Here is a 141,875-nt window from a genome sequence, read left to right on the forward strand (position 1 = left end):
TAATTCTAATATGTATGAATCTGGTGCATTTCATTTGTAAAAAAAGAATAAAATTTAATATTAAAAATAATAATTTTTCTTGTAAATTTTATATTTAAAAAAAAATAAAAGATGCAAAACTTACCTATTTTAAAATTACATTATCATTTCTTTAATTAAAATAGGGCAATACTAACGTGCGGCCCAAACTTGATTGCAGGCCGTGCCCACTAATATAAATCTCATTTTTTATTTTTTTCTTCTTTCTATTTTTATATATTTAAATATATTTAAATTTTGTTAAAAAATAAAAAAATACCTATGCACTAAAATTTATTTCTTTAATTATTAAATAAAAAGATTTAAAAAATACAATATATAAACTGTTAAAATAAAAAAATAAATTCAATCGATATATTAACACTTTTCCATTGGGATATTGAGGCGATTATTAGGATATTGAAGGACTCACAGGGCAAGAGTTGATTCAAATTAGGAAAATCTGATTTATGGGATCTCCCAAGCTGTAACTTACACGTGGAAACCCCAGATTTTCAATAAATAATCCAAAAAAATGAGGAAGAAAACCTCCAAACAGCACATAATAGCTATGAATGAGGCAACATAACGATGATTATGTTTAACTGGCAATAGAAGATCGACGGCCACAATTCACCGAGACCAAATGCTGCTGGTGTGGATTATACCGCAGTCCACTCCTTTAAAACTTCAATCATTGGGTTTCTCTCTCCTCAAAAGTTCTCTCTCTCTCGGCGACTCTGTCTCTCTCCCTTTAAAGCCTCAACTATTCTATTCATTCCGTTCATGTATCGTTAAGAAGCGGATTTTGTGGAGGAAACAAAAAGCAATCTCTTTGTTTGTTCGTATAAGATTTGGGTTTCTTTGAGTTTGAATGTTATCGAAAAACAGGTAAAAATAAATAAATAACAGAAGAGAGAAAAACATTGGGTTTCTTTCCGTTTTTAGGGAGATCATCGGAGAAAAGCAATCTGGGCTTGTTCGTATTCTCGAGGTTTCTTTATTGAAATGGTTTTGCTGCGTGAGATTTTCGTTCCTGACGAAGATAAGGTTGAAGAAGGAGAGTGGGAGAAAGAAAGGTAATACATACAGGGCCAGAGTGGCAGAAGTAGAGAGAGAACGAGAAAGAGAACGAGAAGTGTTGGGATTTGATTCTCTGTCTGCTTTTGCTGGTAATTCTCATCAAAGACTCAAAGTCCTTTTCTCTATCTGCCATTGAATATCAGTTTTCAATGGATTTGATGAAAAATGACTCGTTTAGTGTTCTTTGGTATTTTCGGTTAGATTGATTGTTCCACTTTTTTTACTGTTCCCTAAAAGAAAAGATTGTGTTTGATTTCATTTGGAATTAAATGTTTTTAATTTCAGAAGCCATGGACGATGTTTATTTTATTTGGAGTATATATGTTGTTTTTTTGATAATTCATTTACTGAAAAATCAGGAAAAAGTTTTTTTTTTCCTTTTTCAGAAAACAGGATGTCTCTGGAGAGAATTTTACAGGAAACTGCTTGTTTCTAAATGTGCTTTCATTTCCTTTCTTTTTTGCTTCTCAAAACAAAATAGTTTTTCCTCAAAACAGAGAAACAGCCTTACATATTAATCCACAAACAAGTTGTTGGTATTGTGAAAACCATGCAAACATCAAGAAAAGAGCTTCTTCTTTATTTATATTTTGCTCTGTTTTCTAACTAGCCAAACATCTAGAAGGGGGGAAAAAGAAAACGTGTAAAATAAAAGTACTCAAAGTTTAGCATGGTTTGCAGGGCCATTGGCAATGTCTGCAACAATAATCAATGATACCGTGTTAATATCAGCCCCGGAAGCACAACCAACGGCAGCTTCTAATTTCATTTCCCAAAATGAAGTAGAATTCGCCGCATGCGACTGCTGTGGACTAACCGAGGAGTGTACGCCGGCATACATAGCTCGCATCCGGGAGCGTTACCATGGCAAATGGATATGTGGCCTGTGCTCCGAGGCCATTAAAGACGAGATAATTAGGTATGAAAGGCTAATTAGCACTGAAGAAGCAATGACTAAGCACTTCAACTTCTGTAAAACATTCAAGTCTTCAGGATCAGACCCTCCTCCGAATCCTACATTGCATTTGATAGCGGCCATGAGACAAATTCTTAGGCGCAGTCTGGACTCTCCGAGGGGAGGATTGAGGTCTGAACCAACTAGTCCGGTGAACAGTGACCGGGAAATTCATGCTGCTCCGGGGTTTCCTAGGTCTGGCAGTTGTATTTCTAGTCTGTCTGGTCTATGAAGGTATCGGGTTGGGGTTGGAATGGGAGGGAACAACATAGAGATGAACATGGGGGAGTATACTTTTCTTTTGCTGCAAAATAAACATCCTAAAAAGGAATAAAAGGTTAAAATGATTATTGTAGTTATCTGATTACCAGGGACATCACCAAAAAAAAAAAAGCTCTCTTTTCAATCCAATGTATATATTCTACTCTGTCTTCTCTGAATCCAAACATCTTGCTAATCGTGTATTATTTTCTGATTGGAAAAATTGAAATTCTAAAAACTATACGGGATAAACGTTAGAGGAGATGTGACTGATTAAGTAATATATACAGACAATTCATTTTTACAAACGCCTTTAATCGGGGTTTGAAATTTTCCCTAAAGCTAGTTGTGACTGTATTCTAATCCAATACAGAAAGTGGTAAGAGTTTTTTTATTCTAGGATAAACCAGTCCTGTTTATGAATGCTTTTGATGAGCTATCATATTTGTTGGATCTCATAAAGGATTGTCGTTGGAAAGATGGATACAAAAATGTGGGTTTTTAATAATTTTTATTTATTTTTATGAATCTCTTGAATAACACTGAATAATACTCAATTTGCATTAAAATCTGGGAAGCTCACTTTTACAGATGCTCTGTTTAGCATGGGTATACCTACCTAACGCTCTCCATCTCTGTACTGAGGAGCCCTTGAATACTTTAAAAGTTGCAAATCGTTTACGAGATTGTGCAGACATAATAATAGAAGGACGTCACGGGTGCAAAACAGTAGGATAAATTATTCTGTAGTCAAAACATGACAAATTGATTGAGCTCTGCAATTTACCTATTTTTGCTCAATACTTCTGACAAAGTTGTGCTCGCGAGATATCAAACCAGAACCACATTAATCTGTACAAACTCTGTTAAGAGTGTAAAGACTAGAATGGAGTTATGACTAACATCTGAAACGGTACCTCAACTTATCAGAATCCGATTCATTTAACTATCTGAAGTGCTGCACATTAAATAGAGTGATATGCTGTTTGAAAAACATGTTTTTTCTATCCTCCGTATGTTATATTTATCTCTCGTAGTCCTGTCCTTTTTTTTTTTTTTTCTTGAAATTTCATTTTGACAATAATGGGTGTGGCAACAAACTGTGAGCTAGTGATAAAAGCTTTGCACGAGATCTTAACAGGTCCTACATTGGAGATTGCAGCATAAGAATCGGTGCCAGACAGCACTGGTGCTATATACGTGACTCTGCCAAGAAAGAAGGTTCCGGAATGGGATTCTGTGCCTTGTTTTGTCTTCGTAATGGGATCCTGTACATGTATTGGCCAAAACATGCATGCACCGTGTGGACCGGGAGGCTTCTTTTTAGGTCAGCACTCACTGTGAAGAATGCGACAAATTGAATCGGGTTAGGAGCAGAGAAGATGAGTAGATGCATCATTTCATTCTTGATTCTTGTGTGGCTTCCATGCTTCATTATTATCTAATACTTGTTGATTACTCAGCAGTCCTTTTTTGTGGTCCATCCTCAAGTTTACTGATCAAACATTCCAGATTCTGACATTTTTTGATCGAATTCCCTTCACAATTGAGTCAAGAGCTTGAGGCAAACATCGGTCATATCATGGAAATTACCAGCACTTACATCTCGAGTTCTCAGTATATATATCTTTGTTGCCCTGCATGACCATCCTAAAAATTTATAGCTCTTTAACCTTATCCCTGCAAATATTCTCTTTCTAAGGCCCCATTTTATTTCATAGGTTATTTTAACTTTTCTCATCTCAACTTCTAAATAACATTTAAACATAAATATTTTTTAATTTTAAAGTTTTAAATTTTCAACTTTTTTATCTATTCATTACAATTTTTTCAAACTTTTAAATAAAACATAAAAAGTAATTCAATCTTTTTAAATTTCAAAATAAAAAATTATATTATAATAATATTTTAATTTTATAATATTTTTATTCAACTTTTTATCTCTTAATTTTTTAAATTTTATAAAATATTTTAATTCAAATCATTTTAATATTATTTATAAACTATCTCACTATTATATCCCAAACCGACGTAAATGAGAAGGTATGAATGATCAAGATGATATTCTACGGAACCAGATACGCTGACATGAGAAAATGCCATTTCAGAAAATTCAACTTCTTGATCTCTTAAAATGGCGATCATTAGTTTCGTTCGAAAAGAGAATACATTAATCTTGAGATAAGCGGAGTTGAAATAAAAGTTAAAAATTGAATAAAATATTATTAAAATATTATTATTAAATATTATTATTTTAAAATTTTAAAATTATAAATTATTTATTAGATTTTATATGTAAATTTAAAAATATTAGAATGATTAGATTAGATGCTTTCTCTATCCTCCCAACAAGTTTCTACACTCTTCTACCAATTGTAGATACCTTGTCTTTCTTGCCTTCCCTGAGAAGTCGTTTACCTAATCCAAACATCATGCGCTTAAATTAATTTTTATATATATGCATAGACGAAAACGACATTTCATTCTCTTTTTTGTCTTACTTTATATCATGTTAATTGTTAAATATTGGTAATTAACTAAAGCCAATTATTTGAAGGAACTAATTAATTCTTTAACTTATTCCAATATTGTGCCAGACATGCACAATGTAATATAAGTGCCTACCTGTAAAAGTTGATGACCTAATTAACCCGTTTATTTCAGGCATAAGTAGTCTCTAGTAACCACCAGGTAGTAACTTAGTTGGCAAGATTAGGAGATCGTTCTTCCTTTTCTTATCTGAAGTCATAGATTCGAAATGGCTTACCTTAATAAAATTTAGTAATTTAAGTCTTGGGAGTCTTTTCATATTGGCACATTGATGGGATTGTGGTGACGGACTGCTCCACCTAGAGTTAGTAACGATGGCTTAAATTGAACATGCAGCAAAAAGTAGGAATCCTTATGATTATGTCCAAAGGGAGCAGCTACAGTACTAGCCGCCGCTCCGCAATAGTTGGGCCAGGAGCTTCCTCTTACTGCTTTAGAAATTGGAAGAAAAAAATGAAGAAGAAAGAAAGAAAGAAAGAAAAGTGGATTCTTCAGCATGAAGCATACACGTACGTTTGACAAAAATACTCATGTCTGCTTGCTTGCATGTGGAGGAGGGTCACTTTTATTCTGTGAGAGATTCTCAGTATGTACTCAACAAATTAAATAAATATATTATAGATAGAAAGACAACAGAATGGACAAAATCCCTTTTATACGTGATCGACTTAAAATTCCAAGGCGATCTTAAATATATATAGTTATAATATCCAAATTAATCATCTCTAATATTTATACTTATTGTTGTGACGCTATCTGCAGAGAGGCGTGGTGTTAAGTCAGTCACATGCAAACTAACTGAAATAGTTCGTGATAAAGGCTGATATGTTGCCGGCGTAGCGATTCCTCCGTCGACGTTCAAATAAAACCATATATCTAGCTAGCTGTCTGAGGGCGCGACTTTCATATATTTAGCCGATGACCGATCGAATTTATTTTTGACTCCATTAATTAGCTCTGCCTCTTTGTTTCGAATTTAGTTTTCTATTTTTTATGGGATCATGTGATCGTCGAAAAATGAAGCTTCTGACATGGAAAAATGGCATCATCTAAGCTGCAGGCCGACGTAAATCAAGAAATTTTGGAACTCTTTCGACGCATCAACGGTGGCGATATCATTTGTACATTATTTATGGGAAAATCAAACATCCGATTATATTTTTCACAATATTTGAAGTACTTCAGATTGTTTACATGAAAACAATAATAGAAAATTAATGATTGTCAACTCGTTTTCCTAGCAAGCTGATCACGTCAAGAAGCTCTCTGATGGTTTGTGCAATCGGCAGCAGAATATTATGGGCCATATATCCACTGCACATGAAGAGCCCAAAGCTTCTAAGGGATTTCCCTTTCGGGCCCAATCATCAAGTAGTCATGATCACACCAGCCATGGCCCATTCATATTGGGATTGCCGAATCAATCTCAAAGCTAAACCCAATATGTTTAATTCAAATGTAATTATATTAACATTTGTTACTATTACTGGATGGGAGAGATCTCACCGCACCTCACCAAACTCTAAGGTGAATCAAAGAAGTTCAATCGGTCGGTAGAATGTCCTCATCATCTTTCTGCTTGCTGCACTATTAATAGATGATGTACTAAAATGGCACACGATGAGATTGTTTTACCAAAGCTATCCCTGAAGAGGGTCTGTCTAACTGCTTCGGTCCGGAGAATTGCTTTTAAAGTTACGCCTATGTTGGCATTTAGCATAATACAAAAGGTGCACGCATACAGCAGATTAGCTAGTTTGTTATATTAGAAAGTGTGTACATGTGAAATGCGAATTCAATTGCTTTCAAATATCAGTTGTATTCAATAAAAGAATAGTCATTAATTAATTCATTAACGGCTTTGCTCAGGTAAATTTAAAAGTTTTGGACTCATAATAAACAAAACAGGCTATTAATATGGCCCAATAATTACACGTCTAAACACACAGCTAAGTTGTGGTTGCCTTCTAAGGAAGCTACCTCTGAGCACAGCCCCACGGCCACGGAGTGAACTTCACCGAAAGAGGCAGTCCTTGTGCAGCCGTGCACAGCATGCACGCTACAGTGGCCTTGCACTCTTGTTGTCTTTTACTCAATAATTCCTCACAATCGGCTGAATGAATCGGTCCCACCAACCGTATGGAACCATCGATTACATATACCTCCATAACATTTTCTGCGCACAGAAACGCTACGTGGCGTTGGGCCATTCGTTGTTTGAAACATGCTCATATCTGGGTCCCACTTTCACTATAGTCGCGGGCCCACAATATGCTAGTACATGCCAATTCATTGGCCATAGACAGGCAAATTATACAAGAAAAAGCAATCCAGTAAACATGTTTATCTTAAAATATTAATTAAAAGATCCGTTCTTTGATGACGTGGACCCACGGGATCCCTATAGTCTGGTTGTAGATCGTAGATAACCTTTTATCCTCGAGAAGATTATAAAGACGCAAGCCACAAGGATCGGACAGTTTAAAGGCGTCTCCAGTTTCTCAGGAAACGAACGAAAACATACGAAGAATAACACAAACACATTGGCCCTCATGGCCGTTTCCTCTGTCTCTTCAATCTTCCTCTTCCTCTGTCTCGGTGTTATAATTCCTCTTACGCTCTCAACCTCGTCGGACCGTCCGCAAACCTTCATCGTCCACGTCTCCCAATCACACAAGCCCTCCCTCTTCGCCTCCCACCACCACTGGTACGAATCGATCGTCCAATCCCTCCCTCCCTCCCCACACCCCACCGCCAAGAAGATCCTCTACTCCTACGACCGAGCCGTTAATGGCTTCTCCGTCCGCCTCACCCCAACCCAAGCCGCTCAGCTCGGCCATATCCCTGGCGTTCTCTCCGTCATGCCCGATCAGGCGCGTAAGCTCCATACGACTCGCACCCCGCATTTCCTGGGCCTGGCCGATGATTTTGGAATCTGGCCCAACTCCGATTATGCAGACGACGTTGTAGTCGGAGTTCTTGATACCGGAGTCTGGCCAGAACGGCCGAGTTTCTCAGACTCGGGCCTGTCCCCTGTCCCGGTCGGCTGGAAAGGCGTATGCGAGACAGGGCCTGATTTCCCAGCTTCGGCTTGTAACAGAAAGATTATCGGTGCGAGAGCTTTCTACAAAGGATACGAATCGTATTTGGAGAGACCCATGGACGAGTCGACGGAATCGAAATCTCCGAGAGATACCGAAGGCCATGGTACTCACACAGCATCAACGGCTGCGGGATCTGTTGTCTCCAATGTTAGCTTCTGCGGAATATATGCTAAGGGTGAAGCAAGAGGCATGGCAACCAAAGCCCGAATCGCCGCGTACAAGATTTGCTGGAGTTTTGGCTGTTTCGATTCCGATATACTCGCCGCCATGGACCAAGCCATTGCCGATGGGGTCCATGTAATCTCTCTTTCCGTGGGAGCCAACGGTTACGCTCCTCCTTACTCTAAAGACTCCATAGCAATCGGAGCCTTCGGCGCAGCCCAGCACGGAATTCTCGTTTCATGCTCTGCGGGAAATTCTGGCCCTAGCCCATATACGGCTGTGAATATTGCTCCCTGGATTTTAACCGTAGGTGCTTCCACCATTGACAGAGAGTTTCCGGCTGATGTGGTTCTAGGAGATAGCAGGATTTTCGGCGGCGTCTCGCTCTATTCGGGCGAGCCTCTTGTTGATTTCAAGCTTCCGTTGGTCTATGCCGGAGACATTGGAAGTAGGTATTGCAATATGGGGGGCCTTCAACCTTCCAAAGTCACCGGGAAAATCGTTGTCTGCGATCGCGGAGGGAATGCGAGGGTTGAGAAAGGAAGCGCGGTGAAGCTCGCCGGTGGCCTCGGAATGATTCTTGCTAATACAGCCGACAGCGGAGAAGAGCTCATCGCTGATTCGCATCTTATACCGGCGACTATGGTGGGTCAGATTGCCGGTGATGAGATAAAGAATTACATCAAGTTGAGCCAGCTCCCAACCGCCACAATTGAGTTCCGTGGGACTGTAATAGGCACTTCACCACCGGCTCCAAAGGTCGCAGCCTTTTCGAGCCGCGGTCCGAATCATCTAACAGCGGAGATTCTCAAGCCGGATGTTATAGCTCCAGGTGTTAACATTTTGGCTGGCTGGACTGGTTCCATTGGTCCAACCGACTTGGACATTGATCCTAGGCGTGTGGAATTCAATATAATTTCTGGCACTTCTATGTCTTGCCCTCATGTCAGTGGCATAGCGGCCTTGCTTCGAAAAGCTTATCCCAGTTGGTCACCTGCTGCTATTAAATCAGCTCTAATGACCACAGCTTACAATGCAGACAATTCCGGGAAAAATTTCAAAGATCTTACGACCGGCAACGAATCGACGCCCTTCATTCACGGGGCTGGACATGTTGATCCGAATAGAGCTCTTAATCCTGGGTTGGTCTACGACATGAATGTCAGCGACTATGTTGCATTCCTTTGTGCCATTGGGTATAATGCTCAAAGCATTGCGGTTTTCATGAGAGAGCCTGCCGGTTCAGATATATGCGCAAAAAAATTGGCCAGTCCGGGCGATTTGAATTATCCATCATTCTCGGTAATTTTCAATTCCAACCAAGATTCGGTTACGTATAAGAGAGTTGTGACAAACGTTGGAAGTTCGGTCGATGCAGTTTATGAGGTGAAAGTAAATGCTCCAGCAGATGTTAAGATCAGTGTTTCGCCTAGCAAGCTTGTATTCAGCGCGGAAACTCAGACCCAAACATACGAGATTTCCTTCGCCAGTGGTGTTGGCCTTGGGTACAGTCATTCTGCAGGATATGGGTCAATTGAGTGGAGTGATGGGAGTCACAGTGTGAGGAGCCCGGTTGCTGTAACCTGGAAGAGTGGGATCACGGCTGCCATGTGACTTCGCATTTCGGGATGGTTCGTTTCTCGCCCATTTCACAAAGCGGATGGAGCATTGGATGTGTGGGCACCTGTTTGGCATATCATGTTTTAACTAGTCATCTCTCTTGTACAAATTGAAGATTCCTGGTTTGCTTTTTCTTTTTTTAGGGGAAGTTTTCAGTTGGCATGATGAAATGGTTGATTCTGGGTTTTTTAGGTCCTGTAACTTGATGTTTCTTGCTCAGGCTGGAACATCATGTGCCGAAACGCAAAACCCAATAATTGCATCGAAAGTCACTGACTTGTACTGGGAAAGGCATTGCTGATAATTGATACCATGATGCTAAGACAATCTCCCATATATACCAGAAGTGTGTAGTTTTGTAAGTTGTTGGTAGTGGTATCTTGGTGATCAAGTGAAGATAGTGGTTTTTAACGATAAGTCGGATTGTATGCTAGAATTGAAGCTGCCAAGTGTAAGAAATTGTGTACGAGTGCCTGCCACACAAAGGCTTTCTAGTAAGAGAAAATATTGTGAGTAATCACTATTCACCACTATACACCACACACTTTATAAAAAATATCTATATATTCTATGAAAAGCATCCATACACCCTATAAAAACCTATAAGTATGTGGCTTGCAATATGAATAGTGGCTAATGCATAGTAAATCCCTTATAGTAATATGCAGGTTTAGATTCTTCTTGTTGGCCCTGGTGCCATAGGAATTTGGACAGTATGGGTAACTAACTACACAGTAAAGGTCATTGTGTCGCAAAATTTGGAGATCAATCTATAACAGGGTAGTAGAAGGGGAATCCTCTTGTTGGCTCTATTGCATCGCTCGCCTATTTATACAAATAGTGAAAATCAAGAGGGCATTAGAGCCTATTGGTGAGAATACACCCGCTTCTCTTTCTTAGAAAAAGAGTCCTCCTCTTTGGAAGAAAAGTCCCTCATCCTAGCTGTTTTGCTGCTTCGACTGGCTCCATCCTCTTCTCTGTTCTCATTAGGGTTAGGCAATGGAGCCCCGCATCCCGCTACCCCGCCCTCGCATAGCGGGGTGGGCAACACCGCCCCGCATCTAGTCCCCCTAGCAAGGGTAGAGGGCAGGGAGGGCTCAACCCCGCCCCGCGCCCTACATATATATTATATATATAAACATAAATATATGTTTGGCTCTATTGCATCACTCGCCTATTTATACAACTAGCGAAAATCGAGAGGGTATTAGAGCCTATTGGTGAGAATACACTCGCTTCTCTTTCTTAGAAAAAGAGTCATCCTCTCCGGAAGAAAAGTCCATCATCCTAGCCGTTTTGCTGCTTCGCTTGGCTCCATCTTCTTCTCTATTCTCATTAGGGATAGGCAGCGAAGCCCCGCATCCCGCTACCCCGCCCTCGCATGGCGGGGTGGGCAACATTGCCCCGCATCTAGTCCCCCCAGCAGGGGCGGAGGGCAGGGAGGGCCCAACCCCGCCCCGCCCCGCCCCCCCCCTGCAAATATAATATATATAAAAACATAAATATATGTTTATATACATAAATATAAATATATCTGCAGCGGACAGGGCGGGGTTGGGCCCTCCCTGCCCTCCGCCCCTGCTGGGGGGACTAGATGCGGAGCGGTGTTGCCCACCCCGCCATGCGAGGGCGGGGTAGCGGGATGCGGGGCCCCACCCCCTACATATATATATTATATATAAACATAAAATATTTATATATATACAAAAACATAAATATATGTTTATATTTTACAAATTGTGTATATATAAATATATATATATATATATATTACAATTTGTTATATTTGTTTACAAAGTATACGTTAGCAAATTTAAAAATTATATAGTTTAAAACTACTACACTTCAACTTACATAAAATATGCACTAGCAAATTTAAAAACTACATAATTTTTAAATTATAGTCATATTTACAAAATTTAAATTTATAATTTAGATCTAAAAATATATTTTTGATCATTTTTTAATCTAGAAATAATTTTTAAATATAATAAAATGTAATTTATATTTAAAGTGAAAATGAGGTGAGGTGGGACGGATATCCGCTCCACACCCCACCTAGCGGGGCGAGGGGATGATGAGAAAAGCCCACCCCTACACCATGCGGGGCGGGGTGCAAGGAGGGGGCTACCACACACCGTATGGTGCGGGTAGCACCCATAATTCTCATGCATTTTCCTTTTCTTGCTTAGCGTTATTTATAAGTTTTTCTGTAAGTTTTTGTCACTTTTTCTTTCAACCGGTTCAATCTAGGCTCGACCTTTAGCTTTTTGGTGACTGAATTTCTATACGCGCACCACTATGCAACTACTCAGCCGCCGATCTAATGGTAATGAGCAAAACCATAGCAAAAATCTCATTGGCTAATCCTCACGCATTACTTGTACCTTGCGTGGCCATCACATGCTGAAAAGCATCTGATGGTTGTGTCACATCATCAGCTTTGCTTAGGATTGTTCACTTAGGTATCCGGATATGCCCAGCCCGGGACTTGAATTTCAAAACAGGGCCCGGTTTTGGCCCAGGTACACCCAATTAAGAGTCGGGCCGCAACGCGTTTGAATCCAGAAAAAAAAAAAAAAAAAAAAAAAAAAAAAAAAAAAAAAAAAAAAACTCAAAAATCTGAGTTCCAAGCTGTACTCGATTTTTTTGGTTTTGTTTTATTTTTTTGTTTTAATTCCTAACAAGGACCTCCACAACTAAAAGAATGGATATATGCTTATTTTGCTTTAGTTCTTAACTTATTTCCAAGCATTCGAAGCTTTGATCATGGAGGGTTTTCAACATTGTCAAACTCATTATTATGATTACAGAAAAAGTATTAAAATTGGCAATGCCCCCGTCTCATAAGAAATTGACAGATTAGGAGAATGGGGGAGGATTCACATGCTACCAGAAACTCAATCCTTGAAGCAAAATACTCCTCAAACATTATCATCAACACAAACCCAAAATCAAAGAGAAAAAAACAAATCGAGAAGAAAGAAAACAAACCCAAAATACGGTTCCCTCACTATCCTTCATCTCCTTAAGAAACAGAGAGGAAGCAAATTTTGAAACCATGGACAAGCTCAGAATCTGCGAGATCTGTAACAAGCGCTTAGCCAATGGTAAGGCCATGGCCCCCACATGAGATCTCATCTCGCCAAGCTTCCAATCCCTTCCAAACCAATACAACAACATGACAACTCGGTTGTCGCCAAGTCAACTCAGCCATCTTGGTCTCCATCCTCGTCCTCTTCTCTCAACTTCCACTCCATAAAGAATCCCACGCAGTCCTATCCATCCCTCAAGCGCAGGTTCTCTCTCATTGCAAACTCCGGCAGCAAAAGTGATGCTGAGTCTCAACCGGCCAAGAAATCAACTCGTAGAAGATCAAAGCGTTGCCGTAAAACAGTCGTACCGCTCGCCAAGTCACCGCTCGAGCCCGAACAATTGAGTTTTGTTTCTAACACTTTCTTTGAAGAAGAGGGGGCTCTGTGTCTTATAATGCTTTCAAGGGATAAATGGTCGACAAAAGGGCAAGAAAAAGTTCAAGAAGTAGTCGAAGGAAGCTTAGATGATCATGAAGATGAAGATCACAAGGGTACTGATAATTACCCGTCATATTTGCACGTCACGGCCTCGGGTAAAGTTCAGTTGCGAGACGAGGATGAAGATGAGGCACGCGGATGAAGACGACGACAACAGTTTCGGAGAGACGGTTTTCGAGCCTTCGGTGCAGAGATGAATCATGAGAGAGAGGGGGAGAGAAAGTGAGAAGAAAATCCAGAGGGCATAGAGGGATTTTACGTTTTTTATTTCAATCATTATTCGTTTCTGCGTATTAAAAAAAAAAAAAAAACGATATCGGATTTTAAATCCAGTTTCGGGTCTAAAATCCGATACTTGGCTTGGACCTACGACGATTTCAAAATATGGGTTTCGGCCCAAATTTGATTCGGATAGAAAAACGCAATCGGAAACCCGATTATCCGGATTCTAGTCTGGGCCGGTTTTTACCCGGTCCGGATGAATAGCCCTAACTTTGACACCCAAGATCTTTTAGATCTAACCATCCCATCTCACTATCACCGACGCGTGGAATTCACTCACTGCCATGGGCAGCCGTGAAGAAACCCACCAAGCGACAATTCTGGCCAATTGATGTTGGTCAACCTAGTATGTCCTAATTGAATATCTTGAGGCTAGGGATACCAATCTCTTCAGTGAACCTCTCAGGACAACAAATTGCATTATACCATTATATTGCCCAGATGACTAACACAAGAGGGGGGGTGAATTGAGTTGTATTTAAAAATAATAATAATTATAAATCAAATATACAATATAAAATATAAACAAAATACGAAACAGTAATAAATATAAAGAGTAAGGGTAAGAGAGAAACAAACTCAGTATGTTAACGAGGTTCAGCCTCACTGCCTATGTCCTCGCTTCAAGCTACCCCTTAAGGATCTCCAAATTCACTATTCAACATCTTTCAGGTGGAGATAGAAACCTATTACACTTTTGAACAATACCGCTACAAAGGATCTGTGTAGAACACCCTCTACACTTGCAATCACCTTACACGTGGTGATTCAATTATTCCCTGAGTAGAACACTGTCTACACGCACAAGAGTTATACACACCCTTTTACTGATACAAGAGCTGATAATGTGTAAGTTATCAGAAAACACTCATCAATGAGTGAAATAAGAACAATACAGCGCAAACTATATCTCTCAGAATGAAAAAGGATTAAGGCTCAATGCTTAGAGAAGAAAGAATGAAAACTTTGAATGAATGTTGTATGCTCTTAGTATTGTAAATGTGAAACTCTCAAATGATCTATTTATAGGCATATGAGACTTCATATTCAAATTTAAAAATATTAACATGTCAAAGACAACATCATTCACTTTTTCAAAAAATTCAAATAAAAGATTCTTTTTCAATTGTCAAAGACAATATCATTCATTTTTCAAAAATTTCAAATCTAATCTTTTACTTTTGGCATATGACAAAAGGAGCACACTTTACTTTTCAAAAAATTCAAACCTAATCTTTTATTTTTTGCATATGACAAAAGGAGCACACTTTACTTTTCAAATATTTCAAACAAAATCATCTACCTTTTGCATAAGTCAAAAAAAGCATCAATCACTTTTGAAAATATTCAAATAAAACATGCACATGTGAAAGATGACAATCAATCATCTTTAATATTTTCAAAGTTCAACCCTTTAACCAAAGTATGCACATGTGAAAGATGACAATCAATCATCTTTCAAAATTTTCAAATTTAATTTTCAAAATATTCATGCACATGTGAAAAATGTATTTTAATGCTTTATGATAAAATATTAATTTTGAGTCTTAATCCTAATTTCAAATTTTTAAGAGATTTACAACATTACTCTATAACTTTAATGTGAACTTATTTCCTTCTTGCTCATGATTGTTTCCTTGATGTGTTTGACTCCATTGTGTAGACAACTTGAGTTTGAAACTCCTTTATTCTTTGAATTCATTTGTTATTATCAAAATTCATGTGTAGATATATAATTACACAAAACTTAAAATATTGGGTTCAACACATTAACATCCACCACTTCTAGCAATGGCAACACAATTCACACATATGTGCAAACTATAAGAAACCGAAATCGTCATTTTAGATAGAAACATCTTGGCATGGAATGGGTGGAGACTTGGTTTTTGTTGTCAAAACCATATTTTTCTTTTCTCAACGTTTGCAATATGTTTGTTATGATGGGGTGTTTGTTGGGTAATCTCAACCCCTCTCCTTATATATCTTGATTAGGTTATGCTAATGAGTTGTTTACTTGATTAGAAAAAATAATAATGGTGACAATACAGCCCAACAATTGTTATTATAGAATATTGACATGTGATGAGATGAAAGTTAAAAATTGAATAAAATATTATTATAACATTATTTTTATTTTAATATTTGAAAAAATTAAATTTTTTATTATATTTTATGTAAGAGTTTGAAAAACTTATAATAATTAAATAAAATGAGATAAATTGATAAGTTCTCTCAATCCAAATAACCCTAAATGTCGAAAGATTATTAGGATGAAGGATAAAGGAGAGAGTTAAAGAATTTTAGGTGAAAATCGCCTGTATGCAAGTTCTAAACAAACAGTCGCTTTGGCCGAGTGGTTAAGGCGTGTGCCTGCTAAGTACATGGGGTTTCCCCGCGAGAGTTCGAATCTCTCAGGCGACGACGCTTGTTTTCATTCATCAAACATCATAGGATTAACGTTAGAACGACAGCGTATGAAATGATAAATGATCTAAGGTGGAAAAAGTTATCAAAATAATAAATTTTGATTTAGATAATACGTGGCATTAGCGAAATCCAGTACCGGAAGTCGGATTGATTCACAATAGAATACCAGTCATTTTCTTCCCACCCGAGTATTATTATATTGTTATCGTAAATCAGAAAAAGATCTCGATGGAAAATAGCCATCCTATCCTACGAGGATGGCTCTGATGTTAAAAGAGCAAACAACTTCATTTCATGTTTTCAAAGCTCTCTTGCAGTGCTTAATCAACGCTCATCCTTAAATTGGGTCCAGATGTTATTCCTGAATCTTCACCAACACCTCTTTCAGAAATTAAAAAAGATGATATCCTCATCTAATAAAATTAAGAATTTTACTACATACAAGCACAGTCGCACACTAATCTGTGTACTAATACTGATTTATTCATATTTAAAATTTAAATTAACACTGTTTTTAATAAAATCTATTTTTTGGCCAATCGCATCACATTAGTACACAGATTAGTACATAATTGTGCTTGCAACTATATTTTTCCTAAAATTAATGTGACTGACTAAGGAGTCTTAGATACGTCCACTTCTAGCTGTTTTGGTTTTTTTTCCTTAAGTCCACTTCTAGCTGTTTTAAAAAATGAAAGAAGACAATTGCTCCATTTCTTGCTACCCAGTGATTCTAGTGGCCATACTTCTGGAACTCCCACTCGCTATTGTCTGAGGGGAAAAACATCTCAATGAGAAATTACAATATTTAAAGCGGAGAAAGAAGCAAAAGGTTGAGCCACGGCATAAATTATAAGACAGCCGTACATACCAAGTGGGCAAACTTGACGGGTTTTAAGCCATCGACTGATGCAGTGGAAGTGGAAGGCATGGTTGCAAACACGTAGCATAATGTTAAACAACGTTTGTAAATATAAAACACATATACGCACTAGGAACATTGACAACATAAGCATAAATGAACAAATCAACCTGAGCAAAAACAGGGGCTCAGCATTAAATGATATAATGATGAATGCAATTATTCTCTACATACAACTTCTCTAAGAGCATTCACATTGATTTCATCAAAGCCATCTTCAAAATTTGATGAAAAGTATAAATTTTCCATAATTCTAAAATCTTTCTATCCATAATCTCACATTAGATTAGCCATTAGATTCATCAAAATAATAATATAATATTATTTTTTTAATAATTTTTTTTTTCATATTTTGCAATTAACCTACTATATGTACATTAATAATTTAATTTGATATTTAAATTATTGATTTCCAACTTATATGGATATATATATTTATTTATATTGAAGGCAGTATATATTGTGCCTTTTATTAACTTATATGAATATATATATATATATTGAAGGCAGTATTACTTCAGATCCACAATTAACTTATATGGTAGTTAAATCTCGTATAAGCTCCATCTGGACAGTATTGCATCACAAATAATTATATTCCCTGTATGATCAACAAAGTTCCTGGAAGCTAGACAAATCAGAGTTTTTGATCGCTACACAAATAAACTTCACGAATACAGCTTCTTAAATTAAAAAATACAGCCTCAAGTCAAAAATCCATCTTTGTCGCTGTTGCCCATCGCTGTGTTCTTCCAACTTGCTCATATATATTTTTTTTTTATCTCTTCAAGCTGCACTGAAACTTCAATTTTTCAGAGCGATAATTGCAGAAGTTAAAAGCTCTTCATTTCTGCAAAAACTCTTACACTCAAACAGAGGCGGCAAAACAACTAATTGCATAAGGTCCTCTTTCAGAACAAGCAAAGCTTAAAATCATAATTATCACGCAAACTTTTTCCAACCCCAATCTTAAAATCAGAATTGCCAAGAATCTGTAGGCAGCAGGAAAAATTTTTCTTTCAAAAGAATAGAATTTGCTTAAATAATGAAGCAGAAGGGCAACTATATGTAATTGTTTTTTCGGAGTCTAATCACGTGAGATGTATTTCATCAAATTAAAGCAAACTATTTGGAAATAGATAATGATGAAAGTTCACATAGAAAGGATTATATTCAAAATAAAGCGACACAATGCCTTCATGAAGTCCGACAAAACTAACAAAGAATCCTTTGTGTAGCCTGCTTCCTCAAGGACTTGGGTCAGAACTTGCTGTACCAGACATCAACAAAACCACACATGCAAAACAAGATATTCAGCAGCACATATAATAACCACGCATATCAAGTTCAAAATCGTTTAAGTAATTAGCAGTAATCGATATGCTCTCTTTTAAGTTCATCCCACGTGTGCGCATATTAGCCATATGTAAATAAAGTTGATTTTATTCAATTTCCATTAGAAATTTTAAACCTTATTTCTCACCCTAATAGATTTACAGAACAGTTGATATTTTATTACTCTAATGGGATCTAACTCAAATGGATCCTCCCCTGAACAAAAAAAGAAAAAAAGAAAAGAACATATTGTATTTCTTAATGTCACTCGTCTCATAAAAAGAGTAAAGAATTTGAAGTATTTGGCCAAAGTGCATCAGCATTTAGAAAAAAGTGCTAAATTAGAGGAATGCAGAGTCATTCAAGATTTGCCATATTTATACAAGCAAATAAACATTCAAGAACAGATTTTGTATTTGTTCCAAGTCATTTTTCCTATCTTCCTTTTCTGTTGATATTGTTGAAAATCTCCAACAACCATATCACTTTCAAAGCAAACTTGAACCCTATGTGCACATATCATGCAATTGAAGACTGCTACGATATCCCTGTATTTTCAAGTTCATAGATTCAATATTAAAAAAGGCCACTGATGATAACCAACACAATAAGGTTTCACGTATATAGCCTTTTAAACTGTTTGCGTCACACCTTTTGCCTTATTATTAAAGATTTCTTACTTGTAAAGGGAAAAGAAACCTTTAAACTGTATTACCAATTAAAAAGAAAACGCACATGAATTGCATAGCCCGAAACCTTTCAAATAAGGCCACTAATCAGAAGATTCATTCTTCAAACATTTTGTAGTTAAGAACTAACCTCCCTTTGTTGTTCAGATATATATTGTCCTGTCAAGTCCCGCAAAACTTCGAGCATGTCATTCATCGCAACTCTTCCATTGCCATCCGAATCATAAACTCTAAAAATAACTAGGAACAAAGAGACGCCATCACCCCAATAGGTGAAAATTCAGAGAAGATAATTTCTAGAAACATGACATCACAAAAACTAAAGAGTCATTACACTCAATTTTCTGTTGTAAAGTCGCACGGGGACTGAATGCGGACAAGAATGCCACGAATTCCTTAAAGTTCAATCCGTCCAACATCCTCAACAATCTCTGGAAGATACACATTGCAGCACATTATCTTAGTAAGCAAATTGCACAAAATAAGCGCATACAACCATAACCTACGTAATTACATATGTAAGAAGACACGCATACATGCGTAAACGAATTGAACCCAAATAAATAGTTTCATCCCTGTTTATAAGCGTATAATATATGTTATAGATATAAATGTAAACACGCACAGAGAAAAAGTAGGACCTGGGAGAGAGGGTTGACGGCGAATTCAGGAATAGACATGAACTCCTCAGAAGAGATGAAACCACCGCCGCTTCGATCGAGCTGACAGAACCTCTGGTGTTTGTGGGGGGTCTAATCGGAGCTGTGGAAAGCCCGATGACGTTAGAAGAAGATGGACGAAATTGGGAGAAACGACGTGACCATCTTTGAAACTACCTCGGTGAGGCCGCTGGTCGTTGGAGCGTGTGTAAACAGCTCGTCGTTGGTTCTTATGTTGCGCTATACAAAACCCAAGATGAACCTGCTCCAAGAATCGAAGGAACGAAGAAGGATAAATAGCTTGAAAACGAGAGAAAGAGAGAAAGGGGAAGAGAAAACTTACGGCCAGCCTTGGAGAAGAAGCTCGTCTGAAAATCGGTCCAGATCAGAGTGATTCTTGTGAAGAATCCGAGTGCTCTTTCGTGCGAGAAATGAAAAAGAGAGAGGGGGAGAGAAAACGCGGGGAGGAAAATGAAGAGGGAAAGGAAAAAGCTGTTCGGTAATGAGAATTAAAACCGAGTAACATAATGAGAAGATGAGTGTGCAGTAGCCCTTCATATTTGAAGGAAACTATAAATTTACTGTAGGTCAAAACTTGTCATTTACCGGTTTGACTAATCCAATGCAGGGGCTTTTTACACATATTCATCATTTTATGCATTTGCATTGGCTTTTGATGAAGCCAATGCCAATGCTCTAATCCAAGGAGCCATGAGTCAAAGCTTCAACTAATAATGCATTGTTTAGTGTGAACCTACTTATCCAAAGCTGGGGGAGAAACCACACAAAGCATGACAAAGCAAAAGATAGGTGACAATTAGGTTCCTCATGAAGAGACAGAACTAACCAGTCGCAAAACGATAATATTATGATAGCCAAAAAAGTGGAAAATCTTCCTCAAAACTATATACCAACACCAACACAAACACACTCTTTCATAAGCCCGCCATTACCTCGCTTAGAGCCATCTCCCCCATTCAGACAGCCTCAAAGTTACCCTGACATAAATCCATAAAAATGAAGTTGGCTACTGAAGAACTCATATTTTCTTTCAATACGACGGAATAATCTTGCCAGGTCCAAGAAAACCAAAAATGCCATAGCATGAAACCACCTTTCCATCCTTCAAGCATGAAACAGTTTTATTAAAGAACATAAATGAGAAATGTTATTGGACATGAAGCAATTCCCTGTTAATTAAGAAAAACGTTCAATTCCGCCAGACTAATGTAAACTTTCGTTATGAGACGGCAGCATGCGTAAAGAAGTCATCAACCTGCCAGTCCATTTGCTAGCAGTGGCACAGTGGCACAAAGTAAAACTAGATTCCTAAATTTACCAAGTTCCACAATCAAAAAGCCAACGCAGTTCATCACGCCAATTATACATTATAATCGACAATTTTCCCGATATCTTAGAATATATAACATCAGTTATACTTGATTGCTACCTGTGAGACTATATTCCTCAAATTTGGAGTCTCTCACCGTGTCACCACTACATTGTTCGGGTTTGAAAAAAAAAAAGAATACGTACCCCAAGCGACGGTGCATTCTTCGCTGGTCGCACTAGCCTGATTAGCTTGGCACTCAATGCCAACCCGAAACCACAAAACAGAAAATAGGAAAAATCAAAATCAGCCATGAATGATCATTGAAAGAAAACGAGAGAAAAAAATAAATACACCACACCTGAGAATAACAAAAGGAATTAAGACAAAAGTGAGAATAAATGAGAGGAGATTAATGATGTGGTTCCTACAGATTAATCACTCACAGAAGAAATGAGAGGAGATTAAAGCTCAATCACTCACAGAGATCCATGATGTGGTTCCTACAGATTGCACAGTTGTCCACAACAATATCTGCACAAAACTCAGAAAAAAATCAAATTAAAACTCGAATTCATCCAGATACGGCACAGGTAATTAGAACAAAGTTTAAATTTGAAGGGAGGCTGACCCCAGGCCCAAAGAGCGACGGCGTTCCACTTTTTGATTTCGAAGTGCTTGTTTTTCTTCGTTGAAGACGAAGACAAGGCGACGGAAGAGGATGGGCCCTCGCCCGCTGGGACTCCCAGCCTGGGAGCATAATAACGTCCGAGTCCATAGATTCGCGGCTCTTGATCCCAATGGTCGCCGGGAGAGAAATAAAGACGGCCCCGTTGAACGGAACTAATTTTAACGTTAATTTAATATTTAAAAACTCCACTATTGGATCACCAAATTTATTTTAATTCAAACTTTTTTAATACATAAAATCTACAACAATACCTTTCTACGCAAGAAATGCATAATTTTTTTAATTTTTTATAAATATATCTAAATACATTTTAATTTTTAACTTATTCTAAATTCTATTTGAAGAAAAAAAAAAAAAAACCTTATCTTAAATTCATTTTAAAAAACTCTACAAAACCTGTCTCGACTCACAATTATTTATAAATATCTCATCTTCACTCAATTAACCTCAATAAAATAGATTTCCCTTCTGGGGTGGGGGAAGAAGAGAGCGAATCCGGAGGAGTGAGCATCGAGTGACGTGTTTCGAGGAGTGTGCACTGTGCACAACGTCTGAGAAATTACGAGCATAGCTGTGCTAGTCGCAAGGGCCCGGCCCGGCCCAGCTTATAAGCATTCATTTTAGAACAAATTTAGTCATCATTCTATTTTTATTTCTAATCTTTTCATTTTTTGAAGAAGCAGAAAATTTTAAATAATTTAATAAAAATAAAAACAAATATAATATACGGTATAAACAGATTAATATCAAATCTCATCATTTTATATCTATATAAAAAGAAAATGCTAAGTTTCACGTGGTTTTTGTTCTTGATTTTAACGTAAGTGTATTTTTATTTTTTTTAATGTTTAAAAATGGAAAAATCTAATTATTGATACAATTGCACATTAATATGTAGACTAATCTAATGTGATTGGTCAAAAAGTAGATTTTATTGAAAACAATATTAATTTAAATTTTAAATATAAACGAATCAGTATTGATACGTAGATTAGTATGCGATTTTACTTGTACATAACAAAACTCGTAAAAAATTTATAATGCATTGGGACAAAACAAGGGACAAATTCAGTACATGTAGCAGGACTTATATATAAATGTTGGTGTCCAAATAAAATAAAATTGATTGTAGATAAACTATTTATATTATTTAAATGATAAATTTTAAATTTAAATCATAAGATTTATTTTTTAAATTAGGTCAAATTATGTAAGTATGCTCTGCACATTGATCTTTTAATTGAAAAATAAATCCTAATATACACTGTTGCACTGTGAGCTCATTTTTTATAAATGAATATTGATTTTAAAAATATATTTATTTACATGTTTATGCACACTTTTTAAACCCCTTGACGTTATAGCTAGGCAACATAGGCCAAGATATTGACATGGAGTTGATGAATTATTGGTTTGGAAAGGGGGGAAATAGATGTTATTGATGTAATTAAAATCATAAAGATCATGTGCCACATGGCTTGGTCGGAACATTTTAAGAATAAATTATGGTCATGTCTAGTCCAAACACGTACAGAATAAAAGACGACCCAGTTTGATAGTCAGTCAGATACAATAATCTCTATTAATTAATTAGAAATTACAGCAAAAGATAACATAGCAATAAATAAACAACAACATAAATGTCCTATTCATGCCCCGTCATGCTATGCGTTACACACAATATAATATGCGGAAGATGCTTCCCAATTGTCTTCGTGTATGCATATATATATATATATATATATCTATTTGAATTATCAAAAAATGATAAACTCCCCGAGAGGTAATGAGCGATGTAACTCTTGAAAGATTAGAAGCTTTTCAGTACTACTCCATTGTACTTATCTGTTAAAATTAGTCATGTCAAAGGAGTCAAAAAGTCAACGTGCCGTTACGAGCATACGCTCCTTTCTCAAACTTATAAGGAAAATGATTTACACAATATTTTTCAATGCATATTTTATAATAATGTATTAAATAAGAGGTATTTTTAAAAAAAATCTTCATCATATAATATTATTGTAAAATATATTATAAAAATGTGTTGTGTATGTATTATTATTCCAAATTATAAAACAAATTGTGTATATTATTTTCCGATTACGTATAAGATCATGTCAAAGAACACAGAAATTGTTTATTCTTTCCTAGCAAAATGGTACAGATGGGTTGTATTTTGGGTAGGAATAGAAATTAGAAAGGTAAAAGTATGAGTACTGTTTGTAGTGAGGAACTGTCGAGTTGAGTAAGGTTTTGATAATGAGATGAGATGAGATCGTCTTAGATAAAAGTTAAAAGTTGAATAAAATATTATTATTATTTTAGAATTTTAAAAAATTAAATTATTTATTATGTAAAAACTTAAAAAATTATAATGATAAAATGGGATGAATTGAAATAAATTGAAATAATCTTTATATCCAAATCTAGCATTAGTACTCAAAGGAAAATAAAAAATAAAAAATTTTACTTATCATTAGGGCCGGCTCAATGGTAAGACCAATTAGACCATTGCCTAAGGCGTCCACCCTATGTAAGGCCTCTAAAATTAAAAATGAGTTGTTTTTTTTTTAAAATATAAAAACTATTTCATTTTATAATATTTTAAAGAAATTTTATATTTTTTAATGTGTGCAAGACTTCATAATATTAAATTTAATATTTAATACAATAAATTATTTATATTTTAAATATTTTTTAAATTCGTATTGAGTCTTCATTTTAATTCGTAGTATTCAAATAAATTCAAAAAAAATTATTTAAAAATATTTTATACAATAATTTATATTTTATTGTCTTATAATTAAAAATAACTAATTTAAATTTTAGCTTAACTCTCAATATATATCGAGCCGTCCATGCTTATCAAAGCTGCACTACAAGCATCGATTACAAGCAGTAATTAACAGATCGAGAAATGCGAAATAAAAGAGCCTTCTCACGGAGAATTGACAAAAATAATACCATGCAATCAAATAATCGTTGACTATTTCTTACTTTTTTTCGTTGACTATTTATACTTACTTTATAAATTAGCTTTCCAAATTATTTATAGAATTATGAGATTGTTTAGAACATTGGTAATAGATTCTTTATTTTTATATGTAAAATTATATTTTTTAAAAATTAATTTTGAATATGAAGAAAAATTTCTATATTAGATTATGCATTTTTTGATCAAATAATAATAAAATAAAAAAGAAAGAAGAGAAAAAAAAAGAGTTGGGAGGAAAGAGAAAAAATAATAAAATTATAGTTTGAATAAAAAAAGAGGTTTTCATCTTTGAATAAGAATTGTACATAGTTATTATAATTATACATATGAATAAACCAATACAGATTATTTTAAGAGTATATTCTTCAAATTTAAAGATGAAAATAAAAATAAATAAAACTATTAATACTCTTACAAGTAACACAAATCATTGCATTTTTTTTTTTAATATCCAGCCTTTGGGTCGACCTTCTCCCCATGACTTGATCCCTTCCTACGTACATTTAAATTATATAAATATATTTATATATATAATTGCGATGTAATTCTTATCAAAAGGTCATTTTTCTGTAATTTCAACAGTATGCCGATAAAATCTTAAAAAAATAAAAGTTTTATTATTATATATATAGTTTAATAATGTTATATGTAATCATAAAGTATATAACTATCTTATAATTCTTTTTTTTAAAAAATAAAATTTATTATTAATTTTTTTTATATAAATTTATTATTTTAAAAATAATTATACTACACTTACATACTTACTATTCATTCCTCTAATCATAATAAAGTTGATTAAAAGTGCAGTGGTTTAAAAACTAAAAATAAAAAACTGACGTGGACTCCAAATTCCACGTTTCAACACTGTACCTTGGGCTCACATATTAAAGCTGCTTTAGGTTATTTTGAAAATAAAGATTGATTCAATTCATTTTATTTTATTTTTATAATTTTTAATCAAAATTATATGATAAATATTTTAATTTTTTTAATAATATTTTATTTTACTTTTAAATTTCATTTAAATCATTGTAGCGAGCTCACCTTATCACCTATAAGTTGCAATCTCTCTGTTCCCAACTACTTCCCTCTCTCTCTCTCTCTCTCTCTGTCCGAGCTCCCTCCCGCACAGGCAATCACTTATTTCCACATGGCTCTGGATCATGAAACCCACCATCCATATCCGGCCCAAGCCAACCTGACTCCGGCAGTCCGGTATTCAGCACGCCGCCAGATCCCCCTTCGTCGGCGTAAACTACCGATAGTACGCCTCGGAGATGGGAAGAAGCCTCGGAGAGTGTTAACCCTTGTGAAAATATTCAGGAGGATTCGACTACGGTGGTTAAAGTTGAAGTACATACGCATGATGAGGAAGTTCAAGAAGTATTATCGGAACGTGGTTAAAGATCTTATGGAAGCAGGAGCAACGCTGGAGACTTTCCACCAAAGGGTTATCATGGAGGCCTCTCTCGCTGTTCCGGTCATGGGAGTTTCTTTCAACAGCTACCGCCCTTCAGTGCCCGGATCACACCGGCCTCGAACCCTCGTGATGTAAAAGTCTTCTCTTTTCTTTTTCTATTATTCAAGGTTGCGTACATCTGAATCAATTTAATTCTCTGATCTCTACCTCCTTTGTTTTTTCCATTATCAAACCAGAATTTGAATAAATCTGTAACAAAGTTAAATGAACGTGCCTATAAAATGTTTTTTTGTGGCGACTAATATGTATAATATTATATATGTCGTGGAGATAACCTTATGACAGGTCATGGCCGGAAAGGAAATCTTGTTCTCTGAATTTCTCACTCTCTCACTCTCTAGATCTCTCTCTCACACACACACATAAGCGGACAATTAATTTCCAGCAAGTACCACATGCATGATGTTGCTCGATCTGTAGATACATACGAATTAGGAGATGGATCCATTTTGTAAATTTTTCGAAGAGCATGCATGCGGCCGAAAGGTAAAATTCATGTACGTTTAGCAACATATGATATATGACATGAAGGTATTGTTTTTAGTGCAGATCCAAGCTAGCTAGCATAGCAGATCGGGTCGCGATCCTTATTAAATAGTTCCATTATTATAATAACTTGGAGCCGAAGGTGAGAGAGCTTAAAATCCGGAAAAAATATTTCAGAAAACCATGTTCAACCTGTCAGCTATGATATTATGATCATCAGTTACGTGCGAGTATCGCAAGTTATAAGAAAAAACCAGCATCGATCGCAAACCTTATTAATTTGTGTGCGCGACATTTACTTTGGGGAACTCTATTAGTTGGCAGTTATTATTATACGAGTGGGCCGGGCGTACGTACCTGCATCACTCAAACATGCACCCACATGAGGCACCCGGCCTTTCAGAGTGGCGGCCGGCCGCTAGCTAGCTTTATACAATTAAGGGCATGAAGTAGCTAGATGTCGTTAATTAATTAGGGAGGAATTAGATGCTGATCAAAGACCAATTCTAACTCGTTAAGATTATATACTTTTTTTAAGGTATGTACAGCTAACTAATTTGAATTTATCAGCTTCTTGTTTGCTCTCAAGGTTTGATCACATCATACAAGATTCCTGGAGGAAACTTTCTGTACGTTATCTTATTTATCTGCTAATTACATATAATTCGGTCTAGCGTGCAACAACTCATGTCCCTGTACGTCATATGAGTTAATAAAACAATACTGAGCTGAGTATAAAATAATCAATAAAAATATTGGTTATAGTTGCAAGCTGACATGCATCATGGGAATGATCATCGATGGTCGTATAATGTGTGTGAGACAGTGTCATGTACATGTAATAGTTATGCACATGCCAGATCGATGATATATAGCCACTTAGTTATCATATTTATATACATATGAGGTACTATATATAAGATATATAGCATCTAACGGCCTGCAGGCTGCAGTTATACCATAGATACGAGTCATTCCTCAATCGAATTAAGTTCGGATCCTTATGCATCATGAACATATGATATATGTGTGTGTATACACACGTACGCATTTTATTAGTAAGTTTGTTTTTTTTACCCTTCACTGTATTGTTATATATTTAAGAAATTTGACAATTTTGATTTAGTCGTATATACACTGACTGATCATCGGTACTTATATATATATATATATATATATATGAGAAATACTGCTGTGCCGCCCAGGTGATACCGCTTAAGTATACCACTCAAGAAAAAAATATTTTTTTATTTAATAACTAAAAAAATGATTTTAAATATATTGATATATTTTTTTATTTAATAATTAAAAAATTATAAAAATAAAAATAAAATAAAATAATAATAGTAGCAGTGCGCCTAGCGGGAAATGTGGGGGCGGTAGAGTAGCCCCACCCACTCTCTCTCTCTCTCTCTATATATAAAAGTACTCATTATGTATGCATTGAATTTTATTCACCAAGAGTTGCACAATGCACGCTTCCCACGTCAATTCCAAGAAATGGGTCCACCATTCCGTGCTATATGACGCCTTAATTAGTAGCTACGACAATTAGTATTTCTTTGTAATAAATATTTAAGTTGCCCAAAGTCACCTTTTTTTTTTAATTAAATATGTTAATTTATGTTTGTCCTATTTTTTTGGTGAAATTAACTTCGCTCTAATTTGGTAAATTCATCACAAGTATGAGCTTAAGTTTATTTATGATCTCTCTCACTCTCATGGGTAAATGCAGTACCTCGGGGAATTATATTAAAAAAAAAACCCATGACTACAGCTTTCGAATTTCTTCAGTGTTTATATTTTTCGGTCGGACTCGTTTGTTTGGATGTTGGGCTATTCCTTTCTCTAGGGCTGAGCAAACTAATCAGGCCCAGATCGAGGGGAAATAAATTAATAAAGTTCAGCGGCCCAAAAATCCCTTTGATGGCCATTGCCAACAACTTTGGCCCAAAGTCGCATATCTTGCAACAATTCCCATGTGGCCGAAGCGGCCTAGCATGGCAGACATGATAAACTCGCATGGAACAAAAGAGCTTCACTTCAAATATATGAAAAAAAGAAGAAGAACAAAGAATCGAACGAGATAAACGTGATTTATTGAATTAATAATAATGTAAAGAAAGTAGTCACTTAAATGTCTATTTGGAAAGTGGTGCTCGAATGACATTGATTAATATATTGTAAATGGTGTTATAAAGTAAACACATTAACCAAAAAGAACGGCTAGCGTTGCTTTAATGGTCCACGTTGTGTAACAGTGTAAGCTCAGCAAGAAAATCATAAAAGTATCCCACTAATGTCGTTGGTCCAATAAAGTTAATCTTGGAATCTGATTATGCTATTTAGCCATTATATCTATATATATATGTAGCTTGGGAAGTTTTGGGTGTCTGAGATGAAATTTGTGCTATATATAAGAGGCATGTTTTCATGGAGTTAAGCTGTTAATCAGAAAGATGATCCTCACTCCTCAGGCTAAAGATGAAGTACGTTCATGGCATCTCAGATTCTCAAAAGAATGCCTTGTCAAGCAAACCCTCGGGTTGTTTGAGAGCGGAATAAGATGGTTTCTCCACGTTCTACATGATGCATTTGTCAATGATTTTTGAGTCGCAGTACGAATATCGGATTGTCACATAAATACATATATAATGCAAGTCTTTCGACATTTAATGCTATATTTTTCAGTGAATATAGACCTCTATTTTCAATCTCTATTCGAATCGTACAATATTAGGTATGAAACTGCGGCGTCGTTTTAGGTAGGCAAGGAGTTAGGATGATTTTACTACGGTTGAGGGCGTGAAACACGCAATTTGAGAGGTATTCCGCCGGTTGTATTTTAATGTCGATGGATATTTATGATATTGTGGATTTTGGTCTCTATTCTCTAGAAACCATGAAATGATTCACGTTTTTTTTTTTTTTTTGTTTTTTTTAAAGAGAGATCAGAGGAAGGCCGGGGTAGGGGTCGGGCATCTTAGTGCAAATCTAGATGTTAACCACTCGAACACAAGACTCCCACTAACGTCTTTCTCGTTGGACCATTTGATCGATTGTAACTCCTAAAGCAATCACTTTAGTTCATTTTTTTTTTCTGTCCTTTCTTTTTTAGTTCCTCCGGCCAGAGTGAGAAAACGTCGGCATGAATGTGAACTAGTAGCTTTGAATTAGTTGGATGGAGACGCCGCTTTCCCCATCTCATGATAATATAAATGATTTTGCAATGATAAAATGATTTTTACACTACTTTATTAAAATAATATATAATTCAGATTACTATATTTTGCAATTTCATGTTTTGGATTATAGACATCCACAACCCCTCTCTTAATGGAAGGAAAAAAAGAAAAAAAGCGATTCTAGAACATATATAACAAAGACAATCTCACGAGTCACGAATTGGCGTAAATATATTAGGCCTTAGCTGGTATAGGCCCACCGCATGATTCTCTTCCTCGTCCAATTGGGCAGTGATACGAGTGGAGCATCTTTAATCAATTTTGAGTGGGCCCATCTGAACTCTTTCTAATTCCTTCCCAAAATCCTTTTTATTTATTATTTTTTTTCTTAAAAAAAAAAACAGAGAGAGAGAAAGAAGAAGAGATGAATCGTGGACAACACAAAACTCCTAAAGGACAGTTGGACGGTGGGATCATGGATCCATACCACGTTATTATTTTGGAAAGGTCGTTATCTGTAAGAAAGAGTAGAGTTTTAGGAGTGAATTAAAACGTTTGTACTTTCTATGGTCTGATTTGGGGGCCGGTGCTTTGTTGAGGTTGACTTATCCCGGTGAGCCATCATCAAAGCAGTCGCCAGTCACCTCTGTCTTAGGTTGGAAAGAGCGTTAGAGTAATAGTAATGAGATAGTTAAAGTTAAATTTTAATAAAAAAAATAATTAAGATATCAAATAAAATATAATAATGGATTTAATAAATGAATAATATTTTTAATTTTGGATTATATAGCTGGCTATGTATTATTTTTCAACTAAAAAATAATATTTCCATTGAGTTCTTCCATTGGGTACCCTTTCAGGATCAATTTTCTGCCTTATGCCTATAAAACCTCATTGTTATTGAAAACATCTCTTTTATTTTAGTTTCTTGTACAATATATAAATTTTTTTTTATTGAATTTTTATGTACGCAGGATCATTAATAATTCTTATACTTTTGTTGTTGAACTATGCAATTGTTTTTAAATGATTTTCAAGTTTTCATGTCTCAATCTATTATTATATGAAAAGAATTCGGCTCTTTCCTAGAATTTCATAATTTCACTTTCCCCTTCAAGATTTGGTTTTATGTGAAAATAAATTTTTAGAATTAAAATAATGGAAAGTTAAAAAATTAATATTTTAATAAAATAATAAAATATTTGTTGAGTCTATTATTTAGTATTATAAAAAAGAACTAGCTAAAATTTATAAAAATAAAAATTTTAGTCAAATTTTAACTAACTTTTATTGAGGCCACTACTAATATTCTTAATAGTGGGCTCAACAAAACTAAAATTTAGCGAAGACTTAACTAAGGTGCACAATAAATGATTGTAATAAACTCAACAAATAAACAATGATTATAGCCAAGGCTATTTCATTGGCCAAATTTGACTAACTAAATATTATTTTAGAATAAAATAATATATTTTTTCACTATTTTAGTCTTAGCACAATAAGAAAATGCTAATTCCAATATTGTGTAAGAGCATCCACATTGGCTTGGCCAAATGAGGTGTTTGGCCAAATTTTACATGATTTGGCTCAAAAATCCTTCACATTGGATTGGGCAAATCTAAAATAATTTAGACTTTTGCTATAGTGGTTGGCTAAAGATGGAAGACCACTATTCATTCATCAAACATTAAAATATTAATTTCTCATTCCAAACAAATAAATTAAATTAATTAGAATATAATTAACATTTAACATTTAGAATATAATTTTTATTAACATTTAAAAATACTTTTTTTAATATTAATTTAATTAGAATATAATTACTATTAGCATTTAATACTACTTTTTTGTAATATTAATATTAATTTAATTAGAATATAATTATTATTAACATTTAATAATAATTTTTTAAATATTAATTTAATTAGAATATAATTACTATTAACATTTAATAATACTTTTTTAATATTAATTTAATTAGAATATAATTACTATTAATATTTAATAATACTTTTTGTAATATTAATTTAATATAATATAATTATTATTAACATTTAATTGGTAGAATTACAAAATATGAGAAAATAAATTAAATAAAAAATTTATTAATTTAATAATATTTTATTATTATGTAGAGAATAAATGGCTAATCCAATGTGGAAATTGAATTTTGATGGAATAGGCAAATGTAAAAAAGTGTTGTTATTGGACAAATTTAAAGATGAATTTGACCAAACCAATGCCAATGCTCTAAAAGTTGCAATTTCAGAAGTAGCGCCTGGCTGATTCTAATACTTTGAGTTTGAATGTGTTGTGTAAATTGCGATTGAGAAAGAGTTCAAAAAATTTTGTGATTTAAAAAAGACATTGATTTGGAAAAAATTAAAAAAAAGTTAGAAAATTATTATGTATTTTTTAAATAACAAATAAATATTTAAATTATAATTAAAATTAAAATAAATAAAAATATCAAAATTAATATTTTAATAGAATAATAATAGATTTGTTAAATTTATTATTTAATATTATAGAAAATGACTAATTAAAATTTATAAAAATAAAATTTTTAATTAAATTTTAATCAAAATTTATTAAGACTAGTATTAATAGTTTAGTCCGGATCAGAGTAACCAATCATTGCACTTTTTGCTCACATGGATCCTTTTATGATACATTAATTAGTTCTTTCTCTCAAGCAACTGGACGACAGAAGCAGCACTCTCTATTTGGGAGGTGGATCTTTTATATCCGAACCTCTTAACTTTGTTTTTGTTAATGTTGTTTCTTTTCTCATTAAAAGAAAAGTTCCAAAGTTGATTTTTAAATCTTGTGGATTCATCGTAATCAATGATATATGTGTCTTGCCATAAACTTCCCAAAATTCATATTTACATTTGGAAAATGCTGAAATCTGTTTTTAAAAGTGATTTCAGTGCATTTTATTTTATTTTTTTTACGTGTTTAAAAAAGTTATCACATTTACTTAATGATAAAAAGTGTTTTTTAGTGAATCTATGTTTTTTTTTTCCTTAAAAAACGTTTAAGAGGGTTTAAAAAAATATTTTAAAAAAAACTACTCGGTCGGTGGCCAATCTGTGGCTCCTATCGTCATCCTTTAAAAATATACACAAAATACACTTTGGACAATAAAACACATTTTAAAAGGCAACCTAACATCACCCTTTACATTTCTTGTCAACCGCATGCCACGTAATGGACCCATAGACCACCTAGTTCATCACAACTGGCAAGCACGCATGGTTCCTAACTTCCCTTGTGACCTATTGTCAAATCTTAGCCATCATCTTTTATTTTCTTTTCGAGATGCTTCGCGGTCTCTTAACTGATAATTACCTTCACTCTGTTTGATATTTCCCAACTCTCTCTCACTTCTTACCTGAGTCAGTTCTTATGAGTTATACTCGCCTCCCGCACATTTTTTGAATTATAGTTTTGATATTCTTATTATTTAAATTATAATTTTAGACTTACATAATTAATTATGTTAATCAAATCAAATAGATTATTTATATCAATTCAACCTATTTATATAATCGAGTTGATACAAATTATATCGTGTCAATATATTTTTAATTAATTCATAACAGATGAAAATTTATCGTGCTAACTTATTATTTTAATAGATTGTTTAAAAATTTAACCCATTAAGTTTAATGGTTTGTGTTCAAGTTGACCCATATCATATAATATATATGACTTAACACGGTACGAATACGACTTATTAATACGATTTGTCATTCCTTTTCAACAACCACTCGATTTCAAGTATTAAGAGCAATTTGGCTATGGACTACTTCAAATATAGTCTTTAACGTGGCCATCTTAGACCTAACACTAGTGACAGAATCAATAATTGTGTTAATGGAAGATCAACTTTTTTACTGTGTGATATATTTATGTAAAGAGTAATGCTAAATAGAGTTTTATGGTGTGCAAGCTCTACGCACTCTTTTTGAAAAAAATAAGTCTATTATTAAAAAATAATTTTTTTCATGTGAGTTTTAAATTTATTTATTTTTTTTTAAAATAGTGGGCGAGACTTGCACATGATCTTAAGACTGTAAACATCATTTTTTTATGTAAATTAAAAAGAGATTGAAAAGTATAAAAACATAACTACAAACTATTGTTCATATAGATCATTGACCTTAAATAATTTTTTTCTTTATATTTTCACTTTAAATTTCATATTACGAAACTCAATATTATATAATAAAAAAATTTGAGATCTATATTAATAAATTTATTATTTTTCTTAAATTTAATTTTAATTTTAAAAAAGCTACATATTTAAAAATAAATAATATATAAAAATTATACAGAACTTTGGGATTATATAAAAAATTTTTAAAGAGTATACAGAGATTATAAATTTTTTTGAGAGTGATTTTTTATATTTATAAAATTATGTAAATCAAAAAGTTTAGGGGGGCCATAGCCCCGTTTAGTAGAACGTGGCTCTGCCACTGCCAAGCACAAAAACATGGCATTGTAACAATCCGATTGTTCAACTAATTATAGTGATATTTATTTATACCTCTTTGCTGGTTGAATTTTCGTGTTTGTTGAGAGTCTTGTATATCTTTCACCGTTCGTATTTGTTGTCCATCTCATTCTTACCAAGGAAAAAGTCCACACACTTTATTAAAAAATTGAAGTATTGTAACGCGTTAGTACACAGACACGTGGTCAGTAGGTATGTCCGGACCTTTTGAGATATCAGAGTTTTGTTCATCAAAGTTTACTTGCGCAAAAAGTCCGATAATGATATATATAGTTGTAAAATATATAAATATTATATAATTATTTTAATAAACAGTGAGATTTATTATTAAAAAATTAATTTTATATATAAATTTTATATTTATTTATAGTTTTTAAAAAAATTATACTGCACTCATTCATTATAAATATCATTTCTAATTTTATTATTGCTTTCTTGCTTTTGAATCTGATGGATGGCCTGAAATCAAACATGCACGGCTAAAGAATATTAATAGTCTACGTATAGTTTTGTTTCCAACATTCATTTTCAAGTTTCAACTGCAACATCTCTTCCGTTTTCAGACTTGCCTCGTTATGTTTCTCTGTTCATATACTAAATTTCATTAGAGTATACTTTGAAAAATAAATAAATAAAAAATTAAAGATAAATATTTTAATCATAAAAAAATTCTATAAAAATAAATTTATAAATTAGTGGTTTGATATAATATATTAAATTATTTTATTATAAAATAAATATAATATATCATATAAAATCAATCTATTTATAAATTTGTTTTTGTGTTAACAAGAATAAAACCGGAATGTCAAGAATAGAATCCTGCCAGCTTCCTCTTGGTCTTGGGTTTTGACCTGGTCAACAAACTTGTCAAATTATGTGAACCCTCCATCTATTTGTAAATTGTCATACAATTTTACGTTGAGTTTTCACCGGGTCATTGTTCAATGGGAGTGGTCAATAGGTAGCTATGACACTCAAGTGCTGGTCATAATTTAAGAAACAAAGACACATTCCATGGTCAAAATCCATACACGTGACTGCTTGTATTTGGGCAATATGTCTCCTGTTGAATGACCAATAGGATGACGTAGTGCCCCCATTTAAATAAAATAATAATAAAAAAGGACAGTTGCTTTTATTCTCCAAAAAGCATACTAATTTTCCGCAAATTTTTTATTGGTTAATGTCAAAGGAAGTCTTGCCTATTGACATCTGAATACATTTTCTCAGCTCGGTTATAGAATGGCTCTTGAGCCCCGGTTGGGCTGTATATGTTAATTAGTTTTGTTACATATAAGAGTATTAATTTATATTTAAAATTTAAATTAATATTATTTTTAATAAAATTTATTTTTTAATTAATCACATCATATTGATATACAGATTAGTATATAATTATGTTTGTAAGTATATTTTTTCTATGTTAATTAAAGTAGCGAAACAAACTGTTCAAAGTTCAAACATGGAATTAGTCATACAAACACAGTGGTCAATCACGCTGGTTCAAACTGCCAAATTGTCTGCTGAATATATACATATATAGCCCAGACTTGCAAAAGTTATGTTATTTTACCCCCTCATATAAAACATCACGTGAAAGATTGTTTTTTTTCTCTCTTTATTATTCGCATTTTTAATATGATAATAAAATGTGCAAAACTTGAACATATTAAAATTATATATAATATTAGTCTCTCTTAATAAAACCTAACACGATTTTAAAACACAAAAGTTAAGGGCTTTTGTAAATAAAAATCATGCCTCATCGGCCTCATCCCCACCCAATTGAGAGATATAATAAAGAGAGAAGGTAGGAGGAAACCACCTGTTTGGGAAACTTTCTTTTTGGCTGCCAAACTCGCGGCACTTGAAGTATGATGTCAGCTATTGCAACCAGAAAAAATATAAAAATATAAAATATAAAATATAAAAAAATCTTTGTTTTGGCTAAACACAAAAAGAAATTCATCACGCTTTAAATTTGCTTCATATTTTTACCTTTCCACCTGCAACAAAAAAAAAACACGTCATTGTCCCCCAAGGCCACCCCAGCTTTACTTTTAGCCGCAATTACCTTCCTATCCTTCTTAAACTCACCACTCTCTCGAAAAGTAATAGGTCATTAATCAAAGCCATTACTGCTTTGACGTTATATATCTCTACCAGTCTTACCACTTAGCCTCAATTATTGCCCTTAAATAACTTCAACTGCATGCAAATTGGCTGTGGAGTGATCTGGAACTAATATTGCTCCAATGATTTTGGTGGTAATGCCATGGCCCATGGGTGGCCATCACCATGGCCAAGCTGCATTTAAGATCAAACGGAACCGACACATTACACAGCACTACTGTTTTCAATAATGTAATACATTTTTCTTTTCGTTTATGAGTACAAAGAAAACTGATTTATTAATAATTCCACCCTTCCCATGCACGGACCACTCATGATGAACCAACGTCTTTAGTTGTCCACCACACAAACTTACCTGCGCTTTTGATACCACGTTAATGTTTCAATAAATGGTGATGAAAATACTCAAAACAACACTACTTTTTAATATTGATTTATAAGTACGATGATGAACAATACAAATCATATGATGTATAATGATAATCATTATATTCAAAGTCGCGCATTTTTATGATAAAATTTTATTTTTTGTACATTAAATACTTTTCTATTTTTTTTTTACCATGAATAGTTGAAAATACGTTATGATTTAAAGTAAATTTTTGTTATCTTTACTCAATATAAATGAATTTATGTGTAAAATAAATCTTATAATATTTATAACTGTCTGAATAAAATTTCTCAAATAATGATAATTAGACAATAAATACCAAGATTATTGTTTCATGCTGTCTACTTCAGTTCCACTCAACGTCTTTAATTTTCCGAGAAAAACTTGGGCCCTTTGGAGATAAACGCACGGGGATAGCTTTGGCATTTTAGCAGAAGGTGAAGGTGGTACATGTCTTTTCGCAAAATATATACCAATTTCGATTCGGCTTCCCCCACACCGCGTCGTTTTTGTATACTCGGAAAGTCGAAACTCGTTTTGACTCGGCACCCTTTTTGAACGCGGGTTAAAGTAAACAAACTCTTTCTGATAAACATGGTGCCATTAACTACTCGGTGAGAGAAGACATAGTACAAAGAAAAAGAAACGAGTGTTTCACAAGCAGAAAAATTTGAAAAACGTGTGGACGGTGAGCTCAAATTCTGCCCCACCATTTTCTGTTTTTCTTTACCAACAAAATATATAAAAGAAAGAGACCCTGCTCTTCAAATCAAAAGCACACCAACTTCTGTTAGTGCGTATCTCTGCAAATTAAGAGCCAGAACGCCAACCTCTAGAAATAGATTGTTTTGAGAGACAAAAAGGCTGTGTCTAGAGGGAGAACGATATGGCAATGGCTAAAGAAATCATGGGTGGTTCTTTGATTCAGAGGTCTTCTTTTGTTTCTTCGTCAAAAGTGTTTCTGAATCCTAGTTTTCAGAAGAAGCAGAACCATTTCTCGGTTAATCCATTAGTGGTGCCTTTGGAGAAAACAAGGTTGGTACGTTTGAGGAAGGTTGTGAGGGGTCCTGTGGCGGCTATCAGTGAGGATTTGGTGAAGCCTGTGCCTGTGGCTGTGCCTGCAGACAAGGCAGACAAGGGAGATAAATTCAAGGTGAGAGCCGTGGTGACCGTGAGGAATAAGAACAAGGAAGACTTGAAGGACAAGATTGTGAAGCATTTGGATGCCATAACTGACAAGATCGGGATGAATGTTGTTCTTCAACTTGTCAGCACTGAAATAGACCCAAGTAAGCCTTTTTTTCCCTCCTTCTGGGTGTGTCGGAAATTATTTAGTGCAGGTAGATTTCTTGATCAAACATGATGACCACTAATCTTTTTTTAGCTGCTTTTAAGGCTTATTCTTCTGGGTAATTTCCTTTTTTGTTTCGGATCTTGGTATAAAGAATCCAAGCCTCAAATTTTAGTTCAATTATAGAACGAGACCAATTTCGAACATCGTTCAATTAAACATTTAGTAGCTTGATAACTTTGCTCTTTTAGCTGGGGTTATGTTTTTATGACTCGGTACCGTATCCTTCGAGATCTTTACTAAATTTGTTTTTGTTTTTGTTTGTGCGTTGAAGAAACCAAGGCTCCAAAGAAAAGCAATGAAGCAATCCTAAAGGACTGGTCAAAGAAATCAAATGTCAAAGCTGAGAGAGTAAACTACACAGCTGAATTTATGCTAAACTCTAGTTTTGGTGTGCCTGGAGCGATCTTAGTGACCAACAACCACCAAAAAGAGTTCTTCTTGGAGACAATCACCGTTGAAGGATTTGCTGGCGATCCAGTCCACTTCTTCTGCAATTCATGGGTCCAATCCAGGAAAGATCATCCTGGAAAGAGGATATTCTTCTCCAATAAAGTAAAATTCTTTTTTTTTTTTTCGTATTATTTCTTTAATTGATTCTCAGATTCTCTCCTTACCACAAAGAAAGAAAAATGATCTCTTGATAATGCCACTCAGGTGTTTAAAACACAAGGTCAAACCATGTTGTTTTAGCTTTTGAATATTTGCTAGGGACTAAGAAGTTTAAGAATCCACAGAATGCTGGTATTGAATTTTCAATTACCTTTATGAACCGACAAAAAGAAAGCTCTATTTTTACCTGGCTTTTTCTGCCCCATTTTCTAAAGTATTGCTGGCATTGATGTGGACCTTTATTGGTTAAATAATAATAAGGCGAAGAGAAAAAGATCTTATCTAAGATTGCTTAGGTAGACCAAATCAAAATTCATATGAATTCAGTCTATTTGTGTCTGCCAATTCTGGAATGGTTTTTGGGCCCAGAATTTGAGCCTACCAACCACCATGAAAACATTAAAATTGTTTGTTCTCTGGCAAAAATATGCACGTCGTAAATGATAGAAGTGTAACATTCGTTTTTAAATAACAACAAAATAACTTATACAAATGAAACCCCACCATTTGTTTTCGTAATTCTTTGTTTTAGGTTCAGCGTTAACTCAATTTTGTCATCATGTTTGTTTGAGCAGCCATACCTTCCGAGCGAAACGCCTGCCGGACTTAGGTCGTTGAGGGAAAAAGAACTTAGGGATACAAGGGGTGATGGCAAAGGTGTCAGAAAATTATCTGACAGGATCTACGACTTCGACGTGTATAATGACTTGGGAAATCCAGACAGAGGAATTGAGTTTGCACGACCAACACTTGGAGGTGAAAAAATTCCATTTCCTAGAAGGTGTCGCACCGGCCGCCTTCCTAGTGACACTGGTTAGTGTCCTCGGTCTATCCATTTCTTCGTTTTCTGGCTTAGGTTTAACCAATAAAACGTAGGCTAAACATGTTCATGAAAAATATGCTTCATGTTCTAAAGTAGTTTATGTTGTATATGTATGCCACAGATATGCATGCAGAAAGCAGGGTTGAGAAGCCATTACCAATGTACGTGCCCAGAGATGAACAGTTTGAGGAGTCGAAGCAAGACACTTTTTCTGCCGGGAGGCTTAAAGCAGTGCTTCACAACTTAATACCATCCTTGAAAGCTAGCATTTCTTCTAATAACCACGAGTTCAAAGGATTTTCGGAAATTGACAACCTCTATAGCGAAGGTGTACTCCTTAAACTAGGGTTGCAAGATGAACTCCTAAAGAAGCTCCCATTGCCAAAGGTGGTCAGCCATATCCAAGAATCAAACAGGGGAATTATTAAATACGAGATGCCCAAGATAATTTCCAGTGAGTATTACCTTTGAATTTTCTATATTGGTTGTCTATTTGAACCTTTTTATTGTGGAAATTTCGCATGCTGGAAATAATATGAGCCGAAATGAGATAATCAAAGGAGCCACTGTTGTGTTTAGGAACTAAAAGTTGATTTCTATTGTGCAGAGGACAAGTTCGCATGGTTGAGAGATGATGAATTTGGTCGTCAAGCAATTGCGGGGGTTAATCCAGTCAGCATCGAGAGGCTTAAGGTGTTCCCTCCTGTGAGCAAGCTTGATTCTAAAATCTATGGTCCCCTGGAATCTGCCCTCAAAGAAGAACATATTCTGGGCCACCTTAATGGCATGACCGTACAACAGGTAATGTCATTGTTGTTATTCGTTTGCTGTAATATGTGCATGGTCATGAGTGAGTCTACTATAACTTCTGTGTCTAGCTGCTAACTGTGAATTGGTTTTTGCCCCTTCTTTTACAGGCATTGGAGGACAATAAGCTGTTTGTATTGGATCACCATGATGCTTACCTTCCATTTCTCGATCAGATAAATGCATTAGACGGACGAAAAGCTTATGCAACTCGTACCGTATATTTTTTGACCCCTCTCGGGACTCTCAAGCCCATTGCCATTGAACTTAGCCTTCCGCCATCGGGACCAAGTTCTCGATCAAAGCATGTAGTTACACCTCCAGTCGATGCTACCACCAATTGGTTGTGGCAACTTGCCAAGGCTCACGTATGTTCCAACGATGCGGGTGTGCACCAACTCGTTAACCACTGGTAAGCATGCACGAGTTTTCAAGACTACGCATGGAAAACTTATGTCTAGCAATAATTTTGAGTCTTCCTCATTATAAATATATATTTGAGTAACTCGCCAATGCAATGGTGGGAATTTTATAGGTTACGTACCCACGCGTCCCTGGAACCCTTTATATTGGCTGCACATCGGCAAATGAGTGCTATGCACCCCATATTCAAGCTCTTAGACCCGCACATGCGATATACATTGGAGATAAATGGCTTAGCCCGCCAAAGTCTAATCAATGCGGATGGTGTTATTGAGTCTTGCTTCACTCCTGGTCGCTATTCCATGGAGATTAGTGCTGCAGCATATAAAAGCTCTTGGCGCTTTGACATGGAAAACCTTCCTGCTGATCTCATCCGCAGGTATGCATGGATGACTGATTTTTGGAAAACTGTATATGTATGTGCTTCATTTGGTGTATGAATCTTATGGGGAATCTTCCATTCATTTTATAGGGGTGTGGCAGTGCCTGATCCGACGCAGCCGCATGGTCTAAAGCTCCTAATTGAAGACTATCCATATGCCACTGATGGGCTCCTTATCTGGTCTGCAACTGAGAACTGGGTCCGTACTTATGTGAACTACTACTATCCAGAATCGAGCCTAATTTGCAATGACAATGAGCTCCAAGCTTGGTACTCCGAGTCCGTCAATGTGGGCCATAGTGATCTTCGCCACAAAAGCTGGTGGCCCACATTGGCCAACGCTGATGATCTGGTTTCAATCCTTACAACCCTTATCTGGCTAGCATCAGCACAACATGCTGCACTTAATTTTGGGCAGTACCCATATGGTGGATATGTACCAAACCGTCCGCCCTTGATGCGAAGATTAATACCTGAAGAAAATGACCCCGAGTATGCTAGTTTCCTAGCTGACCCACAAAAATATTTCCTCTCTGCATTGCCTAGTGTGCTACAAACAACAAAGTTCATGGCAGTTGTTGATACACTCTCAACCCACTCCCCGGACGAGGAGTACCTAGGGGAGAGACAGCAGCCATCAACTTGGACCGGTGACACCGAAGTTGTCGAGGCATTTTACCAGTTCTCAGCGGAGATCCAGCAGATAGAAAAGGAGATTGAGAGGAGGAACCTTGACGCTAGCCTTCGGAATCGGTGTGGAGCCGGGGTGTTACCTTACGAGCTACTTGCACCTAGCTCGGGGCCTGGTGTAACATGTAGAGGGGTTCCAAATAGTGTGTCGATATGAAGGGAACTGGGTAGCTAGTTTGGTCACTTACTATCAACATAGGTAAATATATATGTAGTCTCAAAAATTTTTGAGGTGTACATGCTCGTTCTCGATAATTTCCATGCAGAATCTCATGTGCCCTTTGTTAACTTAGAGATTTTGTATGCTATAAAAGCTCATTAGCCTAAGTTTTATTATATATATAAATAAAGTTGCCATCAGCGATTGGAAAGTTTTTAAGTTTGTTGTTTTGGGCTATTGCATTATTTTGGTCCATCATTAGACAAGTATTCGCACGAAGCTTTTGTGTGGCAGAGAGCCGAAGACAAAGGTCAGTCAGACCGAGAAGCCAACGCCGCTGGGGGCCCGGCGTTCGGTCGACGTTGATCGGTTAATTGATGGCCTAATAATGATAAGATTTTACGTGGGACGGACCTCTGCCCCAAATTAGACTCATATTTCTTTCTTTCTTTCATGTATTTTTTATTTTTTTTGGAGCAATATCAATATATATAAATAGCAGGAAAATACAGAATAACGGTTCGTACCAAATGGTGTATAAAGCTCCTGCTGCTTTGCTAGGTTCTGGAGTTAAATCCTATTTAACCCCTGAAGTGAATCATCAGCCGGGATGCAACAGGGATATTGGATCTAAGACTCGTGCATCTCTTATAAATCCAACTGTCCTGTCCATATGGGAGCTTTGAGAAGAGCTTGATTTACAAGAGCTGTCATGGATAAACGACATTATCGTTTGCATGACGGGCAAGTGGTACCGCAAGATGCCCTGACAAACGAGCAATATTATTGTTTTGCAGACTCTATATCATTCCCTTTCACAAACCATTTCTTTTTAGGACATACTCTTTCACTTGGTTAAATTTTTAACTCAGAAATCTTTCACATTAGATTAAGCAAATCTAAAATAATTTAGACTTCTGCTAAAGTAGTTGGCTAAAGATGGAAGACCATTATTCATTTATCAAACATTAAAATATTAATTTCTCATTCCAAACAAATAAATTAAATTAATTAGAATATAATTAACATTTAACATTTAGAATATAATTATTATTAATATTTAACAATACTTTTTTAATATTAATTTAATTAGAATATAATTACTATTAACATTTAATATTACTTTTTTAATATTAATTTAATATAATATAATTATTATTAATATTTAATAATAATTTTTTAATATTAATTTAATTCGAATATAATTATTATTAACATTTAATAATACTTTTTAAATATTAATTTAATTAGAATATAATTACTATTATCATTTAATAATACTTTTTTAATATTAATTTAATTAGAATATAATTACTATTAACATTTAATAATATTTTTTTAATATTAATTTAATTAAAATATAATTATTATTAATATTTAATGGGTAGAATTATAAAATGTGATCAAATAAATTAAATAAAAAATTATTAATTTAATAATATTTTATTATTATATAAAGAATGAATGATTAATCAGAAATTGAATTTAAATAGAATAAATAAATATAAAAAAAAAGTCGATATTGTCCACATTAATGCCAATGCTCTTAGTGTGCTCAAGGGTGGTTCAAGATCAGCAGATGCCGGGCGAACAAAGCTGACAAATGAGCATCATATCATTTTGAAACCCAAGGTCTTCACTCCCTTACACCAAACCAATAATACTCGTGGCTCGTGCCTCACGCTCTAAAAAGGGCTCGTGCCTCACGCTCTAAGGTACTGTTTTCACGCCCTTACACCAAACCAATAATACTCGTGGCTCGCGGCTCGTGCCTCACGCTCTAAAAAGGGCTCGTGCCTCACACTCTAAAGAGTTGCTATCAGTATGTCAAAGAAAACTCGGCTCAAAAAGGCAGGAATCACGTGCATGTATCCTATTCCTTCTTGCCAAAACAAATGAAAACCTTACATATGTACTAATTACGTTGAAGATTACACACAGCACAAGGAGAAAAAAAAAATCCATATCATGTTGAGGAATCTTTATAATCTTTCAACTCTTGACCATATTGGCGGACGGAATTCTGGTGCAAACAATTACCTTCTCATGAAAAGGCTGGCGTTACTGTACGCCGGGAAGGGGCCCCCTTCTGCCTCATCATCACATGATGCATGCCTGGTCCGGTCTCTTCTCCGCTTCTTGATCAGCAATATTTGCTAAGTCCTGGTGTTGAACATGTCAAAAAGCTATATACGTACAATAATGGCCAAGATTCAAAACCCTTGTGTGAATGCCGAATTAAAATATTAAGCGCAAGTTGAGGATTAGGTAGTTATATAATTTGATTTCACAATTACGATTTGAAATAATTATAGGGCTTTCCCACTTGGTCTTAGCATACAATATTTGCCAGCAGATCAAATTAATTTTTTATTAAAGTTTTTGTCGGGTGCTTGATAATATCTATAATAAATCTTTTTTTACTACAACGTACAACCCGGTCAACCCAATCTTCGTTTGGACCCGCACTGACTCGAATAGACCCATAAAATATAATGTAAAAATTATTAGTTAGGGCTGAGCAACCGGGTACCGGATCGGGTATCCGGATATATCCGGTCTGGAACCCGGATTCCAAATCCGGGCCGGAATCCTGCCCGGATATAGCCGGTTATGATCCGGGCTGGAACTCGGATTGATCTGGATTTTTACAATCCAGAAATCCGAGTTCCGACCTCTACCCGAACTCTCTCACCCCTCTCCCCATTCTCACTCTTTCGCACCACACCCATAAACCCAACCACCATGACCACCTCCTCCGCTTCCTCATGGCCCATCTTAAACCGCCATTCAATCCCACCCACCTCCTCCAATTCCTCAAGTCCAAGCTCCACCACCACCCTGCTTTCACTCACTACGACTTCCACGTCTTCAATTGGGCCTCCACCGTCGACTCGTTCCGTCACGACCACTCTACGTTCAAATGGATGGCCCGCACTCTTGCTATCACCGACCGCTTTGACGACCTTGGATCTCTACTCCGGTTCATGGCTTCTAACCCCTGCCCCTGCTCCGACGGTATCTTCTCCTGCCCTCGAATCGAACCCATCTTTAAATTTTCAATCAATGCTTATTCTAGAGTTGGAAAATTAAATGATGCTGCTGTTGTCTTTGAATGTATGAAAAAAATGATCGACGGGAGGCCTAATGTGGATGACGGCGACGACTGGACGAGGTTAGGGTTTCGAGAAGATTCGTAGAGAGAGAGAGAGAGAGAGAGAGAGAGAGAGAGAGAGAGAGAGAGAGAGAGAGAGAGAGAGAGAGAGAGAGAGAGAGAGAGAGAGAGAGAGTGTGTGTGTGTGTGTGTGTGTGTGTGAGATGACTCAGATTGTTTGGGGGGGGAATCGAATGCTGTATAACCCAGGTAGCAGATTTAAAACCCGGGTACCGGGTTTTAAATCCGGTACCCGGCTCGGGTGCACTCGGGTTTTAGAAACCGGGTACCGGGCCAAGTGTTTTCCGGGCCGGTGCCCGTAATCGGAATCCGGTTATCCAGATTCCGGACCGGGTTGGAAAAAAATCTGACCCAGTTGCCCAGCCCTATTATTAGTTCTTTTATAATATGGTAAAATATTTTAGCACATATTATACATAGGTACAACCCTTTGTACAATTATATTTTAAAATGAAGATATTAATGTAAAATGATGTTATTTTTATAAGTTATCCATTTAAAATATAGTTATATAAAAATATCTTTTCTTATAAATTATATAGTTATATAAAAATATCTTTTCTTATAAATTATATAGTTATATAAAAATATCTTTACTTATAATTATATATATTTACGTGAATCACGAGATACCAATAATGATCGTTTTTTTTTTTATTTTTCCCTTCTCTCTCTCGACTCGACAATATGAAGTCAGCAGAGATCCCGTCAGCTTGAAGTAGGAGCATACCTTAGTGGGGGATTATCTTAAGGTGGTTGTAATAAAGTAACGGATTATATTGGTTGTTGGAAACAATAAAAAAAATAAAAATGTGGTTCATGACGTTTAAGCCGAAGTGGTTGTTTAGGTCACAAGATCATTTCTTGCCAATCCCCATTTTGTCTTCTTTCATTTTAGAAGCACCCACGTACGACATATTGGGCCATATGGTCTTTTACTTTGTACAAAATTGCTTTTTCTTTCCATTTACAACCAAATTAAAGAAAGGAAGGGAAAAAAAAAAAAAAAGAAGATTTTCTTCATGTAGTATGATACTAATATGACTTTTGTTCTTTTGCAACATGCGCTCCTAATTGCTCCTCTAGTCTTGATCCAAATAATGGTGCAAACTCAACAAAAGTGAGAAGTTTGGAGTAATTATTTTAAAGTGGAGAAGTGGTACACGTACGTACCCATGCATACTCCAAACGCACTATTCTATTAAAGAAAGATAAATATTTTGGTTATAAAGAGATTTTATAAATTAATGTGATTTGATATAATATGTTAAATTATAAAATTATTTTTATTATAAAATAAATTTAATGTATCATATGAAATTATGTCAATTTATAGATTTACTTTTATGTGATCTTTTCGTGATTATATCATTTAAGGAAAAAAAAAAAAAAAAAGAGAGAGAGACATTAAATATTAACGCATTTGAGCCAAAAGAGATTAGGATGTTGATGAGTCATGACATTGAAGTAGTTAATTACTCCCACCAACAAATGGTCACCAATTACTATCATTGAGAGGATCGGTTGGTAATTAAAAAAAGTATTTTAATTTTATTGTACTTGCCACGTACATCTATTCTATTATAATAAGTGGCTATCTATCTGTTACAGTAATTTTTTTTAATTAAATTTTATTATTTTTCCGTTAACTTTTGTTTTTCCATTACTTTGCTATCTATTATTGGCCTTAATTATTTTATTTGTAATATATCAAGATTGTTTGTTGCATTGAGAGGAGAAAAGTGGATGCATGCACAAGGTTAAAGTTGAGAAAAAAAATATCTCTTCAATCGAAATCTTTTTTGTTTGATGGCCAATGAAAAATAAAAATTAATAAAAAAATCTCTACGGATTTTATGAACATGTTCTTTTGTAATGCTGAATTTGCATGTTTTGTGGACGGACAAGTCTTTATTTCTAATCATCATTTTCTTTAATTAAATATGCTACTACTCTTTTAAGATTATAATTTTCAAATGAAAGTATTTGCTGGGTAGGTAGGTCGTAGGTGTATTGTATGTAGTTTTTTCTTTTAAAGTTAATCGACGGGCATGTTGAATGCATCATTCAAAAAAGAGGAAGGCAATAAAATAGACAAGAGTGAAAGCTGACCCATTCTCTATACTACTCATCAATTATACTCACGAAGCTGACAGTCATTTATCTCATAATTAAAGTTAATTTGAATAAAAAAATTATTAAAGAATTAATCACATGTTTTATGTCTGTAATATGGTGTATAGTTGTGATTTCTTAAAAATATATTAGCTTAGAATAATTAAAATAATCTGGTAAGTAAGATAGTCTGTTCAACTTTTAATCAAAGTGAAAAGTTAAAATATAAATAATATCTTTAAGATCAAAAGTCATTTGATTTATTAAATTTGATTAGACTAGCTTATATATGCAACAAATTTTGTCGCGAACTTTGTGAAATATAATTGATTTTATTAGGTTTCAAGATTTTGTGATTTCTCTATAAATTCATACACATCATAAATGTCAGAACTTATTAGTTTTGGCGTTTAATAGAAAGCAATATGTAATTCATGTACGTGCATGACACCCATTCATGATGTGTACGTGATCAACATATATAAACTGCAAATGTTATTAATACGTAGATGTAACTTTTTATTCCTCATGTTTCTTGTCTTCCACATGGAAGAAAATATAGAGAGAAACTAAGATAAATGTCAAAAACATTCAATTGGATATACGTGTTTTATCCTTAAACTTGAAAATAAGTTTTTTAAAAAATAATTCCACTCTACCAAGATGCTCAAATTTTACAAAATCTTAAAAATAGAGTGTCATTCATTAGAAGATTTGGCTAACAGTGTCCTAATATAAGTATTTTTGTATGGTTGGCATTTACTATTTAATATTAGTAGATCATCTAAGATGTGTATTTGTGTATTATTTTGTTTATGGATTTGATTATCTATAAGTTTTGTTTCTTAGATATATATTTATTATTACCAATCATTTATGTACATATGTTTTTTTTTTTTTTTCTCAATTCAAAATTATCTTTTCGTTTATAATTTACTATCATTTTAATCAAGCTTGAATCCATAACTAAATCTCGCAATTTGTATAATTTTTATATTATTATTTAATTCCATGATGGATACAACTTTGAATACAGTTTATTCATATTAACATATATATTATGTCTTTCATAGTACTTTTTGTTTATAGCAGTTGTCTTTCTGGATCTTAATTTATAGATGTAATAAGTAAGAAAAGTTGATGTGTTTTTTATTTTAAACTCAATGTGTATTATTATTATTATTTTTTTTTCAAAAATAACAGAAAAAGGGAGATAATTTGATCTCACCGTCTATAATTTGTATTGATTTACCATGTTTTGAATTTTTTATATTTATATTTTTTATTTTTCTATTGATCATACACAAATATTAAATTCATATCATACAGGAGCATTTACTATATTTAGAGAATATTACAACATAGACTTCACAAAGAAGTGATTCAATTTGATGCATTAATTATTTTTTTATAAAAAATTATATTATTTTTATTTAAAACCTTGTCCCACTCAACTAGGCAAACGTGTTTTGACTTTGTATAGTTAATATGAGTCTTGGTGATGTGTTTCCTCTTCAGGCCAAAATGTTTACCACTTGAGGCAACTATTTGTCTTTTTTCTTAAAAAAATATCTTCAAGAAATAATTGATGCCCCTTAGTTGATGCATATATGCATGCATTTCAGCATTTGGAGGGACCAGCTTTATACATTGACCTAAGTCAATTAATTAATTGGAATTGTTTTCTAGCTCCACGCATTATAAATTTTCTAGGAAAGTGAAGAGAGGGGACGTTTGAACCTAAAATATTTTCCTAAAGGCTAGTCAATGGTCAAGAACGCTGCATTTCCACTCACCCACGCAGAAGATGCACAGAAGTACTAGATATATAATAAATAATGTTGTACTTATTATATTCTACTTATATATTCTACATTTTTATGTTACTTTTATTTTATTGTTTTGATGTGGTATAATGGTAATTAACCTTTGATCAATCTTTTTTTTTTAAATAAAAAATAAAATCAAGGTTAGATGGATAATATCACATCATTATAATAAATTAAAATGGGATAAATAAAGATAAAGTACGTGAATAAAATACTTCCTTATTGAGTACTCCCTAGCTTTTTGTGAAAAAATCCTAATTTATTCTCTTTTTTTATATTTTTCTCAACTTTCTGGTCTAAAAAATAAAATAAAAGAACTCTCACCCTTCTTAATACAGCAAATTGGATTTTATTTTTTTTAATAATTAGAGGTAGCAAATAAAAACATCTGATAATTTTTCCGAAAGAAATATATAAAAAAAAAAGGTGGTTATATGCAATTAATTAAAAACTTTGAAGGTTTACGATGTAAAGAAAAAAACCTTGTGGTAATTAAAATATAATTTCTTAATTACTTTGTTAATATCTATTTAGGATATCAAAATTCATTGTGTCTATATATTATTCCGAGAATCAATCTCTGAGGAAGCAAGGTAGAACTGGTCCGCTTTGACCCCTGGCGCACAACCACCCTCCCACTAAAACGATTGAAAGAAAGAGATCGATGACAATTCCATTGAATACAAAAAAGGACCATGCCATTGAGATTTCACAGAAACATCCAGGTACGTCGAAGCCAACTACATAGTACCCATTATTTTAGTAAGGAAAACCAAGACTTTTGTCAGTCATACACCAAAATGAACTGAAGAAAGAGACTTTTATTATTATTTTTTTCATCTTTTAAAGTAAATCGAAGTAAAGAAAGACTCTGTCCTTTCTTCCTCGGGCTATAAATGCCTCTCCGCCTCTCCTCCTCATTCACTACACTTTCATCACTGCCACACTACCACCCACGTACGAAATCCACTCACCATACTGTCACTAGCTATGGAACTTGCCTCTTGGGCAACATATGCAGCCGTATGGCTTGCAACCTTAGCTCTCTTCTCGCTCTCCAAATATCTTCGCCGCCGCCGCCAAGTACACTTGCCTCCAGGTCCAAAATCATGGCCCATCATCGGAAACCTCAACCTCATAGGCTCACTCCCCCACCAATCCATCCATGCACTCTCTAAAAAATATGGGCCCATCATGCAGCTCCGTTTCGGGTCATTCCCCGTTGTTGTAGGTTCCTCCGTCGAGATGGCTAAGGCCTTTCTCAAAACCTATGATGTCACCTTTGCATCCCGACCCAAGACCGCCGCAGGCAAATACACCACCTATAACTACTCGGACATCACATGGTCCCCTTACGGCCCATACTGGCGTCAGGCTCGTAAAATGTGCCTGATGGAGCTTTTCAGCGCGAGACGCCTCGAGTCCTATGAGTACATTCGCAAGGAGGAGATGAGTGCCTTGCTAAGAGACTTGTACAAGTCCAACAACCAGCCGATCACCTTGAAAGACCATCTTTCTACCGTCAGTCTCAACGTTATCAGTCGCATGGTGTTGGGAAAGAAGTACACGGATGAGTCCGAGAATTCGATTGTTTCCCCAGAAGAGTTCAAGAAGATGTTGGACGAGTTGTTCTTGCTTAGTGGGGTGTTGAATATTGGGGATTCTATACCTTGGATCGATTTCATGGATTTGCAGGGGTATATTAAGAGAATGAAAGCATTGAGCAAGAAGTTTGATAGATTCTTGGAGCATGTGTTGGACGAACATATTCAAAGGAAAAAAGAAGTGAAGGATCATGAAGCGATGGACATGGTGGATCTTCTGTTGCAGATTGCTGAGGATCCTACGCTTGATGTTAAGCTTGAGAGACATGGTGTCAAGGCATTTACCCAGGTATTATAGTTCTGCTAACTGACCTTATCTTTATCGATGATCCTAGTTTGTTTTCACCTGTTTGTTATACATCTAATTATTACAATATCTAAAATATAATAAATAATTTAATTTTTTCAAGTTTTAAAATAAAAATTATATTAAAAAATTATATTTTAATAATATTTTATTTAAATTTTATCATATTTTATCTGTATAATTAAACAAGGCCTAAAATGTGAAAATATAATAAATTTTATTATTCCAATATTAGCATTTTATAATAAGAAATATATATCTTGGGTGAAGAATTTTTTTCCAAACACTTTCACGAGAATAGAAATATTTTAGTTATAAAAAAGTTTCATTAAAGTAAACTTATAAATTAATATTGTATGTCAGATTGTAAAATTATTTTTATTATAAAATTTATTTAACACATCACATAAAAGTTTAAACCAAGTCAGTTTGTGAATTTATTCTTGTGAAATATTTTTATAATTATAGCACTTCTCGCATGAAAAATGAAGTGTCATTTATTATTTTGGTCAATATTAAATCAACTTATAAGTTTATTTTAAGTAAACAATGAGAGAAATAAAGTCTCCTTTATTGTTGTGGTAGCCATTAAAGACTATTCCTAAATTGGAGCCTGCCTGGGAAAAGCATATGTGGTGTAACTTGCTTGACACAGGATTTGTCAGGACGAGGATTCCACTTATTTTGGCTCGTATCACCAGTTAGAAACTTCTCTTTAGCTTTTTCCCGTAACCTCCACTAACCATGCCTTATTAGATTGAACGATTGGCATTAATATCAATCGTTGAAGGAAGCCTAATTATATTCAAAGATGACTTTGGATTGATTTTACCGTTTCGGAATCTATCTAAATATCAATGTATTTGTCCAAAGTCGGATCCACCGTCCGTTTCAATTTGCGTTGTTCTCCTACCAACTTCTAAGTTTCTTCTCTGACATTGACGTAATTATGCGCTTTCCATCGATCGAATGCGATGGCTCATCGATCTGTTTTTGTTGGGTTCAATTATTGAGTCAAATGAATCCGTGACCATACCGAGAGTAGACACGATTCATCTATTTTCCTTTGTTCCCATCGAACTAGTCTTTGTTGTGCCTCTAACTTGTTCAAAAATCAAACAAAACAATTTTAAAGTGGTTCAGCAAATTGCTTATGTCTACTGAAGCCCTTTTTACAGAATTTGTACAAGATTTATAAAAATCTATAAATTCTCAATTATCTCACGTTCCTCTTTCTCTTTCTTTACTCTCCTCTCTACTGCCTACTCTGCAGATCAGAATTCTCCTATTTATAGAAAGAGTTCTTCTCAATAAGTTGCTAAATACGGTGCAACAAATTGCTGCTAAAATTATGGGAGGCGCCTGAAAACGGTGCCTAACAAAACAATGAACCTTACGGTGCATGTGCAAATCATGACATTTGGGTGGCTTTCAACACTCTTCAAGGGAACCCATAACAAAAATGCAAAATAATTAGTGTTGCGCGCAGAAAATGCCAGATGGGTCAAAACTCGAAAAAATAGAATGCCCCATATAACAAAATGATTAATACCAGTAAGCATCAACTTATGCCTTTTTGCTGATTAATCCACAGGATTTGATAGCCGGTGGAACCGAGAGCTCGGCCGTGACTGTAGAATGGGCAATCTCGGAGCTCCTAAGAAAGCCAGAGATTTTCAACAAGGCTGCAGAAGAGCTAGATAGGGTAATTGGTAGAGACAGATGGGTTGAAGAGAAGGACATTGTAAATCTACCATACATTGATGCAATTGTCAAGGAGACAATGCGGCTGCACCCTGTGGCTCCAATGCTGGTGCCTCGCCTAGCCAGGGAAGACTGCAAGATTGCTGGCTATGACATTCTCAAAGGGACCCGAGTGCTTGTCAACGTCTGGACCATTGGGAGAGATTCTACATTGTGGGAGAACCCAGATGAGTTTTGCCCTGAGAGGTTCATTGGGAAGGCCATCGATGTGAAAGGTCATGACTTTGAGCTACTGCCTTTTGGGTCAGGTAGAAGGATGTGCCCCGGTTACAGTCTTGGCCTCAAGGTGATACAATCAAGTTTGGCTAACCTCTTGCATGGATTCACATGGAAATTGCCAGCAGATATGAAGACGGGGGATCTGAACATGGAGGAAATTTTTGGGCTCTCAACTCCTAAGAAAATCCCACTTGTCACTATTGTGGACACTAGGCTTCCAAAACATGTTTACCCTCTGTGATTCTGCCCTACAGTCTACTTAATTAACTATTATCAAGTCCCCTAATAAGTAATACGAGGATTTTCTTAGTTTACTGTTGCTACTGTAATGATGCTATTCTATGTTAAAGATGTTATTGGTGTGATCTATACTTTTTAAGTCTTGCTTTTTGGATACTTTTTAATTGCATTTCCGCATCGCCACTTAATTATTAAATAGCCTTCTCGGTAGAGACTACACCTGTGGTCAGGGTCCATCTTAACAAGTTGTGAGTTGTTTAGATCAGCATTGGGTACGATCAATCTGTCATTTTTGTTTTCAGGCCTAACAACATCGAATAATATGTCGTTTACGGGACCAACAGTGTCCTGTCTATGATTATTCAGGGACATTCACATCACTCTAGAGTTACCTTCTGCCTTCTGGACCTTCTACATCTCCGGGTCTTGGCTGCATCGACATCGCACCAACCCCGAACTATTATGTTTCACAGCATGTCAGCATAACGAGGAAACCGATAAGTCTAACGGCCGCTTTCTCCCGCCGTTACTGTCTGTCCTCTCTCTCTTCTTCAACGTTGGCCTTCCTTTCAAATTCACCTTCGCGATCCTGCTCCGACAAGTCGGCGATCTGTAAAACTCTGCCGACTCGGTGGTCCGAGTTGATTCGGGTTCCGACCTTGCCGGAGGGTTGCGACTACGAGCACTGGCTCGTGGCCGCCTAAGGGGTACCATCTTCGGGACGACATCGTCACTGGCTATGTCAAAACCCTAGCAGCGGCATTGGGAAGTGTTAAAAAATATACAGCAATAAAAAATAAAAATCCAAACCAAACGACTTTAGGTTGAGTTACGATATTTTTTATTTTTTATTTTTACTTTTAAAGAGGTTTAAGCCTTTGTAGAAGACAGAGTATATTAGTAATATTACTGGTATACTTATTACTTATAGTATTAGTATTAAGTTTATAATTATATATATTTAGATTAATATATTGTTTATTATATTTTTTAATGTATAACTATGATATATAGTACTAATATACATTAATAATTGTATAAATTATTATGTAATTTTTATTTAATAAGTAACTTAATTTTAATTTAATATTTTAAATAAAAATTTATTAATCCATTTTAAAAAAAAAAGTTGGACCAAACCAGATTAATAACTACCGGTTCAATCCAGTCTAAAGAAAATGATGGATCGGTTCATCACCCTGGATCGGATTGTTCTCACCTCTGAATTCTTTAATCATTGAGTAAAAAAACACAAAAAAAATAATAAAAAAAAAATGAGGATATAAATTCGAACCTACATTTGATGGGTTTAATATTTCTATTTGTAGAATACAAAATTTCAATTGAATCAGCAAATCATCTCTTGATTTGTCTTCTTAATTTAATTAATCATCGTATAATTCGAGCTAACTCTATCTAAATTATTAAATCCAAAACTAAACGGGAAAAAAAAAACACACACACACACTCACATTTCTTTTATCTCTCAAAATTATATATGGAAACGCTTCGGACCGGATACTCCTGTAAGTGGAGAACAACGGAGTCCAATGGAAACTATGCCACGTACGAGCTCCATTTTCAACTTGGTGCGCCGTGATGCAGGGGAAAACTCCTGTCAAGCCCCCGCACCCCCCCCCCCCCCAAAAAAAAAACCCCAGGGTCTCTCTCTCTCTCTCTCTCTCTCTCTCTCTCTCTCTCTCCTTCATGAACCCTAACGTTACCAAAAAAATCCGAATCTTCTGGGCCATAGAGTACTGCAAGTAAGCAACACGTAGAGGACTGAATTCTTGGGAAGCGAAATTCGTTCTACTCGACCACTGTTTTCGATCTTATTCTGATCCATTTTTCTCTTCATTTTTCCTTGATTTTTTGTTTAACAATGCATATTTGGATGCTCTAATAGCTACCATTTAGACCGGACAATGATTTTCGGATGCTCTAACTACGAATTCCTGTGCAAAAAAGCAACCCGTGAACTACAAATATGCACTTTTTCTATGATGTTGATCCCTCGTTCGATTTTGAATCTACTAATCTTAGTTTCTTAAGATTAAAACTTCTTTATAGGCTTCGGTTTCATGGAGGAGAGAGAGAGAGAGAGAGAGAGAGAGAGAGAGAGAGAGAGAGAGAGAGAGAGAGAGAGAGAGAGAGAGAGAGAGAGAGAGAGAGAGAGAGAGAGAGAGAGGGTTTGAGTTCAATGGAGAGACAAAGTGAGAGGTTTGGATGGGTTTCGATCTGCTTGATTGGGTTCGAATGAGAGATAGAGAGAGCGAGAGGTTTGGATGGGTTTCTGATTCTGCTTGACTGGGTTCGAAGGAGAGACAGAGAGAGGGTTGGATGGCTTTGTGTGAGAGAGAGACGCGGGTGGGTCCTCAACAAAGTGACAGAGTTTTCAGCGTGATTTGCATAATTTGAAGATGTAACTCTTACGTAGCTTTCACCTGTTGGCTTCTGATAAAAAGGTCTTGTAGGATAAACCGATGGAAAGTTATTCTCAATTATATAATTCACACTTTTATTTTTTACTGATTTTTCTCTATTTTTTACCAAAGGAAAAAGAAAGAACATACATCTGACGTAAAACGGCGATAGGAAATTAATGAGAATAAAGACAACCAACCTTTTTTTTAACAGAAATGCTTAAGTTAGACATGGCTTTTCCGACTGAAGTCTCGATTGGATTATATATATATTTAATAATATTTAATAATTAATAAAAAATATTTTTTAAATAATATTATAATTTTTTATTTTTAAAATATTTAACTGCATTAAAAAATACATTAAAAAAAATTGCCTTTGGCGGGATCCTTGTTGGGATCTCCCATATCTGGACGTAGAGCCACTATTTTTCAAAATGCTAGACGTACGTTGGTAGTATTCCCAAAGGAAAAGTCTTGTTGCAGGCCACTTGCGGACGGATTCGCGCACTAGGCTGACGTGGACATTAATGAAACGGTGAGTTTCATTGTAAGCGGGAAAATGAATTTGGTCAAACCGGCTGCAGTCCTTTCGATATTCACTTTTCCCACCTTTTTTTTTTTTCACTTCTCCTCTCACCTCTCAGCTCTCATCACCTCTCAGCTCTCATCCCCGTTCTGCACGTCTCACCTCTCACCTCTCATCCCCGGTTTGACAAACTTCTCCTCTCACCTCTCATCCCCGTGTGAGCAAAGGGAGAAAATCCTCCCCATCTCAAAACTCTTCGGATGTCGCTGCGGTGAGCCGGATTTCCCTGCGGTAGATCTGTGCAGTTCGGGAAGAAAACTACATCTAGGTCTCTCTCTCTCTCTCTCTCTCTCTCTCTCTCTCTCTCTCTCTCTCTCTCTCTCTCTCCTGCTTTTGGTTATTCGATCGTTAACATTGGTTATATTTTGATGTTTAGCTTAATCGATCTGTATTTGGCCTAGGGTTTTCTGTTCAACTTGGGCTAGGGTTTTATATTTTTGGGGTTTTCTGTGTTTGCGTTGTTAGAAGCCCCATAATCTGTTCGAAGATGTTATTTAGGAATGCTGTGAGAAAATTAACATGATTTGTATACATTTTATCGATCTGTACATGCTGTTGGACTTGGCCTAGGGTTTAATTTTTTTGGGTTTTCTGTTTTTCCTTGTTAGAAGCCCCTAATCTGTTAGAAGATCTTATTTAGGTTTGCTGTGAGAAAATTAACATGATTAGTTGTAAATTTTCATTATCTGTACATGCTGTTGTACTCGGCCAAGGGTTTTTTTCTTTTTGGGTTTGCTGTGTGTTCCTTGTTAGAAGGCCCTAATCTGTTCCGATATGTGTTTTAGATTTGCTGTGAGAAAACTAACATCATTTTTAGTAGATAATATCGATCTGTACATGGTGTTGGATTGTAATAGGCAACATATTTTTAATTTTTTTTTGGATTTGAGGAATTGTTCGGATTTGTTTGGATTTGTTTTTAGTCCTGTGAATTGAAGGGAACAAAAAGTAAGTCTGATTTCAATATCCAGCTCGAGTTGCTCTGTTTTTTCTGAATCCATTTGGGTAATTTCCATTTGTGGTTGTTTTATCTTTTTACATATAAAATATCTTGTACTATTATGAAATACATATACATATACATATACCATATACATATACCATATACATATACCATATACATATACATATACCATATACATATACCATATACATATACATATACATATACCATATACATATACAATAAACATATACATATACCATATACATATACCATATACATATACATATACATATACGTATAGATATACCATATACATATACATATACATATACAATAAACATATACATATACGTATACATATACATATCTTGTAAAATGAATTATGTGTTTGTGTATATAAATAATATAATATATAGATAGATCATATTGTAATAAGAACAATATGATGAGAATCAATGAATATAAACTTAGCTTGAAAATCATTGTCAGGTGGGTGAGTGGGATTCAATTTATGGGATAAAGATCTGTATCCAAGGCTTGAGGCCATACGGTTATGTTATAAAGTGCAATGATAGATGGTCCCATATGTTTGGCCCTTCAATCTTTTTAATATGTTCCCTCATCAATAATCTATACGCCCACCAATATCTTTGTTCTTCATATTAATTACATTTTCTGTTTGATGTTAGAGATTTGCACTTCCCGCCCATATATAGCATTATTTCTTGATTTGTTTAGAATTATAGCAACATATCTCGACTTTACAAGTTACTTGCGTAAAGTGACTTCGCTCTGGGATGTGTACACCATCTTAGTAGATGAACTAGTTTGTTTATGTTCGAAGTTCCATACTTTCTGCATATAGCAGTATGTGAAGTGAAGTTGAGTTTTCATTTTTACAAGATACTTTTGCAAAGTATGTGTGCACTTGGATGTGGATACCATCATAGTATCATGAACCAACTTTTGCAAAAGCATTGAAAAGTCCTTTACACTTCACTTCAACTTGGGGCACACATAGACTAACTCCTCTTGCACTTGATTTTTAAGGATTAAACTCAGCTAACCTTTTTACGTTTTAAACCATCTCACCTTTTTTTGAGTAAACTCTCTTCTAAAAGAAAAAAAACTTCTAAACCCCAACAGAAAACAATGACATCAAAAACACTATTTTTTTTTAGCAACAGCATACTGCATCGTTGATTGGGAACATGTTATCTGAGGGAGATAAGGTATCATCGTCAGTTTCTTCATCTTCTATTTCATATCATACTTTGAGAAACAACCCAATTTGCAATTGTGGGTCACCTGCTTCACTTAGATGGTCGAACACGCCAAGAAATCCGGGCCGATCCTTCTTTGGGTGTTCAAAGTACAATATGAAGGTACAAAAATCGGCTATTGTATACTTTTCCAGTACCAATTTCAGATTGACTACATGTTTTGATAACATTCTGAATTGTTTGTTTGTACAGGGATTACCACATTGCAACTTTTTCATATGGGCAGATAGTGGTAAGGAAATAGAGAATGACCTTATGAAATTAGAAATTGAGATTTTAATGAAGAAGGAAGAGCTCCAGAAAACACATGAAGAGTTGCAGAAAACACATGAAGAGGTTCGGAAATTATTGCAACTGTTTCGAAGAAGAGAGGAAGAGGTGAGAACAAGAGAGGAAGAGGTTAAAAAAATGATGGAAGAGGTTCGACGTTGGATGGAAGAGGTTCGCCTAAGAGATGGCGAAATTGTCAAGAGGGAGGTGGAAGTCCGGCGTCAACGCACACATATTCGTATATATTGGGCAGTTTCTATTTTACTTTATTTGTACTTGATACGATCGCATTGAGTAGCCTAACTTATCTGGAAACTGAATAAACCAAATCTGGACTTCCTTGTTCAGATTTGGTTTAGAGTAGTTCGGGACGTTGTGACATCTGTGCATGAACTGTGTTTTGTATAAATCTGTGGAAGAGGTTCAGTATTTTGGAACTTTTGGTACAACACTTTTGAATAAGTGTTGTAATTTGTATGTGGAAATTGAAGTTTAGGGTTCTGGACAGGTCAGGGAGGTGGTAGGCAAAAATCTGGACATTTTTTGTATAAGTCTGAACAGTTTGTGCTTGAACTGTATGTTGTATAAGTGTAGATATATGTTGACTATTTTGAGTAGTTTTGGGACAACACTTTTGTAATAGTGTTGCAATTTGTATATTTTGTATATGGAAATTGTCCATGCAAAAATCTGGACAGCTATTGCTAATTTAAACCAAATCTGGAAATTGCCTTTTGTGTATAATGAGGGACAGGTCTGAATTAATCTGAATGTGCTGTGTTGGTAGGCATAACCCTGGAAATTGTAAACGTGTTGTTGGATATGCTAAATCTGGACAGTGAGTGATCTGGAAATGACGTGAATGAACCGTCCAAAACCCAGCCCTCAAAAACACTATACTAAATGTGACAGAAAAATGGAAATTTTTCTACTTTCCTATAACCCGAGAAAGAAAACCTATATGTTACAAGTCCATAACTCATTTTTACTCAAACATGTCCATCTCGGTTCCAAGTCTTTTGGGTGTGATGTGAATTCCAGATGAAGCAAGCATTCAATTTACTAACAAAACCCACTTAGACTCCGTATAACATATGATGCTATTTTGGAAATTGGTAGCCTGCACCTGAAGTGACCAAACCAAGCTCATAATACGTAATAATAACCTGTGAATGGCTTACAGGTTCCCAACAATTACAGTAAATCCAGGTACCATGCAGAGAACCGTTTGTCATTCACACCAAAATAGAATTCAGAGTATCCACAGATTACATGAACCTCTTCCTCTATTAAGCTAAATATATATCAACCAATAATTTACAACCTGAAAGTCCACCCTATGATAAATAATTACAACAGCAGTTTTACACGTATAATAATTACAACAGCTTCAATACACCAAAAATAATTACAACAGCTGTTTTACACCAAAAATAATTACAACAGCTTCAATACACCAAAAATAATTACAACTTCTCCACCCATCAAATGGCGGCTTTGCAAAAAAATTGGTCGACTCCCCATCATTCTTCCCCTTAATCTTCATGGCTTTGACCAAAATAAACTGAAATCATCAATATTCTCAAACTGGAAAGCAAAGCACCCAACATAAAATTTGTGCTCAATCAATATCCATTAATATAGGTTCTAACTTAGCTGAATATGACAGTAAATCTGGAAAACTAATACCCAACATCAATATATGTGTATGTGCAAAATTCAGTACATATTAAGCCAGTAAATGGGTAAATTATTTTTTCCCATCTCGGTAGCTGAAAATGGGTAACCATAACACTTCCTTCACATGCTAAGTCATATATATATGAACCAATTCATACTCCACCACAGCAAGTGTATGTTTTCCATGAAGATGTATCTTGAGCATCATGATTAAACATTCAATGTCTTAAAGTAAATGCAAATATCCCATCAATTAAATTGATAATTATTCTTTCCCAATCCCACTTATATAATGTGCTTAAGTATTCGAGATACAAACCACGTAAAGTGACCTATTGCCACGGTTGTGTCTCAGGCATGCTATCCGGCTGGGTTCCATCCAATCGAAGTTGCATCTGTCACACGTATAATAAATCAGTACATATTCAAACGATTACACCAAATAGAAAAAGTTTACCTATTTACACAGGATGTACCAAATAAATTTAGATGACAACAATTATTTACTCAAATCATCTTACACTTTCTTGAGTCTCATTCACCGCAAAGTCTAACTCGGTGGCACTAAAGTTCAACACTTGGGAAACGTTCTGAGAAGGCTAATAATACAGAATGCTAAATATTAGTAGGAACTAAAGTTTAAACAGCTTTAAATTTTTCCTAGCATTAAAAACCCAAGTGTAACCTGAAATGTGACACTTTGTTGTGTCCCAACATCGGTGGAACCAAATAAATTCCTTCTAGTTCCCACAATTTCGCCTTCTATTCCATGCGGCTACAAAGGAGAAAAATAAACCAATTACTTCTTTAGTCATAAAGAACGCCTAAAAGTAAAACACACATAATTGAGATTGTGCAAAATTTGTTAACCTGTTTACGTTTTCCTTTCTGAGTAGCCTTTTTTGTCGTGGGTTTCAAATGTTCAATCATGGATTTCTTCCTGAGAGATGGCGGTCTGCCTTTTCCTCTAACTACATGGGGGCTCAGTACATATTTAGAAGTGGCAGTTGTAGTTTCCACGGCAGTTGTAACATTCACATGTGATGGTGGCTCGTTCGTGCGGTAGCCTAAGTTCATTGCATCTAACTTAGCTAGCATGTCCTCCGTGTGCTCATCACATGAAGATGCATTTGTGGCTACTTCGTTGCATTTCTTCATGATACGTGAATATCTGCTAACTTCAGGTCTCTCATCAACCCCATCATAACTACTTCGTATAAGAGTGTAAGTTCTCTTTATGTCTTTCCGCCATCGATCTAATATGTACTTTTCTGGCACCGATCGAACTTTGTTCAGTCTCATAATGCCCAATACATGCCTACACAAGACCCCTCTCATCTCAAACAACGCACATGAACACTTCACCTCACATTCAGCCTCATTAAAGTAGACCGTGTGGGTAACCTCCTTGATGAAATCATCAACATTCACTTCATCTTCTACATTGTATGTTGCAATTACACCATCCTTCCGGTGTAGAGTTGGAAGAGTTGCAAGCATCCCTATAACTTCTTTCTGAACTTCTCTAAATTTATTGCAAGTGTATATGTCCTGAAAAGTCTTCTCAAGTGGAGAGGGAGAGACGACGGGAATTGTAACATTGAATGACTGGAAGTCCGCCACACTTTCATTCTCAATCTTCTTCCTCAATGCATTATCGAACTGATCGACAAACTCTTTTAAGTTTGTCTTAGCATGAACATACCCGTCGAAAAAAGCGTTCATACTCTCGCTTCGTTGGGTTGTACTCATTCCCGCCCAGAAAACATCTTTCATGAATACCGGTGCCCAATACGTACGCTCAGCGTATAAACTCTTCAACCAAGCATTATCCTGCAAGTTGTACTTCTGAATTAACACTTCCCAAGACCCCTCAAACTCCTCAACTGTGTGAGAGTCATACACACAATTTAGCAACCCAGTTTTCAATCCAGTTTTGAATGCTCCATGTGAACCTAGCTTCTCAGGCAACTTCTTCAAAATGTGCCATAGGCAGAATCTGTGTCGACTATTTGGAAAGACAAGGCTTATTGCATTTTTCATGGCTCTATCTTGGTCCGTGATAATAGCCTTGGGAGCTTCACCGTCCATACAATTACACCAAGTCTGAAATAACCATGTAAACGTTTCGGTATCCTCACTAGAAATTAATCCTGCTCCCAACAAAATCGACTGGCCATGGTGGTTTACACCAACAAACGGTGCAAACGGCATTCCATATCTGTTTGTCAAATAGGTGGTGTCGAAGGTCACAACATCACCAAAATATTTGTAGGCTGCCCTACTTCGTGCATCCGCCCAGAACACATTCCTCAACCGTCCGTCATCATCCATATCCATTAGAGAAAAGAATCCGTCATTTTTGTATTGCATCCGCGCAAAATACTCACGGAGGGCTCCAGCACCACCTTTCCGAAGTCGAAGGTGGCGTGCCTTGTCAATATAATTCCGACAGTCCTTTTCATTGAATGGCAAGTTCTCAAACCCACCTGCTTCTTGCACAAGAGAGGCAAAACTCTTGTTCATTCTTATCCCAGCTTGATCATTTATATCTAATACTCTCTTAACGGACTCGCTCACTTCTCTATTGCAGCGAAAAAATCTCGACTTTTTTGGACTTAATCCGTGATTATGGGAATTATCTACACTGTTCACCTTGAACACACCTCTTTCTAACGTCACATTTATTCTTGCCTTACAGTCTGTCTTTGATGTCGGACGTGGCCTGGCAACATTTGACGTACGGTTACGTGCCTTCCCACCCCGAGCACAACCCAATGTGACATATCTAAGGCTTCCATCCTCAAACCTGTGGCTCCTCTGAGTCATTATCCCAAAACCGCATTGTTGCCCATATCTTTTATAATAAGACAGTAAGTCCTCTTCAGATGTAAACACCATCCCCAATTTTGGCTCCTCAACAATATCGGCCCCCTCAGTCTGGGGCAGCATATCATGTGCCCCAGACTGTTCATCACTCCCCCCATCAACAGTATCCATACTTTTTCCAGTAGACTCAGGTGTGGGATCTTGGGTTTCATCAACATGGCTTGAACTTGCAGAATGTAACCCGATCGAAGGGTTAAGATTCGAGATAAATGGGGGCGGCGGAATTCCCTGCAGTTTACACCCACGAAATGGATTAAATCAATTTCATACAGGGTTAAATATAAGTGCAAAATCTGCAGGAATGAATTTATCACCTGACTAGTTTGTGAAGATGCACTGGCTTCAGGACGCTCGAAAAATGGGGGTAACCACGCATTTGGCATTGGTGGATGGCAACCATGCATATAGTTTGAAAAATCCGGGTAACATGGTATTGGTATCACCTAGGGATTATGAAAAAAATATGTATTAATTTAGTGTAATCAGATTTGATGCTCAATTTATGAATTATAACATAAATTCATCTGATCTTGGTTTAATGGAGATTTCACCTGGGTTGGTTGATTGGTTGATGGATTTCCAGTTGGAGACGTCGATCCCAGTGGACAGAATGGTATTGCTATCATCTGTGGAACAAAACCAGTCATGATGAAGTCACTTTCATGAATTTTAAACATGCTCAATGAGTACCTGGGAGGGAGGATTTGTGGATGGATTTGTTGTTGAATCTGCTGTAGAACGTGTTATAGGACATGCATGATCATTCCCTTTCTCCATCTAAACAAAGCATTAGAAGATTAAAAAAAAGACATGCCCATATACCCAAAAAACTAAATCTGGTACCTCAACCATTCATTATCGTATATGTAGCAGAATAATAATATAATATTAAGAGTTGCAGAAAATATATTAATATTTTTTTTTCCAAATACACAATATATTACACCAACATTCAACTAAATATATTTGCAAATACACAACTAAATATATTACACCAACATTCAACTAAATATATTTGCAAATACACAACTAAATATATTACACCAACATTCAACTAAATAATTTCAGTTAAGAATACAAAAAATTAATCCACCATCAATCTCATAAATAGATTCCTACTTAGTTAGCAACAACTAGCAGTCATTTATGACTAAATTGTTCCTATTGGATGGCTCAAGCACATGATTTGGATTTAAGACATCAGAGTTGCCCACATTGTTAGCCATTGCCCCCAAAGTCAGATTCCTTTCTATTCACACCCTACTCACCTTCCTTTGATGGAGAATATACTTTAAGTTCTCATTTAAGCATTCATATAATATTCAAAGTATTTTGTTCTCATTCTCTTAACAATAACAAGAGTTTTCCATAACATTAAACCAAACATATAGTAAACCATTCCATAAACCAAAGCATTATGGGGTCCATGAGGCTAGATCTTTTCTCTGGATAAATTTTTTGACCGGTGGGAATAGTTCATGGTTAAGAATTCAGCTTCAGCTATCTCGACCATTAACATGCATGAACTAAAGAAGATAATAAATTAAAAAAGCGATGGTTTTTTTTGTATAATATCTTACCATAAGCTAAAGTCTAGACAATATTTGCCTTATTTCAAAAAATTAATAATAAAAGTTTGTTTCACCGTGTCCATTTGTACTCCATATAACTCTGTTTTGATACTCCATGTAACTCTGTTTTCAAAAGGCAAAGCCAAATCCTTCGTTATTACAACAACCAGGAACTAAATGCAGTTAAATAGAAGAGTTTATACCTTTCCAGGACGTGGTCGCGCAGAGGAGCTCGTTGTGCAGTTTACGTCGTCGCGCAAAAGAGGTGGTTGTGCACTGGAGGTGCTCGCGCAGAGTTGGTCGCGCAGAAGAGCTGGTTCTGCAGTGGAGGTGGTCGCGCGGAGCTGGTTGTGCAGTGGAGGTGGTCGCGCGAAGGAGGTGGTTGTGCAGTGGAGATGGTTGCGCCAAGGAGGTGGTTCTGCAGTGTAGGTGCTCGCGCGGAGGACGTGCTTGCGCGGAGGAGGTGCTCGCGCGGAGGAGGTGGTGCTCGCGCGGCGAAGGTGGTGCGGATGAGATCTTCGCCCGGAGGAGATGCTGCTCGCTCGGGGAGCTCAGGTCAGGGTCGCTCGGAGCAGCTTCAAGACGACCTGGGAGGGAAAATGCCTGAACTAGCGTGCGGAAGAAGCTTTCGTGCGATCGTCCGAATTTTTTTTTTTTTTTTTTTTTTTTTTTTATTATTATTCGTCTGCCACGTCATCATTAGTGCGCGAATTCGTCCGCAAGTGGCCTGCATGTAGAACTACTCATTTCCAAATCCTATCATGTACCGTAAATGGTCAGAGAATTAGCCTTAGTTTTTTTATATACATCTTTAAAATTAATTTTTTTGAAACTTAATTTTACATATTAAGAAAAACTCATATATTAGATTATGCATCTTTAAACAAAATAATAATAAAAGATTATTTTTTTATAATTTTTTCTTAAAATTATTATTTGTTATATATTTTACAATTAATACTATGTATTCAAAAATACAAATTATATATATCTAAATATTATTAATTTCATATATCAAAATGATCAATTTTATCAATAAATATTAATATGTACTAAAAAATACTTTGCATTATCAACTTAATACAAATTTCATATATAGAAATTATCTTAATTCAAATTCCAAAAAAATGATTTTAATAGGTAGGAGAGAGGAAAAAACATTAAAAAGAATATTTGAAGAGTGAAAAGTGCGTCTTCAACTATTCCTAACCATGCAAAAATTTAGAAATGCATAAATCAATGTGGATAAATTTAAAGATATATTATTTAAATTTGAAGATGAGATAAAGATGAATAAGCTAATGCTAATGCTTTACTCATGATTCTAAAAACCACCCGAACAAACCGAACGGCTATCTGTTTCCATACCCGTTGAAAACAAACTTTAAGATTTTCACCAGATTGTTGGCACTTTGAATGATTGGGTTTAAAACTTCCTCAACAAAAAGAATCTAAAGAAAGCAATGGTAACATTAGAATTTTTTTTAACTAATAAATATGGTCTATTAAAAAATACTAACGTTCTCCCACAATTTCTTAATTAAAATAATGAAAAAAGAGATATTTCTAAATAATGATTATTATACATCATAAAGGTATGCTGTAACAGCCCGTTAGAAATTAAATTGTGAAATTTCTATTAACTTTAGGAATCTCGTGAAGACCCCATAAGTTTTCACGAATCCATTAATCGTATAGGTTTTTGTCTAACTACATAGTTATTGTTATTATTTACTATGGTATCATAAGTGTATTTTTGATTATTGGAGATAGTTAGAAGTGTCAAAATGTATTATGGTTTGTGCCATTAGACTCGGAGGGTTATTTAAGGTCTTATGGCGTAATAACATTTTTTCATATTTTCAGACAAAACATCTGTTCAAAACTGTAGATATTATTGGATAAAAATATCTTAAACTAATTTTGTGGATATTATTAGATAAAAATATTTTAAACTAATTTCGTGGATATTATTGGGTAAAAATATCTTGAATTGATTTTTGTATATATTATTAAGTAAGAGAGTCCTACACTCCACTCTCACTCCGGGTAAGAGAGTTATGCACTTAACTCTTACTTCGGGTAAGAGAGTCCTACACTTAACTCTCACTCCAGTCTCATCTCTTCCATATCTCATCCATAAGTATCTCCAGCCACCTCTCCCCACGAAATTATTTTCATTTATACTTTCCATTAAAAGAATATCAAACAATCTCTCTCGGACAGCTTTTAGGAGTTCTTTTGCATACTCATTTCGAAGTTTTTGTAAGTATTTTATCATAAAGTCTCCTTCATATAAATTGTTCTTTTTTTAGTCTAGTTTACGTGGATATCTTATTTGTCCCATTTGAAGATCATTTGGTCAGTCAAATATTATGTAAATTATAGAAAAGTCATTCTGGAAGATAAACTGGAGAATATGTTATAGTTTGGAGTTTTTGACCAAGCTAATGGATAGATATTGGTCCGAAATTTTTATGGAGTATTTTTAACATGTATATATAACTATTGGTTGAGGATTTTTGCATGATTAAAGGTTTTGATGAAATATTTTCTTAGATTTAGAAACTGGAAGAGGAAAAGCAGTTTCTATTTTGAGAAAGTTTAACTCTTTGGTGGTCTAAACCTATTCCAATGACTTTGATAATTTTATCGGAGGATCCTAAACATCTTATATACATGTTATATTATTATTTTGAAGATATTTGATATTAATTTCAAAGATATGAAATTTTATGCAAAGAGATATTCAGAAAAGCCAAAGTGTGGATGTTCTTGGCTAAATTTATGTTTTGGTTAATTTTTAACCCGGTGATCTTGAATTAGAAGCTTATATATGTTTTAGGATATCTTTTTAAGCCATGTGATGGTTTGGTTTGAAGATCACATATTTATAAGTCATAGATCAAAAGGTTGATCAAAACAAGTTGGAAACAAAAATCAATAGAAATAGTATATAGAAATTTCGGCCCTATGGAGTTTTAATAGTTGTGATTAGTTTTAAATTTTTCTAAATTAATATTTGAATTGAGGATAAAATTTACATGATGCATGTAAATTTTGGTGACTTTTGGAATTAGTATGCAAAATCCTTAAGTTATGGGTAAAATGGTCATTTTCTTACATGCAGAGAGTAAAATTTCTATTTTACTCTTTAAGTTAGTATTTTATATATTTTAATTTATTAGTGATTTAGTGCTAATTTTTAGAATCACTAATTACAGTTCCTCGTGATCGCGCTTAAAGTTTTATAAGAAACGCGGAGATCGAGGTAAGTTAGCTTTTAACTTACTAGCAGTCTACTGTGTATGTGTTCTAAGTAAAGGAACTACAGTGTATGTATGTGCGTTATCATATATGTCATACCATGCCAAGTTATCACGTAATTGTCTATTATACAGAATTTATTCTGTCATCAATTTTTATCCGTTACATAATATATTCTGTCATGTATTATTGTACCTTACAAGTACGTCATGCTAAGTATACCATCTATTACATGTATGTCAAGTCATGTAATATCTACTGTTGCAAGTATGTCATATTAAATATGTTGTCTATTATATATTATGTCATGTTACGAAATGTTTCTATCTCAAGTTGGTCATGTATTTCAAGTTATGTTCAAGTCACGTTATGTTACGTTAGGGCTTTAGTTATTTCGTATTCCAATCACGTTTCATCTTGATTACTTATGTATGGGGTCACAACAATTGTGACGCATACACTACGTGAGACACAGCAATTATGACACGTAGAATACATTGGGCCACAACAACTGTGGAGTATGTATTTAAGCAGTTAAAGAATAAGTTTCCGTAGAATACATGGGGCCACAACAACTGTGGAGTATGTATTTAAGCAGTTAAAGAATAAGTTTTCGTAGAATACATGGAGCCACAACAACTGTGGAGTATGTATTTACATGTAGAATACATGGGGCCGCAACAACTGTGGAGTATGTATTTTTCATGTTAAGTCAAGTTTGTGTAGAATACATGGGGCCACAACAACTGTGGAGTATGTATTTACACGTAGAATACATGGGGCCACAACAACTGTGGAGTATGTATTTACACGTAGAATACATGGGACCACAACAACTGTGGAGTATGTATTTTTCATGTTAAGTCAAGTTTCAGATCAAGTTCATGTCAAGTCAAGTTCAGTTCATGTTTCAATTTAAGTTATGTCAATTAGACTATATTGTACGCCAAGTTATGCTTAAATTACTTATGAATTTGATTATGTATTTATGTTTTTACTGTCATCCATACATCATTAGCTTGTGTGAAACTTTTTTATTAACTTATTGAGATTTGTAATCAAATCTCACTTTGGTAATCCCAACTACCATTCCCTTCAAATGGTAGATTTTGTTACAGGACCTGAAGGAGAATCAGAAGCTGATCAACTAGACACAGTTGACTAAGCGACGGTGCGACGTCAATATTAATATAATAGTTAACATAAATTACTATTTGTACAATGGAGTTGCATCTCTAGTACTTTTTGGATCATAACCATTTTGGACTAGTGTTGTGATCTGTTCAATGGGTCTTTATGTATGAAGTATGTTTTAAACATTTGGGATATTTTCAATTTGGTGCATAGTATTGCTAAAGAAAAAAATTATCCCCTGCGAATATTGCATAATGTTAGATGCATGTTATGAACATTGCATCTTATATGTCATGAACGGGGGCAGGTAACCTTGTGTTGCATGTCTCCAAGTTTCAAATGTCCGTCCGATCCCAAACGGAATTTGAGGGCGTCACATATGCTCTGCATTGAACTCTTACTTAATGAAACAATAATTTTTACTCTAGAATTCGTAGTAGTCTCTGACTTAAATTATAACTTCTAGAGAAAAATAAAAAATTACTACTCACACATAACAGTCCGGGTGTTGACATAAGCTTTATTTGCTAGCACATTATGGCGTTGTGCTATTCTCAGTTTCATAAGTGTATTTGATAACAAACTCAATTCTCATATAGAGCAGTCCCAATCTCACATTCACATAGGTAAAATCTGTCAAGGGTGTTCTTATAATTCTGACACCCTATTCATAAGAGCTACAGATTTTTATTAAGAGCATTTAAAAGACCTCATCCTCTCAATCATTATATGATGAATGCACTTACACCATAAGAATGGAAAATTTATCAATTAAAGTAAATAGTACATTTTTTACAACCACTAAATGATTTGTTCTTCCCTGAGATTCCAATTCTCAAGACCTCTGATCTCTAGGCTGGGTATCCTCATATGTGGTTCATGAATGTTCTTGACTTTTTAATCCCATTCCCTCGGTGTATTCCAGACTCTTTTTCTTATCAAGACCTTGGTAAGTGGATATGCTAAATTATTATATGATTTAACGTAATTCAAGCTAATAATATCATTATTCAAGTAGAATCTCACAATACTGTGTTTTCTTCTTATTGGTCTAGATTTATCATTGTAATGGCAATTTTATACTTTACTAATAATAGCAGTACTATCACAATGAATTAATATGGGTGGAATTGTTTTTTTCCCTCACAATGTTTTGAATACTATTTCAATTAAAATAATGAAACGAAATATTTTAGTACAATACCATTTCGGGATAGTCTATGTATAATAAATTAATTATATATGTATAAATTATATTTTAAAATAATATAAATACAAGTCTTAAAAAGTTAAAACACATATTTATAAAACTCAATAATAATTCTAAGTTTAGAAAATAGAATTTAGATGTGAGAATTTGAGTAAAAATTATGAAAAAATTAGAATTTTTACATTAATTATAAAAATTTACTAATTTCGGTCGATACTAATACGGCCGGTACACAAAAAACCGACCGGGTATTGACTAAACCTCACCAGTAAGGTCGGTATTTAACCTCGTACGAAACAGATGTCTTTCTTGTACCGGTCACTATTTCTATACTTGAAATACCAGCCGATACGGTACAAAATTCAAAACTTTGATCTCAATCTCAAATAGTAGATCTCTCAACCAGTTTCCTTCCTCACTCTCTGAAACCACCAAAGCTATAAGCTTAGCTTCCATGGTTAAGTTAGCAATAATAGTTTGTTTTTTGGATTTCTAACATATAGCACCACCACCCAAGGTAAAAATATAATCAGTAGTTGAAAGAAAATTACCTGATAAGGTATTCCAATTGACATCACTAAAGCTTTCGAGTACGGCCAGATATTATCTATAAAATATGCCATAATATTTTCTACCAGATAAATATTTCAATATCCGATCCATTACATATCAATGGTCTCTTCTTGGCTTCGTAGTAATATACTAAGTACTCTTACTGCATAAGCAATGTCAGGTCTAGTACAATTAATCGCGTAACGTAAACTACCAATCATGCTATGGTATTCCTGTTGATTAATCACACTATCATCATTTTATATGAACAATAGCATCAAAAGGAGTAACAACATGCTTACATCCAATATAATTATATTTTTTTAATAATTTAGCTATGTAGTGCGATTGATCAAGAAAAATATCATCACATGTTTTAATATTTTCATATCCAAAATAAAGTTAGCCTCACAAAATCTTTCATATCAAAATGATTACCAAGCATGCTTTTTGTTTCATTTACAACATATAAATTACAACCAAATATCAATAAATAATCTACATATAGGCTAATAATAGTATGAAAATTATCCCAAGATTTATAACAAATACATTTATCACCGCCATTTGGCTTATAGTCATTCTCAATAATGCAAGTAAAGGTAGAATATGTTACACGACCTATTAATCTAACATAAACACGACATGATAATAGCAGGTTTGAATTTACTTTTAATGGGTTTGGGTCAACTTGGTCAAACCAGGTTAATCTTTTAAAACATGATTGCTTAATGGCAAGATAATAGGTCAACCCATTATGATCCGTTAAGACAGTAAAAGTTACAATTATATCCTTATACTCAAAAGTAAAATTGTTGTGATTTAAATTTCGATATGTTTATTATTTAGATTGTAATTTTGGACTTGTAGTGAGTTATATATATTTATAGATATTGTGATTTTAACATTTATATAAAATTATGTTAAACTTAATTCGGTCAAACAAGTTAATTTTAGGTTTGATTAATCCATATATATAAAAGGGTTGAAACGGTTCGGGTCGGGTCGTGCTAACCGATTTCGTAATATTCACTAACGGATCGTATTGTGTCAACCTGTTATATTAAGAGGTTGTGTTAGGTGTTGAACCCAATATTCAAGATGTATATAATTATATATCTATATATAGATTTTGATGATAACAATTGAATTCAAGTATGAAAAAGTCTCAAGGTCAATTTGTTTACAAAATAGAGTCAAGTTGTAACAGCCCGCTAGAAATTCAATTGTGAAATTTCTATTAACTTTAGGAATCTCGTGAAAACTCCATAAGTTTTCACGAATCCATTAATCGTATAGGTTTTTGTTTAACTATATAGTTAGTGTTATTATTTACAATGGTATCAGAAGTGTGTTTTTTATTATTGGAGATAGTTAGAAATGTCAAAATGTATTATGCTTTGTGCCATTAGACTCGGAGGGTTATTTAAAGTCTTATGGCGCAATAACATTTTTTCATATTTTCGGACAAAACGTCTGTTCAAAACTGTAGATATTATTGGATAAAAAGAAATATCTTGAGGTAATTTTCATGAATATTATTGGGTAAAAATATTTTGAGTTGATTTTTATAGATATTATTAGATAAAAATATCTTAAGTTGATTTTTGTAGATACTATTGAATAGAATATTATGAGATAATCTTTTATAGATATTTTGGGTAGGAGAAAACTACACTCAACTCTCAACTCCAGCCTCATCTCTTCCATATCTCATCCATAATTATCTCCACCCACCTCTCCCCACGAAATTATCTTCATTTACACTTTCCATTGAAAGAATATCAAACACTCTCTCTCGGACAGCTTTTAGGAGGTATTTTGCACGCCAATTTCGAAGCTGTTGTAAGTGTTTTATCATAAAGTCTCCTTCATATAAGTTGTTCCTTTTTGAGTCTAGTTTACATGGATATATTATTTGCCCCATTTGAAGATCATTTGATTAGTCAAATATTGTATAAACTATAGAAAGGTCATTCTGGGAGGTAAACTGGAGAATATGTTATAGTTTGGAGTTTTTGACCAAGCTAATGGATAGATATTGGTCCGAAATTTTTATGGAGTATTGTTAACATGTATATGTGACTATTGGTTGAGGATTTTTGCATGATTAAATGTTTTGATGAAAGATTTTCTTAGATTTAGAAACTTAGAAACTGGAAGAAGAAAAACAGTTTCTGTTTTGAGAAAGTTTAACTCTTTGGTGGTCTAAACCCATTCTCATGACTTTAATAATTTTATTGGAGGATCCTAAGTATCTTATATACATGTTATATTATTATTTTGAAGGTATTTGATGTTAGTTTCAAAGATATGAAATTTTATGCAAAGAGATATTCAAATAAGCCAAAGTGTGGATATTCTTGGCTAAATTTATGTTTTGGTTAATTTCTAACCATGTGATCTTAAATTAGAAGCTTATATATATATTTTAGGACATCTTTTTAAACCATGTGATGGTTTGGTTTGAAGATCATATATTTATAAATTATAGATCAAGAGATTTATCAAAACTAGTTGAGAAAAAAGTTTCTGTTTTTGGACTAAGTGTAAAATCAAAAACTCCAAATGTTATTTTGTGATTTTGGTGACTTTAATTTGATGATTTAAAGTATGGTTGATGTTAGGATGATATTATGAATATGTTAGAAGTAAGATTTGATTTTTAAAATTCTTGGAGATGTTTTGATTTAAGGTCAAAACTTGTGATTTAAGTGCTTGGATCTTTTTATAAAAAATTTTGGTGTTAATTATTAGCTTTTTCTAAATGGATGTTTTAAGTATGGTTTTGAACTTAGGATTGGAAGATGTTTGTTGCAAAATTTTAGTTTAAGCATGAGTTTTGAAGTTGGAAGGAATTGCAACAAAAATAAAGGGAAATGGCCTATGGATGTTTTGACCATAGTGTGTTCTTCATAATTGTGTTTTGTTTTAAATTTTTCTAAGTTGATATTTAAGTTTAGGACAAAATTTACATGAAGAATGTAAATCCTTAAGTTATGGGTAAAACGGTCATTTTCCCACATGTAAAGAGTAAAATGGAAATTTTACTTTTTAAGTTAGAATTTTCCATATTTCAAATTATTAGTGATTTAGTTCTAACTTTTAGAATCACTAATTTCAGTTCCTCGTGATCGTACTTGAAGTTTTATAAGAAACGCGGAGATCGAGGTAAGTTAGCTTTTAACTTACTAGCAGTCTACTGTGTATGTGTGCTAAGTAAAAGAATTACAGTGTATGTATGTATGTTATCATATATGTCATGCCATGCCAAGTTATCATGTAATTGTCTATTATATAGAATTTATTCTGTCATCAATTTTTATCTGTTACACAATATATTCTGTCATGTATTACTATACATTACAAATATGTCATGTTAAATATGTTGTCTGTTATATGTTATGTCATGTTACGAAATGTTACTATCTCAAGTTGGTTATGTATTTCAAATTATGTTCAAGTCACGTTATGTTACGTCAGGGCTTCAGTACTTTCATATTCCAGTCACGTTTCATCTTGAGTACATTCAGTTTATGTAGAATACATGGGGCCACAACAACTGTGGAGTATGTATTTACATATAGAATACATGGGGCCACAACAACTGTGGAGTATGTATTTTTCATGTTAAGTCAAGTTTATGTAAAATACATGGGGCCATAACAACTGTGGAGTATGTATTTAACTGCATAGTGATGTGTAGAATACATTGGGCCACAACAACTGTGGAGTATGTATTTACACATAGAATACATGGGGCCACAACAACTGTGGAGTATGTATTTTTAATGTTAAGTCAAGTTTGTGTAGAATACATGGGGCCACAACAACTGTGGAGTATGTATTTACACGTAGAATATATGGGGCCACAACAACTGTGGAGTATGTATTTTTCATGTTAATTCAAGTTTCAGAGCAAGTTCATGCTAAGTCAAGTTTCAGATCAAGTTCATGTCAAGTCAAGTTCAGTTCATGATTCAATTTAAGCTATGTCAATTATGCTATGTTGTACGCTAAGTTATGCTTTAATTACTTATGAATTTGATTATGCATTTATGCTTTTACTGTCATACATGCATCATTAGTCTGTATGGAAGTTTTTTTGTTAACTTGCTGAGATTTGTAATCAAATCTCCCTGTGGTAGTCCCAACTACCATTCCCCCCGAATAGTAGATCTTGTTACAGGACCTGAAGGAGGATCAGGAGCTGACCAACTAGACACAGTCGACTAAACGACGGTGCGTCGTTAATAGGGTTGCAAACGAACCGAATCGAGTCGAATTCGAACAGGGGGTCAAGAGCTCGTTTAGCATATATATCTACTCGAACTCGACTCGAGCTCGAAAAAGATTGAGAATTTCTGATCGAGCTCGACTCGTCTAGTGAAAATTCTGATCGAACTCGACTCGAACTCGAGTACAAAAAATACTCGAGTTGATACGAGCTCGAGTAGCTCGACTCGAGCTCGATTTAAATCAGACCCACAATTTTTTATTTTTTATTTTTGTTGGCTGAAGTAAAAATGAGATTATTTCTCCTAATGAATTTTAACTAGAATTATGATAATATATAAACAAATTGAGTTCTTAATGGTTATTAGACATAAATCAATGATTCATCACTTACCACAATATAATTAAAACTTACAAATAGGTAAAATAATAATTCCAACATATAAGATATCGTATCACAATAAATTACAATTTAAAATGGTAGATCACTAATTACAATTACAAAATCTAGCAAACTTACAAAAATAATAAATTATAATTTCAAATGATAAATCACTAATTACAGTTACAATTTCCAGCAAATTTACTAAAAGAATAAACTAAGTAGCTTCAAAAGCTTACAAACTTACAAATAATGCCCATTACAAATATAACACAATTCAATGACTTAGTTCTTAGTAGCTTTAGAGCTTGACAAATAATAATAAACAAAAAATTATTACAAATAAATTAGTAGATTGATAGAACAATATCAAAGCCTCCATGGCACACATTCAAAAATCTGACTAAAAATTAGACGAAATATTAAAAAACAAGCCCACTTACCTTTGTTTACAAATCTCTATCAAATAATAAATTCCATTTCTTTGATCACCAAGTACAAAAAGAAACACTACAAAATACCTTCTTATAATTATCCATATTTCTCCATTCAACACAATTATACTTTTACAAAAAACTAGGGCTGCAATTCAAGTAAGTCAGATATTCAATTAATGAAATCACCTAGATCCAAGCTTCCAAAAAATCCCAAATTCCCAACCTTGTCTAGTTGGACAGCTTCAAGCCTTCAACCTCCAATGAGTCAATAAGTTTGATCCACAAAAATAATTACAACTTTTGTCTTAAATAACATGTTCTATCATTGTTCCTTGTAGTATTTCTACTAGATCAATTCACAAAAAGAAAAAGAGATTAAAAACTAGCCAAATGCCAATCACCATCAACCTATAATGCAAAACACACACGATATAATTAGCAACATGATATAACAAAATAACAATTCAAAAATAAATAGCATTATACTAAAAGGCAAAAATATACAACTTGTCACTTGATTCCCCATCAAGGCAGTAAAATCTCCTCATAAGTTGGTTCTTCTCTCTAGAAAATGAAAGAAAAAATTAGTTAAGACAAGTTCTCAATAATTTAAGACAAGTTATAGATGGCAATAAAAAATCATTAAATAAAATTATACTTACATTCGATGATTTTTTCAAACCATGAAGTACCCGAACCCAGTCAGCCCCACATAATAACATTTCTACTGTTTCAACAGACATTGATGCGCGATAAGGATCAATTACTCTACCACCAGCACTAAATGTAGATTCTGAAGCCACTGTAGTAATTGGAATTGACAAAATATCACGTGCCATCTTAGATAAAATGCGGTATTTTAGATCATTAACCTTCCACCACTCCAAGGCATCAAAATGTAAATCTGAATCCTCACTACAAATATAGACACCTTCCTCTAAATAAACATCCAAATCAGATTTCACTGGACGAATAGTATCATTCCTTCTAACGAATAATTCAAATATAGACTTGCCACTCATCACATTCTTCCCCACAACATTGATAGAGCCACTACAAGAAGAACCTATGTCTCGAGCATTTTCATGTCCACTCGACTCCACATTAGCTAAATTATAATCTTCAGCATACTCATCATACAGCTCATATAAGATTCTCAAGATGGTGTCTATGTTTTTAGTGGCTTCGGGTTCTGAATAAATTACTGGAAAACAAAATTGAACTAGCATCATCTTGAACCTTGGATCCAAAACAGCAGCCACTGCCATAAGCAAATTACATTCCCCCCAATATTTATCAAATTTTGTATTCATCTTCACAACCATTGCTCGTATGTAATCATTTAGGTCAAGAGACTTCTTGTTCAACACCTCTTTTATTCTCCATACCTCAGGAAGGAATAAGTTAGCAGTTGGATACTCAGTTCCTGAGATAATGTTTGTAACCTCATTAAAAACTGCCAAAATTTGACAGACATTTTCCACTTTGGTCCAATCCTCAACACTTGGAACATAATTAAAGCCTTGATCTCTATCTCCATATCTCGGAAAGACTTCCCTAAACTCTAAGGCTGCAGCTAGCATTAGATAAGTGCTATTCCATCTGGTAGGAACATCCAAAAAAAGTTTCTTGCTTGGTAATTGCAATTGTTTTGCAATATCACTAAACTGCTTGATACGAGCTTCTGATGCAACCAAGTACTTCACCCCTTCTCGAACACAGTCGACAATTTCACCAATCTCACTTAGTCCATCTTTGACCAATAAATTTGTTATATGTGCGCAACAACGCACATGAAAAAGCTGCCCCCCGATAGATAACTTCTTTTTCAAACTGAAAACATCTTTGAGAACCCTTAAAGCTACATCATTATATCTAGCATTGTCCACTGTTATTGTAGATACTTTGTTCTCAATTCCCCAATCAATGAAACACTTTTGAAGAGCATCAGCAATAATAACCCCGTTGTGTGGTGGTGGGACATTACAAAAATTTAAGACTCTTTTTTGTAAATGCCAATCAGGATCAACAAAATGACAGGTAATAACCATATATGAGATCTTTTGACCTGAAGTCCACATGTCGGTTGTTATACTGACTTTATTCACACCTCTCAATATTGTCTTCAACTTCTTTTTCTCAATCTCATAAGTGGATTGACAATCATTTCTAGCTGTAGTACGACTTATTTTTTGCCAATAAGGAGTATTAGCTCTCATAAATTTATTAAACACCACATGTTCCATCATGGAAAAAGGATACTCGTGATAAAGTATCATGTGAGAAGCTAGTTCTCTTACCTTTTTCATATCATACGAGAAATTTTTTACAAGATTCACACATTCAGAACCCTTCATGTCAATAGTCAAAATCTTTTGTCTCTTAGAAGCAGCTATGTGTGGAAGACAACTAGTCAAGTGCCTATGAAAGTGAGTTGTAGAACCTGATGAAGAAATAGACAAGAGATCTTTGCAAAAGTTACACTCAGCTTTCTTGACACCATTCTTCTCCACTATTTTAAAATCTTTCCAAACTGCAGAAGTTTTCTTCCTAGGCTTCCTTTGGTATGCATATTTTTGGGGATCTATAGGGGCACTTGGGTTTTCTTCTCCACCAATAATACCATCAACTTCATTATTCCCATCATTACTATCACACTCTATAGCATTAAATTCTTCTCTACCAGTAATACCATCAACTTCAATCTCTACCAGTGGACTTGCAGATGAGCATTCAACAGTTGGTACTTGTTCAGACATGTCTAAACAAAAAATTTTATACAAGTTGTGGCAATGTTAGACACAAATATTGCAGATTAATATTTTTTTAAGAAGAAAATGTAGCTATAAATAGCTAGAGTAAAAACATAAAAATAAAAATAAAAACAGATGTCTTCGCTCAACAAGGCGCTCGAGCGCAGTGTCGAGCGCGTGTCGAGCGTTCAACTCTGCCTGAGTTCGCTCGAGCGCAGTGTCGAGCGCGTGTCGAGCGATTTTGAGCTCGACACTCGCTCGACACTGAGCTCGAGCGAACTCAGGCAGAGTTGAACGCTCGACAAGCGCTCGACATTGAGCTCGAGCGAACTCAGGCAGAGTTGAACGCTCGACACGCGCTCGACATTGAGCTCGAGCGAACTCAGGCAGAGTTGAACGCTCGACACGCGCTCGACACTGCGCTCGAGCGAACTCAGGCAGAGTTGAACGCTCGGCACGCGCTCGACACTGCGCTCGAGCGAACTCAGGCAAAATGTGTCGGCAGACCTTCGCTTGACACTTCGCTCGAGCCAATGTTCCAGATCTCCCCCCCAACTTCACAACAGCAGAAGCAAATCCAAATGTTTTATCATTATGGAAAAGGTAAAGCTATTTATCAAAGACCAACTTAAGAATCTTAAAACAAAATGGAAATTTGTTAACTTAAGAAAGCAAATCCACAAGAAAGCAAATCCATTCTCAAACCTGTGAAGTATGCAGCTCAGTAGCCTCCACAAGAAAGCTCTACTTCTTCAAAGCCCAACAGCCACCATCAGAAAAGCTCTACCTCTAAGACGATTTGGCTCTTGGCTTTGGCTCCGGTTGATGATGAAAAGAATAAGAAGAAGATCACTCAATCTACAAAAGAAGATGAATCCGCTGCTTCAAAACCCTCTGCTTTTGTTTTCCTTAGATATATTTCACTGGAAATCAGATTAATGAGGAAGAAATATAAAGGGAAAAGAGGAAATCCAAACAGAGCATCCTACGTGTGAGCTTCATCTTAAAACAGAGCACTATCACACAGAGATGTTTGTATAACTGTGTTAGCTTCAGCCTTCATCTTAAAACAGAGCAGTACCTCTTACCAATCCAAAAGCTACCGAAGAAACAGAGGAACTGGAACTGGAACTGGAACCGTGCTTGCTTGATGAGCTGAGGAACTGGAGTTTGGAACCGTGCAAGTTTGGAACATTTCAAGTCTGTAGATGGCACGCTTTCTCGCTTTGCAGTCTGACTTCTGAGAAGCTCGACGGCTATCCATCTTCTCAAGCCGTAAACGTCCCACCAAGGAGCTGTTGGGGAACAGCGCCGTGCAAATAACCAAAATTCAAAATAAGGGAAATAAACAAACTAAACCCGCTAGGTGCTAAACAGTCTAAAAGGAAAAGGAAAAATATTCTAATATATTTGAAATTGTACTATTTTATTTTTCTATAGAGTCATGAATTATAAACTAAAATGTAATTAAAATTTTTATTTTTGTCAAGTACTTTTTTATTATTTTTAATCACTAAGAAAAAAATTAAAAAATTACAAAATTTCACTACTAGTCACTACTAATAGTGAAATAAATAAAAATGCATATGGCATCAAGAATGCCTAATACATTAAAGTCATTTAAAAAATTACATAATAAAGCTATTAATTTAATATTAAAGTATTCAATTATCCTTAATATAATATTAAATATAGCCAAATAATCAAAATATGATTAGTTAAGAAAGTGTCGCAATTAATTAGAGTTGTTTATTTTTATAAACATTTAATTACAATAATACATTATTATTGTAAAATACTAAAACATGTTACTTATACATAAACTTAAACTAACAACATATATTATTTTATATATATATATTACTTAACATATATATAAAGTATAAAAAATAATATATGTATAAGTATAAAATATATATAATAAAAGAATACATGTAAGTATATATGTAAATATATATTAATATATATATATATGTATAAATATTACGAGTACTGTGACGAGCTCAAAACGAGTTGAATCGAGTTTATACGAATATTGTTCACGAGCCTAAACCGAATCGAGTCGAGATTATACGAGTTTTGCTCGTTTAATATTCGAGCCAATATTAATGTTCACGAACAACTCATTTATTAAATGAACCGAATCCGAGTCGAATTTATACGAATCGATCTCGAATTGTTCACGAGCGGCTCTGTTCATTTGCGGCCCTAGTCGTTAATGTTAATATAGTAGTTAAATTACTACTTGTACGATGGAGTTGCATTTCCAGTACTTTTGGATCATAACTATTTTGGACTAGTGCTGTGATCTTAGTTATTCAATGGATCTTTATGTATGAAGTATGTTTTAAGCATTTGGGATATTTTCAATTTGGTGCATAGTATTGCTAAAGAAAAAAAAAATTATCCGCTGCGAATATTGCATAATGTTAGATGCATGTTAGGAACATTGCATCTTATATGTCATGAACGGGGGCAGGTAACCTGGTGTTGCATGTCTCGACGCTTCAAATGTCCGTCTAATCCCAAACGAAATTTAGGGGCATCACACAAGTACATCAACGAATCAAGCATGAGCAAAAAAGGGAACAAGCTCACAATTAAAGCTCTTAGAGTAACTTTATATATCTTTTGAAAATTTCAAAATTGAATTAAGATTCAAAGTTAATATTTTCTCATAAAGCATCATATTGCATTTTCTACATGTTCATGATGCATTTGAAAATTAAAGTTTGAATTTTGAATTTTTGAAAGATAATTGATTGTCATCTTTTATATATGCATGATATGATTAAAAGTTTAAATTTTAAAAGATGATTGATTGTTATTTTTTACATGTTTATATTTTGTTTTAAAAACTTTCAAAAGTGATTATTGATCTTAAAATATAGATGATTTTGTTTCAAAATTTTAAAAAGTAAATAATTTATTTTTAAACAAACGTAATTTGTTTAAAAGTACTTTAAATATATAATTAATAAATAATAAATAAATTTTTAATAATAAAAATTATTATTTAAATTATAAAATATAAATCTTATATTTATAAATTATATTTTTAACTACAATCTCAGACATGGGCAGCCAACTTTTTTTCAAAATGCTGTACGTACGTTGGTTGTTTTTCCGGATCTTATCTTGTGCCGTTAATGCATGCCTTGCTCCTAGATTCTAGAAAGCACCCGAACAAACGAGACAGCTGCTATCCTTTCCCATACCCGTTAAAAACAAACTTGAAGATTTTCACCATATTGTCGGCACATTGAAACTTCCTCAAAAAAATAATCGGAGGAAAGCAACGGTACTATTCAGGGGCGGAACGGTGTAGGAGGTAGGGAGGTGGTAAATCTTTTAAAAATTGAATTTACTTTATATAAATAATTATAACCTTTTTTTAATATAAGTGAAATTGCCCGCCGTCCCCCAAAAGACTCACGTAGTTACTATCTGACACCTTGTACTCCTAACACCTAAGGCTAACACCCTATTTGACTTTATATCATAAAATATATATTATTATTCTATCACATGTATTTATCAACTTTCTCTACTACACAATCACCGAATAAAATCCTGCACTAAATTTTATATAATTTGGTTCAAAAATTCTTTAAATTAGATTAAATAAATTTAAAATAATTTAAATTTTTGTTACAGTAATTGATTAAAAATAAAAAACCACTACTCATTCATCAAATATTAAAATATTAATTTATCATTCCAGAAAAATAAATTAAATTAATTAGATCAATATAATTAACATTTAACATTTAGAATATAATTATTATTAACATTTAATAATATTTTTTAATATTAATTGAATATAATATAATTATTATTAACATTTAACAATACTTTTTTAATATTAATTTAATTAGAATATAATTACTATTAGCATTTAATAATACTTTTTTAAATATTAATTTAATTAGAATATAATTACTATTAACATTTAATAATACTTTTTTTATATTAATTTAATTAGAATATAATTATTATTAACATTTAATAATACTTTTTTGTAATATTAATTTAATATAATATAATTATTATTAACATTTAATTGGTAGAATTACAAAATGTGAGAAAATAAATTAAATAAAAATTTTATTAATTTAATAATATTTTATTATTTTATAGAAAATAAATAACTAATCCAATATGGAGATTGAATTTTAATAAAATAAAAAATATATAAAAAAGTATTAATATTAACTAAACTTAAAAGATAAATTTGACTAAACCAATTCTAATAAGATTTTCTTTTCATTCTCTGCAAGTTGCAGTTTACGACACTCGCACCAGTGGCCAGAGCCAAAGCATAACTGCAGGGACCAATCTCCATCAGTAATACTAGATTTAAATTTTTTATTTTTAAAGATATTCAAATTAGCTGGTTTACTCACCATCAAATAATGTTGTATTTTATTTTTCACGTTATATTTTTGCTAAGAAATTAACTAACCATCCAGGATAAGATACATTTACCAATAAAGATTTTGAAAATTCAAAAAAATAATAATAATAAAATGAATTGTCCTTTAATAATACATATGGAAAAAGAGTCAAATTCACCACATAAAAATATTGTAAAATATTATGAAGATATAATGAATCAGTCAAGAAATATTAACAAGTTAATTGAAAAATAAGTCAAATATTTATTATTTGATTGACAGATTAATTCGTTTACTATTAACTCTTCATGTTTCTACTGTTATATTGAGCGAATATTTTCTATTATGAAACTTATAAAAATTAGATTGCGTATTCAAATGAAAGATGAGTTTCTTACAGATCATTTGTTAGTTTATATTGAGAATTTTTTTTCAAAAATTTTACTACAAAGATGACAATAGATAAATTTTATTCCATAAAATATAGTTGTCGAGCTTAATTTGAATGAGAAATCTTAAGTTGATATTTTAGTTTTTATTTTTTTATTTTTTATAATGGTTTATAGCAAACTACGAAAATTCTGAAGAAAATTATCTTATACGATGATTTATAGACATATATTTTCTGTATACGATTTTATGACGTATGATTATAAATTTTTATATAGCTCTGTGAATAAAATACATATTACTTATACTCACACATGTCACACATTTTGTGAGTTGTCTCCCTAAACACCAAATCATAGTTCCACCCTTGATACTATTAGAAAAAATCTTACTAATAAATACAATCTATTAAAGAACATAAATGCTATTGTCACCTAAGGTTTGGGTCCCCAATGGTTCCGAAAATTTTTATTTTTTATTATTTTATTATTTAGTGATTAAAAAAATATTTTTATAGTGACGTTGTAAATTTAAAAAAAAAAAATTAAAATATAAAAAAAATGAATGAAAAAAAAAAAAGAAAATTTTTGTTCTTGTTCGGAGCTGTCTCCTGCGACATCCTTGGGGACTCATTAAAAAATATCAACAGGAAGGTAAAAGTTTATTTTGTCAGATATTTTTTACATTTTGGTGTTTGTTTCTTGTCTTGGTTTTAGCTTTTAGAAATGATAATACGTCGCTCCAAATGTATAGCTCTAGTTGATTACTCATTAATTTTATTTTATTTTTAAATTTTTTTATTTAATAATTAAGAAAATGACTATTAATATATCGATTTTTTTATATTTTTTAAAAATATTTTGAAATGATAAAAAAATATGAATAAAAAAATTGAAAAACAAATTAAAAACTGATTTTAGTCTAACGGTAAATTGCAGCGGGCACTGGACAGCTACGGCAAAGTAGCACCACTCTTTGGCTTTAAGTTTTCGGGAAATCGTCTAGGACATACGGAAGTCTCTCTCTCCTAGGGTGGCACGTGTCAGTGGATTTTATGTGGGATTTAGTTCCCTATTTTGAGAAATTAATCCAGTTTTCCATAATCTATATGCTTGAAAACAAAAATCTTTTGTTTGCTTTCATTAAAGTTATGTGTACAGTTATTTTTGTTTCTTACATACCAATTTGTTGCGAGCATTACACTGTTGATATTTTCAGCGAAGAAGTCGATCATGTACTCTGTATCAACCAAGTCATAATACCACTCATATTCGATTGTAAAATCCCAGACAATATGGCTTACATGTACAAGATCGAATGTAACATTCACGGAGGAATATACCAACTGCTTGTTTTTGTTTTCGTTTCTTGACGTATACAAAAATACCCTCCTTTTAACAAAACAGTTCTGAATGCAGCTCTGCCTAATGTGAAATGGGTGCTGCCAGATTCCTATTTAGTTTCCGGTGAAAACGACGTACGATGGAGGTACCAAATCAAAATGAATATCTAGCTTTATTCTTATTTTTTTGTCTTCCTATTTCTTTATTTATTGATTATAACTTGTTAACCACATTATCATTCTTTAAAGCATCAAATTACAAGCACGATGTCAAAACAGTGGTAATAACGCATTGTTATAATTTATTTCTGTAATCCCTCTCCATGTTTTAAATTCTTGAATCATACTTCATATGGCTAGTTGAATAAGGTTCTTGTTAAAGATGTTCATAATTTCCGATGGGAAAACCATTCACTGATGGAAATGTTGTTCCATGTGAATCTATGATGAGAAGTGCCATGAAGACTGAGGTCGCAACCAAAATGATGATCCATCCAGAAGAAGAACCTCCAGTTAAAAAAAAAAACAAAACAAAACAAAAATCCCCGAGAAAACAAAGGAAAATTTGAATTATTCAAAGATATGCTGCTGGACTTGATCTCCTCAGATCAGGCTTCAGAAATTTTGTGAAGATGCAATCTCATTTCAGATATTTTGTTGAATTGTGGACTTCATTTGATTGAAATGGATGGAGAAATCTCTTTTGAGATCTATGGTTGATGGACTTACAACCAGATTTTGTCTTTGGAGGGGGCTGATATTGTAGACTCAACCTTGTGGGCAGCTGGGGTTTTTGCAGCAACAGTATTCCCCGCCAGAGAGAAATTTGTCAAATGGGTGGGTGGACTCCTCGAGTTAGTGGGAGGCAAGAAGTCCTACCGTTTGAAAGGAGCGTCACCATTTTGTACGAACCTAAACCGCATTAATTTGTCAAGGATATGAAGTTGAGGCCAGTTTTTGTTTTTATTTCAAATAATATATGCAGCTAGCAAGATAATGCAGCTTGTTCTCCCATTTAGCCAAGGAGAGTTATCTGTGATGGAAATTATAATAAATTTTTCGTTTTGAATTTGTGCCTTCTTGTTCCAATCTACAGCCTTCTATTGTGTTGCATTCTTCAACTTTCACTTAGCTTTTCCAACGTTAAAAGAAAATATTATTTAATGATTAAGAAAGTGATTTTTAATAAATTGGCGTATTTTTTTATTTTTTAAAAATATTTAAATATATTAAAAATATATGAAAAAAAAATGCACAAATGTGCTGGGCATCGGTCATTGCTAGGTGGCAGCACAGCTCTTCCAACCTCACTTCCGATTCTATAATGCAAACTCTTATGCCATGTTATCCGCCATGCTGCCTTTTTTTTCAAACACACAACGTATACTTTCATAACTACTCATATTAGGAAGTCCTTGAGCCACATCTGTATCAAAGAAAGGAAGGACAAACCTCCCCTCACAAAACTAAAAGCACTCATTTATCAGTACCAGTGACTGCCATTCGCCTAGCCTCTCTTCGAAGATCCAGCCAAGTGACATGATCGCTAGTAACATCTCTTGCTCCTAATTTGGCTAGATATTTACAGCTTTACTAATCTCTCTGAATGTATGTGCGGATTGAATCATGGAGAGGTTGAGAAATCATCATCATTTGCTCCCAAAAGTCTCTAAACATCTTAATCAACATTTGCTTTCTCAAATGGAAGGGATAAAATATCACAAACCCAAGCTCACCAGGCCCAACTTACCAAAGGGCTATCATCAGAAAACTAGGAAGAGATAATGAAAAATAAAAAAAAGAGTGTCAGGAAGAGGAAAGAGAGAGGTGACGAAAAAGAGAGGGAAAGTAGAAAAAATGGTCAGATGTGCAGTGACGTCAGACGGGATAAAAGGGACGAAGTGATGTAAAGACGTATTCTTCACCTACCACAAGAAGTGGCTCAATAAAAGGGATATATCGATTGAAAAGGGGGGATCTCTAGGCAACTACTATGGGAAGAGAGAGAGAGCGACAACTCTATTTTAGCTTCTTTGGATTAAATGAACTCTAATACCATTTGTAGAACAGCAATGCTTCACAACTTTTCAATCTCTATATATTATTTTTTTATTTTAAAATTTTTAAAATTTTTTTAATTTTTTTTGAGTTTATTTTTTTTAAATTAATTCAATTATTCTATCCATTATTTTTATATTAAATATTTAATAAAAGAAAAAATAGTAAAAATTAAAAAAAAATTGGTGCTTAAAAGTTATATGAATAATAAGAGATTGAGTAAAATTTAACTTTGTGTAGTGAGGTGCAAGAGTTCATTAGAGACTGTAAAATACTCATCATAGGTGATTTACGTCCTTAACACCACACATCCGTCAAGAGCATGTAGTTCAGATGGCATGAGACTCAGCCTCCGTAAGAGAGGTCTTGGATTCGATTTCCCTCCCCAATCCCCCAATATCAAAAAAAAAAAAAAAACACCACACATCCAAGACATCACTACTTGTGAATTAAATTCCCATCCAACTTTCAACAAATGGTGAGACTCACTTTTTAACAAATGACTTATATAAAATTTGTCTATTTAGAATTTGTATCTAATATTACTTTTTTTGCGAGAATTCAAGGTAATCCCCCAATTGCTGCATCACTGATCCATCCAACATTGATACAAACTGGATCTTAGAAATCCTGAAAACAAATTCAGCCAACGAGAACTTAACCTTGAACACTAAAACCATTTATCACATTTATTGCGACAGGAATCCTGTTTTATAAAATCAGATTTATCAAATAAAGATAGTAAGCCTAAGAAACGCCTATCATCCAACTTCTAAGAAGAAAAAGAGAACGGTTTCACACATCAAATGGTTCGTTATAGAACGATTGTGTGGGTTTAGTGGGGTTGGTGGAGGGGTGGAAAATATGAGTATCACGAAAGGAATATAGTCTAGGCCCACAGAACGTGTGCCGATCCTTGAATACTGTCTGGAAATTCTCGCTGAAAATGCCAATGGAAATTTTAAATTAACAGGGATTTACAGGATTGACGGAAGAATGCGGTCAGAATTATGCATCTCAGCGAGGCCGTACCACGAAATTCAAGGAAAAGCTTGAAAGTTTGGCGTTTCCCAATAAAACCCAACTTGAGAAAATGGATAGAAGTCTTTTTAGTTCATACAGTTGGCAGTATGGGAAAGTTCAAGCCACGTGACTATGAAGTAATTAATTAGTTCATACAGAACCCAAGCCGCCCCTTTTAAACAATATAATTGAAGATAAAACTATTTAAAATATATCACGTCAATTAATATAATTAATTATAATAAAAATTTAAAATCCAAGTAACATAAATAGTCCAGATTATAGACTAATAATATAACTTATAGGAGTTCGGAAACTGGAAGCATGCTACTTCAAATATAGATGAACAAACACCACGATTAGAAATTATTATTTTCTATTGAGGTACAAAGGAAGATGTGAACCAAAAAAAAAAAAAAACTGAACAGACCTACAATAATCTACTAATACTATAAAAACATCTTCTGTAATCTTTATATATATATATATTTTTGTTTTTTAAAATGTACAACATACTTGCCCAAACAGTGCAAAGTTGCAAACTATGCCCGTTCGTCCAATTGCTCTGGTTTGGGAGAGTACAAACTAGTCCCAAGAGTTTTATACAAAGTAGTATCAGAATAGACAGCGCGAGACCTCAATGACCTGATCCGATGTCTATGCCTATGACCTTTTCGGCGCTTCTGACAGTGCTTATCTTTTGTCATCTCACATTCAGTTTCACCTTCTCGTCCATTCTTCAGCGCACCACTTTCGTTTTCTCCTGCACTTGGTACAATGTACACAAATGGTCCAATCGGGTTATCATTCAAGTCCAAGAGAGGCTCTAAGTTCTTGACCACATTGGTCATTGTGGGTCTTGATTTGGGGTGAAGGCTCAGGCATTGGTAAGCCAATAACGCAAACTTCCTAGCCCCTTCTGTTGAGTACTGCCCTTCAAGCCTGGGGTCCATTATTCTGTCTAGTTTATGGGGGTCCTTCAAAAGAGGCCTTGCCCATTCTGCCAAATTCTGCTCTCTACTCGGTCGATTCTTGTCCACGGATCGTCTACCTGTTAGTAGCTCTAAAAGAACCACTCCATAGCTAAATACATCGCTCATAGTCGTCAAATGACCTGAGAATAACCATATGCATGGTTAATTAGTTATTAACTAACGCATTAATTGACAGAGTAACTATAATATGAGCTTCAATAAACAACTGTATTACCTGTCATAATGTATTCAGGAGCTGCATAGCCCTCGGTGCCCATGACACGAGTTGTGACATGAGTGTCCTCCCCTTCTGGTCCATCCGTTGCAAGCCCAAAATCAGAGAGTTTAGCGTTGAAATCCTGCAAAGTGTATACACCTTACTTTAGTCTCACTCACTAGGCACCGCAAACTTAGATGATATGAAAAATGGCTAAGAAGATCTTGGTTATTACAGAGCCTAATAAGATGTTTGAAGCTTTAAAATCCCGATATATGACTGGTGTTTCTTCTTCGTGGAGGAAAGCAAGGCCTTTCGCGGTTCCAATGGCAATCTTTATTCTTGTTAACCAAGGCAAAGCTGCAGAATAACCTGCATTAATCAGAAACAGAAATTTGTATCAGGAAAAGAAAATTGAAGCGACACATGGCAGGATTGAGTATGAAACTCTAAAATAGTTTTTCCGGTTCATGTCTTAAGGTAGCATATTTGAAAGATCAAGCCGGGATATGTACTTCTAAATAGTTGGTTCTCTAAGTTGCCACGCTCCATGTACTCATACACGAGTAGGCGGTGCTCATCCTCGCAGCAGTATCCGATCAAATTCACAAGATGGGTGTGCCTTAATTGCCCAAGATATACTACTTCAGCCTGCAGAATAAAAATGATTCAAACATAGCATATATTTTGATCAGCACTCGCAAGTTAAAAAAAAAAAAAAAAAAATGGCTGTGAGCTTTTTTAGCAAAATGTGAAAATCTGTTGCGAAGAAAAACGTGAGACTAGAAATGATTACCAGCCACTCCCTGTGGCCTTGTTTGCCATCCAAGTCTAAGACCTTGACAGCCACAGGTTGAGCTTCCAACCCAGGCCTTAGCTTGTCATCAATGAACCCCTTATATACAGGTCCAAACCCACCTTCACCAAGAAAATTACTCTTTGAATGGTTCTGCGTAATAACTGTGAGCTCCTTTAGAGTAAAAATTTGTAGATTTGATCCAACAAGAGAACTCGATAGATCACTTATGAAAGAGGAGGAGTTACTTAAATCCGAGAGCCATAGCCTCCGGGAAGAACTTTGTTTGGAAACCGGAAGATTTGGCTCAGAGGGTGGGTTCTTGGCCTTGAAACAACCGGGTAGGAAGGTTTTCAATGTGATCTTTTTGAAAGCCATACTTTTATTGAAGCAATGATCTGCCCCCAAGTTGCTTAACATTAGGCTAAAGTACTGTCTCTTTAAAGCTTAAGGTCGAAGCAATTTATTGAGAATGATGTGGGCGTAATTTGTGATGTATGGTGAGAAAGACTCAACAATGTAGTCTATGGCCTAATGATGACCGACCATATCGATCCTTCTCCTTGCCAGGGAAGATTAATTTAGTACACAAATATGGAATTCTATTGTACTGAACAATATCTTATATTTTTGGGTGGGAGGGTAAAAATGACCTCTGCACGGGCTTGACTTTGAAGGTTGACGGCAGCATTAATTTGGGAATGCTTCATATTACCAAAAAGCCAGTCTGTAGAGAAGTTTGCTTGATCATGTGCTAAATTCAATGCAACTTCATCCGTTCGACTATTGGAATCTTCGACAAAAAGCGACTCAAAACGCCCAGTTTCTTTTTAATTTTTATGTTCCAAAAAAAAAATCCTCTTGCATTCTATTTTCTTCTTTTTGTCCCTCATGCTGATAATTTATCCTGGTAGGTCCACTTATATGCAGTTTTTCTTCTGATAATAACGTAAGAAAGCATGACTTTAACGAGTGTACGTCATGAATATTGAAAGCCATCATTTGACCAAAAAACAAAGAAAATCATCTCGATATTGGAAATAATTATTAATATTAGATTGAAATGATCAATAGCGCAAATAGAAGTATTCAAAGAACAAAACATATTAATGTTGTTTAGATAATTAGATGAGATGAGATGAGATGATTTTAGATGAAAGTTGAATAAAATATTGTTATAATATTATTTTTTAATATTAATATTATTTTATGATTTGAAAAAATTGAATTATTTATTATATTTTATGTGAAAATTTGATAAAGTTGTAATGAGATGAGATAGGTTGAAAATATTTTTCAATCCATACACATGCATAAATCAAGAAACACTCTCAACTTATTTTATCATTACACCTGCATTTGTAATGAAATGAGATATTTTATATTCGTCAATCCTTCATTTTTTAGGCGGAGCATAGCCTCGGCGGAAGTTAATAAACCAGGACAGTATATTGGCTATAATATGCAAGAATGGTGCTACACCGGCCATCTAGGTATAGCCCAAGAAGACCATTTGATCTTTTTTTTATATATATTTTTTATACCATTAAATATTTTTAAAAAATTACAATATCATTAAAAAATACTTTCTTAATCACTAAATTAAAATAAATAAATAAAGAAAATGTCGGGCCAAGCATTTTCCAATTGCAAATATCATCCTCCCTCCTATGCGGCCAACGTCGGAGTTGGTGGGAGATTCGTTTTTGTTCAAATTTCGTTGCGTGATGGGGTTTCATATTAAAGCAAGTTGATCACCTTTGTACATTTCCTGGTAGTAACCAGCCAATATGGATGTGACAATTCTTGGTGACGAGAAGATGCTCAGGAATGACGATTGAGGACCAGTGTCCATTATAACATTAATTAAGCAATTTCGATGGTTAGAAGCATGCATGAGTCCATGCATATAAAGCCATTTTATTAGACCGTTCAATATTCAAAATGTAGCTGCACACATCAAATAACCTTAGATATAACTTGAACTTTGACAGCAGTGGGCCGGTCTGTTTAGCGTGTTTTAGGGACTCACTCTCCCTCCTTTTGGTTTTATCGATAAGGAAGTGCATGGGATTTAGTCAAAGTAACACTGTCTTTATTTTTTAATTAAGTTTTATCCATTGTATTTATAAATGTCATGAATCAAGATCATGATCAAGTGTTGCTAAAGGTATGGACTGCACTAATTAAGATTCGCTTTGCGTTCCAAAACCAAAGAGTTTATGTTGATCTGAGCGATCATTTCAACCACAAAAAGACACCCAAAGTGGTTAGTAGGTTCTAAACAGGACCAAATTAATATAAATATACATAGATACTTGAGAAAGGCAGTACTTTGCAGCATGCAGAGACTTGAAGACCCCCACAAATAAAAAGATAAGGAAAACCCCACAAAGATTAACTCAGTTTTGATTGTCTGGTCAAACTGTAGCTGCGCCTTAGCATGAATGAGTGGTCCAGTGGGGATGGGTTCTAATGAAATATTCCACGCAGACCCCATGGCCAAAAGCATAAAATGATAAAAGCCGTTTTGTTAACGAAACAACTTAGAAGGTGAAGTAACGATAATAATTAAGATTGCTTTTTAAAAAGACAGTGTTACTGGTTTGTTTTTTGGTTTTTTCTTTTTATCTCTTTCCTCGTGGGAGATGTCCATAAAAGAAACTTCGGCTTGTTTCACACTCCACAAAACTTTCTTGGAAGAGAGGCCTTAAAGGATGCCGTCTAAAATGTTTCGTATCATCCAGCTTCAACCCCATTTATGCTGCAAAAGTTATTTATTTTTTGTTGTTGTTGTCGTCGTCGTCGTGGCAACACTGGAAATATTAAGGGAAGTACAGGCTAGAGCACCAGTGGTCCATATTATCTGGCAAATGAAGAAAGAAAATGGGGAGAGGAGTTGAGTTTCCATTGGACAGCTCTTAGCCTGAAACTCTGATCAAAGCAAATAACGAATCAATGACGACTTGCTTTAGGCCTGTTTGCGCACACAAACATTCGTAAATGGGCGCTGCCGCGCTGCTGCTGTGCCGCTCAGTTTTTATGATTGGACGTGTCTTATCGTGCAGACTGCAGATTGCAATTTTTTTTATTAGTTTTTAAATATATTTAAATTTTTTATTATTAAAAAAACAACACTTCTCCTATCAAGAAAAGTGATTTTACTTAAATGGTTAAGAAAATAGTTTTTAATGTGTTTGTGAATGTTTTTTTCAAAATTGCAAGGCCCTTAAAAACAATACACCAATATCACTAATAATTACTTCACTACCCATTAATTAAAAAAATAAAATACATTAACAGTCAAATGAAAGGTCAAAATCATGTGGCATAGTATCATTTTTCTCTTTAAATATTCTCAAAATTTCTCATAATTTATTTCTCAATTATCACTCAAACACAAAACATTTTTCAATTTTCAATTTTCAATTTTTTCATTTAATCATTATCTAAATACAAAATCATATACAATTTTCCTAAACTTTTTAACAAAACATTAGAAATAATACAATTTTTTTTAAATATCAAAATAAAAATAATATTCAAATAATTTTTTAACTTTATAATATTTTTATTCAATTTTTTCTCTCTCATCTTCTAAAACTCAATAAAATATTTTAACTCAAATTATTCTATTACTAATCACATAATTTTAAAATATTTTAAGTGTTATAGCCTCTACCCGTGGAATAGGAAATTTGACCAATTATTGTAGAAGAATAATACTACAACGCGTAACCTTACCTAATACTCACCCACCCAGAGCATATTAAAGACTACTCTGTACTCTATCAATGAAAATGATGTCTTTATAAATCCTAATTTTCTACACACAGATAAACATTAACGTTTTGATTTTACGGATGGTTTCAACATATTTCATCACATTCAAATATTATTTAAATATGCTTGTTAATTTCAATTTTTCAAAATTTTAACTTTTTTCATTTAATTATTACCTAATCATTACAACTTTTACAAACTTAAAAAAAAACACACACACACACACAAAAAACAATTCAATTTTTTAACAAAAAATTATATTTTAACAATATTTTAACTTTATAATATTTTTATTCAACTTTTTTTTTTTTATAATTTTCCAAAATCCTATAAAACATCTTAACTCAACTTATTTCACTATTATTCACAAAATATTTCACTAATATTTATGTATTTCTCATCGAGATGAATAACCAAACAAGCCCTAATAGTACATGTAAAGACATCAACAAACAAACCCCAATTAATAATTTCAGTGAGATCGACATGCTGAATCTATATTTTTTCAAATTTGTAGCAATCATTTGGATAGAAAATTATAAAAAATTTTGATATGCTCTGACTCACATATCATACAATTCAATGCCTTGCTTACTGTTAAAAAGTTTTAGCCACGAATAAAATGTGCATTGTTGTAATAACATCTTAGATAGACAGTGACTAGGGGTGAAATTGACCATAACGGCATAGTTTCCATCCAAAATCAAAATCGCACCGATATATTTTTCAGGAGGTTATCTTGATTGAAACCGGCCGATGAAAGGGAGTAAAATTGGTTAGTGTAATTTCGGCTAGTTACCCTCGACTCATCATTGTCCCCGTTGATTTCACTCATTGACAAAAAAAAATCTCATAAATTTGAGATTTATGAGATTTTAAGCAAATCTAACAACAAAATTACAAATAATCAAATAACGAAAATAGAGAAAAAATGAATCAGAGACTTGAGAGGGAGGTAGCTTTCTGTGCGTGACTGCGACAAACTCGTCCATCCTATCAAAGTTGAGAGAGGGAGATTAGATACAGAGCCTAAGAGGGAGATGGACAGATTACAATGTGAGAGAGAGAGAGAGAGAGAGAGAGAGAGAGAGAGAGAGAGAGAGAGAGAGCTTACAAAGAGATATGAGAGAGAGAGCTTACAAGGGAGATGAAAGATTTAAAAGAAAAGGCTAAAACAAAGAACGAGTGGCATAGTAAAAATTGGGGGTGGGGGCAAGGGGAGGAGTTGTGTCAAGGGTTAGGGTTGAAGCCCTAACCCAAAATGATGTTTTTTGGTATATTAAATAAAATGCATTTCTTTCTTCTTTTTATTCAAAATTTTATATTTAAAATAACACTGTTTCACTTAAAATTCTAAATTTTTTTCACGTCATTTTACATATATATTATAATATATATATATAATATATATAAACCAGATTTGTATATATACAAAGAATGTATATCAAAGAAAACCGGTTCACCAATTTATACCAGATTTAAACCAAAACCGAACCTATCGACGTCGGTTTCAGCCTATTTCTACAATCAACCGATCAATTCTCTTATCAATTTTGGCCAATTTCATATTCCGACAGCTGGTCTGCACCGGTTTTCACAGTTTTTGTACCCCCCCTAACAGTGTCCATAACACCTCATCAGTCTGCTGACAAATCGGATGTGAAATGTGTGCTCTCGGGGAGGAGAAAAAGAAAATAATGTTCCAAGTGCATTTTACTTTGTCATCTTTTGGGCCTAGTCCTTGTCATGGTCCACAGACATCCTTTGGGCCTGGGACTTGTCAAAAAAGGGTGGGCTGATTATACAGCCTTTTTTCTTCAAAGGTATAAAACAATGTACATACAACTACAAACCAAGCATCAAAACGCGATGAATCTATAGGTTGAAATGTCTGAATATTTCCAAAAAAACAAAAAATGTGATTACCGAACAAGAAACCCAATAACAAGGATGTGAAAAGAGCACAGAAAGGCTTGATCTCGGGTCAAGCAGCTCCAGATTGATGGATGTCACCGTGCTTAAAAATTCAGAAAATTTTCTTCCGGAAATTTACGACTGTGGACGAAGATCAAAAAGAAATTGAGCCGCCTCTCTAGTAGTAATTCAAGCTTGTAGAGAATTTATCCAGATTTAGTATCGAGTAAATATATACCTCATCCAAAATTACCGCACAAAAGTTATGTACAGAGAACCTGCAACATCACCAACCCAAGCGAAATATAAAAACCCATTTTAAGCATAGACAACGACGTGTAGAATGTATATCAGAGTCACAGCTGCGGTTACCTCTGCCGAACAAAAATGCATTGCCACAACTCAGTAGCAAAGAAAAGCATGAATCTAGGAAATACTCCATCACTCATCTACTGGGAAAACGCTATCTGAAAACAACGCTTCCATTCTGTTGCATTCTTAATCTTTCAATGAGTGACTGGTAGAATGATTTCAATGCCTTGATATCACTACCCTGCAGAAAGGAAGAATCAGGCCGAGCAAAAGTTAGAGCAGTTAAGCCAAATATTTATACTCGGGTCATTTCTGTAAGCCATATATATCTATGAGAGAAACTGCAAAGCTAGGTTCAATGCCACATGCTCTAATTACCTACGTTTAGTCCAGAAATCTAAAGCCAACGGCCCAACACAAGACAATCTCTGGCCTACACAAAACCCAAAGTTTCCGAAGGGCCATTCTCTTTTTAATTCATTATTGTACCAAATTTTGTGCACGTGTGTATATATTATTTCTAAGGAAAAATATCCTTGACCATGGGGTCTTACATTCAAACTACCACTTTCAAAGATTAACGTGAACAAATTGTGTATGGGCTGCCTTGGTTGGCAACATCCTCAAGAGCGTATACTCTTAAAAAGGTGCAAACTCGGTCCAACAGCCAGTAACATGATAAACTACAGGCTCAGGCTGGCCCTAAAGAGCAGTCAACTGTATTAAAAACAGCTTCTTGTGACCTTGACCACGCTCACTCTCCTTGGGCTTTCACTGAATTTTGTGACACACAACCAACAACCAAGAGCAAACATCGCTAGTTCGAATTCAGCATATTCTTTATGGTGGCCTCACTAGCAATCCAAAACATCAAAAAATACGCTACAACTTGTATATAACCATGGGAGATTGTTTTTATCATAAATAGCATACTTTACAAGAGTCTAACTTTGGTCCAGTTACCAGATGGAATGGATCTTTACCAATTTACGAGAAAATAGACTCCAAGTAACAAACACAGGGTTCGTTTAGCATCACCAAAAGGAATATTAAAATACTAAAAGCATTAGCAGAACAAAGTAACAAATTCTTTGATGAATGAACATGTAAATATACTAAGCATTATTTCTTTCTTTTTTTAATAAGCATAAATATACTAAAAACATTAGCAGATTAAAGTATATCCCGGATCCTGGAGCACTAAATTACTCTACCTGCAACTTCTGACAGTATTGCGCTGCCAAATCTTGAGGGCAATGTGCAGCTGCAAAAGCTTTTGATACAAAATGGATGAGAAACTCGTCTCCAAATTTCTCATACATGACCTTCTGAGCAAGCACGATTTCTCCAAACAAAACAAGCTGCCAAGTAAATTCACAAAACAAGCTGTCGTTAAATCTTCAACAATACGACAATAAATAACCACTAATTCAAACTGAAGAAGTCTAAACAAGGACTTCAAACGAAATAAGTGATGGTTATTATTTGTTTCATCAATAATTATGTATTATAACAACAGATCTCATCATAGCCCCAAGGTGAGCGTCCGTATAAACCAGACATCCTGGGTTCAAAGCTCCGTATTCACTCTTGGGGTCATCAGACTCGGAGAATTTCCCCATGAATTACCCACAATGTACTTGCGGGAAACTCCTGACCGAAGACCTGTGCACTCCCAGGATTAGTTGGGACTTTGTCCCGAATATCCGGTGCCAATAAAAAACAACAGAACTCATGAAGTAATTTCATCAGCCTCTTTCCACACATAATTTTTTAAGTAATATTTCATATACAGAATTATCTTAACAAAAACCTTAACACTTCAACCCCAAATAGCTTCTAAAATTTCCCCTCAACCCTTTCACAAGGATTGGGATGTGCATTTCCAACCTTGAGTCATTTTTCTTTGAACTTCTAGTGCACTCTGGATGTTGTAACAAATCAATAAAAGAAAATTGTTCATCCAAAATGCCCAGAAAATAGTAAACGCATTTTCTAGTTATAACAGGCAATGCCCATTTTCTAGTTGGACCAAAGTTTCTCTAAACTTTAAACTGTCAGGGACATATTGACCAAATAAACATGTGTTCCCATGTAAATGAATTATTTGTCTTAGATGTCCTTTCTGCTATCCAACTTCATCAAAACTGAGATAGAGAGGAATACACTTCAGCAGCCAACCAAAAGACTAGGAAAAAACGCGGGAGGAAGAAGGGCAGAGGTGAAGAACAACTATGACAATGAGGATATGCCCACAATAACTATAATCACGAGCAGAATTTACCACCCATCTATTCCTGGATTACTCCACCCACGATAACAACAATCAAAAACCCATTCACCTAGAACGTTTACTGCAAAAGCAAGGCAAATTTCTCTGTTGTATCCCACATCTATGCCTGGATAATCCCCTCCTGTTATGTTATTTCTAAAAATGATTATTTTTTAATATTTATAAAAATGAATATAGATACACTTAGGTATCTCCTGTTTTGATACCCTGCTATGAATACGTTTTTTGATAACTACCTCCTCATATATTTTATAATTATAGATGTAAATTCCTTTCAAAATATTATTTTTCCAAGTACAGTTGAATATGTGGTCCAATCAATTACTGCATAAGAAGTTTAGTAGATAACCTGATGATCTTATAAAATTTAAGCCCAATAAACAGGGAATGTTTTTATAAAAAAAAAAGAAAAAAGAAAAAAGAAAAAGGATCCTGCATAATACACTTACAGTATTTGCATCCCGAAACTCAAAGGATTTGTCAAGCAGGCTATACAAACAACAATTTGTTGCAAAGGCCTCAATTACAAATTTTTGGAAACCAGGTACCTGAAAAAAATTAAACATTCAGTATGAGAAAAAGCTTTTAAAGGGGAAGGTGAAAACAGCACCTCAACAAAACGATGGTGGTGGAGGAAACTTAGAGAGTACCTTTTCTTCACCAGAAGGCCTGCTACACCAGTCTTTGATTAATGTAATAAATATCTGAACACAAGCCTGCGTAATAAAGGATAACGAATTAGATTCAGATTGTTTTGATTGGATTTTGACTATACCAATATGTTAAGACAGTCCTAGTGTGTGTTGAAACTATCTTAAGAAAAACCCAAACAGTATAAAAAGTAATAAATCTTGCAAGTATCACGAACCTTTCTTACAAGAATATCACTATGATTACAAGACGTGTACAATAGCAGCTGCATCATTGGATCCAAGTAGCCCCTACTCTTGGGGGAAAGAAAAACGTAAGAAAGATTATGTGTAGCTATCACGTGCAGAAATGTGTACAATGTTCTTTGAAGATCTTGCAATTCACGGACTTCCTACAGGAGAAAAGGAGTCTGGCATCATGGCATACTCAGTAGAGCAAGAGAAAATTCCACAAGTACAGTGCTATAGAAGTTAAAACTTAATAAGCAGAACGCTTCATGTGGATTTTCATTTTCAAAAGCATCACAATCAACATTTAAAAGGCATATTTGGAGTAATTTTCACAACTAAATAAAAAGCAAGCAGTAAAAAAACAACTTTTTACTGCCCATAAGGGCCTGTTTGGATACTCAGAATATCTCAGTATATCTATAAATAGTAATAAAATGGTTTGAGTTAATATGTTTTATTGAATTTTGCCAGAGGAGAGAAAAAATTGAATAAAAATATTATAAAGTTAAAAAAAATTATTTTAATATAACTTTTGTTTTGAAATTTGAAAAAAATAGTATTGTTTTTTGTGTATTGTTTGGGAGTTTGAGAAAATTATAATGATTAGATAATTATTTGAAAAAAAAGTTAAAAATTTGAAACTGAAAGTGTTTGTGTTTAAATGATGAGTAATGCTAGATACAGTCGTAAAATACACAAACACCACGCAATCCTTTTAAAAAAGAGTGAGATTCATTATTAAAAAATTAATTTTTTTTTTTCATGTGAGTCCTGTATTTCTTCACTTTTCTCAAAGGAATTGCACGACACTTGCGCATTCTACGACTGCAAATATCATTTCTCTTAAATGATGCTTGGGAATGAAATATCTAAAAATATCAAAGATAATTGAGAAGAGTTGTGTTGCCAAATGGACCCTAAAAGAACATGCTATGCTACCTAACGCAGCTCATAAAGTTGAAACTTATAGCCCAACTCTTAGGGCTATTACACTATATACATCTAATGTAGAATTCAAATTTCAAATGCCAAATTACTTTATCAAAAAAAATAAAAGCGCCAAATGTCACATTATTCTTAATTCCTTAACTCATTTCTTCTTCTTCTTTTTGTTTCATAACAATAGAAATGAATCACGAGAACTTCTTGCTCAAAAGTAAATTCAGAGCCAGCAACTATTAATCACTTTTCCCTAGGTGATATAAAAATAAATTTTAGTCAGTCTTAGCTTAGGGAATACAAACAAACAAAAAAATCATAATTTTTTTAGGAAGAAATTAATCATTTTATATAAGTAATATAATTTCATTAAAAAGGGCACAGGGTACAGCCCTAGTACAAAAGTAAATGCATTTGTTTATAATAATAGAAAGTGAGACTAGCCCCAATATTTTACTAGTTTGAAAATGCACATTCATGTTTGTACAATTTTTTTTGTTTTTGTACAAATAAATTCAAATTGTAGTAAAAAACTAGTGAAGGACCAAACTAGTTTACTTATTAAAAAAGTAAAAAGCTAGTTAAGGAACAGAAATCATTTCAACTTCAAGCACTTCATAAGATACATAAAAAAACCAATCATACAATATCTTCTGGCACAAAATATATATATATATATATATATATATATTTATAGGTAAACAAAATATATATATAGATATAACAGCTATAAAATAAGGGTCTGGTGTATAACAAACATGTTAGCAGAGACTGCAGAAACATTCATCTGATGAACAAACTCATGGAAATGCTTTACTGAATTGATCCCTATACCTCGGTATTGGTTCCAGGTCCTGAAGGAAATGCATCTGTTTGGATAACATTAAATATCCTACCAGCAATAGCAGGAAATACTTCTTCCAATATGTCACGGAACAATGTGTTGAATTTGCATATAAGTTGATTGAGTAACAAAAGAAAACTGGTCATCTCCTTTGGCTGCAAGAAAATATAGTCTAGAATAAAAATCTTGATGTCACTGAAGCAAAGAGTAAATTAATGCAGAAACTTATAATAATTCGCAATCATAATTCACATAACCAGGACAAATGGATAAAACATTCCTTCCCTGCTTAACTGCTGTTAATAAAACGACAACAAAAATTTTCCTTAAAATCTTAAAAGGGGAAATAGGAAAGGAGATGTGCTGAAAAATATTTTTTTTATATGTAAGATAAGTTTTATCAATGTTTTGAAATATACTATCCAAGTACAAACAGAGTATACACAAGATACGCTTAACCAGAGAAAAGAATAAATAAAGATCAGAGAATGATGCAAGCCTTTCAATTACTAGACAGGAGTATGAAGCCTTTCTCCGTCCTCGTATGATCATTTGGGTGGAGTATTAGTCTCGTGGGAAACAAGGGATTGGGGTAGTCACAGTGACTTGCTTTGCTTTTTTTTTTTTTGGGGGGGGGGGGGGGGGGGGGGGGGGGGGGGGGCCAATCGGGCTTGGTGTATATTGGATAGGTTTCTAATTTCTCCCTCTTGGGCGATGTTCATTATTATTATGGGCTAGGTGTTTTCTCTTTTATACACCCAGTTTACTTAACTACGCCTATTGATATTAATACATTTTTACTTACATAAAAAAAATTACCATAGGTACAAAAGTATGCTCCATAGAGATTAATTCATTTATAAGGAAGAAAAAGAGCTAAAGATTTTATAAATGCATTTACCAGGTCCAAGGGTAGAATTATCGATATATAATTCTAAGAAAAATACACAATAGGAAAGGGTTGTGATGCTTCTTATATCTAATTCAGAGATAAACCAGAAAAGGAGGTCATATGCAATCATCCAAAAGCATAAAAAAAATTATCGGAAGTAATGTGCATCAATTCTAACAGCCATTTAATAAGTATATGAATTGGCAAATCATTAAGCAAGACTAAAACATCTTGGTCAAGAAGCAACTTCGTATGAGATTGTGATGTTTTTATTAGATAAAACCACTTCCCATCAAACCTCTGACAGTTTTGGGGAAGTTTCCTTTCGTTAAACAGCATGGAAGCTCTCTTGTATAGCATGTTAATTAATTTCAATGTTGTATAGCATGTTAATTAATTTCTATGGCACATGTGAAGTTTCCCTTGTGGTTAAGTCATCTAAACTCCATGTCACACCAGCAGATTCCTAGAATACAGTGTTATATACCCAATTGATGTGCCTAAAAATATTCCTAATCCAACTTAATAGTTAAACATCATTGCCAAACAGGGTCAGGCATCCCGTACTATTGCACCATTAGTACAGAAAGCAAGCAGTCTTCAAATGTATCCCAAATCAATGAATAAAGACAAAAGATATCAGTTCTTCAATTCGCTGTTTTTACCTCACTTTCCACAAGTAATTGCTCCAATGCCTTTGGGAGGTACGGGAATACAGACGCACCTAAAGTCTCCACCATGCGGTGTAAAAAAGACGTGACCTGAATACCTTATGCACTAGCATCAGGTAACGGAAACAGTCGATGAAATATCAAAACACAGCACTTCCCAAATCTAACTCTTACCTTACTCCGCAAAGGCTCCACCTTTGGAAATACAACAAGAACTTGGAGGAGAACATCTAGCGTCTGGATCACAAACGAAAAGATAAATCAAAAGTTAGTGTGAGCATACAAGACGAAATGCCCCTACAATTAGTTCTTCACAAAAACAACTCTCATCCATTTACAGACCACAGAAAAATGTCTGAGCAACATCATAATTCAGCTTATTCAGTTTTTCGTATCAAAACAATCAACAAACTGACGACATAATTCAACAGCAGTTTTTTTCGTTAGGATGAAGTTAATGAACATACTGATGCTAAAAACGCTATGACAGTGTATTCAACATCCTTGATAGAAAAAGCAACATAAGAAAGATGCCAACCTGCTTGAACATGAGACCAATTGCTGGGCGACTAGCAGTTACAAGACGCTCACTGAAGCCCTGGATCACATATAGACATGTTGAAAATAATTAGCATGCATATTAAGCAGAACAACCTAAACCTAAAGTTGAAAAACTTTTGCACTATTTTTCCAATTTCACTATAGTGATGAAAAATAAGGGGAAGAATGAATACAGCGTAACTTTTTTACACCCCCCAAAAAAACTTAAAACTGTCAAGTATAAAGTGACTTGAAACAATTAGGCTAGAAAATCCACAAGGTAAGATAGAGTGACTTTGTTTACTTTTATAAAAGACTTGTATCGATAAATCATGAGGTTTTATTTACTTGTTTTTATCAGTACTCATCATGATGTTTTACAAAATCATCACGCATAAAATATCAGAAAAATTCAATGAGGCAGGACGAAAAAGCAAGGAACATATTAAAAGGTCAAAGGTTGGAAAAGAACCTTGCTGAGAGAGTTAATTGCCATGATTATTTGCTGGATAATACCAGCTTTTGCAGGAGCCTCTTCGGAAGATGATAACTTTGCATGCTTGACCAATGTATCAACCTGTATTGAAGGATGATTTTGTCAAAATAATATTTATCAAAACTTGGTTGGTTCAAAATTTTAAATGAACGAAGAATTTGGGAGGAAGGGAAGGGGAGGATAACGAATCCCATTGATAGATAGAGATTGAATTATAACCTGTTGACAAAGGGGAGTGAGCAATGCAGAGAGATAATCAGATTGCTTTTCCAGCGGTACATCTTCCATCCCAATCAATAAACCAATTGCCTGTTAAGAGTTGATGTACAAATAAGAGCAAAACAAGGCACCGGCAACCTCTATAATGAATGATTACTTCATACTCACACATGCACAGATGCAAACTAAAGAAGAACCTCGAGCACGAATGAATACCTCGAAAATGTGACTGCCATCTTCAGATGCCGGAAGATCTTTTGCTGCATATTCCATACTCGTAAATCGAGCAACTGTATCTTGGAGGCTCTGAAAAATCATGAAAAAATAGGAAGATGGAAAGAGAAAAGGAATAATGAATAGCAAAATAATCAAACCTCATGAGAGGGAGATACAAAGCGGAATCATACGTAACAAATCCTTAACAGAAAACATAAACTAATAAAAAGCAGAAGAGTAAGAAATAAAGATTCTTTTTTTTTTATAGGTAGAGTAAGAAATAAAGATTCTATTACCTGCAAAATAGTTTCTATAAAAGGCACGAGCTTCACTTTCAGCAATTTTACAACCCTCATGAACAAATAACTTGCCCTTCGGCTCACATTGATGTTTGGATGATGTATACCTCTTTCATCAAGAAAGGCAGCCATAACCATAGGAATATATTGGGTGTTTTCCTGAATAAACTTCATAAACCTTGTTACTGTCTCAAGATACACAAGTGCAACGAGCCTATGAGAATGGCAAGGAAACCTTGTAGATAAAAGCATTGGCACCAACTCACTCAAAAGCCCACTTCCAGTTCGGATTGACTCATCACTTATTGACTCTCCCAGAGCATAGAAAAGATAGAGTGCAGCTTCCACCTCTTCAACATTCCTGTCAGGTGAAGATGCAACAGCACCAGCTAATGAGTTTCTGATAAATATCTGAGTGACATCAGGAGCCACGCGACTCACACTGCGAAGCAGCACAAGCAAATCCTTCCTAAACTCAGCCACCCTATCTTCCTCCTCCCTCCCAATTTTATCCAATATCTCAAGATTGTGGCGGTATGCAGGATCGTAGCGAATATGGGTCCGGATCACCTCTAGTATCTGACCAACATGAAGCAGCTGCTTCTCCCTCAACGGAGAAAGGCTTTTCATAGTGCCAACATAAGACGAGAGAAATTGCACTATACTAAATGTTGCATCAAACTCACAGTTCTGCATCACATAGAAAACAGAGGGCAGGACTTCATTCAAAAGCTCCATTGAAACACCCTTTGCTTCCTCAGAATTTAACCGTTTAAAACATTCTAGAACTTCCGCTGCATACCCACTAAGCAATGCAGCTATGCTCGAAATGAACTCCGAATCCCCATCTTCAGCTACCAACCCAAAAACCCGACTTATTTGAAGACTCTGCAACAGTGACAGTTTTGATTGCGGTTCCATCCCCTTATAAACCACAGCCAACAGACACGCAGCTGCGGCACCACGTAGTTGTTCCGACACCAAAATTAAGTCAAACAATAGTGGGATAAACGCATCATTTGCAATCAAACCAATATCAATCCAAGAAATATATCTCCTCATAGACTCTAATACGCTAGTACAGAGTTCCGAATCAGAATTTCTATACAATGAGACAATGTCGTACCAAGCTCTCACTATCTGTGCCACACACTGCTGCCTCATTGCATCCTTAATTCGACCCGCAGCTGCCATCTCTTCAGAAGTTCGCGTATAGTCCAAACTAATCAATTCATCATCTAACGAACTCAAAACCCGACAAAACATATCGATTACAACGGCCCCTTTGCTCAGATGAGGCAAAAAATCAGTAAAGATGGAGGACCAAATTAACGGGTACTCAAAATAAATCAAAGTAACCAAAACCTGAGCAAGCTTGTTCTTTATATATGCAGGACCATCTATTACCCCAGCAACATTCTCATCATCGATAGGCTCTGAACACGCCATCGAAAATACTGATTTCCTAACGAAAAATTTCTCCTCAGGACTCATTGACGCGTAGCGGATCCGAATAACGTCTTGAAGAGTCTGTAAACACCAAAATCGGACCTCGACTATGCTTGAGAAGCACAATTTTTTTAAACAAATACTACAAATCGAAGACTTTTCCTTGATTTCATCGCAGTAATCCTTGGCCTTCTTTTTCAATCCGTCATCTATGCTACCCGATACATCGAACAATATGAGTATAGCCTTCTCCAAATCATCCATGCTCCTAAAAAGCGCCCCCCACCCAAATAAAAAATAAACCCCAATAGTGATTCTTTATTTCTGAACACTCTCTCTAAAACAAATTCTTCCCAGAAAAATTGACAGCTTTCTCCTTCAGGGTTTTCCACACAATGTTTCTGGAGTTGAGAGATTTGGATGAACAACGAACAGCCCCAAATGGATTTGAGAGAAATCGAGAGCTATGTGAGAACTTACCTCAAATTCTGATCAGATCAATTGGGGAGATCTTTACAAATATACTCTGTTGTTTGTTAGGGCTAGGGTTTTTCTTTGTTTTCGCGTGCTGTGTTATTAGTATTAATTTTCTTTTATCTTTTTGTGTGCTGGAGAGCAGCAGACACTAGGGTTTGTGTTTGCACTGGATTGTGTTTTATATTTATAGTTTATTTTCCCAGGAATATTAGGAATATGATTACTGTAATTAGAAAGGGAGCATACGAGAATGTGCTAAATTACTTAAATATCTCGGGTGTTTTGCGCAGAAAACCTGAAAAACCTGGACAATCTTGGAATATAGAATTTGGTGTCTTGGGAACCAGTAAAACGTGGGCACGTTAGTTAATGAGCATTAGTGGTGTAGTGATTTACGTGCCAGCGGTTTCAATTTGTACTGAAACAACGACGTTGACCATTGTGCAACTGCTTAGGTTTCAGCGATGGGCTGAGAGAGACCATGGTATTCAAAGTAACCCGCATCAGCCCGGCCCAATGATTACAATTCGATCGCTTCATTCCTATTTGCCTCTAAATATCCCTTTTTTTTTAATATTTTAATACAAATAAATTGATATAAATTATAATCTTCAAACTGATGTGATTTAATATAATTATTCATATTATAAAATTATTTTTATTATAAATTAAATTTAACACATCACGTAAAATCATGTCAATTTATTTTTACAATCTGACGAGATTTGATGTGATTCGTCATATTATAAAATTATTTTTATAATCATATCATTTTATACGATTAGTTTTATATAATTTTTTTATGTATGTAACAGTCATCGTATTTTTTTTATTCACATATTAATAATAAAGTAAATTATAATGGAAGTGACATCATTTTTTCTGTAAGCATGCATTTCCATTAAGCAATATGAGTTAACCTGGAAAGAGGTCTAATTGAGAAAAACAGCCTTCTAATAGACTCGTGCCACGTAAGATGCTTATTGTTTTTATCTTGCATTTGCATACACCCAATTGAGACTCATACACCCCTCAATGCCCTCACTCCTTCATTTTCGATCTCTCTCTCACTTTTTCATCCCCACACTCATCCCCAACAATGGTTGACCCAGACATTGGCATCGACAGCACTCGACCCAGACAGTGGCATTGATGGAGCTCTACCCAAACGGTGGCATCGCCCTGGCTATAGCTCCCCCTTTCGCACGGCACCCAACAAGTGCAGCTCTACCAGAAGGTAGTCGAAGAGGGCATCGATTCCGCTGTGGAAGCCTCCAAGTCTCGTCTCTCTAAAATTCGATCCACTTCCTCCGCCCATTTACACCAGACCATTGTAATTTTTCTTACCTCATCATCCTTTTTTTCCTATGGTTCATTGGGGGAGAAAATAAAGGAAGAGAGAGAGAGAGAGAGAGAGAGAGAGAGAGAGAGAGAGCAAAGTTGGGGGTTTTACGATTCAGGCTAATAAACCTCATTTCAAGCGCCTACTTAAGCTCGATATTATGGCCATTCTTGGCGAACTTCTCTGCCAGATCCAATGCCTCTTGGCCTTTAAGGTTGCCCATTTTCCTTTTTCTATTACTTGTACTAGGAGTTTAGCGCGATTTCTTAACTTTCTCACCCCGATTGTTATGGTTTATGGTTTATAATCTACCAACTTCTAAGATTTGTGCCATTGCCTTTACCTAGGTTTTCGAAGATATTTTGAGGGAACTCTGGTATAAGCCTCAAGTCTTAGTTTGGGTTTGGGTTTTTTTGTTGTGATTAGAGAAATTGGGAGTATGTAATTGCTTGCAAAAGATTGGGCTCTAGATTGGTAGATGAATTTGACAAAGCCATGATTCAGTGGGAGAAAAAATGATGAATAAATGGGTGACGGAAATGCGGCGGGCCAATCGATTTGGGTTTTGGTTTTGTTTCAATTGTTAAAGTGATCGTATCGCGGAGTGGTTGTTACAAACCAATTGTTTTGCACATGAGCAGTGACGGTGAGGATGGCAGGGACGAAAAACAATGAGGACAATGGTGACGGACAATGGTGAGAATGACGGCGAGGGACAAGGGTGAGGATGAAGGTGTCTCCAATTCATGAAAATCTAGTGTGACGAGGTTCATTGTATTTTCAGTAGAATTACTGACGTGGTAAGTTGTGATTGGAGGGCTGCTACTCTAAGTTAAATAGCCTGACCGTCCAGCAACGCTTCACAAGCAAGATACACGAGAAAGTAGATCCCACGCATACCTATCAATTCATAAAAATATAAGAATAAAAGAGACATTGAGTCCAATAGCACAATAAATCAAGCGTTACGTTCTCGCAATACTTAAACAAAGATTTTTCTAGTACGATTAGTAAATTATAGTGCCATTGTTTGAGATAGTGGCAAGTTGTACAACATTGCATTTCATTATTCTAGATTGCATGAAGATAACCAATTTATCTTCTTCACCAATTTCAATTAAGAAATCGGTAACATAGATGGATGATTAGCTTTAGGTAATTTAAGACTTCATTTGGTTATACAAATTATCTCATTTTATATAATTAATACAATTTTTTGAACTCTTATATAAAATACAATAAATAATTTAATTTTATAAATTTTTAAATAAAATTAACATTATAATAATAATTTATTTAAATTTTAATTTGTATCTTATCTTATTTATGCAATCAAAGAAGCGTTACTCAGCCATATTGACGCTGAGTGCACAGGCCTCACAAATTTCGGAGATAGTGGGATGGAGTGAGGCTCAAATTTAAAGATGTCTTTTTAAAATGTTGGATTTATTGGTATCGTGTATGCCATTTCATTATCATAATCATGCAGTCACGTGAAACTAACGGTCGGTCTAAGAGCACGTTAACTTCACGTGTTAATTATTTTACTGCAATACTTCGAATTGAGTGATTGGTAGTTGGGGAGTTGTACGGAGTGAAAAGTCACCAAAAGATAGCAAGGAGATCAACAAAAAAATGAAAATAAAAGTAATAAAATTTAATATAAAATTATGTCGTATTTATGCACTTCATAAATATTAGTGGAATTATTCAAAATTTTAAAATGTGTATTGGAAGAGAGAAGCCGGCAAGGGAGGGAAAAAACTTGTTGGGCTCAATAAAGAGGAGAGGAAGCGCAGCATAGCCCAAGCCTTCCCCCACCCCCTCGGGCCCCTCCGTTCACTTGTAGCCAAACATAAACCCAAGAGATCTTCGTTCACCCATTTCTCCGTAGTCCGTTACTCTTCGTACTCTCAACCCATCACCACACTTCCACCGTCTTTGACCCTCACCGGACCATCTCCCTTCACCAAACGTTCCCTGCGAGCTCGGCGGATTCGCAAGTTCCCACCATCTAAGGTATTCCTCTAATGTTTCTCGTTTTGTTTAAAAAGTTGTGATTGGTAGAAATCCGGCAATGTTTAAAGTCGTTAAGTTTCGTTGGAAAGTCCTGATTTTTGTGGCCGAAATTCCAAACCCCAGTTTGGATATTGAGGATTTTTGTTCTTGTTCATTTGTATGCCCCCGGACTCCTTTAGTCACATCACACGGAGCATCGGCTCTCATCTACTTCCTTTGCTAGAACGGAAGTCTCGTTTCTTATTCTTTTCACTAGTTATGTAGAGAGAGGAAACTTTTTGAAAGCATTTGTCAAGTTCACAAGTTAAGAAAAAGGTAAATTTACATGCTTTCGTAGTTCCGATACAATTTTTTGAATCCTTGTTGACAAGCTTGGGATTTTGTTAGTTTGATTTGATTTTATTTCGTTTTACGCTCAAGAATGAAGCGTCGCCACTCAAACCTAGATATTTGGGCTTATATGAGTAGAGACATGAAACATGTGAACAGATACAGTTTAAGCTCTCTCAGCAATAGCTTGCTACAAATACCCGTCTTAGCTGGATGACTGGTTTCTTTTGGCCAAGCCACTTTTGGATTTCTTTCAAATACGTTTCTGCCCAATCGTTCTACTTCGGATGTTTGTTATTAATTTCTTGAGTTCATGTTCGAAGTTTTTCTATAATAATCTGGCGTACCGTACGATCACAACTTCCCTCAGTTTCATAAATTGTCATTTAGCCTTTGATTCCTGTAATGAAATATGGATGGTTAACCCCAAGGGATTGGCTCAAGTGATAAGGCCTTGGTTTTGAGGTATCACTTTTCTTAAGGTCTAAGGTTCAATACCTCATGAGTCTAAACAATCAATTTGGGGTCACACCTACCGGTGAAAAGTCAATGATTTAGCCGGTTTCGTGTAGGAAAACTTCTGAGAGTGCAGTGCACGAGACCGGGGCTTAATCTACAGGGGTGGGTCCAAAGGTCCCTGCTTTGGAGAGGTTCCCCGACATAAAAAATTAAAAAAAAAAAGGGATGGTTCAAAATTGTGTTTAAGAATTGGCTTGGCTAGGAAAGGTTATGCCTATTAAGTTTACCTATTAGAAAGAAAAGGTTATACCTATTAACTTATTGGAGAACCCCATTATTCTTCCTGATATAGGTGAAAACACTACTAAAGAAAATGGCTGAGGGAGACGAGGACCTGCCAAGGGATGCAAAGATTGTGAAGTCACTGCTGAAATCAATGGGTGTTGAGGACTATGAACCTCGTGTCGTACACCAATTTTTGGAACTGTGGTATCGGTATGTAGTTGATATATTGACAGATGCACAGGTATACTCAGAGCATGCTGGTAAGCCTGCTATAGACTGCGATGATATCAAGCTTGCCATTCAGTCAAAAGTGAATTTTAGCTTTTCTCAACCACCACCAAGAGAGGTAACTTTGGCTCACAATCTTCCACACTTTGCAAAACCATCTATGATCTTCGCCTCGAACTAATTTTAAATTTCATTAGAAATTCAATTCAGTATGCTTAATTGTATTAAGATAATTATCTGGCGCACACTGTGGCACTGATCTTTGAGAGTGCCGGCATTCAAGAGCCAACAGTCTCTTAAAAGACTTTTAAGAATTTGGCTATTGAAGGCAGTTTCCAAGGATATTGCATGGGGAAATTTAACACATTTGAAAAGCACAATTTCAAAACAGTTAATGAAGACTAAGGTCAGAAGTCCCTAACCATACATAAATTCTAAGGTAATGTTATATTTTTAGTTTTGGCGTTTGGGTTGGAAGCAACTTTCGCTTAGCTGAAGCAGGTATTCTATCTTTGCATGAATAGCACGAAAGACTAGTAATTGTAATCCACAGTGCATGACCCACTTTTTTTTCCTAATATTTAGTCCTTTATGAAAATATTTCTTAATGTGTTCTCGGTTGGTTCAGACGATTGCTAGAGCTGGAATTTATGTGGCTATGCTTAAATATCATGAAACCATAGGTTCTACATGAACTTGTGATGCACTTACTCACATATTTAAGGTCACTTTACCAGACTTGTATTTAAACTCTTGCCTCGTGTGATGACCAGTATTATTTATGGTGAAAGATGTGATGTATATATTCAGTTAATCATATATCAGGTCCTACTAGAACTGGCTCGGAACCGGAACAAAATACCATTGCCAAGGTCAATAGCTGGGCCTGGAATTCCTCTCCCACCGGAACAGGACACACTGATCAGCCCCAACTACCAACTTGCAATCCCAAAGAAGCAATCTTCCCCAGCAGTCGTGGAAACAGAGGAGGACGAGGAGGGTGTCGATCCCAGCCCCTCACAAGAACAGAGGACAGACATGCCACAGCATACTCCTCAAAGAGTGTCCTTTCCCCTCACAAAACGTCCCAAGTGAAAACTTCATCAACCGTGTAGTAGCAATTAGATCCATTTTATCTGAAGTAATGACTTCTCGATTATGAAGAGACCTGCAAAGCGCAACATTGCAGGAGGTGGGGGAGATTCAAATTGCAGATATTGGTAGCTGTACCGAAATTAAAATGAAAGGGGCAAAAGATCATCAAGAATGGGGCAATATTTCATGTTTCAGTGATTCACTTTAATGAATAATTATACTTATCATTTGCATATAGCACACTTATTTTATTTTATTTTTTTATTTTTATTTTTATATCAAGTATGTAGTGTATGGATAATAAGTAGAACAATTCAATTAGTTTAACAAGAATAAAATAAAATTAAAATTAAAAAATAATAATTTTAAAATATATAAAATGTGTGGTGTACGATAATGAATAGCATTCTTCGTGATAGCAACTTGTAAGAAGTGTGTCACTTCGAAGGACTTTAAAATCACATTGCATCGTTTATTCACTTGTACAAAACTATTTGTAGTGGCCATTTGAGTTGCATCTTTTTTCTTCGAGGTCTTGGAATCAAAATATTTCTAGTTAGCACTTGCATAAAATTACTTCAATAGTTCATTTTCATGAAACGTCCAGTTGGGTGCATAAAGGCCTTTAATTGATCTTAATTCATCTTATCGAATTATTATTATTTTTAAAATTTTTTTATAAAATATAATAAATGATTAAATTTTTTTAAATTTTAAAATAATATTATTATTAAAAATTAATATTTTATTTAACTTTTAATTTTAATTTACATCTTTTTTTGTTTGAGGACTTTGAATCAAAATATTTCTAGTTAGCACTTGCATAAAATTACTTCAATAGTTTATTTTCATGAAATGTCCAGTTGGGTGCATAAAGGCCTTTAATTCATCTTATCGAATTATTATTATTTTTTAAATATTTTTATAAAATATAATAAATAATTAAATTTTTTTAATTTTAAAATAATAATAATATTAAAAATTAATATTTTATTTAACTTCTAACTTTAATTTTAATACATTTACCTATTCAAATCTTACATAAATCCCTGGTCGCTATCAAATAGTCCTGTCTAAATAGGAAATCGTGTTTAGGTCCATGCTTCTAGAGTCTTCAGACTACGCAATAGTTTGCGTATCAATTCTGTTCGGTACAAATGAATTGCCGTAGAAATTGGCACACCCACTTGACACAGCAGCTTATTTTATTTAAAAAAATAAAAGAAGCACGTGAAAACTGGTAGAAGAGAAGAAAGAGGAAAAACCCCACGGAAGTCAAATTTCTCATAGCATTTGTCTCAAAGCATCGTATTCTCAATAATTTAAGATTTATTATGTAGTTTTTATCAAAATATCTTCTACATTTAGATTTCTATTTTAAGAAAAAAATTTATAAAAAGAACAGTAATTTTCTATATTTAAAAAATTACTATTTATTTTCTAAACTATTTTTTTATCAATATTTTATTCTAATACATAAAATAAATTATTCTTTCAATTATCTATACTTTTTATTATATTCATATTTGTTATAGCTTTAAACAATAATTTTAAAAATAATTTAAATAATTACTAAAATATAAAAAAATAATTTTAAAAATATTATCATACCCACAAAAAAATAATTTAAATTTTTGTTTCAAATATTTACTAGAGTAATAGTTCAAAACATAATAAAAAAAATATTGAGTAGTTAAGTTTGTAAATAAAAGTGAGAAAAAAATTAATAAAGAAATAATAGAAAAATATTATTTTAATAAAATAGAGAAAGTATAAGGAATGAGATGTAGGAGGTTCTTGAAAGATTAATAAAATTTAATAAAAACTTTTAGGGATTATCATTTTTAGCTAATTATAGAAAATTTTATGGATAACCAATCTGAATGCTCTCACCCCGCGTTGCCGGATTTACGCACTCCCCATTGTCGGCGATTGTTTATCGGCTCTCTATCTCCTGAAAACTGGTTGGGATCTATCTTTATAAGTGCTGGACTATTCTTTTTCATATATATCAAAAAAAGACACAAAAGAGAGGACACAACCATGCCAAGATCTTGTGTGCAAGTAGCCAGAGATTGATTGAAGACACAGGGAGAGGGAGAGCGGACATGAAAAAAAATACCCTTATGAAAAGTCAATTTTGTGGAGGCTGGAACTAGAAGGCCATTTTCTTTAGTTCTTCTCACGAACGTTTGTACAGATGATAATTAAATTGAATTTATTAAAGGTTCAAAGCAAAAAAAGGGAAAGATGCAGTCTTAGGGGTTGTGTTTCTTCGTCGATTGGTACAACTAATCGATCTCTTGACTTTGGTTTTGTTGCGAGTTCAAAAGGGTTTCATTTCCTTCTTATCCTTGTTAAAATCAAAGGAGGAGCATTGGGGCCAGACTTTTAAAGATAGACAAATTTCCGATGGCCCTTCCCCTCTATAACCATTGTGTCACCCATGTTCAAAAAAATATTTATCAGCTTCAATGCTCATTACTCTGATACATAAAGAGGTCACCCAAAACATTTGTGGTACTTAGTTGGAACTCGGGTCAAAGGCAGGCATCCTCATGAAAGTTCCAACAATTTTACCAACTGGCTTTTTAGTCCATTAGATCCCCAAGCTATACCCACAAAGTAGGTTCCATCTGATCACTAAAAGAAACACTACCTCGTGATACTTCATTCAAACTAGAAGGAAGACTTTGTGACCAAAGTCCTAGGAAGACAAGGCAAGGTTGAAGAATGCATGGTGCCAAATGCAAGTCCAAAATTTAGACTTTGTTGGTTATTTTCCTCCGCATCGGACTGGCTATAGATGAAAGGTTTGAAACTTCAACTACAGTAATTCTCCACCCCTCACTATCTCTGGAGAGCTATTGTACACACCAAATTTTTATTTTATTATTTTATCTAACTCCTGCACTCCACTTCCCTTTTTTTTTTTCTTCCTTCGTCCCGATCACCGATTCACCCATTTCCTCTTTGTTTCCTTCTTCTCCCGAAATCACCCCACTTTCATTTCTCTTCCTCAACCCGCATTGCCTCCTTCTCTCCATCATCGACGTTCTTCTACGTGGCTTCTAGCACAGTAATTTTTCTTCATCGCTCCTTTCTCCCTCTTCTCTATTTGTGTGTGCAAGGCTTTCCTCTCCCTTTTCTCTTCCGATTTTCTTCCATTTTCTCTTCATTGAGTGTATGAATCACTTTGTATTTTGCTTCAAGGGACCATTGATGTTTGCTATACCCATTTCCTTGCAAGTGAATCAACATCCAGAGGATTGAAGGATTTCCTCCAAGAATCTGCCACAAGAAATCCCAATTTGGGTAAATGATTTGGTATTTGTTATTTATAAATTGGTAGGATTGTGGTTTCGTTCTTGTTCTAAGATTTTTCAATTTTCTAGTTTAAGGAATACAAGAAAAAGAACCTTTAGGGATAAAATGCATTTCTGTTGAGGAATAGTAAGCAAAAACAGTTTTTCTCCCATTTGTTTGACAAAATTTTTCCTCTGTTTTTAACAAACCAAATGTTTTATACTGACCATTTTATCTAACCCATCATGATTTAACAATTTGAAGTTAGTGTTTAGAATTTGATATTACATGTATATAATATTGTCATGCTTATGTGTGGTGAGACTAACTTGTGGGATATATTCTGTCATTTCCTTGGCTGGTTGGTTTTTATCGACTGCATCTGGGATTCAGGAGCTTGAGTTCATTGGTTTTTGCTTGATATTTGTAATCTTCTTCATATTGTACATGTCACACAAGTTTTTTCTTAAGCTGTCTCTATACATTTCACAAGCCATATTGTATTTATCCAGACATTACGGTACATTAATGGACTTGTGTTGTGTCATGTTGGGTTGTAACTTGCGTGCAACTTAAAAAATACACAAGAAAAAAATTGAATTGTATGGTAAAAATACCAGCTAGGAAAAAAACTTTACCAGAAGAAGACTGAACCTAAACACTTGGAACATGTTTGCTTTTCAGTTGCAATATGCTGTTTTTTAGGTAAATCATTGAGGGTTTTCCATGGATGAGCTGAACAAACTTTAGCTAAGGAAAGTTGAGTTTTTTTTTTCCCTTTCTTGTTTTGAAATGAGTTTTAAGGACTGAACTTTGTGGAGAAAACATAATTGTTTTGGTCTATTTTCTCTATTTTCTAGTGGTATTTTTATTATTATATGAAAACTGGTAGATACCAATCAATAGATGCTTAAAGCCAAAAGGTACCACTTTTAATTGGAGTTCCAGACTTTCAATAGTAGTGATAGGCACTTTATTTGCATTTTTTCAATTTTTGTTAGCAAATGTTGGTGTGATTACATGGAACAGGGCAAAAGCTTAATTCATGTTCTGCAATCCAACTTGAATTAAATCATTCTTACTCGCATGTTAATCATTATCCTTTACACATGTCCAAACCCTGTTTAAGCGACTCCCCCCTCATATTTTCTCTAATAGGAATCATCTCACATTTAAACATATGACTTCATTACTGAATTCCAACATACTCGTCTTAAATAATTTCCACTTATAAAAAAAATCTTAAATAATTTCCCATTCAACAAGAAATAACAAAATAAAATATAACCATGAACACCATGGAATATTAGGCAGGTAAAAAATACCCTTATTAAGACCCTACAAAACATAACTGTCGGCTACAAAAGGATCAAACTCCCATGATTTAGATTGAAAACATCTGTGCTTGGATTTGGACTCTTTTAGGCTTCTAGGATTGCAGAACATGATTTCAGATCTATGTTGAAATTTTTAAGAAATCATTCTTTCATTCACTCCTTATATACTTTTTTCATCTCAACAATATGCTTGGTACTGGAAAAGTTTAGAATAAAGGTCCACTAACTAATGGAATGATGCTCATTTACATATCCATCGAGCAAGCTTTTATTCACATTTCAGGATTAGGGTTATTTTATAATGGTTTGCATTTATATATCAAAATCCAAGCTGTTTGTCCTTCAATGCCCCCATTAAGCAAGCTTTAATATTCACATTTTTTTTTCTAGCCCCATCCTTGTTTTTATTTATTGTTAACATCTAAAGATGTGAAATATCTTACTGTTTGGCTCATTCATAGAAAGAAAAAGGAAGTGACAAAAGAGACAAATATGTTTGTCTGTATTGATTTTTATGCCTGCTTATCCTTCAATGCCGTTGACTAATGATTTTACTTGTCCACTGTCCTATTGTAAAAGAAGATATTGGATTCATTTAAAGTAATAATGTCAATCAAATGGCATTTGGATTTTGATTCTGCACCATATTGATGATATCGTTTGTATTTTTTTATAGTTATTTTTTATAAAAGTTTTCATTATTGCATTACTTGATGATATCTTTATTTTACTTGACACCATTTCTCTCTTTGGGTAACCTTAAAGGGGATTGTTTTGCTTACCCATTTTGCTGTCAATTTCAAATAGATGTTTTCTATTTTCAAACTTTCAAATTACAAAATAACCCTTGTCATTCTTATTTATTTGGTTTTCATTATTCAATTTTCATTTGTTTCTGCAATATGATGTTGAGATAATGCAATATGGATTGAGATACTGCAATATGCCCATGAGGTACTATATAATTCTCACAAGTATGATGCTGAAAATTTAATATTGGACTTGAATATTAGGCAACTTCTCTGACTCATTGAAAATGTAATATTTTTTAAGGATGGACATATATGATGATGACCCCTTCTTCACCACTCTATTACAAAGTGGAGGAGGAGGTTGTTCTAGCACCCCAACGCAACATTCCAATGTTGTTGTCCAAGCGACCCCTAAAGACGGTGAAAAGAGGCATCCTTAATAAAAAGTTTAGCAGGGTGCATATTTCACTATTGAAGAAGATAACCTCCTCGTCTCAGCTTGGCTCAGTATTAGCATCGATGCGATAAGGGATACAGATCAAAAGTCTACTCAAATATGGGAAAGAATTACCACATTTTATTATGAATATAAAAAACCAAATATTGTCAACCATTCTGATGGCTCTTTGATGAATCGGTGATCCACGATTCAAAAATGGACAAATAAATTTTGTGCATATGTAGCACAAGTAGAGTCATTGCACTCGAGTGGTGCAACGGAGCAAGACAAGATATGTACCCTAAAACCTTTATTCATGCAATTTGTGATGGACTTACTTATGAACTACCAAATATTTATTCACCTTTGTAAATTGAGAAAGCCAAATGTTATGGTGTAATTTCACAATGTAGCACTGTTAGTAAAAACCAAAACGGTAGCAACACATCTCCACCCTTGGTAAGAAGAGAAGATCACAAGAAAAAGTATTTGGTGTTGTTGATGTTGACATAGCCGATGATGAGCTAGAGGTTATTGCTGAGAGACATCTAGGCAAAAAAGTTGAAAAAGAAAATGAGAGGAATCAAAAGTCGATGGAAGGCAACGATGATGAGATCAAGATTGCCTTAGCTAAAATGACCGAGGATAGAGCCACGACCATGGAAGAACGTAGAAATGCTGTGTTGAAGGCAGACCTAGAAAGATCAGAAGTATTTGAACTAAAGAAAAAGAAGTTCGAGGCAAATATGATGTTGCTAGATCTAAGTGGTATGAATGCCATGCAGTAAGAATATTTCGGCTATATTCAACTCAAGATTTTTGAGGAATGGAGGTCCCATTCCGGAGGTACATCAACATCTCCTTAAACACCTTATGGAGGTGTCTAACGTCTAATGTTGTTAGTGAATTTTTTTGAAAATTTAGTGGCTTTCCAGCCACATGTGGGCTGGATAAACAAGTGGTTGGGTAGAAACTAAATTAATAGACTAATTAATGTACTATTTTGATAATTTATAGATTGTTTTGGTAGGATTGTGGACTATTTTGATAATTTTTGGACTGTTTTGGGGGACATTAGTGGACTGTATTTCTAATTTGTAGACTGTTTTGATAATAGTAGACTATTTTGATAAATTTGTAGGCTGTTTTGGGGTACATTAATAGACTGTATTGATAATTTGTTGACTGTTTTGATAATTACTAGATTGTTTTGGATTCATTCTCCAAAACTATATGTTTCCACAAGTGAACAGATGAAATATATAAAATTTAATGTATTTTATTTGTTTCTTTCTGGATACTTTTCCATGCTATATAGCTGCTTTAGGTTTAATTTAGTGGAATTCAATGTTGTGTTGTATCAGTACCACGCTAGAGGACGAGGTTTAAGAATTTCCTACAACTTGTATGCTAGTAAATTGATCCTCCAAAGAGTTCAAAGTAAGTTTCAAATGAATACCAACTTCCTACACGTAGTGTCTTTGTAAAATATTAAAAGAAAATAAATTATTAAATATTATTAAAATAAATAATATTATATTATTTTGTAGACTTGGAGATAGCTAGTCCAATATTGATTAATTTAGTTAGAAGTCTATATTATCATCAAAATACAATATTTTAACTAAATTTTAGACTTGACAAGCCATTGCCAATCCTCTCAGAGATCAATCATACGAAAATACAAAATACAAAGTGTCCCGCATGAAAACTCAAACACAGCATTTAACTTTTGGGGCTGGCTAGAGCTACTGCTGGGGCCCACTAGGCTTAATTTTAATTTTATTATTATTATTATTTTTATTTTTATATCATTTTTTAATATTTTTAAAAAAATAAAAAATTCAAAATAATATTAAATACTTTTTTCTTAATTACTAAGAAAAAAATAATAATTGGGAGCGGCCGGATCCCCAGCGGATCCCTAGCATTATTCTTAAATTTTTTGTTTTGTCAGGTCACGCTTCGTGCACAGCTTGTGCACAAAGACGCTTGTATTCGGACGTTTTCTTAGCGTATACATGACCACTTCCTCCGTGCTGGCCCTCAAGTCTGCTGTGGGATAACAAATGCTTCACCTTTACGCCTTAACACGTGACAATCATTGAAAACAGGCAATAATGCATGTTACCTTGATAACGAACGAGATGGGAAAAAAGATCTACTGATTAATATTATGAGTTGGCGTGATGATGAGATTGACCCAAATAGTCGAAACTCAGTAATTCGTTCCAAGTGAAAATACAGATGACAACATTTACCAACGACCCACCCGCCTTTACATATGTACATGCATGCACGTCTTCGATAGACTGATAATGATAGACTATCCCAGCAGTATTAAGGAACGTCCAGCTAAAGGATGATAAATACGTTCTTCAGTTGAATATCGACACATCAAGCACGATATTTCTTGAAGGGACTCTTTAGCACAAAAGAAAAAATAATAAATTGACAACGAGCCGACAGTTTAATTAATCCTAATTATCAATCATTAATAAAATTATCAGTTTTCTTATCCTGATTTCCCATTTTCTCAAGGAAATCTATGACTATTCCAAGTTATTACGTGAGGGGTGGCTTCTAGTGAGCGGCACCGTCACGGTCAGTCATGGTACTGTGCCTGTAAGAAGTTGCGCGCTACATTCCAATGCATGCGTGGGGTCGCTGGCACGTTTTGGAATTTGTCCAGCACACAAACGCAACTTGCTGTACTCACGCTTTGTGAGCATAGGAATTAACACTCATGCAAAACATTCGTGTCCGTCTGTATTTTGCGGCCTCTTCTGCGGCTCTAACCATCTACAACTTAAGTCGTGAATCAATTCTCAGGTGTTGGTTCAAATGGTAAAAGTCTTGGGTTTGGATATGCTTTTTCAAGGTTTAAATCGTTTTTTATGTAAATAATCTCTAGAGACTATGAACTGGATGATTTTCTAATTAAATGATTTAAAATACACTTACATAAATTTTTTTTATCAAGGGTATGTGCGCCCTCGAAATTAATTGGAACACTTTTTCTGGACCAATAAAAAAATTTATAGAATTGGATATAAAATATTAAATTCTACCTCTCATGTCTCATCTTTTCCATTAAAAAAACACAACCTATGACCATTCCAAATAATGGATTGCAAAAGGAGAAAATGTTACAAATATATATTTCTAAACATAAATCAGTTAAAACATTTATTTGAAGTCATGTCTTAGGGAGAAACTATTAAATAAAAACCACTTAGAATGTCTCAGATCAATTAGTGCGATTAACTATAACCCACGAGGAAGAAGACTGAATACATAACTATAAAAATTATACACAATTCTTCATTGATTACTTGGCTTTGCAAGCGTTGAATTAGAAAACATAAAACGGAAGAGATTTTTTATTTTAATATTTTTTGTATTTTAAATGTGTGATAAAGTTTATCAATCTACACTAAATATAATGATCCGATGAATTATAAGAAACTAATGCTATCCTTTATCTGAATTTTATCATTCTCAATTGGAAAAATTATAGACATATATACAACATTTTTTCATGACCTTTTATATAATTATATTTTAAATTAGGGACATATCTATAAAATAACTTATAACAATAATATTATTTTAAGTAAATATATCCATTTTAAAACATGGTTGTATAAAAAATTAAAAAAATTATTCATATATTATTACTCTTCTTAATTATATCGATTAATATAATATTTTTAAATAGTTGCTTGAGTCAATAGTTTAAATTAAAAATTAATTAAAAAAATTATTCATGTATTATTACTCTTCTCAATTATATCGATTAATATAATATTTTTAAATAGTTGCTTGAGTCAATAGTTTAAATTAAAAATTAATTAAAATACCACACATTAGTTTATAATTAAAAATAATAAAATTTAATATTAATAACAATATTTCTTTTTTTTTAGGAAAATATTTTTTTTTTAGGAAAATATTTCTATTAATATAATAGGTCGTTCAACTGTAGATTTTTGGGTTCTGAAGAGTACGAACCGTTGAATTGGATCCTACTAAAGTTCCAATCTTAGAAAGTCAGAGGTTACAGCCACCGTCTGATTCGAAGACAGAGACACCGAGAGAAATTTCGGAATTTACTCGGTTGAGTTAAGACTCGGTCGGCACAGAAAGGCAAACGTGCAAAGTGTGTGACTACCCCGACTGTGACCGTGTCACATAATCGATGCCATTGCCGCCCACGTGTCCGCCGCTCTTGCTGACCATGTGGCTATGGTTGTTGCCTGTGACGGTGTGACACGCCACGCTATTACTGTAGGACAGATGCAACGAATCTAACAATATGTCGTTCTATTTTTTTTTTTTTGAAACAGTGAAAGTTGTCCTTATCATGATTCATGTTCTGGACTCCTCGGCTGAAGTCGGGAAGTTTTTTTATTGAGTAATCTATGTACATATGGAGTGCGGAAATAGTTGTTTTGAAAAATAAATGATATCTATTGTCATAAAATTAATTAATTTTTATATAAATATGATATTATTTTTATTTTTTAAAAATAAATTACAAGACGTATGTATAATTTATAATTATAAATAAAAATTTTCATTTTTATTATTTTTAAAGGAATAGACCAATACTTATATATATAAATAAGAGAGTACGCTATATTTATCATAGTTCGAGAATGTCAAATATTTTTTTATTTTATATTTTTAAATATTTTAAAAAATATTTTAAAAACTATGATATTATTGAAAAACACATTTTTAATTATTAAATAAAAAAATTTTAAAATTCTCATCTTATCATTATAATTTTTTTAAATTTTTATATAAAATATAATAAACAATTCAATTTTTTTAAATTTTAATTTAATATTTTTAAATAATAATAATATTAAAATATAATATTTTAAATTTTTATCTAAAATTAAAAATTCACGTTTCAGTCCTCAAACCATACCGTAACTCTATTATTTATATATATATATATAAAATAAAAAGGAATGGTCAATTGTGTCCTCTCATTTTATGGGGGGAAAAATGTCTTATATTTGTCCACATTATTTCCTATATTAAAAAAAAAAAAAAATCTATCTGTGTTTTTATTTATTTTTCTTCTTTACAGTCTGGACTATGTTATTCTCACTCGACTTGTGTGCCTTGGCAGCCTTGCATTAATATTGGGAATGATAAATTCAAATTAAATAATATTATTTATTTGATTTCCATAAAATATCATTAAACAATGCCGATGGTAGGAATTAGATCCATATCTCTGTTTTTTACAATAAGAGATATTTCAAGATATAAAGTGAGAGATAAATTTTAGCTTTATAGTACAAACAAATAATTTTTTTATACAATAAACTTTTTTAATTTTCATTATCTACTATATATATATATAAAGTTTATCTTAAAACTCGTGGGAAGGCAACTTGACAAATTTAAAAAATAATGAAGTTTTGTAAGATTGTAACGATCGAGTTCCTTATCCCGTGGGCGATGGTATTGGTACCCCCAGAAATTAAAAGAAGAAGAATAAAATATCAAGAGATGGACCAATCCAAAACAAAGCTTGAGTGCATGGTACCGTACGCAAGTGGGGGAAACATTTTCTTGATTATTTACTAAAATATTGATTGCTGCAGTGTTGGATGAAGTAGCATAAAAGAAACCCAACACCATTAAGGTGAGATAAGCCAGGAATAAAGTATTGTAAATCATAAGAAGTTTTGTACGCACCTGATTATTAAATAACATAAAATAAAATAATAATCCAATAATTAATACTATCCATTTGACCAATGTGAACCTTCATTTATTTTATTGAATATTTAAATAAACCTCACCATCTAATACTTTTTGGGGATTTTTTTTTTTAATTTTTTTTTTGGTTGTCGTAGGGTGGATAATGGTATATCGTATATTCCTTTCTGAGAGTTTTGTTTTTTTGTTTTTTTTAAGTGATTCTTGATAAATTAAAATATTTAGATTTATCCAAAAATTATGCAAATAAACATACAAATAACCTCGATCAAACTCATAAATAATAATTTGTCACACGAAGTCTGTAATCTCAAGTGCTGACAGACAGAATAATATTAGTGGTTTTATAAGTTTTACTATATATGTGTTATAAAATGACGTGTCACCAATTAAACTTTAAAATAAAATAAACTTAGATATTTGTTGAATAATGTTAGATATATTAATTGTGTGTGGATCTCATATTAATTTTTTAAAAATTTTATGTGCAGTCATTTTTGTGGATTCCTTTGTGCACTCCAGTGATATGATTGGTTATGTATTAAAAAAAAAATTAATCCAACTAATCATATCAGTGGAGTGCGTAGGGAGTATGCAAAAGTGACTGTATGTAGCATTACTCTTAATTTTTTTTAAAAAGATGCTAAATTTACACCTATCAACACTATAAATAGAATTTATTTTATTTATCATCCATGACACATTTTGTAAAATCTTTAAGTTTGTAATAATTTAAATTTTTTTCAAAGACAGAGTTTTATAATTTAGTTTATTGGCATCAGGTCACATAAACATTTAAGATGATTTTTTTTTAATAAAGCATTTGTTAAATAATACCTAAAAAAAGAAATTGTTAAATAAAAACTAAGATGAACTTTTTAAATATCATTTTTTTGTAATTATTAAATAAAGTATTTTTATTAAATCATTGTATTATATTCGTACATATTTTCATTCCTTTTAATTTCTTAAACAATCATAACAAGTATAAGTACAAGATGGTTAGAAAAAAAAGTACAAGTACAACATGTTCACTTATATTCAAAAGGATGATTAGACAAACTAATGTCTATCCATTTGGGTATTTAAAAAATAAAAATAAAAACATTGTCAGAAGAAACTTAAAAAAATATATATATATATAAGAAAGGATATCTTTGGTTTTAGTTGCGTAACAAGGCCAATTGTGTAATTGCACATCTCGTTTCCCTGGCTTGGAAGCAATGACCGACCTGCTAAAAACAGAGGGGAGAGGGATGGTAAAGAAAGGAGTTAGAACCGCAAAAGAAAGAAATTTACTCTCTCTCTCTCACTCTGTCTGCAATTGAGGCTCCTCAATTGGCTTTTCTGCTTCAACTCCAATTGGCGTTCGATTTCTATAAATCTGTACACACAGCTCTATTGCTTCCCCTTTTTGACTACTCCAAAATCTTTTATCTCTCATATAAATTTAATTTCCTGGTTTCAAAAAAAAAAAAAAATTCTTTGAATTCAGAACACCAGTCGGTGTTCAGAGAAATTTCCCGACTTTTTCGGCATTTGTTTTGGGCGAAAAAAATCACTGGTTTTCTATTGGAGAAAATTCGATCTATATTTTCTTGGGTTTGACTGTAAATCAATTGGGTTTACAAAATTCAATTTGTATAAATTCTCTTTCCTGATCTGAGACCTGTTGAGGCTGTCGTGATCTCTGAGACCCGAAGCACCGAAGCCGAAGCGAAAGTACAAGGCCATGCCGGTTCCAACCATAGCTCTATACGCGAGCCCACCGAGCAGCGTGTGCTCCGCACCGCATCCATGCCAGATCAACGCGCACGCGTCTTACGATTTCGAGTTGAGCACTCGACCTTCCTCTTCGGCTTCATCCTCACCGTCAACTACGCACAAGCCTGTAATCGGCGGCCTCTCGTGCCTCTTTTCCTCGCCCTCTGTGCGGTCATCTTCTAGCTTCTCGGGTGGTGGCTGCGGCGATGAATTGAGTTCCAAGTGGCACGACAGAGGCGACGAATTGAAGGAACTGAGCAACTCGTACTATATGCCAAGTAAGTTCCCTGGGTCGTATTTAAAGAAGGATTTGAGCCCAGTTTCGGTGTTTCAGGGTCCGGTTTCATGTGGTAGTAGTGTGGTTGGTTCGGCTAGAAGCCCCCCGACGAGTTTCCAAAGTGGTTTGTTTAATGGGTTTGTAAGGAATGCTCTGGGTTCGTGCGTAGATTACGACTCACCGCATTTCGAGGTCCGTAGCGATGAATTTAACCTGGGTCTTGGGGAAGAACTGACTTTCAATATAGAGATGGAGGGGAACTCTGAGCCATACGTGAAGGAATTGCTGTTGGGTGCCCAATTGAGGCATAAGATCTTTCACGAGGATTTTGTGGTTAAGGCTTTTTATGAAGCCGAGAAAGCTCACAGGGGGCAGGTATTTTTTTTTGATTGGGTACTTGCGTTGTGTTTGCCGCTTGTTTTTGGTGGTTTCGGTCGATAGGTTTCACGTGTTGTTTTTGTTACAGATCCGTGCCAGCGGTGATCCGTATTTGCAGCATTGCGTAGAGACGGCAGTGCTGCTTGCGCTGATAGGTGCTAATTCAACGGTGGTTGCTGCGGGGCTTTTACATGACACACTTGATGATTCTTTTATGAGCTATGACTATATTTGTGGAATGTTTGGAGCTGGGGTTGCCGATTTGGTCCGAGGGGTAAGACACTGAATTTTCGTAACATCCATTTGGTATCGAGTTTTAGTGATAAAACAGAAACTTTCCATTTATTGCTTTAGAAAGACTTATCTTTGCACATGAAGAGCATTCGTGGTTTCTTTCTTGCAATGATCCAATATGTAGGGTGAACTCTTTTGATCCAGTTGATTAGGACAGTTTTGAGAGGCTAACTTGAAAATCCGCGAGCCATGGTTTTCTTGATCGCTTATAGTTTTCCAAAATCTTCGTCGAACCATGTGCTGGGACTGTCATACATGCCGTATCCTGTTAAAGCAGAGCTAAAAATGTGAATTAGTTAAGAAGCATCATTATCGTGACACTTGGCTTAGGTTCTATTACAAGAGAACGTGTATGTGCATCAATGGTACAATTCTGGGTGTTTATTAATTGTCGTGGATTTTACTTATAAAAAAAAAAAAATTGTCGTGGATTTGAGTGCGGAATAATTGTTGTGGTCATATGATCACTTCTATTCAGCAAGAGTTAAAATATGTGATCAGTTTTATAAATATTGATTATCAGAGATTCCATTGGCCCTAACCCTTTCTCATGGCAACTCAAAGAGCAGCCTTTAACATTGGTGATATACTAACTTTGTCAGTTTGGAGGATACTGATGGAACTGTTGACTTAACGTTAACAGTTCACATCAGTTTGGAGGATAGTTTGGAGACACATCAGCCCTATCTATCTCTGATCTGTTAACTTTGTCAATTAGGCTATTGATATTTTGATCTTACACACTTTTGATATACTTCTTTGTGGTATTTACTTAGGTCTCCAAGCTAAGTCACTTGAGTAAGCTTGCACGTGACAACAATACAGCAAGTAAAACAGTTGAGGCTGATCGCTTGCATACCATGTTCCTCGCGATGGCTGATGCCAGGGCTGTCCTCATTAAATTGGCAGATCGATTGCATAATATGATGACGCTTGATGCATTGCCTCCAGCCAAGCAACAGAGGTTCGCTAAGGAGACCTTGGAGATTTTTGCGCCCTTGGCTAATCGTTTAGGAATCTTTACTTGGAAGGTCCAGCTAGAAAATATGTGTTTTAAACATCTTAACCCTGACCAGCACAAAGAACTGTCTTCTAAGCTGGTTGACTCGTTTGATGAGGCAATGATCACTGCTGCTATAGAGAAATTAGAACGAGCTCTGGAGGTTAAAGCCATTTCTTACCATGATGTCTTTGGGCGGCATAAGAGCCTGTATAGCATTTACAGAAAAATGCTGAAGTATGCTCTCTCTCTCTCTCTCTCTCTCTCTCTCTCTCTAATGCCCAGCCCAACAGATAAAAACACGTGATCTAATTTTAATTCTGGAGATGGCTGTCCGAGCATGTTTTGCAGGACCTTTCTTCATTTTTGCGATTAGAATTAACAAAAAGGGAACGAGTTAACCTTATTTACTCTGATTCCCACGTGAGAAATTCAGTAATTGTTGATTGACCAGTATGTAACCAGGCTGAGTATGGGACTCAAATTAAATTGCTCATGCTACATTGATTTATATAAATGTCAAATTTTGTCAGATAAGAACTTCTAATACATTATGAATTAAAGAATCGGAAACTAACTAAATGTCAAATGAGGTGGGGCTTCATTTTGTTAGATATCAAGGTAATTGCAGGCTTTCTTACACTACTTCCTGGTCTGTCTGTGAAATACACTTGAGAATATTATTGTGATATTATCATTCCATTAGTTATCCTATATATATATTTACTGAAAAGTCAGTTTCGTTACTCATGATACTGTTCTTTCCTTGGCAGAAAGAAGCTAACCATGGATGAAATTCATGATATTCATGGGTTACGGTTGATTGTTGACAATGAAGAAGACTGCTATAAAGCATTGGGAGTTGTTCACCAGTTATGGTCTGCGGTACCTGGAAAGCTTAAGGACTACATAACTCGTCCAAAGTTTAATGGGTATGTAGTAGCTTAGATGACCTGCTCTAGTTTGTGTTGATCGTTTCCTTACTAAGTTTGATCTCATACTTACAGGTACCAATCTCTGCACACGGTGGTGATGGGTGAAGGGATGGTTCCACTCGAAGTTCAAATTCGGACAAGGGAGATGAACTTGCAGGCTGAATTTGGATTTGCAGCTCATTGGAGGTACAAAGAAGGTGACTGTAAATATTCTTCATTTGTGCTTCAGATGGTTGAGTGGGCTCGATGGATTGTCACCTGGCAGTGTGAGGCGATGAGTAAATATCGGTCATCCATTGCCTATGCTGATTCGACAAGGCCACCCTGCTCATTCCCAATACATTCAGATGATTGCCCGTTTTCATATAAGCCGCACTGTGGCCACGATGGGCCTGTGTTCGTGATGATGATTGAGAATGATAAGGTTTGTGTTGGAATTTGCACTTTTCAGCATTGGAATGCTAGCTTTTCTTCTCTCCTTTGGTCCATGTTATGAATCTAGGATGAAGGGTAATAATAATTTGTGCAACCAGGTAGTTCCTTGTGAACAAGACAATAGACTAGATTTGGTTTTGGTGCTATTCTTAGTGTTATCCAACTTGGCCCAAATTTGATTTAGTGGCTTGTTTTGTTTCGTAGCCATATTGATCCTGTTGCTTTAGGGGAATATAATTGCCTTGCGCCATCATTGTAATGGCTTTCTTGCGAACATAGAGAGGTCTTTTTAAAAAAAAAAAAAAATCATAGAAACAACTAGAAGAGCGTCATGCATGGTGGATGGATTGGGCGAAGAGGCATTGACATTGACGTGCTTTTTGTTTGATTGTTGCAGATGTCTGTTCAGGAGTTTCCTGCAAACTCAACAATAAAGGATTTGTTGGAAAGTGCTGGACGAGGAAGCTCGAGATGGACCCTATATGGTTTCCCACTGAAGGAAGAATTGAGGCCAAGGCTGAACCATCAACCGGTGACTGATCCCACATGCAAGTTGAAGATGGGGGATGTGCTGGAGTTAACACCAGCCATACCCAACGAGTCTTTGACGGAGTACAGGGAGGAGATTCAGCGTATGTATAATGGTGGGCTGACTGTGTTGAGCACTGAGCTTGCTGCTAGCAGTATGGTTGGACGGAGAAGTTGACATTGATTAGATTCTCTCTTCTTATTTACAACTCTAGTGGCTATTGGCAATTCTTGTATATAAAATCATGAGTTTGTACAGAAAAGCTGTATCGTTCTATCGCTAATCACTGGGTTCAAGCAGGTGCTGAATGATATATCTTCTCTTCTGAACTTTTCACTCTTACTCGAGTTTACTACATCTTCTGTGTGCTGTACTTGAGTTCCTACCTTTAATAGTGTTTGGGAAACAAACAAGATGCTTCTTCTTTGCTGCTCGCGACCTCAAAATTCAAATGGTCAGAGACTCGGATGAAGCTTGAGATGGCAGGAGAGTGATCTATTTTTTATCTAAAAATTATTTTCAATCACATGACTGACTATTGAAGTGAGACGTATTAAAAGTATTTAAAATGTAAATGATTTCAATATCTTTGTGTATTCAGAAACTCGGTTTGGACGGTGAAATGTTTTATTTTATCTCATTTTATTATTATAATTTTTTAAAATTTTTATATAAAATATAATAAATTTTTTAAATTTTTTAAAATTTAAAATAATAATAATATTAAAAAATAATATTTTATTTAATTTTTAATTTTAATATAAAGTTATTTCACTATCCAAACTGTATTTATGAAAGTTACCGATTGTGATCATTGATTTTATTTATTTATTTATTTTACCTAGTGTTTAATGAAGTATTTTTTAATAATTGTGAATTTAAAAAAAAAATATTTTAAGACAAAAGAATCCTATTCGGTGATCAATCGATGACTTTTGTGTTGCAGCAGATCCTGTTACAAATCCCTTTACGTAGGCGGGTCGATTCATCTCACTCTGTAGAAGCCCAAACGGACGACCTGGCCTCAATAAGCCGACCAGCCTTGAGTTTTGTTGGTTTGATGTTGGGCCATAAGAGTCCGGAACGGCCCGGCCACCCCGAAGTCACGTAAAAACTACTACGGAATTCGTCACTGAAAATAGGCCACGCCACTCGTCTGCAAGAGCATTCACATTGATTTAGGTATATGCATATATAAAATCACATTTTTTAGAGATTTAATTTACTATACAAACAAAATTTTCACATTAGCTTATACAAATTTGAGACAAAATAATAATAAAATATTATCATTTTATTTTTTTTTTACTTTTTTTTAATAGGGTTTGATATTCAAATATGTAAAATATTTAAGTAAAATAATTTTTGAGAGTGAATGAGTAAAATATGTAGTAAAATATTTAAAGGTAAAATATGTAGAAAGAGAGTGGGAGGAGAGAAAAAGAATGAATAAAATATATTTTGGAGAGTGAATAATAGATTTTTAAACATGTAAAGGTATTGTTCATAACTATGCAAATATTTAAAAATATATAATTTAATAAAGATAAATTTAAACTCATTATGTAAATATGACTTTACATATGTATATGCATATGAATTCTCTAACTCGGCTACCAAGCATAAATATTGAATTACGACAGTACCCTATACCCTCTCTCTCTCTCTCTCTCTCTCTCCAGTCCCAAACCGCTCCGGCCAGCATTCGCCACCCCACGCTCTTCCTCCATCATCACTGTGCCCCGAACGAATGTGATCTTCTCCAACAGCTAGCCATGTCTTCGCACGAGCAAGCCCTAGTCTCCCTCCTCTCCCAACTAGCTCTCTCCTTAGACGGTGCCGTTTTGGGCGTGGCCTTGGCCTACGCTGCCGTACGCTCTCTTCTCAAATTCACCGCCACGTCGTCCTCCCTCCGTAAAATCCGCAAGGCTCCTTCCCTTAAAGTCTCCGACCTTCGCTCCATCCTCACCGTCGATGATGACTCCTCCGAAGATCAGTCACATCCGTCTGATCAAAGTATCTTCGTTGTTCGTGGCACCGTCGAGGCCAAATCCGCCGTCGATCCCAATTGGAAGAGCTTTAAACCCAATGTTTTGGTCTCTAAGGAGTCCGGAGACAAAGCCGTTGTCATTCAAAGAACTCAAACGGTGCGTTTTGATCGTAACTTGCAACGGAGATTCTTCTCGAAGCTACGTTTTCTGTTTTCTTCTTCTTCTTCTTCTTATTCTTCTTCTTTTGAGCGGAAATTGGCCTGTTAGTGCCTCTGTTGTTTCGTTTTATTTGATTCTTGTGTTTTTTTGTTTAGAAACTGTGGGAATAGGAAATGAAACACGGTGGTTTAAAATAATTTTCGTGTTTTTGGAGATAAAGGAGTTAAGCTTTTCAACTTGAGCGGTGTAATAAGTAAAACTGAAAGCTGTTCATTTTTTGGGATATTGAACGGCGGATGTTAGAACCTCTTTTTTTAGATTACTATTTTTTTGGAGTTCGTGGATTATGCCGGTGACGATTTCTTTAATCATCTATTATTTCTTAAATTTAACGATTTGCTTGGTTATTGAGAAAGTGGAAGAAAGCAGATGATAGAAACATATCGGAGAGCTATTGGATAGTAATTTAAACTATGTTGGATGAAAGGATTATTGATAATTTGATATTCTGTTTTGCGGCAAATTGAGATAAGAAAAAAAAAGATATTAAATTATGAATCTATCACCTTCTGCTGTTTTATCTTGCAATGTTCTATCACCTTACTTGAAAAACCTTTTTACTTATAATTAAGTTGACACTGATGGATTCACTGGAACTCCATGATAAGAAACCTTTTTGGATCGTTTAAAGGACTATTGGCTTTGCAAGGACTAATAACTTTGTGACATTCCACTGGATTTTGTGTCCATTTTATCCGGTTGTTTCACTAACTCCGGCTGTTTTGTTAAAGAACTCTTGGATTGAATTTTTTATTTATATGTTTCAAAGTGCATATACAACGAATGGAAGGGCGTTTTTGGATGGACTTCTGATCTACGCGCACTATTTGCGAGATCCTGGCGAGAACAAGAGTCAACCTCATTGAGAACAGTAAGTTCATAACTCATCTTTGTTAGTTCATGGATATATAGTTTTTTTTTTTTTTTGTCCACTAGAGATATGATTTGAAAACAAGTTCCGTAATAGCATGCTTTTTGTTCAGAAAATGACAGATGGTGTTTGCTTTTTTGTAAGGAGTGCTAGTTCTGAAAGCCAATTGATTTTTTATATCATTGCTGAACTGTTCAGCATTTGTACTAAGAAGCTATTGGATTCGTGAGGGCCATTGAGGCTTGGGTACAGGCTATGATGAGTACTGTTTCCTATATGCAGACATGGGGAGTGTTAGTGCTTAGGACGGGGAGTGGTGACCTCTATTAAGCCTAAGTGCCATTCACTGCAATACTATACTTGGCGGTGGGTCCATATGGTATAAAGTAGGCAAGGAGAGAGATCGAGGGTGTGAGGTTGTACACACGATATCCATTAGGAAAGAGAAGTTAATAAAACTTTTAAATATTTGATCTATATTGGAGAAAAGTTAAAAAAAGATGGAACTAATATATAGTATGTATGTTTTATGAAGCAAAATTGAAAAAAGTGTCTATGAAGTACATCTTCAAAAAAATGCCCTTTTTTTATAAGAATTTGTAAGAAACTACCATTGAAATTTAATAAACAAATGTTTGGTGACAGATAGAAATTACTATATAGATAGATTCAAAGTAGAACTGGAAAGAAAATTGAAATCCCCTAGTGATTAAGGGTGGTGGTGTAACATTACAAAGAGCTGGCCTGAGAAACTCAAGAAGGCTAGGCTGGCCAATGTAGCGTTTTTGAAAAATCTGAGTGGCCTCATGATTGTTATATGCACTCGAGTTTTTGTTTTGAAAATGGGTGTGCTTTTACATGATATTTTCCTATTATTTGTAAATACTATGACTTGGAAAGGCCTCACATGGCCTCTTATTATCGATAAAAAAAAAGAAGCCTCATATGGACTTCTTCTAAATGCACTCATTGTTATTGGTTGCTAAATATATGTACCCATTTAGAAAGGTATTTGCTTTGTTATTGTAGGTTGAATGGACTTTTTTTATTTTATTTTATTTTAATTTTTTTAAAAATTTTATTTAATTTTAATATGCAACACACGGTCACACATCCCATTCATGACATGCAATGCAACCTATTGATGATCTAGCAGTATGCAGTAATCGCAGTGGCAAGTCAAACTCATAAAAATTTGCACCAGAATACTTGGAAACATAACTCCATAATTATCTCATAACCATTGTTTTGCCTCTTAGAATTGTTTGAGGCATTTACACACTAATTTTAAACTTAACAAATGGAGAATATATATCTCCTTATTCACGTCTTGGTTAGGAACGAGCTTCATAAGGACTCTTATTTTGAGCATCTGTTTGACTTGTTGAATAACTAGCAGGGTCATCTCTAGAAACATGAGCATCATCTCTATCTGCCGGTCTAAGTCCAACTCATTTTCTATTATCCTAATCCACTGACTCATGTCCATATCCATCCTGTAGTCCTGCTACAGCTTCTATCGTTCCATTAGAATGGTAGTTTAGAAAAATAAAAGAGGTCTTAGTAAGTTAGCAACCAAAATATAATGAGATAACATATACATGATAAATAATAAATAGGAAATGCATGAATGCAGAAAACATACTTTCCTTTGTTTTTCATCCAGATCTCTTTGTAGAAACATGTTCTGAATTAATTTCAGATAAACATGACATTTTTTTTACAGAGAAAACTTGTTCAAAGAAACAGAGTTTTGCATTTCTTTTCTTTTCTTTTCAAAGTATCTTGTTTAACATATGGTAACATCACAACTCCCCATTTTGCATTATGAGTACCTGTTGGATTTATATCATCATATCTACGCAGTTAAACTTTCATACATAGGTGTACCCACTAGCCCTAGGTGCCATTTACATATGACAATCACCCCGGAATCCTTTAAAGAGGATCCAACTATTGCTTGTTGACTGTTCTTCATCAACCTAGGGGTTATCACCAAAGTTTTGAATGCTGTTCTGGTGACCGTTTCGGTTAAGCACTAGAACGAAATATTTCTTTACTGATGCCATTTCGGAATTAATTATATATTATTTATAAATATTTATATGTATATATAAACTAACAACTAATAGAATAAATACATATATATGCAAGTGTATATCATGTATATGTGTATATATATGGAAGAATTGAAAATTTATAAAATGAATATATGTTGAAAAAATCACAAACTTGAGTTGAGACGCAAAAACAAAAAACAAAAAATAAAAAAATAGATAAATTATTAAAAATAATGATATTTAAAAGAAAAGAATGAGGTGTCATATTTAAATTTATAAAAAATATTAAAATTATATAAATGCATTTTATATTTTAGAATTAATTAAATGCAATCTGTATTTAAAATTTACAAAAATGTCATCTAAATATAAAAAAATTACAAAAATAGCCCGAAATGGGATGTGGACTGAAACGCCCAATTCTAGCTGAAATGGCTGAAATTTGATCGGAATGGCCGAAACAGAACCGGAATGACCGGAATTTGAAGCGAAACGGAACGAGGTAGTAGAGTATACCGGACACTACACTAGAATGGCAAATTTTGGCCATTCCGGCTGAAACGGAACGAAAATTAAAACCTTGGTTACCACTACTTTTTTACTCACTCCAGAGTGGATAGAGGAGTTCCACTAGGATAATTCTCCATCCTAGTATTTGGGATCGTGGTAATAATATTTTGCATGCTATGCATATGATAAACATATTGAATAGCATGTGCTTTTGCTCAAGAAATCAAACTTTGCATGAATCATCATAACTTTAAACATGTCAATTTGTAAGAATGCTTGGATAAGTAAAAGTTTATAAAAATATCACGTGTCTCATAGAATCCGAATATTCATGAGATAAATGCAAGGTAATTCATGCTCAAAATCAACATTTATACATGAATGCTTTGTTTATACATAATCATATAGATATTATCTAAGAGTAGGTTAGAGACCAAGTTACAATGTTCTTGAGTGATTGAAGTGGCTGAAGCTAAGAAATGTTTTTCATGGATTAGAACTTAATAAAATTTCTTAATCAATCCTATGAACCGTGCATGCTTAGCCATGCATGTTGGTGTTCATGTTAGTGGTGTTTATCTACATGGGTGCAAGTGCTTGGATTTTGAAACATAGTGACCTCAAGATGGAAGTGATGATCAACCCAAGATAGTTTGTGAACTCGTGTTGATCTTCATATTCCCGAAGCATGTGTGTGTGAATCTTTGAACATAGGCTATACATGAGTGTGTGCATGCGATGAACACTCAATGATGGGCTTCCCGACAATGGCATGGCTAGGCTCCTCTCTTTTTTTTTTGATAAGTAAAAAGTTTATTGATCCACGTAAATAGGCAAAGTCCGAGTACACAGGTAGTATACATAGAAGTGCCTAGATACCACACTACATGCTACTGATAGTAGCGTACAAAACATCGAGACTTGTTCCATTCCATGCAATAGAAGAAGCCCAAAGCAACAAAGTGTGAAAGAAAAAATCCCTAAATCTGTCCGGAGAGCGTTCCTTATCTTCAAAACATCGGCCATTTCTTTCGGTCCATGTGCACCACATTAAAAATAGGGGTACCATCTTCCATACAGCAGCGATCTGACGATTGCCCTTAATCCCTCGCCAACAAGACAGAATATCTCTCTCTTTTAGGCATGACCCATGCGATACCGAGTCTCAAGAAGATCGCGTCCCACAATACCTTGACTGCTTCGCAATGAAGAAGAAAGTGATCTACTGATTTGCCGTTGCGTTTACACATATAACACCAATCCATTATGCAGTGTCCACGCTTTCTTAGATTGTCAATTGTTAAGATTTTGCCATGAGAAGCCACCCAACCAAAGAAAGCAACTTTAGGGGGGAACCTTGCTCCTCCAGATACTCTTCCAAGGGAAGTCAATAAGGGAGTAGGTCGACAAAGCTTTGTGATAAGAATGAACTGAAAATTTCTTGTTCCTTGTGCCGATCTAGAATAATCTGTCCTCCCTTCCTCCACTTAGCTTCAACGCATATAACAAACGAAAAAAATCAGTGATGTCTCCCATCTCCCAATCCTGTGCAGCTCTAGTGAATCGAATTGACCAAGTAATGGAATCAGTATTATTACACATATTATCAGCCATTGAGGACCCTTGATCCGACACAATCCTATAAAGAGAGGGGAAAGCCTTTTTCAAGGCCACGTTCCCCCACCAAATATCATGCCAAAATTTGATCTGTGCGCCCCTTCCCACTTCGAACCTGCAATTGTCAAGAAAGTCATCCCAGCCCTTCTGGATAAGTTTCCATACTCCCACACCGTAAGCCCCTCTGACTTCATTAGTGCACCAACCTCCCCAGACACTCCCATATTTGGCCTCTAAAATGTTTCTCCAAAGAGCATCTCTTTCAAGATGATATCGCCATAACCATTTACCGAGAAGTGCCTTGTTGAAAGTTCTCAAATTTCGTAGGCCCAAACTGCCGCAAGACAATGGTGTGCATACTTTATCCCATTTGATCAAATGGAATTATTTTGTGTCCTTTATCCCTCCCCATAAAAAATCCTGGAAGATCTTCTCCAATTTATTCAACACCCCTGTAGGCACCGGAAATAACGAGAGAAAATACGTTGGGAGATTAGATAACGTACTCTTTATAAGTGTGGTTCTCCCTCCCTTCGACAAGTAAATTCTCTTCCATCCCGCCAGCTTGCCTTCAATTTTCTCAACAATCCCTTCCCACATTGTCTTATAATTATGAGGGGCTCTCAGAGGGAGTCCAAGGTACTTCATAGGCAAGGAGGTGACCTTGCATTCCAAGATAGCAGCCACCTTCCCTAAGTTGTTGACCAAGCCGATAGGAACTACTTCCAACTTAGGCAAATTCACCTTAAGACCAAAGGCAGCTTCAAAGCAAAGTAGAAGAGCTCTAAGGGAGCGAATCTGATCCAAGTCTGGGTCACAGAAAATCAGCGTATCATCAGCAAAGAGAAGATGGGAAACCGTCACACTTCCATGGGTAGGAGCACCCACTGAGTACCCTGAGATGAAACCCCCATCCACCGCCCTGTCCATCATTCTGCTTAAGACGTCCATGACAAGGATGAATAAAAGTGGGAATAGTGGATCCCCTTGTCTCAAACCCCGAGAGCTGTTGAAGAAGCCTTCAGGAGTGCCGTTTACGAAGACAGAAAATCTGGCTGTTGTGATGCAGTGTTTTATCCACTGACACTATCTTTCCCCAAAACCATACCTGCCAAGGATATATAACAGAAAATCCCAATTCACATGGTCAAATGCCTTTTCCATATCCAATTTGCACAAGATACCTGGATTACCGGCTTTAATTCTGCTGTTTAAACATTCATTGGCAATGAGAACCGAGTCTAAAATTTGCCGTCCTTTTACAAAGGCATTTTGAGATGTCGAGATGATCTTCCCCATGACCTCGCTCAGCCGCTTTGCTAAAACTTTGGAGATGATCTTGTAGATTCCACTTACCAAGCTTATGGGGCGGAAATCATTAACTTCCACCGATCTCGCCCTCTTGGGGATAAGGGCGATGAAAGAGACATTAAGGCTCTTCTCAAATTTCATATAAGAATGAAATTCATTAAATACTCTCATAATATCTTCTTTCACAATGTCCCAACAGGCGTGAAAAAAAGCCATTGGAAAGTCATCTGGTCCGGAGGCTTTATCTTTGTTCATACTTTTTAACACACCATACACCTCGCCTTCTTCAAAAGGCCTCTCCAACCAAACCGTACTTGAGTGGTCGATGGGGTCAAAAGCTAGACCATCAACCTTTGGCCGTCATAGGTATTGCTCAGTCAGAAGCTTATCATAAAAGTGAACAATGTGATCCTTAATAGCATCTCTATTCATTAGTACCTTGCCCTCCTCATGAAGGACCTCTATAGCGTTGTTTCTTCGACGGGAGTTTGCGACTCTTATGGAAAAACTTTGTGCACCTATCTTCTTCCTTCAACCAGAGGACCCGTGTTTTTTGCCTCCATGATATTTCCTCCATAAGAGTATTTTTTCAAGCTCGGTGACTACAGACATCTTCTTATCCCTATCATCAGCTGATAATGCCTCTTCAGCCTCTTGCTCGTCAAATCTCCGTAGTTCCAAGAAAAGTTTGTCCCGTTGTTCGTTGATATTCCCCCAAAACTTCCAAGTTCCATTTTCTTAGATCATTCTTCAAGGCTTTTAGCTTCCCAGCTAAAACAAAGTTAGGAGTGCCTGTGAGCTGGTAGGAAGCCCACCACTGACTGACTTTCTCAATGAAGCCATCCACCTTTAGCCACATGTTCTCAAACTTAAAATATCTCTTCCCCTCCTAAAGTCTGCCATTGTTTAGTAATATAGGAAAGTGATCCGAACAAAGCCGAGGTAGTCGTTTTTGACATAGAGAGGGGAAATGGGCCTCCCATGAAGGAGAAACAATGAACTTGTCCAACCTCAACCAAGCTCTTCCATTAGACCAAGTAAAATCTCCCCCGCTAGAGGGAGATCCACCAAATCTAACTCAAATAAGAGGGCTGAGAAATCAGCCATAGCGGTACTCGTGCTAGCAACCCCCGACCTCTCGCTCGGAAAGCGAGTGATATTGAAATCACCCCCATACACCACGAGATCTCCCACCAACTACATAGTCCCGCTAACTCATCCCAGAGCATATATCTACGGTTGTCCTCGTTTGGTCCGTAAACCCCTGCGAAACCCCAACCAAAACCATCATCCACATTCGTGAAAGAACAAGCACGTGAAAATTCCCCTACGCATTCCTCTACAAAATTAACTGTTCTCTTATCCCACATAACCAGGATGCCCCCTGAAGCACCCTTTGAAACTAAGGTGGTCCATCCTGCGTAAGAGCAATTCCATAGACTTCTAATGATGTGCCTGTCAATATGCTTTAATTTCGTTTCTTGCAAATAAATGACATCTGCTTTCCAAACCCGTAATAAATTCTTTATTCTGAGGCGCTTGTTCAGATTGTTCAAACCCCGAACATTCCAAGAAAGAATCTTGGGCTTCATGGATCACCAAGACTCACCCTATCCTTTTGTCGTCCTTTGTTCGCACTTGCTTCCTGTGCATCATAGTTGATGGAGCATGCAAGTATCTTAAGCTCCCTATCCTTCTTTACCGTTGATTTAGCGAGTAAAGGCTGGTCTGTTTGTATTGCAATGAGTAAAGCTTGAAGCTGGTCCTCATAACCTTCGCAGGACATTCCCAGATAATGACTCATATCGTTAACCTTCTGAATGACCCAATCTGGTTGCGGGTCAGCCCAAGGAGCTGCTGGTGGCAAGGAACAAAGAGGGCTTGGCACATCCCCCGCCTCCAACTCCTTGCAAACTAAGCGTAAATCTTCCCCGTAAAGAGCCCCTTCATCCGACGACCCCCCTTCTAGGGATGAGTCATCCACTTCTTTCAAATCAGTACAATATACCCTGGAGAGGGACTCGGAGAGGCTCAAGAATAGTTGAGGAGCTTCGGATTGGTCCTTCATGACTGGGCCTGTGGAAGAGAGGCCAACCGTGGCAGGCAGGAAGGCTGGTGACCCAGTCTGTTGCACCGACGACCCACTCTGTTGTACCGGTGAGAGGGAACTGACCTGGATGATGGGTACATCCCTTACGGCTTCAACAGGAATGTTTGGAGGGGCCCCACACGAATCCACCTGACCCAGAGTTGCCGCCGGTAGGTTCTGTGACGTTGGAACCAGAGGGGCCATCAACGAGCTTGCTGCGTCAACCACCATCTTGCAACCGGGAGAAAACGCATCCTGTGAGGAGCGTAACAACAGCATACGGTGCTCCCCACCCTCGCTAGAATAGTCGTCGGCGGCCATCGGCATGTTCTGTGCCAGCCCGGAAGACGCCGGCGGTGAAGGCTTCCCACGCGAGGAAGCAAGCCTCTCCGTGCGAGAAGGCCTTTTTGTGGCCTGTCGACCTGAGGGGTTGACTGGGCGGACGGCCGTGCGTGAGGACCTAAGGCCCGAGATGAGGGGCTAACGGCCTATACGTGAAGCCCTAAGGCCCGTGAGGGGCTACTAACACCCACTTTAGCAAATGCCCTCTGATAAGGGCTTACGGGCTTGCTTCCAACGCCTGGCCCATTCATCCTAGCAGGCCCACTGACCCCATTTGGCAGACTCCCATTTAGAACACTCACTCACTGTTTTCTAAGGGACTCTTGTGGATCTAGTGAAGAGAAAGTGAGGTCTTGGAGTTGTATTTATAGGCATTCTTGAAGGCTAGGGTAACTTACAATGAGGTTAGCTGATTGCTCTTAACCATGGTGATATGGCTTGGTTGGCAAGAACCTTCTTCAAGGATGTTCTATGGATGATGTGGGAGATCTAGGGCTATGATCTATTGGGCGTGGGAGGCAAGCGAAAATCATGAATAGTTCAGTTTGGCTCAAGTGTTACTCAGTTTTGCTTCCTCCAATCCATGGCTGATGGTGGTTTTTTTCCTAGATTCCATGGTTATTTGCTTTTCCTTCTTCCATAAAATCAAGAGAGATGGAGAGAGGGAGATGAGATGGGACACTTGTCCAAGTGATAGAAGAAACTTGGAGATGAAGTGGTGAGGTGTTGAAGCCGATGAGCTCCATTTGGCTCTCCCCTTGATTCTCTTCGATTCCTCTTCTTCCATGGTTTCAAACCATGGTTATGATGAAGATTTACAGATTTCATCCTAGGCTATAGTAACCCTTTTGGTTGGATCTTAAGGTGACTTCTCTCTTTCTTTTTGCAGGTCTGGTTGCACCTCTAAGGACTTCAATTTGGTTAGAACTCTTCAGGAGATCCTCTCTTGCACTTGACTCAAACCATTGGTTTTTAGCTAGGGGTACCCGATTGCTGGTATTCTTAGTGTTGCATGAGGGTTAAGCCATTTGACATGTGGCTAGGTGGCTTGACATGTCACCTAAGTTGCTGTGTCAAGAGTCCATCCAGAAGAAATGGGGCGTTGGCAAGGTGTGGGTAGATGTCAAATTCCAATTTTCTTCTAAAGACTTAAATCTGGCCAAGTAGTGTCCTAGTGGTCTTTGGAGTCTGTTTCTTGATTCTTTGACCAAGTGGGACCCAATCTGATTTGGGGTTTAGGAAACTTCCTTGTACTTGTGTGGAAATCAGATTTTTGCCATTTAGAGGCAAGTTTCACTAACTTGAACATGTGATACCCGAAATGGATGTGGTACCTAATGTGGTCCTATGCGCGTGAGTCATGTTCCTATCATGGATTTTGTGTTGGCTTTTAGTTACTAGGTATTTCATATGTTGTTCTATGAAAATGGCACATTCACTCATATTAATTCGGTTAATGCAAAGTGGAGGTGAGGTTTGACCATATATGGGCATGTGGGACATGCTATGTTTCGGTTTTGTCCTTGGTTTAATCTTAACTAATTTT

The 141,875-nt window shown here is 34.9% G+C and overlaps 13 protein-coding genes, 1 non-coding gene and 1 pseudogene across 41 annotated transcripts in view; 12 read left to right on the forward strand and 3 right to left on the reverse strand.

The window, feature by feature from the left end:
* The first annotated feature begins 688 nt into the window (after positions 1 to 688).
* On the forward strand, positions 689 to 2,513 carry LOC122280565. The gene is made up of 2 exons (XM_043091524.1): positions 689 to 1,190; positions 1,783 to 2,513. The coding sequence occupies exon 2, from the start codon at positions 1,794 to 1,796 to the stop codon at positions 2,286 to 2,288; it is 495 nt and encodes a 164-aa protein (XP_042947458.1). The 5' UTR covers positions 689 to 1,190; positions 1,783 to 1,793; the 3' UTR covers positions 2,289 to 2,513.
* A 4,809-nt stretch (positions 2,514 to 7,322) lies between these two features.
* Positions 7,323 to 10,170, forward strand: LOC122280558 (subtilisin-like protease SBT1.4). Its single transcript, XM_043091515.1, has one exon. The coding sequence runs from the start codon at positions 7,420 to 7,422 to the stop codon at positions 9,745 to 9,747; it is 2,328 nt and encodes a 775-aa protein (XP_042947449.1). The 5' UTR covers positions 7,323 to 7,419; the 3' UTR covers positions 9,748 to 10,170.
* A 2,712-nt stretch (positions 10,171 to 12,882) lies between these two features.
* LOC122300771 (zinc finger protein ZAT4-like) lies at positions 12,883 to 13,428 on the forward strand. Its single transcript, XM_043111654.1, has one exon. It carries the CDS (start codon positions 12,883 to 12,885, stop codon positions 13,426 to 13,428), a length of 546 nt encoding a protein of 181 aa, XP_042967588.1.
* A 2,482-nt stretch (positions 13,429 to 15,910) lies between these two features.
* On the forward strand, positions 15,911 to 15,992 carry TRNAS-GCU. Its single transcript has one exon. It is a non-coding gene; the product is annotated as a tRNA-Ser (tRNA).
* Positions 15,993 to 16,731: 739 nt separating this feature from the next.
* LOC122280573 (RING-box protein 1a-like) lies at positions 16,732 to 22,157 on the reverse strand. Of its 26 annotated transcripts, none has more exons than XM_043091599.1 (6): positions 21,674 to 22,157; positions 21,565 to 21,638; positions 21,417 to 21,467; positions 21,140 to 21,199; positions 16,870 to 16,941; positions 16,732 to 16,769 (listed from the first exon to the last, which is right to left on the reverse strand). In XM_043091599.1, the coding sequence occupies exons 1-6, from the start codon at positions 21,709 to 21,711 to the stop codon at positions 16,732 to 16,734; spliced, it is 333 nt and encodes a 110-aa protein (XP_042947533.1). In that variant the 5' UTR covers positions 21,712 to 22,157. The 26 variants fall into 26 exon arrangements, 10 of the variants coding, with proteins under 10 accessions (XP_042947533.1, XP_042947474.1, XP_042947489.1 ...); XR_006229986.1 differs by lacking the exons at positions 16,732 to 16,769; positions 16,870 to 16,941 and adding exons at positions 17,498 to 19,375; positions 19,586 to 19,706; positions 19,781 to 19,865; positions 20,557 to 20,601 and having other exon boundaries at positions 21,140 to 21,467; positions 21,565 to 21,982; XR_006229998.1 differs by lacking the exons at positions 16,732 to 16,769; positions 16,870 to 16,941 and adding exons at positions 17,498 to 19,375; positions 19,586 to 19,865; positions 20,557 to 20,601 and having other exon boundaries at positions 21,140 to 21,176; positions 21,565 to 21,972.
* A 3,523-nt stretch (positions 22,158 to 25,680) lies between these two features.
* On the forward strand, positions 25,681 to 26,344 carry LOC122303232. Its single transcript, XM_043114901.1, has one exon. It carries the CDS (start codon positions 25,773 to 25,775, stop codon positions 26,175 to 26,177), a length of 405 nt encoding a protein of 134 aa, XP_042970835.1. The 5' UTR covers positions 25,681 to 25,772; the 3' UTR covers positions 26,178 to 26,344.
* An 11,120-nt stretch (positions 26,345 to 37,464) lies between these two features.
* Positions 37,465 to 42,292, forward strand: LOC122280673 (linoleate 13S-lipoxygenase 3-1, chloroplastic-like). Its single transcript, XM_043091653.1, has 8 exons — positions 37,465 to 38,114; positions 38,451 to 38,731; positions 39,364 to 39,601; positions 39,733 to 40,065; positions 40,219 to 40,412; positions 40,529 to 40,830; positions 40,954 to 41,220; positions 41,314 to 42,292. The coding sequence occupies exons 1-8, from the start codon at positions 37,712 to 37,714 to the stop codon at positions 42,068 to 42,070; spliced, it is 2,775 nt and encodes a 924-aa protein (XP_042947587.1). The 5' UTR covers positions 37,465 to 37,711; the 3' UTR covers positions 42,071 to 42,292.
* Positions 42,293 to 50,005: 7,713 nt separating this feature from the next.
* LOC122280681 (trimethyltridecatetraene synthase-like) lies at positions 50,006 to 53,457 on the forward strand. Its single transcript, XM_043091665.1, has 2 exons — positions 50,006 to 51,085; positions 52,698 to 53,457. The coding sequence occupies exons 1-2, from the start codon at positions 50,183 to 50,185 to the stop codon at positions 53,325 to 53,327; spliced, it is 1,533 nt and encodes a 510-aa protein (XP_042947599.1). The 5' UTR covers positions 50,006 to 50,182; the 3' UTR covers positions 53,328 to 53,457.
* On the forward strand, positions 53,437 to 88,288 carry LOC122300780 (annotated as a pseudogene).
* On the forward strand, positions 57,733 to 59,502 carry LOC122280692 (golgin subfamily A member 6-like protein 7). Its single transcript, XM_043091676.1, has 2 exons — positions 57,733 to 58,669; positions 58,760 to 59,502. Exons 1-2 carry the CDS (start codon positions 58,496 to 58,498, stop codon positions 59,129 to 59,131), a joined length of 546 nt encoding a protein of 181 aa, XP_042947610.1. The 5' UTR covers positions 57,733 to 58,495; the 3' UTR covers positions 59,132 to 59,502.
* A 317-nt stretch (positions 88,289 to 88,605) lies between the features above and the next one.
* Positions 88,606 to 90,722, reverse strand: LOC122280701 (putative receptor-like protein kinase At1g72540). The gene is made up of 5 exons (XM_043091685.1): positions 90,146 to 90,722; positions 89,865 to 90,000; positions 89,585 to 89,721; positions 89,368 to 89,491; positions 88,606 to 89,272 (listed from the first exon to the last, which is right to left on the reverse strand). The coding sequence occupies exons 1-5, from the start codon at positions 90,563 to 90,565 to the stop codon at positions 88,701 to 88,703; spliced, it is 1,389 nt and encodes a 462-aa protein (XP_042947619.1). The 5' UTR covers positions 90,566 to 90,722; the 3' UTR covers positions 88,606 to 88,700.
* Positions 90,723 to 95,705: 4,983 nt separating this feature from the next.
* Positions 95,706 to 106,538, reverse strand: LOC122280709 (exportin-T-like). 3 transcript variants are annotated; one of them, XM_043091706.1, is made up of 15 exons: positions 104,442 to 106,537; positions 104,146 to 104,235; positions 103,930 to 104,019; positions 103,687 to 103,791; positions 103,213 to 103,272; positions 102,849 to 102,911; positions 102,669 to 102,764; positions 101,102 to 101,266; positions 99,316 to 99,489; positions 99,098 to 99,163; positions 98,897 to 98,995; positions 97,369 to 97,515; positions 96,215 to 96,395; positions 96,081 to 96,120; positions 95,706 to 95,983 (listed from the first exon to the last, which is right to left on the reverse strand). In XM_043091706.1, exons 1-13 carry the CDS (start codon positions 106,155 to 106,157, stop codon positions 96,306 to 96,308), a joined length of 2,961 nt encoding a protein of 986 aa, XP_042947640.1. In that variant the 5' UTR covers positions 106,158 to 106,537; the 3' UTR covers positions 95,706 to 95,983; positions 96,081 to 96,120; positions 96,215 to 96,305. The 3 variants fall into 3 exon arrangements, with proteins under 3 accessions (XP_042947640.1, XP_042947629.1, XP_042947648.1); XM_043091695.1 differs by having other exon boundaries at positions 95,706 to 96,120; XM_043091714.1 differs by lacking the exons at positions 95,706 to 95,983; positions 96,081 to 96,120; positions 96,215 to 96,395; ... (1 more) ...; positions 98,897 to 98,995; positions 99,098 to 99,163 and having other exon boundaries at positions 99,371 to 99,507; positions 104,442 to 106,538.
* A 3,009-nt stretch (positions 106,539 to 109,547) lies between these two features.
* Positions 109,548 to 112,361, forward strand: LOC122280720 (transcription initiation factor TFIID subunit 9). Its single transcript, XM_043091726.1, has 3 exons — positions 109,548 to 109,731; positions 110,873 to 111,151; positions 111,859 to 112,361. Exons 2-3 carry the CDS (start codon positions 110,894 to 110,896, stop codon positions 112,126 to 112,128), a joined length of 528 nt encoding a protein of 175 aa, XP_042947660.1. The 5' UTR covers positions 109,548 to 109,731; positions 110,873 to 110,893; the 3' UTR covers positions 112,129 to 112,361.
* Positions 112,362 to 124,945: 12,584 nt separating this feature from the next.
* On the forward strand, positions 124,946 to 129,661 carry LOC122280728 (probable GTP diphosphokinase RSH2, chloroplastic). The gene is made up of 6 exons (XM_043091737.1): positions 124,946 to 126,123; positions 126,215 to 126,400; positions 127,197 to 127,657; positions 128,194 to 128,352; positions 128,428 to 128,779; positions 129,188 to 129,661. The coding sequence occupies exons 1-6, from the start codon at positions 125,440 to 125,442 to the stop codon at positions 129,494 to 129,496; spliced, it is 2,151 nt and encodes a 716-aa protein (XP_042947671.1). The 5' UTR covers positions 124,946 to 125,439; the 3' UTR covers positions 129,497 to 129,661.
* Positions 129,662 to 130,925: 1,264 nt separating this feature from the next.
* Positions 130,926 to 141,875, forward strand: part of LOC122280738 (E3 ubiquitin-protein ligase SPL2) — a 16,680-nt gene continuing 5,730 nt past the window's right edge. Inside the window, exons 1-2 of the mRNA XM_043091749.1 lie at positions 130,926 to 131,466; positions 132,299 to 132,400. Coding sequence (XP_042947683.1) covers positions 131,095 to 131,466; positions 132,299 to 132,400 — 474 coding nt within the window. The 5' untranslated portion in view covers positions 130,926 to 131,094. The remainder of the gene's footprint in view (positions 131,467 to 132,298; positions 132,401 to 141,875) is intronic.

Source organism: Carya illinoinensis, chromosome 1 (genome assembly GCF_018687715.1).
Source record: "Carya illinoinensis cultivar Pawnee chromosome 1, C.illinoinensisPawnee_v1, whole genome shotgun sequence".
NCBI classification, from domain to species: Eukaryota; Viridiplantae; Streptophyta; class Magnoliopsida; order Fagales; family Juglandaceae; genus Carya; species Carya illinoinensis.

What these genes read in the sequence shown, in the direction of transcription:
- LOC122280673 (XM_043091653.1), top strand. Translation starts at nt 37,712, where the DNA reads ATGGCAATGGCTAAAGAAATCATGGGTGGTTCTTTGATTCAGAGGTCT. An exon ending in CCGCCTTCCTAGTGACACTG is followed by an intron (nt 39,602 to 39,732) that starts GTTAGTGTCCTC and finishes TGTATGCCACAG; the next exon opens with ATATGCATGCAGAAAGCAGG. An exon ending in ATGGCATGACCGTACAACAG is followed by an intron (nt 40,413 to 40,528) that starts GTAATGTCATTG and finishes CTTCTTTTACAG; the next exon opens with GCATTGGAGGACAATAAGCT.
- LOC122280728 (XM_043091737.1), top strand. Translation starts at nt 125,440, where the DNA reads ATGCCGGTTCCAACCATAGCTCTATACGCGAGCCCACCGAGCAGCGTG. An exon ending in TTGCCGATTTGGTCCGAGGG is followed by an intron (nt 126,401 to 127,196) that starts GTAAGACACTGA and finishes GTATTTACTTAG; the next exon opens with GTCTCCAAGCTAAGTCACTT. An exon ending in ACTCGTCCAAAGTTTAATGG is followed by an intron (nt 128,353 to 128,427) that starts GTATGTAGTAGC and finishes TCATACTTACAG; the next exon opens with GTACCAATCTCTGCACACGG.
- LOC122280709 (XM_043091706.1), bottom strand. Translation starts at nt 106,157, where the DNA reads ATGGATGATTTGGAGAAGGCTATACTCATATTGTTCGATGTATCGGGT. An exon ending in ATGGCAGTCACATTTTCGAG is followed by an intron (nt 104,020 to 104,145) that starts GTATTCATTCGT and finishes AACTCTTAACAG; the next exon opens with GCAATTGGTTTATTGATTGG. An exon ending in TGGAGCCTTTGCGGAGTAAG is followed by an intron (nt 102,765 to 102,848) that starts GTAAGAGTTAGA and finishes TAAGGTATTCAG; the next exon opens with GTCACGTCTTTTTTACACCG.
- LOC122300771 (XM_043111654.1), top strand. Translation starts at nt 12,883, where the DNA reads ATGAGATCTCATCTCGCCAAGCTTCCAATCCCTTCCAAACCAATACAA.
- LOC122280565 (XM_043091524.1), top strand. Translation starts at nt 1,794, where the DNA reads ATGTCTGCAACAATAATCAATGATACCGTGTTAATATCAGCCCCGGAA.
- LOC122280558 (XM_043091515.1), top strand. Translation starts at nt 7,420, where the DNA reads ATGGCCGTTTCCTCTGTCTCTTCAATCTTCCTCTTCCTCTGTCTCGGT.
- LOC122280692 (XM_043091676.1), top strand. Translation starts at nt 58,496, where the DNA reads ATGTTATCTGAGGGAGATAAGGTATCATCGTCAGTTTCTTCATCTTCT. An exon ending in GTTCAAAGTACAATATGAAG is followed by an intron (nt 58,670 to 58,759) that starts GTACAAAAATCG and finishes TTGTTTGTACAG; the next exon opens with GGATTACCACATTGCAACTT.
- LOC122303232 (XM_043114901.1), top strand. Translation starts at nt 25,773, where the DNA reads ATGGCTCTGGATCATGAAACCCACCATCCATATCCGGCCCAAGCCAAC.
- LOC122280720 (XM_043091726.1), top strand. Translation starts at nt 110,894, where the DNA reads ATGGCTGAGGGAGACGAGGACCTGCCAAGGGATGCAAAGATTGTGAAG. An exon ending in CTCAACCACCACCAAGAGAG is followed by an intron (nt 111,152 to 111,858) that starts GTAACTTTGGCT and finishes ATCATATATCAG; the next exon opens with GTCCTACTAGAACTGGCTCG.
- LOC122280681 (XM_043091665.1), top strand. Translation starts at nt 50,183, where the DNA reads ATGGAACTTGCCTCTTGGGCAACATATGCAGCCGTATGGCTTGCAACC. An exon ending in GTGTCAAGGCATTTACCCAG is followed by an intron (nt 51,086 to 52,697) that starts GTATTATAGTTC and finishes ATTAATCCACAG; the next exon opens with GATTTGATAGCCGGTGGAAC.
- LOC122280701 (XM_043091685.1), bottom strand. Translation starts at nt 90,565, where the DNA reads ATGTTAAGCAACTTGGGGGCAGATCATTGCTTCAATAAAAGTATGGCT. An exon ending in AAGGCCACAGGGAGTGGCTG is followed by an intron (nt 90,001 to 90,145) that starts GTAATCATTTCT and finishes TTTATTCTGCAG; the next exon opens with GCTGAAGTAGTATATCTTGG. An exon ending in CAAACATCTTATTAGGCTCT is followed by an intron (nt 89,492 to 89,584) that starts GTAATAACCAAG and finishes TACACTTTGCAG; the next exon opens with GATTTCAACGCTAAACTCTC.
- LOC122280573 (XM_043091532.1), bottom strand. Translation starts at nt 21,711, where the DNA reads ATGGACTCGGACGTTATTATGCTCCCAGGCTGGGAGTCCCAGCGGGCG. An exon ending in GAACCACATCATGGATCTCT is followed by an intron (nt 21,185 to 21,416) that starts GTGAGTGATTGA and finishes TTGAGTGCCAAG; the next exon opens with CTAATCAGGCTAGTGCGACC. An exon ending in AGAATGCACCGTCGCTTGGG is followed by an intron (nt 19,866 to 21,139) that starts GTACGTATTCTT and finishes TTCTTGGAGCAG; the next exon opens with GTTCATCTTGGGTTTTGTAT.